The 144179-nt window shown below is 41.7% G+C and overlaps 6 protein-coding genes across 6 annotated transcripts in view; 5 read left to right on the forward strand and 1 right to left on the reverse strand.

The window, feature by feature from the left end:
- Positions 1–1668: 1668 nt before the first annotated feature.
- On the forward strand, positions 1669–8662 carry LOC115354394 (phospholipase A and acyltransferase 4-like). The gene is made up of 4 exons (XM_030044777.1): positions 1669–1683; positions 2989–3097; positions 6203–6471; positions 8477–8662. The coding sequence occupies exons 1-4, from the start codon at positions 1669–1671 to the stop codon at positions 8588–8590; spliced, it is 507 nt and encodes a 168-aa protein (XP_029900637.1). The 3' UTR covers positions 8591–8662.
- A 20856-nt stretch (positions 8663–29518) lies between these two features.
- Positions 29519–32970, forward strand: foxi2 (forkhead box I2). The gene is made up of 2 exons (XM_030044550.1): positions 29519–30134; positions 31211–32970. The coding sequence occupies exons 1-2, from the start codon at positions 29519–29521 to the stop codon at positions 31798–31800; spliced, it is 1206 nt and encodes a 401-aa protein (XP_029900410.1). The 3' UTR covers positions 31801–32970.
- Positions 32971–73993: 41023 nt separating this feature from the next.
- cfd (complement factor D (adipsin)) lies at positions 73994–76941 on the forward strand. Its single transcript, XM_030081723.1, has 5 exons — positions 73994–74088; positions 74565–74724; positions 75121–75262; positions 75462–75752; positions 76499–76941. Exons 1-5 carry the CDS (start codon positions 74016–74018, stop codon positions 76646–76648), a joined length of 816 nt encoding a protein of 271 aa, XP_029937583.1. The 5' UTR covers positions 73994–74015; the 3' UTR covers positions 76649–76941.
- A 661-nt stretch (positions 76942–77602) lies between these two features.
- Positions 77603–80918, reverse strand: LOC115380610 (GTPase IMAP family member 7-like). Its single transcript, XM_030081722.1, has 3 exons — positions 80866–80918; positions 79800–80623; positions 77603–79059 (listed from the first exon to the last, which is right to left on the reverse strand). Exons 2-3 carry the CDS (start codon positions 80299–80301, stop codon positions 78386–78388), a joined length of 1176 nt encoding a protein of 391 aa, XP_029937582.1. The 5' UTR covers positions 80302–80623; positions 80866–80918; the 3' UTR covers positions 77603–78385.
- A 1969-nt stretch (positions 80919–82887) lies between these two features.
- Positions 82888–114071, forward strand: dnaaf9 (dynein axonemal assembly factor 9). Its single transcript, XM_030044170.1, has 37 exons — positions 82888–83030; positions 84428–84507; positions 85441–85566; positions 85678–85802; positions 86017–86113; positions 86305–86411; positions 86639–86716; positions 87971–88072; positions 88458–88513; positions 88629–88764; positions 89285–89366; positions 89720–89756; positions 90345–90429; positions 90532–90608; positions 91911–91955; positions 92648–92693; positions 92814–92925; positions 93190–93260; positions 93675–93722; positions 93824–93914; positions 94100–94203; positions 94553–94696; positions 95160–95245; positions 95654–95755; positions 96336–96453; positions 96649–96737; positions 97014–97148; positions 97914–98039; positions 101165–101202; positions 102385–102520; positions 102964–103050; positions 103845–103951; positions 105137–105211; positions 106039–106226; positions 107638–107703; positions 107929–108022; positions 108423–114071. Exons 1-37 carry the CDS (start codon positions 82975–82977, stop codon positions 108527–108529), a joined length of 3459 nt encoding a protein of 1152 aa, XP_029900030.1. The 5' UTR covers positions 82888–82974; the 3' UTR covers positions 108530–114071.
- Positions 114072–127458: 13387 nt separating this feature from the next.
- slc4a11 (solute carrier family 4 member 11) overlaps positions 127459–144179 on the forward strand; it is a 107099-nt gene continuing 90378 nt past the window's right edge. Inside the window, exon 1 of the mRNA XM_030044553.1 lies at positions 127459–127658. Coding sequence (XP_029900413.1) covers positions 127592–127658 — 67 coding nt within the window. The 5' untranslated portion in view covers positions 127459–127591. The remainder of the gene's footprint in view (positions 127659–144179) is intronic.

Raw genomic sequence — 144179 nt, forward strand, 5'->3', positions numbered from 1 at the left:
GCAGAGGCACTTTGGGCATCCTGGCGGCTCCGTGGTCCTGAACCAAATTTAAAGGCTAAAATGCCCAAAATGGAAAAAAAACGTTAGGTTGAATCAGCTTTCGAACATTCAGAGTAATATATTTAATGCCGTTTGGTGCACAGCTAATGCAGGGCGGACACCAGTCTTGGCCGTTGCACTGGCCTCCAGTACGGGGCTCCTCTGGTGTTAAAACACACCTCATGGATCAGCTGCTTACCTCCAGTCTCTAAGTAAGACGCTGCAGACGTGGAGTTTATTGACCTTGAGCGTTTCACTGTCAGCCGTCTCATTGACAAACTAATTTACTGCAGGAGGAAGCTTCATTAACCAGCCGTCCATCTTTGACGCTCTCTATCAGCTCGGCTCGGTGAAAAGGCAATTCAGCGACGGCTCATGAGATTTAACCAAAAAAAAAAAAAAAAAAAAAAATACACCTCTGTAATCAGCTTGCTGAGTGTATGTTTGTAAAGGATGTGTGTGTATGGGCTAACTGTCCATCTTGCACTGCATGTAAATGATCCTGTCGGGTTTTTTTTTACCGTGTGTTACCATGGACACCAAGAGGAAAATCATGTGGAAGTGAAGGACAGGCTGCAGGGACGTTTCTCTGTGCGGTCCTGGAAAAATTTAGGTTTATTTTGTGTCAAATAAATGTGACCTTACGCACTTTGGACAACGCTTTTGCCGAAAATGAGGGCAGAAGTGTTTGGTTAGAGATTCAGTTTGATTCACAATTAAATGTAAGAATGCCTTTTATTTTTTGTTGTTTGTTTGTTTGTTTTGCAGCGATTCAGTTTAATTTGACTTTGTAAAACACATCTATGATTTAATTCAACTTTTTTATATGCTCATAAGATAAACACTTCCAACAAGACTGTCTTTTCTCTTGTGTGAAAAACTAGGCTAGCGCTGTTAGTCCGACAATGTTTAGTTGTCACCACTAGGGGGCGCCTACGGTGGCCCTGAGAGCCAATACACTGCAGCTTAAGAAAACACACGAAAAATAGACAAAATGCAAGCCAACTGAGAAAACATGTTCATCAATTTTACCACACATGCTCAGTTTTCAAAAAACACGCCGCAATAACACCAAACGGCAGCGGACGTTCTCGAAAAAAGTCGGAAAGTCGTTCAAGTTTTCAAGTTTGACGTTTGACGCAGGCGTTCGGCACAAATCACACAAAAAATTCACTTAAACATTTTGTACTTTAAAGAAAAATCTTGACAAAAAAAGCTCCAATTCTGAGTTTTCTGTTAGATCACCACAATGTGAACGATTCAGTTTAAAGACTGAATCGCATTTGCAATCAATGTTTTGATGCAATTAATTAATCATTACACCTAAAATATGACTGACTCCAGCAAGAAATAAAACCTAATCCTTCCCTGGCAGCTCCTGAAGTGAACGCCCTGCAGCCAAATTTAAAGAACAAACTTCTAGTCAATGATTTTCTAATGGGTCCAAATGAGGCCGAGCGTTGAGTAACACGACCTTTATCTAATCTTTGTGTATCCGCAGCTCCGTTTATTGACCATGTGAACAGCTCTTCCTCTGAAACACAAGCTGAAACACAGTTAGGTTTCTCTTTCAGCGGCTATAAATCAGCCGTTTACTCGCTCTGCCCTCAGACGGCGAGAAGCGCAGCCATGGCCCCAGTCCTGGTGAGTGTGATGCTGCTGCACGCTGCCTTGTTATATTATCATTATTATTATTATTATTATTATTATTTCATTAGAATCGGCGCTGTGTTTTCTCTTCCGCTCGTAAAAGCTTCTTGGACTGTCTCGCAAACGTGTAAAGCTCTCGTGGCTCAGCACCAAGAATAAGCCGCGGCTGTCATGTCACCGAGCCTCTGCGGTGCAGCGTGGCATCATGTTGGAGTAACACTGGGAAAATCAGACAAAAACATGACTTCACACCTAAAACTTTAAAAGGGAAAAGTCAGCTGTTCTGTCTTCCAGTGTCAATGTGGAAGCTTACAAACTAGAATAACAAAAAAAAAAAAAAAAAAAACATCTCATACAAAAACCATGACCATTCTTTGCTTTTCTCAGTAAAATCTTTCAGCATAGACAAGTTAGATTTCCCTATGTTTAGATTAAAGTGGGAATTACTTAAATATTCTTTGTGGGAAGTTGCAGCAGCACGGTGCATGATATAGACGAGAACCAGAGCAAATAAAAGGCAGTGAAGATAATACAAGCTATAAAACATATGAAGGAGTTGGGCCACAAAGCTCTGCTGGTTTGAAAAAAAAAAAAAAATAGAAATAAAAATAAAAAAAATCTCCCAAATGCTGAGTATTTTGGATGGAACCGGTGGATGAAACTCTCCCCGCTCCCCCCTGTGAGTTTCATTTCCCAGTAAACTGTGCACGCTGCTGTTGCCCTTATTGTTTTATGATTCATGCCCTGAACACATTGCATCACTTTTTTTATGGCTGTAACATAATATCACGAGGGGAGAAGGAAAGTCTTGTGGGTCGTTACACAACTCCGGCAATATTTTTCAAGTAAAATTTATAGCTAATGGTGTATATGTGAAGTGAGAGGTGGAAACTGAAGGCCGGTAAAGAACCATGAACAGAAGTGGCAGCCTGTCGGTTCTTCAGCACCTGTTTCAGTCCATTTTCTCCTGCAGATAATGCAACAATAAGTTCAGCTCAACATATTTCTCTGCACGTTAAAAATCTTCGCACCTGCTCCTGGACTCTCCCGCGTCAAATGTTTTTGCAGATCGGCAACATGGGACTGACGAAATAAGCCTGAAGCCCTTTTTTCGACCGTGCAACGCTTTCATCATCGCCGCATTATTAATAATTCCTGCCCTAATTCTGTGCACGGTGCATGCCATGTACAGCCTTGAGTTAAAAAGGCAGCTTCACTTCACTGTCCATTTATTTTTACACTGACTGCGTGTCTTGGTCATGTTTATTATTCATATGTTTTTCTTTTTAATATTTTCAGTTTGAGAAGGAGCCGAAGCCCGGGGACCTGATAGAGATTTTCCGGGGGCCGTATGAGCACTGGGCTGTCTACATCGGAGGAAATGAAGTTGTTCACATGATACCACCTAGTGAGTGAATTTACTGTCATATATGCAAGGGCTGAGGTAATATATCCGGATTTGATACTATCACGATACTTGGGCGCCGATTTGGTGTGTATTGCGATTGTACAAGTATTGCGATTTTTGTTTTTTGAATTATCCTCCATTCTGGAAATTGCTTAGAAATTCCCCCTTATTGTCAGTCTACCTGGAGAACCAGACGTCCTCTGAACGGCCTCGCTCTCTAGTTTGTGGCTGTAAAGTTTCATGAGGCTGTGATTTTCCCAGAGGTCACTATAGGTCATAGTCTCAGCTTTCCAGTCAAAGCCAACTGATGCAGCTCCAAGACTGTTTAGGCCCCAGTCTGCACAAACACACCATTTTACAACAGGCCACAAGAACACATGTGGACTGCAGGGTTTGTGGCCCGAACTGCATGGGATTAGCAGAAGGTGGGCATTTTCATTCAGAGATCTGGAGGTCAGAGGTCAAGGGATCCCATTGGAAATGGCCAATAGCCAAACTTTGCAGCCGTCTCCTACTGACAACCAGGCATGACAACTGACAGTTTCATATGATACCAGCATCTTTACTCTAAATTGATTCAGGAAAACCAAAAACATTTAAAAAAAAAAAAAAAAAAAAAAAAAAATCTTGCATGGCACTTTAGTGAATCAGTTTTTTCCCCACCCCCTAATATATACAGTACATATATTTAGTGTATCTACTCTACAAGACTGCCTTTGAACCTGCTGTACGTTTGGTGAATGAGAGGAATTTTGAACAGCAGCAACTCCCCACTCCCCTGTGCAAGCCCCTAGCACCCACATGCACACACATGCACACTCATGCACGTACATGCACTCTGCCAAAATACAGGGAACTGCAATGGAGATGCATACAGGATGACCCATGTTCTGAAATGCACAGACCCCTAAAATATAACAAAAACAGCAGAAACTCTTCTAGTTCTAGTTTCCGGAGGTGTTTTTTCAGCACTGAAGCACAAATCCAAGGTTTATTTGAGCTTTAGATCACTTGATCTCATTCAAGTTTTTGTTCTTCTTTGGGTTTCCATCATTGTGGCATTGTAAGATTTTTTTTTTTTACTGACTGATGTCCTTTTTTCTGTCATAATGTTGTCGGCGACTTTGCTCCAGACTGCAGATGTTAGCTGCTCTGCACACCCGCCTGCATATGATGTGATCATGTTTGGAATTGTGTGAATCTGAATACGGCCAAGGATTAGGCAGAGAAACCATATTTTATTCCCCCATTACCTTTAGTTTTCGTATATCTGTTGGTGGGCTAAATACTGGTAATTTCACTATCTATGATAAAATGGTTGGAAAGAAACTTGCCTCCATGGATGCTGGGAGAAACAGTGAAAAAAATAAAAAAAATATATAATTATATTGTCCTCCTGTGCCCCTATAAAATGCCAACATCGTTCTCAACAATGCAGGCCTAGCTATTGATTTCATGCTCAGCTCTCGCTCAGCAGCTAATGTTAAAATGCCTGTAAACAAAGCACTTAACCTCCAAAGGCTGCAGTGAAGAGCGCCAAGCAGAAACCAAGGTTGCGATACGCAGCTCCAGTGTGTGTGTGTTTGTCTGTGTGTGCACGTGTGTGTGTGTGTGTGCATATGGAACCCTTCCAAACTCTCCAAACAAGAATTTTAGTCAACTTGTAAAATGTGCAAGAGTCACGGTCAGTGTCGCTGCGGTTTCAATTCATTTATTTCTAAATGCGTCTGGACAATTCAGCTCATTTGCCAGTGATGCACAGCGTTCAGTCTCAATTATTTCCTAATACACTTGAGGAAAGCACCTTCTCAAAAGGCGTCTGCTGCTCAGCATCGGACCACATTCCACCGTGCAAGTGAACAATTTCTGCTTTGACTGGACTGGAAATTAACCCTATAAAGCCGCACGTGTCATATTTAAGACATGATTGTTTTCAGCCTTGTACATCAACTGTACAGCATTTGTACAGCAAATTTTTACTGAAACATCGATAGGAAAAATTACTGAGTTGATGCAATATGAAATTACTGAACATTTTTGTTTGTAAATCCGTGTTGAAAATGGCTGTCTTAAATTTAACACAGCAGGTATATTGAGGTCATTTTCACCAAATTGGTCAAAATAATAAAAAGATAATACTAAATAATAGAAAAAGTGTTATTTTCTGTGTTTGGAAGGAAAAGTGTTCTTTTATATGTTTGGAATTACCAATGTGTTAAAGAATTTTTGTGTTTTATGATGTTTTTGTTTGTTTAAAATAATAATAATAATAAAAAAATTCAAGCACAATTGCCTGATGTGCCAAATATGATACAAATTGAAACACATAGTTGGGAATTTATTTATTTATTTATTTTTTGGCTGTTTAGTTGGACCAATAATGGCTCCAGTTTCAAAGAACTGGAATTTTCAGTCAATTATTTGATGGTTCAGGCTTTACAGGGTTAAATGACACCAAACCAAATTTGGATTATGGTGCACATCTATTTAAGATGCACTGCAGTGCTAATTCGATCAAGACTAAGTTTGGATTATTTGTTGAAATACACGGAATTGGATGTAAAAACACAATAAGGAAACACATTTTTTATTGTGAAATTTGGACATGACAAAAAAAAAAAGTAGATCCAGCAGGTTCCTCTTTTTGTCTTTGCTGACTAAGCTTTTATTGTGAAAGGTGACACAATCTGTCACTGATCATTTGTTTCTCTGTAATGGATCTGATTTAAAATGTGGTACAAGGAGAAAAAAAAAACTCAAGCAAAAATGTACATGATTAAAAGTAAAATTACTGACTTCAAAAAAATAATCCAAAAAGTACAAGTACATAAAAAGCTACTCAGTTACATAAATATGAGTAAATGTAATTAGTTACTTCCACCTCTGCTGATGTACAATGTTATGCCTATGCCCTTGATTTAAAAAAAAAAAAAAAATTCCTTTGACATTGAGTCAACATCTGCAAAGGTGACTGATGACTTTTTCTTTCTCTTTCTCTGTCCTGTTCTCTTTATATTTTTCTTTTCTTCTTTTCTGTCTTTCGCTCATTCCCTCCATCTCTGTCTCCCTCCCTCTGCTTCTGTATTTTGTTCCACACTCTGCCAGGCGAGGACTCGGGGTTCCTCAGCAGCCTGGTGTCGGTGTTGGAGAGCGACATGGCGGAGGTGAAGCGGGAGAAGGTCTGGGACGTGGTCGGCCCCCACAGTTTCCGTGTCAACAACCTGCTGGATGACGAGTGCCACCCCCGGCAGCCCGGCGTGATCGTGCGGGACGCCTGCAGGACGGTGGGCCAGGTCCTCCCGTACAACGTCGCCACACACAACTGCGAGCACTTTGTGACGGAGCTGCGATACGGCAAGCCGGAGTCTCGCCAGGTGGGTGACCTCCAGCCACTGATGACCGCTGCATAAATTAAAAAGGCCTGACAGTGCACCTGCACGGACTCAAACACCTGTGATGACTTTTTAGATGTATCACCGAGGCAAAACAGCTGAGAGGCTTCATGTCAAAATTTGTGCACGCAGAAGATACTCAAACATCTGTGTGCTGCATCTGAATTCACAAAACAAAGTGAATGTGTGCAAGTCAATATTCAAATGAATGGAGTAGAAGCTGCAAACTTGTAATATTTGTTCATATTTTTGTTTTTCCTCAATATATTATGAGCACATGTCAGTGATTACTTTGCCAGTCTGCCATCATAACACCTCAGATGCAGTATTACGTGTTATAAATGTGGTATCTGCATGTGTAACGCTGTTGTTTCCTCTTTATAATTACCACCAATGTATGTTTTATCATCTATAATAGGGTGCCATAAAATATTCAGTTTGGATTTGGTTAGTTAAAAGTTGGCAAGTTCCTGGAGGGATATGAGAGAACGACTCACCAGACCCCTTCTTAATGTCTGAAAATTCACTGTTGACTCCACTTATCAGCAAACAAGACAAAGAACATTGAGGCCTTTTACAAATCGCTGGTAGCCACCAGAAAACTGCATGCAGTTGTTCAAGTTTCAATAGTTTCAATAACATCTGAACATTTGTAGTTGGTTCAGTCAGTCTTCTTCTATTTGTCCTTGTTCCTTTATTTTATTTTATTTTATTTTATTTTTTGGATTTTATTATTTTATTTTATTTTATTTTATTTTTTGGATTTCAATATTTTATTTCATTGTTTTATTTCATTTTATTTTATTTGTTGGATTTCATTACTTTATTTCATTGTATTATTTTATTTTATTTTATTTTCCTTTTTGGATTTCATTATTTTATTTTATTTTATTCTATTTTTTGTTTCATTATTTTATTTTGTTTTATTTTATGTACTAGCAGGTGGCCAGCACTCCTAACCAAACTCAGGTCTCGTGCCAGCAAGGTGACCTGCCGTTTGGCCATGGTTTTACAGACAGTGTGCCACATTTATTGCACCTTTTCTGCAACATGTCTTTGACAACTGTCTAACCAAACAGAGGCAGAAACAAAAGCACACTTCACAGCTCATGGCATAAAGGTTAATAGAACATAATAATAGTAGTTGAGGTGTTTTTTTTTTCATCTGTGTCTCAGTGGGAAATCTTTTTATCAATCAAAGTGATGTGCAGACTGGAGAGAGTCTGCACCTGGAGGCTGGATCAATTTAGCAAATACACATCTCATTCATTTTAACAATACATAGATCCAATACAATTTGCTGCGGCTGATAAGAAGCAGATGTGGCGTTGAATAAATTGTGATTACCAGTATTTCAAAGAGCAGGAGATGATTGCCGAGCTGATTTGCTATTTTCATGCGAGATTGTTTAACCAAGCCACTCAACACATCTGTCACCTTCGCCATATTGTCGCTATACAAAATTAACCATAATCCAGGAGAAGCCGTTTTATAGAAAATGGGAAAACAAATGGCACTAAATTGGAGGATACAGCTCAAATTTGGGAGGAATTATAACAAAATGAGCTTGTTCTTTTGTTTCGCTGCGGTAAAGCTGATAAAATGTATTAGATTGATGTTAATGTTGCTGCTACGTAGCCTATATTTTTTTTTCAGTATGTGATTGCAAGATGGCGCCCCCTGTTGAATCACTGTCACCCCACAACAAGCTCTGAAATTCATTATTTGAGGTTTGGACACAATGCAACTAGTAGCTGGCAATCAAACATAACTTTTACATGCATGAAGCTGAAAAAGGCCTTCATTCACATGTGCACGAACTGTTCATTTGAGTTTTACTGGGCTGCAGAGCTTTGAAAAGGCTCATTTTTCACCAACAAGTGAAACTCTCCCAGAAATAGTGTGGGTCTAATCAAAATGTGCATGGTCGAATATTTTCAGGAGTGCACCTTTAACCCTCCGCCTGTCACTCGCTTGTCTCCTGCAGGTGCGTTCGGCGGCGGAGGCGGTGCTGGTGGGGACGGCAGCTGCAGCGGCTCTGGGCGTTCTGGTCGCCACCTTGTTCAGAGACAACAGCAGAAGAAGAAGATACGACGAGTGACGGCGACGAGACGAGACGGGAGGGAAAAGGCTTCGCTTGCACACGCCATCTTGTCTGAGTCAGCTCACATCACCCGGGCGGGGGCCTGACGCTGATCTTTGCACTGTTTGATTTTTTGCACAACGCGTGACTAAATTACGGCTCGTGTAGCGATTACAGTGAGAGCTGTAAACAAACAAACAAACAAACAAGCACGGCTTTGAATAAGGTGAGGCGCGTCGTAATTTCTCGTGGCTGCTATAAAGACAAACACCCGAAAACAAAACACAAACGCTGCTGCTCTGCATGCTCCAGGGAGGATACAAGCCACAGCAGGCAGCATTAATATTCACGCTTTACTGAATGCATTTCATGTCATCACTTTAAATCCATTACAATGAGGCTTTTTTTTTTTCATTTATCCTGCATGTGTTCATGAAATCGTTATTCTCAATACTTAAGAGAATAAATGAAGATGCTGTTACCTTTGTCCTGACATACAATCTGTAATAAAAACAATGATATGTAGGTTTGTTTGTTTGTATGTTTGTTTTTTTAATCTATAATCAATAGTGCCATTTCTTTTCTTTCTGGTTTGAGCCACACCAGCATCCGGATTAAACCACATCCATTCCAAGACAGTGCACATACACATACAGATAATTTAGTTTTTTGACCAGATAATTGTTATTGCACTGACAAGTGAGAGATTTTCAGTGGTAGTGATTTTTGCAAAACTCATTTGTTTATTTTCCTTATCATACTCTTAATTTCTGGTGCTGATTGTCCAAGTGTAATCTCTAAATCCCAAACATTTTCATTTCCAAGTAGCACCACAGTATCACAGTAGAGCTGAAGAACTGCATTTCAACAGTATTACGGTGTTTGCTTTACATTCATTTAGCTGCGGTGCTCCTTTTCAATTGGATTATACCTCCACAGCTAAAGAGGGGAAAAAAAGGAAATACAATGTTTTATAAATTCATCACCGGGCCTTATTGCCTTGAAAATGGGAATTAGAATTGCATCTAGAGCACTATTCTCCATTTATCATAATATAAATATCCTAATAACAGTCGTTCTTGAGCAGCAACACACAGTGAATGGATCCCAAAAAAGCCCAGAAGCAAATCTGGGTGTTGCAGCTAAAAAAATTTTCCCTCCACACCTACAAAAAAAAAGAAGAAAAAGAAAAGGGAACACTAAACGCTCTACATCTCTTTGGCAGCAGAAGTAAAGCGCAATATCGACCCTGCAGCTGCAGATTAGTGTCCTTGTGTTGATAATTTTCAGCATTAAGATGAAAAGTACAATAATGAGGAACGCTGCGTGCATAGTAAGGAGCGCCGGGGTCAAAGTCGCAGTGCAGACATACATGCAAACTAGTCCTGTTTTCCCTGGCAGGATCGTGTGTGACGGACAGACACCGGGGGCGAGAGCGAGAGCCGAGGACAAAACGGTGAAAAGGCTGCACACACACACACACACACACACACACACACACACAGTGACGCTAACCCCCAGCCAGCACGGTGGAACAGGAGAACACACACTCACTGATGTTTCTCTTACAGCCTAGTTATGGGCTTAAAGGGTGTTTATCCCCCGTCGCCTGTGTGCCAGCATTGTGCTGCATCACAATCTACCACTGTTCACATGTGGAGCAGCATTACAGCCAAGGCAGGTGGGGCGGACTCACACAAGGCCATGTGATCTGCCATGTGTGTGTGCGTGTGTGTGTGTATGTGTGTGTGTTGACAGCTGATTGAACTGTGGCCACTATGTGTACGCATGTGCTTGCATGTGTGTGTGTGTGTGTGTGTGTGTGTGTGTGTGTGCATGTGTCTGCATGTGTGTGGACCGACAGCTGAGTGAAGAAGCACTATAACATGCCCCCTCTCTTTGCACACATACACACACACTCTCTTACACACACATATGAACACACACAGGGGCTCTTCCTGTCCCAGCTGGATCCCCATAGAGGATAAGGCAGGCTTACACTGCAAAAAAAGTCTAATTTCAGCCTTAAATCCGTAAAAGGACAGAGGCTGTATCACCTGTTAATTAAAGAATGTCCAAGCCTTTTATTAATTAAGTGATAAGTGGAATAATATTCACCATTTAAAGACATTATTCCTGTTTTATAAAAGGTTTAGCATGAGATCAACTGCACAGGAATGAAGGGAAAGGAATTCACCCCTGCAGAAATTTTATTTTTGCTTTTAAAATTTGGATGTGTCTTTTTTTTTTTTTTGCAGTGTAGGAGCAGGACTCGGGGCCCAGGGCCAGGCCAGTAAAGCTGCTGGCAGGTGGGGGCAGCTGGGCTCGCCCGGTCCCCAGAATCAGCACAGCACCCCACATTGTTCCCGAGGTCACTGCTGGAGAGCCCCATGAAATCCAGGGTGGGCTGCTGAGGCTCGGGCCGTGGGACCGGCTCCAGAAATAATAAAACCACATACTCTTAAAGATTTGGGAGCCGAAGAGGAGGAGGCTTATCGTGGCTGATCATTAGGCTCAGAGTCAGAATCGTTTTAATCGGCGTTTATCAGAAACCAGAGGTGTGGACTCGAGTCACATGACTTGGACTCGAGTCAGACTCGAGTCATAAATTTGATGACTTTAGACTCGACTTGACAAAATGTAAAGAGACTTGCAACTCGACTTGGACTTTAACATCAAGGACTCGTGACTTCACTTGGACTTCAGCCTTTTGACTTGGAAAGACTCCCTACTTTCCCCAAAACACAAAGATTAAAAAGTATGTTATTAAGGAACGCTCTATCTCCCTCTGTGTATATGTGTGCGTCTGTGTGTTTGTGTTCGTGTGTGCTGTCGGCACAACATCCAATCAAATTAGTTCCACGTTGTTTGATCCGACAGTATCCATCCAATCAAATTGCAGGACAACCAATGAAGAAGAAGTGTCAAACTTGCCGTTACTTACTACTAGACCCCTCCATCCATAAATTTTGAATAATATAGTAATATTCAATGAAAGTGCAATGCAAGCGGTGCTAATTATAAATGTAAAATAGTGGGTTTTTAAGTGTTTAAAAGTTATGACCCCCCCATGCCTCAAAGTGGTTTGGTCCGCATCCTGCTCCCGGCAGAGCGGCAGCTCGGTAACTTTCAGTCAGTCCGTCAGCCTGAGAGGCAGCAGCCTGATGAGAACTAGCAAGAAAACCTCCTCAAGTGAAAGCCAGTGAGTCATTTATCACACCACTTGTTCACCAAGCACAAGGTTGTAATATGAAAAGCGATATTTTCCCCTGCTTGGTCCAAAACCTGCCTCTTTCAGCTCTCTGTTTAAGCTAATAGCTAATGATTGTTTACAGGCTGAAGCGAGTGCAGGACAGTGAGGGAGAGAGAGGACAGACCACAGGAGGAGCAAATACTGAGCTTTTTAATCTTTCAAAAAGTCTGTCAGGATATTAATGTAAGAAATATTTCAGATTTTACTGATATTTTGAGTTTGTCTCTAGATATATATCTATTTTTTGCATTTTAAACTGCATTATTTTGTGGCATAGTTTCATTTCATTTTCTTATTTGATCTATACAGGACTGTGTACAGCTCAAACATATACTGTATGTCACTATTTGATGCCATATCTTGCTTTGTTTTTTGTTGACACTACAATAAATTTTTTCGAAGAATAGTTTGATGTAGTTGGATTATTCAAGGTATTTCCTGTAGTTTTAGAGCTTATTTTGAGTTTCTAGTTCTTGTAAAGCTACTTTGATGGACTGTAGTGGAAATAGAACAGTGAGTAAAGAAATTAGGATTGTTGTTTTTAATAGCATTATTTAAAACCTATGAACATGCTGAGGGCTCAGCATGAGCGCAGTAATCAAAATTACTTTTTTACAGAAGTAATTAGTAATTGTAACTTATTAGTTTTGTGAGTAATTGGTCCCAACACTGATAGCAACTGCACCGGCACCGCACGAGCTAAAAGGCAAAGAAACTTTCCAGGCTACAGCAGCGCACTGACATAGATTGTGAAACAAAGCAAAGAGGTGCCACTTCGCTCTATTTTCGCTGGCTAAAAGCAGCACACTGGCTTAGCTTGTCTATTCAGAGAAGAGGTATCACTTTGGCTTATTTTTCAATCTATGTCAGGGGTGTCAAACTCGTGCCATGGAGGGCCAAGAGGCTGCAGGTTTTCATTCCAACCAACAACTCCACCAGGTGATTTCACTGATCACCCTACCTCGAAACAGAGAGGCGGGACTAATCAGTGAAATCACCTGAGGCCTGTACCATAAAGCTGGATTAACATAGTCGGGCTTTCTCTTACTTATCTGGCTTCACTTAACGAGACATCAGCACTCAGGATTTTCGGTACCATAAAGCCGGCTATCAACTCACTAATTCAACCCAGGCTTTCCAATCTAGATCTGTGCGCGCTCACATAAAAAGGGCGGAGTTTGCTGCATGCGACCAATCGCAGACATGGAAAAATCTACCCGAGCTGCACACGTCACAACCGAGGAGTAGACAATAATCTGAAATAAATACGAGGAATATAAATCAATAATCCAGGCAAAAAGCAACACAGTTGCAGCTGCCAAAAGCCGCAAGGAATGCTGGCAAAAAATCGCCCTCTGTGTCAATGCGTAAATTAGTGGGATTATAATCTGACTTCCACACCATGACGGCACGAGTAGAACTGACTACAGTAACGTGCGTGTTCAATAAATGAATGTGTCTCCTACTCAGCCATACACTCCCGCAGAGGAACTGGCCCTCTCTAACAGTGAGGGGCGACCCTCGCTGGACCGCTGCCTTCAGTTTGAGTTTCGTCAGAATCGTCACTTTGATTCAACTGGTTTTGATATTTCATTTTATAAAGCATCTAACGCCTCGTGATTATTCTGCTGGTTAAAATATTATTTCACTGTCACTTAAAGACAGTAAAACATTTAGCATCAACTCTCATGTGGACTTCTCAGGGCAGACTCCCTAAATACTAAATATGAGCAAACTAATGGAAACCTAAAGGAGCCCAGAGGCTGGCGTGTATTTTATCAAACTTTTATTTAACCCTCTGAATTAAATTCCCCTAATTTATTTTCATAAACATTAAAAAAAAAAAAAAAAAAAAAAAAAAAACATTAGGCTACATCAGTCTACAAGATCAATTTTTGGTTGGACAGTGCAGTCATGAGAAACAAAAAAAACAAACAAACAAACAAACAAAAAAAATACAAGAAGAATTGTAAAATGTATTAATTTTAATTTTATAAAAGAAGAAGAAAGGGAAAATGGGCAGGCCATTTTCCCAGAGAGCTGATTGGTCAGTAGGTGGGGCTTTTCTACCTGCTGAGCTCTTATCCTCAACTTAACCTGCTCCGGAGCAGGTTAGGTGTTCAGCATACGTTACCACGGCAACGCAGCCCGATAAAAAGTAAGCCACCTTTATGGTACAGAAAAGCCAGGGTTAAGCCTGAAGTTAGCTCGCTAAGCTGAAATCCAGCTTTATGGTACAGGCCTCTGGTGGAGTTGTTGGTTGGAATGAAAACCTGCAGCCCCTTGGCCCTCCATGGCACGAGTTTGACACCCCTGATCTATGTTATCAAATGCATACTACTGCTGATTCATTGGTAGCTGAATTGTTAGGTCTGTTTGATAAGTAATTTACATTACTTACATTGCTTAATTTACATTACTTACATTACATTACCAGACGGTGATTCTGCTTTACAATTTGATTTTATGACTGCAGGATCAAAAAGGTTTTCCCAGGTAGTGTGTTTTGTTAAATTAGAAGACAGTAACAAAATAAGAATGGAGCAAAAAAAACAAAAAAAACAACACATTTTTATAAATAAATACAGATTTTAAAAGCATACATGATATGTTTATTACTCTGTTGTTAAAAGGACTCGAAAGGACTTGAAACTCAAACTGTAGGACTTGGGACTTGACTTGAGACTTGTCAGTCTTGACTTGGGACTTGACTCGGGACTTGCCTGTCTTGACTTGGGACTTGACTTGGGACTTGAGGGCAAAGACTTGAGACTTACTTGTGACTTGCAAAACAATGACTTGGTCCCACCTCTGTCAGAAACACACAGGAATTTGTCCTGGTGGCACGGGGGCAGAGACATTACAGTCCATACTGACACTCATGTATAAAAGACAACTGGATCTCAAATTCAATTTTACACAATATATACAGGCACATTCACTTTTGTCATCAACTTCTTAAACAAAAGGATTTCATGGGGTGTCTATGTCTTCCCTATCTGAGTCCCATCTAATTCAAAATCTAAATTAGGGTAAAGGTTAAGATCAGGCGTAGTAAGAAGCGCTAATGAGATCTTAAGTTGCTATAACTACTTACTAACTTGTATAAACAAGTTAAATTTAAATGTTTTTTCATTTTTCAAAAAACATTTTAATTTTAATTTTTGGTCATTAATTTAGTAATTTAGACCATTTACAATGATCTGACCGCAGGTGTGCTGCTGTGTTCGGCTTCGCTTTGTGACCAGTTAGGATTCGCCGAGATGAATATTTCCTCTTGTTTACTTTGATTTACTTTAAGTTCAAGTTCATTTAGAGCCTCTAGTATCTCTGTTCACGGTCTCAAAGGGCTTTACATGCCCACAAGTTTACAACAAAAAACAGGACGACAGCCCCGACTTAATCCTCAAAAAACCCCAATATCAACGTGAAGCTGGGTTCATTTGAAAACATGTTGTTGTTTTTTTTCTCCATTTTCTGTCATATTCAACCACTGGAAACTGATATTTTCAAATACACCCTCCAATGCTGAAATTGGGAAATAGGATTGTCATGCGATCGTGTAGCTTGAGCCTCCTCAGTTTCTTCTAAAAGCCGTTCAGTGCAGAGAGGTGTTTCTTGCTTTTGTCCGTTTTGTTTCTTGATTTTGATCTTTTGCTCATGCATTCAGCTAAATTACAGCCAGTACAGCACATTTTTGTCATTTTTTTGTGCCTTCTTCTAATCATTGTGGACAAGAAGCTCTTCTAGTGTGACACCAATACGCGCATTTCCAATTCACCTGGCTTAGCGTGGACATGGCCTTAATTAATTCCACAGGCAAACGTGAGAAATAGACCGAGCTTCTGTTTCAGTTCTCTTCCTGCCACGTCGGCGGCATTTCGGCGGCGTGAGTCAGGAGCCTGGCGTCGGCTTCGCCCAAACAGAAGTGGTGTCTTGACATGGGAGTCGATCCTGGCTCGGCTGGCTCAGTCCAACATGGCAGCGTGACAGTGAGTGATGGGCTGCTGCCTGATTTCTGAATCATTAAAGTATTAAGACAATGAAATATAAAGCCCCTAAATCGCATCCAGTTCCTGTGGCCAAATTGTGAAAAATGACTGCCGAGGTAATGACCTGGGTAATTTACTTAATTTAATTAGTGTTTGTTGGGTTTGCTTCCACGAAATCTGGCTTCAAAGGCACACGCCTCTCCTTTTTTATTTACTTGAAATTATAATCCGTAACATTTCTAAAATGCCCTGAATTTTTCCAGAGATCGCCTGTCTTTCACTTTGGATTTTCTGCTGATTGAGCTCGAGCTTCTATAGGTGGCGCTACTGTGCCTACTGTTCTTTTTATGTTTAATCCAAAAAATGATTTTGGAATATAAAACGCACCACTTCCTGTGCAGCCGTGGATGGAAAAAGCTACCACACTCACTGTGAACCAAAATAAAAGCTTGCATGCCTGTGGTTTAATCACGACTGTTTTACATCAGCGTGTGACTGAAAATAGATATTTATCTGCATGAAACTGTTACATTATTACAACTTGAGACAGCTGCAAGGTTAAGATATTGTTTGCTGTATAGGATATGATAAAGTATGATACAATACAAGTGGAAATTCGTCTTAGACACAGTGCGTTTGTGCAAAGGAAAAGACATGAGGTTAAAAATAAAAGGCCTGGACGGATCAGAAACACGAAATAAAACAATAAATAAAACATATGGGTCAGCTTGTAGAAGAGCACCCAAACACTGGTATTGCTCATATTTAACAATCAGTCAGTTGCACATACCCAGACTATTGCAGACTGTTTCCTTCTTCTGTGATTAACAACATGACAAATGATCTCAGAGATGCTTTTATTCCAAACCGGCTCCCGTCGCTGCCAAGAGGAGTACAGAACGGATGATGGATTTTGCAGTCGGGTCAGAGTTACTCTACTGGACCTGCTATTGTGTTCGTCTATTGTGAGCTGCCTTTGATGCACAGCCGGGCCAAAGTGAATTACAACAGCCCGTGAAAGAGCGGAGCAGACTGTGATAAAAGCAAAGTGAAAGGCGGCCGTGAAAGCTGGAAAACCAACTACCTTTGGTGTCTGTGTCACTCCAGGATATATATGGCTTCCCTGTCACCGCTAACCTCGCACATTCAAGTGCCCCCCCCAAAAAAAAGGGGAGACAGAAGGGGGGCGGGTAGAGGGAGGGAGGTGCCAGGCCGGGACAGGGGTGCTGTGAAACCCCCCAAAATTTCTCCCGTCGGGTACAAAGATGTCATTGAGCCTTGTCTCTGCACCTGCTCGGGCCGTGGAGGAGATGGCAGAGGCTCTTCCTGTGTGTGTCGGGGGGTGGGGGGGGGGGGACAACAGTCCAAAACCGGCCCGAGAAGTAATAAAGGCGCAAACGGCTGCCACGCTGGTCCAGATAAGTCAACAAATGAGAGCCAGTGAAACTTTGTTCGTCCTGTGTGGGGCTTTTTGTGAAAGGTTGTGTAGGGAAAAAAAAGAGAGAGAGTGAGAGAGAGAGGGGTGAAGGAGGGGGGGTTTGAGGAGGACCACATAAAGAGGAGAGCCAGGAGGACGCGGTTTTGGAGATGGGAGGCGGGTTGGACCACCCTAAATGTAAGGGTTTCTCGGCTCCGATGCCCGTTCAGGTGGCGGCGGGTGAACCAGCAACCACCACCACCGCCGCCGCCGCCGCCTACCCCTCCGCCCCGTCCCGACCCTCATCCCTCCGTCCGCTCACAATGGGGAAACTGTTTGGTCGGGACAAGGGGTCTGCCTCCAAGGCCGCTGACAGAGACGGATTAGAATAACAATGGCCCCGTGTTAATGATGTTTGTGCCGTTAAAGACACAAAGTCGTTACTAAAAAAGCCATTAGACCTTGAAGTCACAGAGGAAGAAAAGGGGTTTTGTGGACGCCGATTACTCGCAGGGAATTCTAAACGCAACAATGATCCGCAAACACACACACACACACACACACACACACACACACACACACACAGACACCAGCAGCGGCTCAATGTCCCGTTTGTGTCCGGCTCTCGTTGGTTTTTAACGCCTTTTATAACCCGTGTTTTCATTTTAGTGTTACGAGATAGAGGCTTGTTTTCGTGAATTAGTTGCAGTTCCTCATCTTCACTCGGCTCATCATCCGGGTTGGAGCTGGCAGAAGCAGGGGACACAGCTCAGGGAGGAGAAAAAAAAAAAAAAAAAAAAAAAAAAAAAAAAGCACGCTTTGAAGACGACTGAGCTCGCAAGGCTCGGCGCAAAAGTGTTTTAAAGTTGGATGGCACATCAGAGACGAGCAGCTACAGCTTCTGCCTCTTGAAGGGATGCGCGCTCGGCACCCGGGCGACCAGAAACAGCATTCTCTTTTAACCCGACCAGAGTGAGACCAAAACCTTCACCGAGACGCTCTGAGGCCTAATTATCCTCTGGATCAGAAACAGAGGAGCCGGTTCGGAGCAGCAGAGGCGAGTCGGGATGCCTCCATGTGAAAATGATGGAATGTGACATGTCTGCAGCCATTACATTTACATTTAAATTATAGGCTTATGCTGTCATTTAGGGCAAATTACAGACAACAGGAGAATAAGTTTCAGGTCCTTCACTTCCTGTGACCTTGGAGTTTATGTGTGTGGCAGAAAACTGCGAGGAAAATCAATTTCGGTGGGAAAAGCACTCAAAGAAAATGATCATGTTTATATCGCTGGTTTCACACAAATATCCAATAGTGTGCACAGTATTGTAGGAATGTGTGCAATAATAGAATTAGGTTGTTTTCCTTACATGCAGCTGAAAGTTGCTGTAGGGGAACGAGGATCAAAGCCACAGATGCAACAAATAATCCTGTTTCGCTCAAGTATTCATTTAAAATAGACAGAAGCTGGTCGAAAAGTAAAAGTATGTCCAACACCGAGTCACACAGTGTTGTTAGCATCAGGATGATAATCAGAGGGCGAGTTCAAGGAGTAAATAAAATTGAAGAGTTCATTTGCAAAAACAGATATCTCCATTTGAATTTATTAAATCTTTTCAAACTTTTTTGAATTTTATTACAATTTACTTCATATTTATTTCTATTTTTTATATGTTTATTTAGCCTGGCATAATGTTTATTATCCTAAATCATGCTTTGTTTGTGTGTGTGTATATATGTGTGTGTGTACTCCAAGCAGTATCAGTGAAAAAGGTGTATTGATTTTAAGGATGGCTTTTATCTGTTTTTGCAAATGAACTCTTCAATTATCTATTTCTATAGAAAAAGGTATAATGTTGAAACTTCAGTCTTCACGTTCATGTTTTAGGTATTTGGCTCAAACTGAGATTAAATTACAAGCAGCACGAGCAAAACAAACAGGAAGAAGAAGTGGAAACCAGACAACAGATGCAATAAATGCTCACCAAAATAAATTTTTGCTGTTAATTAGCTTTCTGAAAACCAACAAATACGTGAAATGTCAGTGTTTTTGTACCAAAAATACGTTGCAAGCTAGCTAATGTAAGCTTGTTTGCTACTTTAGTCACGTTTGTTGGCTTTGTGAAGCTTCGTTGGCCACCATAACGACCTGGTTAAGATTAGGAAAAGGTCACGGTTAATGTTATGAAACGTTAGCAAACATACCCTGCTAACACCTAGATAACGTTAGCTTTGTAGCCACTTTAGCCACTTGTTTTCTTCAGATAGATAGATAGATACTTTATTCATCCCGCAGGAAATTCGCAGTTTTTCAGCAGTATCCACAGATTACAGATTAAATAAAAAAAAAAAGATTTAAAAAAAAAAAAAATAAAGAATAAGATCTGAGTACAACAGAATAAGATCTAAGTACAACCCAGTGTGCAAAAAGCAATGTGCAACAAAAAAAAAAACAGAAAAAAACCGTGTGCATGGGTGTATAAAATGTGCATAGAGGTAGGTCAATGTGCAAATTTAGAAGAAATATACAGTATACACATGATAAATAGCAGAAGCAATATAAACACTATAAACAAGGATTATAAAAAAAAATAGAGATATGAACAATTTAAACAGAAGTATTAACAATTTAAACAGCAGTGGAAAATAACCTAACCATTCATTAGCTTTGTTAGACACTGAAACTACCTGGTTAAATGTAGAAAAGTCTGGTTAATGTTGCAAAACGTTTGTTAACATTCACTAATAATAGCTAGTTAATTTTAGCTTGTTAGTTACTTTAGCCACTTTCAATTGCTTTGTTAGCTTCTTTAGCCAACAAAATTGGTTAACGTTTGAAAAAAGTCAACTTTAACGTTACGAAACATCAGCTAACATTCGCTGATAATAGCTGGCTAACCTTATCTTTGTAGCTACTTTGGCCACTTTCCCTTCCTTCATTAGGTTTGTTAGCCACTAAAACTAACTGATCAAATTTAGAAAAGGGTCATGCTTAATGTTACAAAATGTTTGTTAATATTCACTAATGATAGCTGCCTAATTTTAGGTAGTTAGCTACATTGGCCACTTTTGTTTGCTTTGTTAGTCAACAAAACAACTTGATTTAGTTTAGAAAAAAAGTCATGGCTAATGTAAGAGTTAATCTTGACAAGGAAATTAATATATATATTCAAGCTGACAAAGTGTTTAAGTTTTGTTTACTATTGCCACATTTAAATTACTAATTTGATGGTATGGCCTAATTAATTCAGTATCACTCATTGTGAGTATATTTAATTTTGTTGTATGTTCAGTTATACCAGTTTTATTGCTAAATGTTGTCCAGAGTAGTTACAACTTCCGGGGGAAGAGGTAGACAGGTAGAGAGAAGGCGAGAGGGAGGAGAGCAGGAGAGACTGTACCGTACTGCCGCCTGTTGCTTCATGTTGCTCACTAAAGTTATGAGAAGAGCTCAAGTGTTTGCTTGTTCATTCACACTCAACTTTCCATACACGACGCTTACACTAACATGAACATTCACTAATAATAGCTAGCTAATGTTATCTTGTCAGCTACTTCAGCCACTTTCATTTGCTTTGTAAAGCTACATTAGCTACTGTAACTACTTGATTTAGGTTAGGAAAAGGTTGTGGTTAATGTGACGAAACGTTAGCTCACATCTGCTTGTAATAGCTATCCAACAGTAACTTAAAACAAACACTGTTGTTGCTCGACACGTGACTGAAACCAGTTGACATTTTTGCAGAAATGTTAAGATGCCAACATTTTTTTTTTTTTTTTTTTTTTTTTTTTTGCTGGCGAGCAGGCTGGTATGCTTCAAATATTTATGTCCACATTCCAGGATCTCCAGTGTTACGCCAAACCAACATGTCAGGCAAATAATAATAGCAATAATGAGGAGCTGCAGCATCCGTCCAGGCGATGCATGGAGCAAAAACTGTGCAGTTCAAAAGGCTGGGGAGAGAAATAAGAGACAGGGAGCGGGGATAGGGTAGGGTAGGGTAGGGTAAGGGGGGTTTGTTACAGAATATATACAGAGAGAGAAAAAATGAGGATGCATACTTCTGAAAATGATGAAGTGTGACATGCGCTCAGCCCTCATCTAAATGCACATGCAGTCTCCCTCCCACGCGGGTTTGGAGAGGTGACCGGGGATAGAGGAACTGAGGAAATGCCTGTGGCCGAGCCTCTTATTTTTCCATGGCAGCGTTATAAACATATAGAGCAATAACATCTCCTGTACCCTCTCTGCCCACAGAGCTGCGGCCGGCCTCTCAAAAGCAGCACTATGTTATTACCGACTCACTAGTGCCTGCTATGAATGCTTTTCTGTGTGTGTGTGTGTGTGTGTGTATGTGCTGGTGTGCAGAAATGTGTGTGTGTGCGCGTGTGTGCTTATCTGTGGACGGTGCATCTGTGTGTGTGCATGCATGTGTGCGTTCGCTCTGAAGCACACGCGAGCCGGCGACATATAATGTGCGCAAATGTTTATTTCCAAAGGCTTCCTGTGTAAATTATCCAGGTTAGCCAAACACAGGTAAATTCACTGCGCCTGATGCGTGGGTGTAAATATGTCACAGAAATAGACCGGAGGTAAATGGCGCAGATTGTGTGCCTGCTGAATCGGCCCGACTGTCTGTCCAAACGAGAATAAATAGGGCTTTGCGTCCACGGGTTTTGCGGCGCGGCCTCCGCCTAGCCGATGCTGTTCATGCACTTGAGATGGGACAAGCGTATATGTGTGTGTATAGGAGCTTACTGTCCTGTGGAGAAAAAAAAAATCTCCATGCTCATCATTTAATATTTGCACAATATAGTGGATGTAGATTGGTGTTTTTTGTCCTATAAAGCCCTTAAGTTATCTGCTATCATTTCTCTAAACTTTGAATTATCAATCATATTGTATCAGTGGCTGTATTTACACTCACTGGCCACTTTATTAGGTCCACCTGCATCATCTAATCCAATGCAATCCAGATGTTATGACCTAAAGTTTCATTTTCTGATGCCTATAATGCTCAGGTTTTCTTTTTAATAGAGGTATTAATTCAATTCTGAGCTCATAGTTAGTGCTGCTGTTGTACTGGACTGCATTTTATTGAGAGGTGTTTCCAATATTCTGCCCCGCTTATTGTATATGAATGGGGAGGACAAAAAATTAGAAACACCCCTCAATATAATGTAGTACCTCTGCAAACTACAACCTCAATAATAAACATACAATTAAATTTACACATTGTACTTTCTCACTGGCTGCAAATTTATTGATTTATGCAGTCTGAATACATCCAGGTCCTATATGTTCCCAGGCCCTGTGACCCCTCAGTGTGAGTTTTTTCATGAATCTTTTTTATGCACCATTTCAGATATACTGAATAATGTGCTGTCAGATGATGCATTCTGCTAATACAACTGAGGTGTTGAAAAGTGGTCTTTTTATGCTGAGGGAACGCGGGGCTGGTTTCATTGAGTGAATATTTAGGAGCTGGGAACGTTCACGAGGGCCTTGGCATTAAAGGCTAGAGCCTCTCACTTGGAACTTAACTCCTCATGATGGAAAGGAAGAGATTTTCCATCTAACACACACTGAGCAGAAATCCCTTTCCTCCTGCCTTAATCTGGAAATGATTCTCCCTACCAGTCCCTTATTATGAAAGCTGGCGTCACAAAAAGTTACTTAGCGTCCCGTTTTATATTGTGTTGACAGCACAAACAGCCAAATACATGACAACCATCGTGTCAGGCCGGCAGAAATATCTAAAATGATGTTGTTTTGGTGAGATCTATGGGCCTGGGACAAAAAAACAACCTCTTTTAGTCTGTGTGTGCAGTCATATTCAGTCACTTTATGTCCCAACCATGTCAATGTGCCATTCCTCGGCTGTTTATTACGTGGTTTTGTCCTTTTTGTTGTTCATTTTTTACAAGGTTTAGCACCAAAGGAGGCGTTTAGGTAACACGCTCACTCACTGCCAGTTTTTCCTCATGAAAACTGGTATTACAAAGTCACTTATCATAGTATTTCATGTTGTGCTGACAGCAGAAACAGACAAATATATGGCTAACATCTTGAAATGTTAAATACACAACAAAGGAATCCAAAATAAGTCTGAGTTTTGAGCTGCAGACACAATGCAACATGTTACTTCCTGTTTTGGCCGGTGTGTGTAATCACATGCTGCCACTTTATACCCAAACAATGTCAGAATTACGTCCCTCAGCTGTTTATTATGTGTTTTTGTCTTCGTTGTGTGTTTGTAAAGGTTTAGTGCTGTCATATTTTGCACAGTTAGACACGACAAGCTTTAAATTGCGCTCTGTCAGGAAATGGTCACTACAGGTAACTTCTCTCACCATTTGGCACGCTGGCGCTGACAGCACCAAAAAAGAAAAGAAAAGAAAAGGAAAAAAAATGACATGGCTAACATCTTGTCAAAAATACACACACAAAAAAAAATGCCAGCTAAAATTGGGTGAATGTTTCAGTCGGGAGCCTGGATTTCCTGTTTTTGGGCCTCTCGGTGTGTGTAATCATATGCTGTCACTTCATGCCCGAGCAACGTCAACATGCCATCCTTTAACTATTTATTATGTGTCCCTGTCCCTGTTGTGCATTTTTTTTAAAGGTTTTAGCGCTGAAATATTTTGAGCAGTCGCTAAATCCTCCTGCTTCCGTGCGGAAATGCGAATTACGAAGTCACTTATCTGGCTGTTTTTCATGTCGCGTTGACAGGACAGAACAGCCAAAATGCACGGCCAACATCTCGACAGGCCGACAAAAATACATAATAAAGTAATCCAAAATTAGCGACGTGAGCTGGGGACAGTGTGCACCGTGCTGGCATGTTGCTTCCTGTGTTTTGGCCCCTGTGTGTGTAATCATCCCTCACTTTACATCCAAATAATGTCAAAATACCGTCCCTCAACCATTAATCATGTGTCCTCCTTGTGCACTGGTTTTACAAAGTATCCTGCAATTTTCGTTTGTTGTTGAACACCACACTGCAGTGCATGGTTATTGTCTCATCAGGCTAAAAAACAATGTAAAAAATAATGTTGGGGTGGGATCTTAATGTGTTAAGGAGTAAGCCTGTGCCCTTATTCCCTGCCCTGACTTCTCTGTGCACGATCATGCGCTCTTAATTGATATCCACACACTGCCAATCCCACTCTCCTGCTCTTTGCATGTATTTCTTTGAAGGTTTTGGTGCTGAGGTGCTTTGAACGAGCCTGCTTTTGTCTGCGTGTTGTTGAAGAAGCGTCGGCGCAGGCAGAGCAGAGGCTGTGTGTGAAGCTGCAGCCGAGCTCCCCATCGCATCCCACCTCCCGCTAGGCGCTCATAAATACTCCCAAGGCAACGTCCCATTAAGGTTTTAAGGCATGCTTGAGCTCTCTTTTCTTCCGACGTCATGTCACACACACACACACACACACACACACACACACACACACACACACACACACACACACACACACACACACACACAAACAAGCATTGAATTGAGAGGCCTGGATGTCTGTGTCAAGGTAATGAAGAGCAATATCTGACAGCCAGGTGAGGCGGGCTGACAGGATGTGAGTCATGCTGGGCACAGGCGAAGCCATCTAATGATTCGCCTGGTGTTGTTGGGCGCTAAATAATTTATGCCTTTATTCTTCATTTCCTTTGTATTTTCCTGCTAGAAAAGGAGCCGAAAATGAACTCGAATATGACAAAGAAAATTGCCATCAAATGACAACCGTGCACCCCGCCCAGGGCACTTACAGCTCTGACTCTGATCCTTTGTGTTTTATCGCTGATTAACTCCAACAACAAAGGCACACCCACAAAAAAATTAAAAAAAAATCTGAATTTATAATCTCAATCTCCCAAAAAAAAAAAGAAAGGGTTCTCTTTAAAAGTGGTTTGCTGATACGGGCTTCAAAGTGAGAGGGCAGTTCCCCTGCTTTCCCGCAGATCTCAGATTCACATACATACATTTGAGTTTGTGAAGCAGCTCTGGCGACGCGCGATGAGCCCGAGGATTATTGTCATAGCCAACCCCGATATTATAGAATTACAGTCAGACAGAGCGACTCCTGGGGCTGCGCGGACAATTACTCTGCGGCCTGGATCTCAGTGGAAAAGCTGCATTAGAGAAAACCTCAGTCTATCGGATCCTGAAAAAAAAAAGGAGGGGGAAGTGTTGGCAGATAATGTGTCAATACCAACCAAAATAATCACAGCGGCTCTCAGAGGGGGTCTGACTCTTGACTTATTAGAAAGTTCCTCTCCAAGAAGAAATGTTATACCGAGGGGGCTCTCGCAAGAAGCAGACAGGCCTCGGTCAAAGCCAAAGCAAGAGCGGTGGTCTGGGAGATTTGTGTTAACTCGTATTCTTTGTTTTACAGCCTCTATAAGGCAGCTTATATTGACTATTACTGCACGTACTGCAGGGGTTTTCACGCCGGAGTGAGCCTGGCTGTTATTAGAAAGCAATCCTCACCATATTTGACATCACAGAGTTTTACAAACACCTTCAATCTGCAGCCGTTTCCTTCATAAATAAACCACCGACGCATGCTTTTCTAATTAGATTTCTGCTGATGGACTAAACATCTACGAGGTTTGGTGATGGCTCCTGGGTTGGACTTTGTGTGTCCATGGTTTGGCTCTATTCTGTTGCCGTTTCCCACACTGCAGCGTCAGGAGGGAGAGCTGCGCTGAGCGGTGAGCTGCCTCCATCTGGTGGTGAAGATTAAATCCTACATGGTCGTCTCAAAAGGCTGCGGGAGCTTGCACACTGAGATACGTCAGCTCACACAGACGGCAGGGCAGCTCTGGGTGGCAGTGTGGCTCTACAAATGACGTTTGCATGAAACATCTGACCTGAGGACACACAGGAGGCATCTGCTGTACTCTGCAGAGCAAAGCAATGTGAGGAAACACACCTTTTACTTCACATTTTAGTTCTCAAGAACGCACTTATTGTAGCTGAAGGTGAAATTTTATACATTATTTGACTCAAAATGTGGCCATCATGATCATTTTCTTACAAAATCTCTATCATAGCAAGTTATTTAGTCTCATATTCAATCTTGTTTTTCTTCAAACAAGGTAAAAAAAAAAAAAAAAATCTGCAAATGGAAGTTTCCAATGTAGTTTCACTTGTTTCAGGAATTTTTCTGCGAGCAAGTATAAATATGGCTGTACAAACAAGGCAGAATAACACAGATGAGCCCACTTGGATCAAGAAAAGGACACTTGATTCAAGAAAATTCTGGAAATATGTTGATTAGCAGAGGAGACAAGTGGGGTTATCTCATCTCACTGTCAGATTTTTTCCACTTCTTTGAAGATAACCAAAATTTCAAGAGAGATTTCACGAGAGATATGAGACACAAACTACTTTTAAAGAGAATCCTTTTTTGGAGATAGTCTGAGTTTATAAATTCAGATTTTTCTTTTTTTTTTTTCTTTCTTCATTTTTTGTAGTGTAAATATACAGTCCTGATTTTTTTATCCTGCAAAGTTTGATATTTTGATGAAAAACCTCCTTTTGGGAACTTTCTTAACCAATTTTCCTCCAATGAAGGAAGATTACACACCTCACAGCTTTACAATACAACATTTATGTTTATTTGTCATGTCATATTTCATCTTTCACAGAGGAAAAAAATCATCTCGGCCCGATGAATCCTGTATCATGTCCACAAATCCAGAGGAGGGGTGACGGCGTGACACCGGGGCGCCACGGTGCATGACACACCTGAGCCTGACGGGCTGCGTTTACATGCACCAGCTAATTATTAGATGATGCACCAGACCAGCAGGTAACACTTTGCTCTAATTTACCTTTTATCAAACTACATCCGCTATAGGGTTGAAGCTGCTTTGCCACCTCTCCATTATCTTTGTTTTGATGTGGAGCCAGATGAGCAGCGGCACTTCTCATGGTGATTTGATGACTGTGTTGTTACTGAGGCGGTGATTCATACTGGGATTTACTGTATGCATGAAAATGGCCTGAAGAAAACACACTGACGGGGTGAAAAATCCATTCTGAGAGTGGAAAAGATCAGAGGAGACCGTTCATGTATACACTCACGCGTTGAATGACTGAGAACGTATAGTTTGTCATTAAAACATGAACTTTAAATATGGAATTAAGCCCCAGGCCTGGACACAATACAACACACATGAAGGAAAGGGCTTAAAGATTGCAGTAACAGTCGGCCAATGAGTGTCCATGTGGAGGAGAATAAAAGGGAAAACAAAGCAGTTTCATGCTGTTTTCATGTGAAATCCTGTAATAATGTAGACTTTGAATGTGCAGCCTTATTATTTATACATTTGTCAAATACATAATTCAAGTTCCTGTTTTATTCATTAAATTCTATACAAAGAAATGGGTGAAAATTTTGCAAAGCCAAAACTGAAGTTACAACAAAAAGTGGTTTAGTGCAAAATGAAAAGCCACTGTGCCACATTTTATATTTGCAATTTATATTTGCACCCGACATTAATATAAGTTACATCATTTGATATGAATTACAATGGTGTGTGCTATAATTGCTCGACTGGTGAAGATTCATATCAGCCTCAAAAGTCTGTTGTATGCATAAAAAGGTGGTGAACGTGTGTTTAATATGAATAAAGTTTTGTTTATACAAGTAAATTCACAGTCGGGGGAGGGGAAGGCGTTTGACCGCTTTGCAAACAGCACATACAAACAGACACACAAGAAAACAAAATTATCAAAAGCCACAACAAATCAGATTCTGGTTGTTCCCGAGCGCCGGCGAGAGACGAGGGTTCAGGTGTTTACTCCTGTCAACAGACGTCATATGACTAATCCTCCATAACACCCAAAACAAGACGCTGATGTAAATTATGATCCACTGAAAGGCTAGATTGATTTATTGAGCTTTTCAAAAGAGCTTTGCCCACACTTGGTGCCCAGATAGGCTGCAAGACACACAGATTTTTCCCCCCAGGCTTCATAAAAAAAAAAAAAAAAAAAGTGTTTCAGCCACACCGATTGTAATGGCCGACTTTAATTCCCTGGCCTTCGTGTGACTCGTGTTGTTTTTATTCTTTTTTTAATTGTACCTGGTCGTTTTTTGGACTGTTCAGATTGTTTACTGTTATGTTGTCTTTGTGTTTTGTGTTTAAGATTCTATAGAAATAAAAATGACTCGACTTAAATTTAAATTAAATTTCACTTTCTTCACCGTCACTTAACAAATCATATCTAATAATATCATCACTGGATAATAGAGATATAGACAGATATATTGACAACACATAGGGCCCCTGAAGTGTCCGGATTAAAATGCCTTTTGTGGTCCTCAATTTTATATTCATAATTACTTTTTACTTTTCTTTCACACTGTTCTGGTTTTTGAAACAGGGTGTAGCTGCAAGTCAAAATGTGATCCAGCTGCTTTTATCTGTGAGGAAAAAAAGGAAGAAAGAAACAAGTAAGAATAAATTGTGGAATAGTTTTTTTTTCCTGCGCATACTGAAACAAAACTGTTCTCCCGAGACAGATTTTGAAAGCTGGTTAAAGTGTCCTTAACGTCGTAATTAATTAGAAAACAGTTGTGAGAAGGTGAGTTTGATTTGTGGCCTGACAGAAACAGATTTTTGTCATATAGCTGGAATAATGGCAGTGTGTGTGTGTGTGGATGGGAGGAAAGTGGAGAGACGGGGGGCCCCAGAGTCCAATCCTGTGCACGGCACCCATATTTCTTAGCTGCATCCCTGGGCCAAAGAGCCAGAGGCAAGAAATGTCTTTCTCCCTGAAGTTTCAGGACTCAAAGAAAAGAATAATAAATATTAAAGTCGAGTAAAGTATAACAAAGTAAAATAAGAATATTTTACAAGTTATTATTGCTGCTTTTTGATGCTACTGTCACATCTGAGAGAGTATAATTTGCTGACTAAGGATAAGTGATGAGGCTCCTAGTCCCTCAGACAAAATCCTACCAAAATAAAGGTCCTTGGGCTAATGCGTGCCACTTTAGGAGACTTTGACAGCAAAACACTTGGGAGGCACCGGCCTGCCAAAAACTCCTCTGCTGAATGAGGTATAACATGACCACACCCCCTGTTACTCAGTGTGTGTCTATTGGCTGTTGCAAATTATCTGGCGTCTGGATGTGGCTGCTGTCAAGGGTTTATATTATTAAAACTCCTCCATCCTCCCTGACACTTGTTGCTGCTGCCTGTGTCCCACCAGGAGAGGCCAACTGAACCGCTCACAGCCTTTTTCCTTTGGGATTTCCCGCGGGGAGTGATGAACTCCATCGATCCTCAGTCCCACCACCACCACCATCACCACCACCACCACACCTCCCCTACCGTCGGCTCTCTCCCTCCCAAAGGCGCCCAGGAGGCCCCGGACATGGCCGCCGTGTACTGCGACAACCTGAGCAGCATGTACCACCAGCAGAGCCTGCAGGGCGCACAGAGACCCGCCGGCTACGGCCTCGGGGATTACGCATCGTCTCCAAACCCGTACCTGTGGCTCAACGGGCCGGGCGTCAACTCCTCCACATCCTACCTGCACGGTAACAACCCGGCGTCGTTCATCCCGCCCTCCTACGGCTCCCAGCGGCAGTTCATAACGAACTCACCTGGGTTCGGCGGGCCGGACCTGGGCTGGCTGTCCATCGCCAGCCAGGAGGAGCTGCTGAAGCTGGTCCGCCCGCCCTACTCCTACTCCGCGCTCATAGCCATGGCCATCCAGAATGCCCATGAGAAGAAGCTGACTCTGAGCCAGATCTACCAGTATGTGGCCGACAACTTCCCGTTTTATAAGAAGAGCAAGGCCGGCTGGCAGAACTCGATCCGGCACAACCTGTCGCTGAACGACTGCTTCAAGAAAGTGCCGAGGGACGAGGACGATCCAGGTAACGTGAACGCACCGGAAGAGAGATTTTTTTTATTCCAGTCACCATAAAGGGCATTTAGTCAAAGTTTACTCACTAAACTACATGACGCATTAATCAGTTATAATTAGATTTTCTTCGGCGCGACCTGAACTTTGTGGTGCGTAAAAATGAAAAATGAACATGGTGTCGGTGTTGGTGTTAGTCCTCAGAGTAAAACACCTCTCCATAGTTTTGAACAGCTGCTCCAGAGCCACATCAGCTGTGTTAGTGGACAAATAACTCTCCAGTCAAAGCTCACGGCTAAAGGATTGTCACTGGAAAAAAACAACATCTGGTAGTTGTTTAGTAATCCTATAATATATCCTGTTATAATATCAGAACATCCTGCTTCAGAGGGATCAAGAAATTAAGGAAAGTTCTCATAGCAATACATAGAAATTCCTACAGTGATATCAAATGAAATGGTTAAAATTCCATAAAGCTAGTACTAATCCATGTTACTAGAATATAATTACAATAGTATGGTGGAGGTTGTTAGGTAATGTGGAAAAGTAATGAAGAAAACAGTATATTATACTCAGAGCATGATGAGAATGTTTTTTTTTTTTTTACTCCAAACATGTAGTTAAGTCAAAAATAAAACACCTGTGAACTCAGAGAAGATGTTTCTTATTAGGCAAAAATCAGAAAAACTGCAGTAATCCAGTTGTAAGGGGGTATTTGATCAAAATTGGCTTTCAGGAAACAGAGAAAATGTTGGATGACTGGAACTTTGCTCATGTAGATAATGTAAGTAAAAGTTTGCTATGGCAGATGGCGGAAATTGTCTTCCTAACACTTTGTTTTGTGCATATTTTGGCCAAAAAAAAAAAAAAAAAGTTACTAAATGGGTTAAATTACATCAAACACTGAAGTTTTACTTGGAGGAATTAATCCAGTTAAAAATAGTTTGGACTGTTGCAGGCTAATATGTTTGGCTTGATGCCTTTAAACAGTTGATGGTATATTTAAGCAAATAAGTAGATTGTGAATAAATGTGAAATAAGCAGATTGCAGTACATTTCCGGTGATGTGCATCTCATTTCCAATCACAGGGAAGGGAAACTACTGGACGCTGGACCCCAACTGCGAGAAGATGTTTGACAACGGAAATTTCCGCAGGAAAAGGAAACGGAGGTCAGACCCGAGCAGCGGAGGACCGGCAGCAGCAGGAGCAGGGGCCACAAAGGTCGAGGATGGCAGACCGGCGATGGCGGCCCCCCTCAAGTCCTCAGACAGCCCGCAGCTGCTGGGGCCGTCGTCCCCGGAGATGGAGGCCATGAGCGAGAGCCACAAGAGCTCGTCGTCGTCGTCGCCGCCGGCCGGCCTGGCCTCGGCGGCGCCCTGTTTCAATAACTTTTACAGCAGCATGTCGACGCTGAGCTCGGGCCCCCCCGGCAGGCAGGGGTCCCTGGGACTGGTGAACGAGCTGTCGAACAGGAACATTACGGCCCTGAGCCCGTACCACGCCAACCACGGCGGGCAGGACACGGGGCCGTCAGAGCACGGCGACGGCCTGCATTTCAACCGTGGAGTGTACTACAACACGTTTGGCAGCGGACAGAGCGGACAGCTGAACAGCCACTTCTATAACAGTTTCAGTGTCAACAGTTTGATATACCCCAGGGAAGGGTCCGACCTATAGGGACTCAGTCCAGAGCACAAACACAGCAAGCGGGGATTTGTTTCCATGCAAATTCCTCCCAAACACACGCACATGTTTGCATTTCAGCAGCGGGGTCAGAGTGCAGGCCTCTGCGTCACAAACACATCACGCCCGTCACTGACCTCCGTAATCAGATCTGCAGCCTCACCGGGGCCAAACACTCACACGCTGTTTGAGGTGCGCTTGATTTAACTTGACAGACACGCTGACGGTCTCAATAGCGGAAATGACACATGCAAAATCAAACATATTGATCACTACATGTTTTTTTTGTGTTGATTTCAAAAGGTCAATGGTAAAAACTACACTTGCAAAGTAAAACAAGCATTGAACACTTCTGCCTCTTTTATATATATTCAAGCATCTTTTTTTTTTTTTTTTTTTTTTTTTGTCAGTTTCAGCATATTTGGAGCCCAAAACAACACTACCATATATTTGTTTTTGTTTTTTTGTTTTTTTCCAATTTGAGAAAATCTAGCCCAAATACATATTTCTATTTCAATGGCCAATTTTTTTTGTTTGTTTGTTTTTGTTGTTGATTACATTTTAACCTTGTTGAAACTGGTAATCATTCATTATCATCACTAAACCGCCAAAGTTGCCTTTGTAAGACCGCCATTACCTCAAAGAACAATCACAAGTTGAAAGTGCCCTGTTATCGAGGGCGCGTATCCAAACAGTCTCCAAATGCAGTAAATATTTACAGTTTATAAAATATAAATATGATACCTGACGGGGCTTGCCTTGTTTTTGTATTCTCTATTGGAACATGTTGACTGAAACCACAGCACTGAGGCTTGTGCATGTAAATACATTTGGACAGTCTAAATGTGTATTTTTGTAAATTATAAAGATAGTTTGTAACTATTTATGCTATTTATGCTAATAGGCATTTTTGTTTTTTGTTTTTTTTTTACTACTGGTGTCTGAACATAGTTTGATTAAAGCGGAAGTGAATGATATTAGATCACAAAATGCGCCGGAAACAGTATCACTGAAAAAAACAGATAAATATAAATATGTATCTGAAAATATACTATATCATGGATTCTCTCAGGATTCAATGTGACAATCATTGAATGGCTTTTTGTATCTATTATTGTCTTTTTTTTTTTTTTTTTATTCTTTATACATACAGCATACAGCCAGTTTCAACTGTGATTTATTAATAAACATCATGTGGTCTCTATTGTATTGTGATGCCTCATTTTCAGACACAGCAGGGCTTTGATTTGATTGCATGGACATAAATGTACTTTAATCTCATGTTTGGGTACAATTTATCTGTTGCATATATTCCAAATCTCTTGCCAATTTGCTGTAAAAAAAAAAAAAAAAAAAATACTGGAGAAAATGCCAACGTTCATATTAAGACATTATCCAAATGGAAAAATCTCATTTTATTTCTGCAAAAGACCAAAGACGCAGCAGCGATTTCACAGCTGTTCCACACAACCTTTCATTTAAGAGATTTTTGCATAATTTTTTTGCACTCAGAAATACAGCAGATTGTTAGTGTTTTCAGCTGTTACACACATTTTCACTCACAAGGTTAATTTTGTTGACACAGATTTCCGTCTCTGTCAGTTTTCATCAGCTCTCTAATTGCTCTATGGTTTGGCCACAGTTCGGCGCAGCTGCAGAGCTTGGCCGTGTCTTCTGACTCGCACGGTATCGATGGTATAGATAATTCTTCAATTTGTGTTTTGTGTTTTCACCTCGGCCTCTAGTCTCACGCTGCTTCTCTTGAAGTTCACATCTAAAACTGCGTGAGTCACCCCGTCCTGTCCTCTATCCTGTTAAATCAGCTGTTGTTGTGGTCACGATTGGTGTTCAACAAGTTGCCTTGATATTGTGCCCGGAAGAGCTTTTTTTTTTTTTTTTTGCTGAACAGTTTTTATTTTAAACACAATGGCTCATTTTGTTTTCTATTTCTGGGAACATTGCCCGTCTGTGTTGCCCGACCCCAAAAATAGCATCTTACTTTCCTAATCAGAGAAGAAAATAGAAAAAGCTGAGAAATCACAACAATAAGCAGAAGGAATGTTGGCTGTAACTTATTTTAAAGTGATTTCTATATTTTCAGATGTATTTTTTTTACCTAGAATATGCATATTATCACGATATTGATAAGGATGTTTTGTGCAACACTGGAAAGATTTATAATTTGATTTTTAAAAGTTTCTAATTTGTAAAAGAAACGTGTCCCCTGACTTCCAAACACAAATGATCACATCCTCAAAAAATAATAATAAAAAAAAAAAGATTATTTTGTAAGAGAAGAATGAAATTAAATCATATTCAGTGCTAATTTTACATGAGCAGTTTTATTCCAAACTGAATCCGCCGGTGCGTATCTGAGTTTGGATTAAAGCGGCGTTCGCTTGTGTCACACGTGACGTTCTCCGACGTTCTCCGACGTTTCCTCCACGGCCAGGGGACACGCTTTCGAAGGCATTTTGGTAAAAATCAGAGGAGAGAGGGAGAGTTCAAGTTTGGAGGAGAGCCAAGTTCCCTGCAAAGACACCGCAGATGATAGACATCTTGATTCAGAAAACAGAGAAACAATAGCGCCATTGTGCTCAGTCCTTCAAGCCAATCCCCATGTATCAATTAGGGACTATCTGCAGAGAGGTGAAGATATCCCCCCTAGACTGACGGGCTTTAAACATTTCTTTTGTCTCCATTCTTCAGCAGTGTTTGCCCCAAATCGAGAAGAGGCCACACTGCATTGTTCCCGGTAGGCAACAACGCGTCGAGAAATTTCCTTGGCAAATATTTACCACCCATGGCGCGGATTAAGGACGGCAATTTGAGAATTTATTTATTTTTTCATTGTTTATAATTCACACCATTCATGTGTTGGAGGCACTTAGCTTTATACCATGAAATTGATCTCATAGTACGTTCCCATCATCACGGATAATGCGGATAAATCATGTCTTTCTGCCGTCGTGATCCTGTGAATCAAAAAAAAAGTATAATTATGGCAATTATCGGACTGTGATTGGAAAAATGTGCTACCTTTATAAAGTACCAATGAGTTTTAGGACTTGTAGCACTTTAATGCAATAAAAGATATTTATTTAATAAGTGAGGAGACGCAGGATCTTATTTTTAAACAGGCATAAGGATGATATGATCAATCGCTGAATCCCGCCTCAGTGTCTCTTCACCTCATATGGCCTTTAGTTAATTAAGTATACATTGACCTACTAATTAAGGCCGATGAAGTTTGCTGTTCATAAACTCACACCGGCTGCAAACCTGAGCCATTTAACGCTCTGTTGCTCTGAAATGTGTGGCGCCTCAGCTGTCTGGTCCCCAGGCTGATCTTTGCTATATTGCTTTTTAATCTTACGACCGCAAAACTCACACACAACCGAATGACTCGATTGTGGCCGTGGATGTCAGAATAGGTTGGACGTGTTTTGTGGGCACCGTCCGTGGTTACAAAACTTTTCCACTCTGGCAGACTGCACCAGTGTGTCCGTTTCATGCACTGTCCGGTGAATAAGGACCCCCGCTTGCCAAGTGTGAACTTCTCAATTAGGAGGCTGACCCAGGCTCTGTTGGATCACCTTCGTTTTTGCCTGGAACATTGGCCGCTCCGGTCTAATTTGGCACCCACATGGCTTTATGGGATGACATTTGAAAAGCACCATTGTTGGTCCGGCTGGGAAGCAGGTTGAACACGGGACCGTGGGTGCTATTTAGACGGGTGCATGTATAGGTTTGTGTCCTCAAAGGACCCCACCAGACCCCGGACCCAAATTGTTCCTCTGATACAGAAAGCAACTGTTCGGTCTTCTCAGCACATCTCACGTGAAGGGCTGGGCATCAGCTTCATCCAGGAGCTCTGCCGGAGCCGTCTCCCGTGTTAAATGAGGACAGCTGAGTGATGTTTTGTCAGGCTGTCCAGCTCATTTGAGGACATGGGCTTCAGCTTTAGGGTCAAGTCAGGAGATGGTTTTCCGCAGCATTTCAAGATTTCCTAACGTCTGATTTGTTTTAGTTTTTTGCTTTTTCAGTTTAAAGACCTACAGCCACTTTACAAAGAACCAACTGAACAAATGCTCAATAGTTCATATGCAAACAGCAACACCACATTTAACCCTAACCCTAACCCCGAAGTACCTGACAGATGTTGTGAAGCAAAATGTGAGGAAAAGTCAGACATTGGTTGCCTTAAATGGCAGCTGGAGGTGACTGTAAGAAACCCAATGAACCTAAATGCATAGAAATCAATTAACAATGAACATGGCGTCAGGAAACTGCACATACACTCGTGCTTACCAGCTGGGCCGCTCTGTAACGTTTTATATCACAGGAAACTAAATGGACCGAGCGCTCCCTCGTTACGGTTTAGGAGGCGGTTTGGATTTTGCTCTGAATATTAATCCAGCCGCTCCACCCCAAGTTTGCATTATCGGCTGATAAAATGAATGCATTTTTTTAATTTGCTTTGTGCCACTTTAAATCAATCTGACTGCAGCTCTTTAACTGAGAGATAAACTGAAAAAGGTAATGCCATATATTCTCGCCATGCAAATCTTTGCAATATGTTAAAGAAGAGGCTGATTTGGTTTGATCAGAGGGAAAGTCGAATCAGAGGAACAACGATTTGTCAGAGAGGAGGGAGCAAAACTTCAGTAATAACTGCAATAAGATGCTGAGAAGTTTATTCTCCACCCAAACAAGCTTCATTATTTTAGTTTTTGCAGATCCTACGTCACGCAGAAGGTGTGAAACGCAGTTCCTCTGGATAGGAGCATCAACTAAATGCCGTCAATGTAAAATGTAAACGTAAGAAGCGCCCCCAAAAGAGTGTTTTTAAGCTCCAGTTACTGGTCACATCCGGCCTCCGCCTTCCTGTCAGGGCAGGGGATTGAACCAGCGACCTCTCAGCTACGAGCAGGCCTGCAGAAGCCCAAGGCCGAGCTGTCACCCCCCGCGCAGAGTAATCCAGACTAATCCAAAGGTTTCATTGTGCGAGGGGAAATCCAGAAGGCGGTTTGGACTGTGCAGGATGTGCTGGGCTGGGTGTTTCATTCATTCTCCGGTCCTCCGACTTTAATTCTGCCACCAGACAAGACCTCACTTGCTTCGGAAACGGGATTTCACAGCACACACACTCTCATGAAAAACCCCAGAGAAACTAAGATGCAAATCAGAGTCAAACATCTTTCTTTCATCAGGTATACTCTGCATAACTTACATTTCAGGTTAACTTACTGTATTTCCCCTGAATTAGCTTGTCATCTTTGATTTTTTTTTTTTTTTTTTTTTTTTGTGGTGTTTGTTTTGAGGTAGGATTTATGGGACCCTTGCATGTTCTCTCCTCCTCATCTTTCTATGTGTTTTTTTTTATCACCGATAATTTTTTTGTCTAGCACTGTGTGAACAAACTCAATCCCAAAATTAACCAGTAAAAAATGAAAAAAAAAAAAAGCTCCGTTCAGGCTCATAATAACACAAGAAAAATATATTGAGGTGGCATGGGGTGGAAAATGTTTATATATTGATCTGTTAAATCAAACCACGATATTTGAGTTACAGTGTTTTGTGAACAGGTCATGTGTCTGTCACCTTCAGTTTACCCAGTAATGGTTTTGCCTGCATGCCACTGTGACATGTTCTCTTCAAATGGTTTGAAACAAAAGAAGAAAGTGGAAGACGTGTCAGAATAGGACGGGGGTTTAGTGATGGGATGGGGCAGGGGGTTGGAGGTGTGTAGGAAAACATCTTGATGGGTTGGGTTGGGTCCGGGAAGGAGGCTGGGGGTTGTGGTGGTGGTGGTGGTCGGGGGGGGGGGGGGGGGGGGGGGGTTCGGGGGGTCCAGAGTATGATTTGATCCTGGAAGGCTCAATTAAGTGGTTCGTTTACTCCTCGTGTGGAGCCGGTGAATTGGAGCCAGGTCAGCTCCGGGTTGAGGTGTTGTTCATTATTTTTCCGCCTGTCGGATCCCATGAGCGGGCGCTGCAGACGGTGGCTGCTCGGCGGCCGAGGAGCAAAGGGCCTGCCGGTGGGGTACGTCAAACACACTCAAAGCCTCTCCCCTTGCCTGGGGGATTATGATCAACAAAGCATGTCCCACACCTGCACCGGCCAGCACAATGGAAACTCCGCGGGCCAATGGAGACACAGGGAGAGACCAGTTATTAAAGGCCCCCACCAATGAAATGGATTACATTAACCCCTTCTGTTGTCCTTCCTACCGGAGCATAAACACTGAACTGACAGACTGCACTTCCCATTGAGAAAAAACGTTCGTTTTGCAATGGCATCCCAGGAGATTCACCGATGGGAACGTGTCAGAACGGTCTGACTTCAGTTGTTGTAAAGTTTTCTGCAACCGGTATTACTTACGGTGCAAAAATACTCAACCAGCAATATGCACGTCGATGCAGCTGATACAGTTTATGCCGACGTTTTGGCATTAACCGGGCTCGGTGTTGATGCCAAGGCTGAGGCGGGGCACTGCACTGAGAATTTCACTTAATGTAACCAAAGTAATTAAGATAATCCCTAAAATAAACTTCCTTAGAAAAGCATCGAGACTGCACCTCCTGAATGTCAGAGTCAGGCTGAGTCATCGTGACTGCTCATGTGGAATATGAATCATATCCCAAACTACGTGATTTAATTAACTATGTCATTTCTTACTTCACTGTTTGCGAGGCCAACTACTGTGGTAGCCATGGAGCGAGTGAGCAATGTTTACTGTTTTCTTCCTGTTTTTAGCCCAAAGGCCAAGCAGGCGGCTGTTTTCTTTATCTGTCTTTCTTTCTTTCAACTGTCACAAAAAAGACGCCGAAACGCTAAATATTTTAAGGTCCATCAACTGTAAAACAAATCAAGCTATTTTTACTCAAAATGACACCCAACCAGTGTCCAAATAATCCGTAGACTCTCAATATATGTGCAATCACTATGAAAATAAATGATGAAAACTGGATCACCACACCGAATTTTACCTGCAGAACTAAAATTACGGCAAAATCTCAAGCTTTTAAAAAATGTTAGACGAGTACGGCATGATTGTGCATGACTGAGTTACTTCCTAGCTGTCCTTACAAATTGGTGTCCTTTGTTTTAGGGGGTGAAATCCATAATGTGACAATAATACAGCTGTGTATGCTGGCAGGCCTACCTAAAGGACAGTTTAAAGGCATTATTTAGACCCAACACATTTCAGTTTATCCATGCATTTATTTTTTCCTCATTCCTTTTTTGCTCCTCTCCCTTGTGTTACCTGGAATATTGGCGATTTAGTTATTTAATCTTACTCCGCTGCATAAAAGCATCAATTCAACTTATTCTGCGGTGAGCCACACAGCTGTAGGCCCGATGATGAAAAGGGCATTATCCTGTGATATTTTTCCCAGTCCTGATGCTCAAGAAGGATCAACAAGTAAGTCGCATTGTTTACCCATAACTAGTCATTGGTAATGTAGCCTATGAGTGTGTTTGGGGTTTGTTTTGGACGAGCTTTGCAACAACAGAGCGGGAGGACGCTCGAATATTTTCACAGAGGGAGGGTGTCAGTCCCCAGGGAACCCGTCATGGGCGAATTAGACCGAAGCTCTGTGGAATGCACATCGCTGCCCTCGTCTTCACCCTCCCCAATACTCCCACCACCACCTCACACCACAGACCCAACCCCCCACACACCCACCCCCACCTCCCTCCTCCTCCTCCTCCTCTCTTTTTGTGCTTTAATTGGGCCCGCTCTCCTGGCACTCCTCCAGATCACACTGTCACTTTATACTGCGTAATAAGCTATTAGCCCCGGCCGGAGCGGGGTCCGCTGTCGCCCCGCGCTAATCGACATGGACGTGGTCATTGTGTGGGACTGGGACTCAGGAAAGCACAGTCCGGCTATTGTTATTGCCCGGACCTCGGACCCCTGGACCCCCACGTACCAGCTGGAGAAGAGGGAGGGGGGGGGGCAGCGGTGGCGGTGGCGGTGGATGCGGGTTCAGGGTCAGGGTGGGCAGTCGGATGGAGAGATCAAGGAGAGGTGAACTCGCTCTCACCGCCCCCCTAGGAAACAACAAAACAAACTGTAACACCTTTGGTTCGGCCATCTTGCTTTGCCAAAAATATGACTTTCTGCCTCCGACCAAAACAATAGAGCACCTGTTAGGAAATCGTCCCTTCTGCTGCAACCAGTAATGATAAAATCAATGATTCTACATACCTCACCATTGTAACTGGGTGCGTTTCCCACACTGCATGATCTTGAAAGCTTCGTGGCTGTTTGAAACATTTTTAAAGTTGCAATAGGTAAAATGTGCACGTAAAAATCAGCCTAATTCATCATGAGGGGAGCACGCCGATGCCATGAGGACGTCAGCAGATTTCTGGATTCTGAAATTCAACAAGTATAACCTTCATACCACGGCCACTGTGAGGATGTGGGTCTGTGTGGCTGGTGGCTGTTAAAACCATCAGGACACCTCACATGGACGAAAGCAAGAAGACTAAAAAAAAACACACTGACCTGTCCAGTGACAGCAAATGACTCACTAACGAGACTCTATGCCATCATAAAATAAAAACTAAGGAGAATGCTAGATAGGAATTGCCAGAGTTTTCCTATTTTAGTTGTGTTGTCCCTTACCAAAAAGGAGTATACTCAAGTATACTTATAAGTATACTGTTTATGAACTAAGTATACTTTCTGTGAACTAATACTTAGGTAAGTATACTTTTCAGATAACTCTCCACTGAGCTATTTGACTCAAGTAAGGCTATGTCAACTCAGTGGCCAAGTGGTAGAGTGTCCGCCCTGTGACTGGGAGGTTGGGGGTTCAATCCCCAGCTGGGTCATACCAAAGACTCTAAAAATGCTGCCCGTTACCTCCCTGCTTGGCACTCGGTATTTGGGGTTGGATTTGGCGGGTTAGATTACAAAATAATTCCCGAGCATGACACCGCTGCTGCCCACGACTCCCTCAGGGGATGGGTCAAACGCGGAGAACAAATCTTGCATCCTTATGCAATATGAAAACAGTTTAATTCAAGTATAAGTAAAGTATATTTCAAGTACATTGAGTATACGAATGGTTTACTTTAAGTAAAAGAGTAGTACAACTCAAGTACAGGAAATAGTATAATTTAAGTATACTTATATATAAGTAAAGTAACCTTGAAGTTTACTCGAGTATACTCAAAAATGGGCCAAATCAGGGTACTTTTAGTATAAGTATACTTTGTAAGTATACTAACTAGTACATATGTAAGTACACTACTAGTACATAAATACAAGTATACTTGGTAAGGAAAGTATACTTGATAAAGTATACTCAAACTCCACTTAAGTATACTTGGAAAGGTAAACTAGAAGTTTACTTCTTTTTGGTAAGGGGTCCTTTTTTTTGTGACAACACATGCGGGTATTTAGGCAAACTTAATTAACTTAATAATAATAAACTTAATTCTGACTTGGACTTCCAACCTAGCTCGCATTCCTTTGCACTTTTCCATGTGGGAAGTCGGATTTATCCCAGGTCTGAGTCAAGTGGAAAGCTCCATTAGTTGGGACCATGCAAAAAAAAAAAAAAATGTTGGCAGAAAATTGCAATTTTAAAAGCAAATGCAAATTGGCGATGGTGTACGCACTATAATGGATGACAAGGTGTCTCAGTGGGGGAAATTAGTAGACTTAACACCAAGTCTGTTAAAGTGACTCAGATTCTTACCTATATAGTGGTATTTAATGCTCCATAATACATAAACGTCTGGTCCATTAACTCCTTCCCTGTCGTAAGAACGAGAACTTCATCGGGAGTGTGCTGCTCCAAAATGAATGAAGTAGATACAGACCGGAAAAAAAAATACACTTTTAAGAGGCAATACAAAGCTGAGGAATTGTTTTGAAGGATGCACGACAACTCATTCCTGCAAAAGGGGAAGGAGTTAATGGACCAGACCTGTATCACACTCGCATGGAGGAGCAAATAGCTTCCCACTAAACAGGGTTAGAGCGCAATCAGGACACCTCATCGTGCCTTAGCACTCACATCACACCCATAAAAAAACACATGTAATACGCATTTGATTGTCACATCCTTTGAATCAAATAGATTTCACAAAAAAAAAAGTCTGAATTAAGTAAAAGCCCAAACCACCATTAAGCCACAGGCGTGAACGACAGCATTTCAGCATAAGGCACCACGCTGTAATCACATATTGGCACCTTCGTACGGCAGGCGGTGATTATTTCTGCTGCAGATCTTTTGACTGAGGCTTATTGGGTGAGATCTCGCACAGCCCCGTGCTGCGTGATGGGACTGAGGAGGGAACCGTCCTAAAACCACCGCACCGTCTCCCTGAGCAAGTCCCGACACCTCCGGGCTCTAAATCACGGGGTTAGGTGAGGCCTCGCCGCTGCAGTCTGTCTGAGGCAGGGAGGAACACAGCGCCATATTTCATGTTGGGGATGTACAGACTTCACGCCCATCGCTGCATGTCAATCTCCCAGCAGCCCCCGAAAGGCGTTTCTGTACTTGTATTGCTTCGGGATTGATATACAGACGTAGTAAATTGTCTATAAGGACGTCACTGTTGATAGCCACGGCGCTTAATTACCTTTCTGGAAACCCAAATACTGGAGTTCTTTCCATGGTTTTGTCTTTCGGGATATCAAAGGGTTGTTTTTTTTTTTTTGTCCTGATGTAGGGCCCATGCGTCAAAGTGTGTGTGTGTGTGAGTTAGTGTGTGCAAATGCGTGTGTGTTTGCGTGTGAGTTTTCCTTGCAGCTTCTCTGTGACAGGAATGCTAGAGGGGAGCTGGAGGGCAGGCTGGGACAGAGCCGGTGAACAGGTGCATGGAGGGGGTTGGTGTGGGGTGGGGGTGGAGGGGTGGGGTGGGGGGTTACCGGGGAGGAGTCACTGTGGTTCAGGATGAGAGATTTGGGTGGGTGGAGGGGGGGTGGAGAGGGGGTTACCTCCTCGAGTCCTGTTTGAAATAGCACTTACTCTCTTGAAGTCATCTTGAGGGCCGCGCAAGATGAAAAACTGTCATGCAAATCGACACTTTTCTATTTCTGTACTTTCGCTTCATCTCATAAAAGCAGAAGAGTCTGTTTCTGTCCATCTGTCAGGCACATTTTATGCAAACTTGAAAAAAAAGTCACAGACGCTAAAATGTGAGCACGTTTTCCGTGGCCGGGCTGGAGCTGGAGAGGATAAATTGGCTTCCTGTACATCAGAGACGACAGAGAGAAGCAGACAGAGTTATTGGATATTAATTAGCAGTTGTCAGTGAACGTTGGCCAAGATTCAAACGTTCATCCAAAGACAAAAATGAAGAAATGCCCTCGGTCAGAACATTATTTAAAGTGTTGTGCAATGGAACTGAACTGCTGATCGTGCAAAAACTGCAGTATCATTCATTCAACACATGCGCTTCCATCACTATTTATCTCATAATTTCTTTATTGCAAAAAAAAAAAAATTTAAAAAAAAAATACAGATGCTAAATGGAAAATTATTATCAGTTTGAATTAAAGCAGACTGGATTTATATTGAATGGAATGCAGCCCCAGTTGGAGCAGATGGCATGATGTGCACATGATGATCTATCTATCTATCTATCTATCTATCTATCATCTCTTGTCCTGCACCCACTCTGCCTGTAATCCTGCCCCCTGTGAGCTCAGGGTCCCGGGCTCAAGTTCATCCAGAGGGCGGAATCAGCCTCCATGGCAAAGTGAGGGGGTGGGTGGGGTGTGTGTGTGTGTGTGTGTGTGTGTGTGTGTGTGTGTGTGTGTGTGTGCTCTGGGGCAGTGGGGGTTTGGGAAGGGGCTGTGAGAGTGGGAGTGCGCATCATTACTGACAGCTCTACTCTCACTGTGTGTGTGTGTGTGTGTGTGTGTGTGTGTGTGTGCTGGTTGGGGGCTGAGGTTCCTCCTCATTGGTCCTGAGGTTCCTCTCAGGGTTCACTGCCCTGGACTGGTCAAACTGGTGGTCAAGTCCTGGTTATGATGGCTGAAGAAGAAGAAGAAGAAGAAGAAGAAGAAGAAGAAGAAAAAGGGAAGAGAGTCATTGAAATCAAATGAGTGTTGAATGAAATAAATCAGCATGTGGGTGGGCTTGTTGTAAGAAAAGACCAACAGGCCATTAACTGAAATGGGTAAAATTTATAAATTATAACTACGATCTCTGTTCATGAAGTTTAAAAGCTCATCAGGCTGTGGTGTGTGCAGAAAGTGGGTCAAGGGAAAAGTCATTTACAAATGCAAAAACTTAACGGGGCAAGGCTATTTCACAACTGAATTGTTTTCCTTTAGCTACGTCACGGTTCCAGATAAAGTTCCCAGAACCCAACAGCAGCCCAGCTCAGGAGCTGACGCTGAAGCCGGGTTTTAGCAGGGTAAAAATGTAGTTCGCTGTCATTGTTACATACATGAGCGGACTAATCTGCCTAATCTTCGCAGGTCTTTAGACGGCAGTGGAAACGCAGACAACAACGGGCTGAAGGGACCTTTTCTAGATCCGTGAAAAGTAGTTCCTGAGACCCGTGTACCCGGGTGATCTGAGCGGAAAACAGCCTGAAAACCCGAGGCCCTGAAGCCTTTAGGAGTGGGTAGCAGTGCCGTCAGTCTTGACTGGTCAAGCATTGACTTCTGTAAATATGAGCTGTCGTTAATAAAAAAAGGGCTGCAGCACGAAGCAGCCAGAGCCAAACAACTGACTGCAAAAAAAACAAATGACAAAACAGTGACAAACCAAGAGGTGCATGCTCTTATCAGTGTTTTTGGAGAAGAAAGTGTTCAGCTGGAGCTCGACTCGGCTGTTAGAAGTGAGAGAGTGTGTTTTAAAAAATTGACAGGGTGTGGGAGAGGTCTTTTTATGATGCACTTCACACCTTTCACAGTGGGCTCTCCGTCCAGTGGAAACAGAAAGGAAAGGCAGGCCCAGAACTCCACGGGTCCTGGGAAGATTACAGAAAGCTCTACTTTAAAACTGAGATTAATTGTATTTTGCTCACATCTCTCAGATCACAAAATAAAATATAATATATAAACATATGAATAATATAAATATATAAACGAAACAGCTGAAGAGGTTTTGCAGCCTGTCATTTTGAGATTTCACGCCGTCAGTGGAGGTGAATTCCCCCCCTGAGGGTCTTTTTCAGTAAAGGTCACTGAGGTCAGTGACAAAGCTGTGATGCTGATAGTGTGTCTGTGTATCTCAATACGTCTCATTTACATGTTGCCTGTAATTAAATCAGCTCATACTGACACTGCAGAGTAGAATAAGTGAGACACAACGATCTGGGTTTAAACTTCAATCCAAAATCTGCTCAGAGATGGTCGGACAAAGCCAGAGAATCTCAAGCATCTCCAGCGCTTTTCTCCCCCTCTCTCTCTCTCTGAGACTGTATATCGTCCAGGTTTTCATTGAGCTGTGGGAGCAGGCTCAGATTTTTGCTCGTGGGCACCTCGGCAGAGACGAACACAAAAATCTAAAACTGTTGCAGAGATAAAATGTGTGACCCTCAGATTATCTAAGCACCGAGGCACTTTGCTGCAGAATGAGGGAGCGACTGAGACAGAGAAAATGAATGTGTGTGTGTGTGTGTGTGTGTGTATGTGAAAGCTATGAGAACGAGAGAGGACTACCAAAAGAGACAAAGACAGAGAGAGAGAGAGAGAGAGAGTTACAGCAAAAGAGTAAAGAGAGAGCAGGAGCAGGAAGGGGAGTGGCTGCTGCAGCAAGTGTGTGTGTGTGTGTGTGTGTGTGTGTTGTTTACAGTTTACACAGCAGCACACTGGCAGAGCATCAAAACCATGTTACTTTGTGTTGTTAGGTAAACACAACCCCCAACCCCGACAGGGCCAGAACAAACAGTAAAGCCCCAGGAGTCGCCCATCATCCATGATACCCCGATGCTCCCGACCTGCAGAGGGAGAGATTTACTCTGAAAATGAACCGTTGCGATGAAAAAAAAAAAAAAAAAAAACGACACCAATATGAAAATGTGGCCGTTTTGAAAGCATCGTAAATAACCTACAGATAATGAATGATCCTGCTAAAGTGGATATTCAGGTCTTTGTAAATGAACGCCTCAGTCATTGCTTGCAGCCTGCAGTTCAACTGCTTCCCTTTTACAGACATTTAATCTCATCTGGGATGGATCAAGGTAAGTGCAGCAAGAGAATAAACTGCAGTTCATGGAGGAAGCATCCATCAGTTAGTGGGATTTGCACAGGTTTTTCTTACCTGGGCCTACCTGATAAAAAAAAAAAAAAAATTGGGTGACACCTTTTAGATTAGCAGAGGTCCCAGATAGTACGATCCCAGACTGAAATGTGCTTTTTCTGATGGTCCACCTCATATTATGTAGATTATACATATATATTATATAGATTGAAGTTGTATCATTGCATTTTACCCAAATTAGCAGGTGAGCTCTAATTACTTGGGACTTTTGCAGGGTCCAGAGCTCTGGTGGTCTGCTTTGCATTTCTGAGCCTATTTTGTTGTTTGATTGTGTGTTTTTTTTTTTATTATTATTATTCCTGTGGCTTAACTGGGCAAACATGCAGCACCTACAGCAGCTATATTGGCATTTGACAGCAGAAAAGCTTTCATGAATTTAAAGCATCAGTGGAAAAATGTCAGGTTTTAGTGTCACCTCCAACGTGGCTGGCTTGCTGGTTGTATTTATACGCCTGCACGCCCACCTTTGATTGACGGCAGCAACAGCCACCTTCCTCTGGGTGGTTGTTGCAAGGCGTCCTGGGAAACATAGCAAATCGCTGACTTGAAGCAGCAGCGGTAGGTGAGGCAGACCGAGGGAAACCGAGTACACCGAACACCGAAAAAGTAACTTCAGCTCCTGGGGATTTTTCCTCTAAACTGGCAGCCTTTCAAGCAGCCGTCTCTCTGAACGGTTACACCCGGCTACAACGCATTTAGGAGTCTGCGATCCCTGCTCAGTTTGTAGGCCACTCGGTAGGAAACCGCAGAGGGGGGTATAGTCGGGGGGTTGTGTGTGATCCAAGGGGGAAGCAGTGGAAAGCCCCCCCACCCACCACCCAGCCCAGGTGCAATCCAGGGCCATCCGCGACGCTCCGTCAGCTCCGAGCCGGGGCAGTGAGGGGTGCAGGGGGAGGAGGTGGGGATGGGGATGGGGGGGGGGGGGGGGGGGGGGGGGGGGGGGGGGGGGGGGGGGGCGGCTGGAGGGTGAGATCCTCTCACCCCGCTGGCCTCGCTCTGCGAAGCGGAGCTGGTAATTTGGACAGAAAACTGGATTTGTGCCCAGCGGCCCAGCAGAGCCCGGGCAGCGAGGCAGTGAAGCAGCCCGTGGTCGGGGCTCACAGCGGGGTGGAGGGGCTGAACTCAGGATGACCAATATGTTTTCATTCATTCATTCACTCTCACTTCCCTCACTTTCCCTCCCGTGCCCTCCTCCTCCTCCTCCTCCTCCTCCTCCTCCTTCTCCTCCTCCCGTCTCGCTGTCTCACTGTACTGATCCGCTTCTCTGTGATCGGCTAGTCCGCCTCGCGAGGCCGCTTCACCGATTCCATTGTCAAACCTGCATTCCAGCAGAAATACAATATATCTTTGAACTTATTAAGCAAGATTTTCACTGTCCCATATAGTACAGAGACCATAATGTTTCTGCAGGGGGTTCATAAGGCTACGGAGACTTGATGGCCCATACTTTTGTTTTAGCACGATCCCTTTAACCTTTACTTTTACCCAGCCGCCCCAACACTTGTATTTGCAACTGTACAACAATAGAGCACCAAAGTGATCCACTGGGCTACAAAATTACTGCTTCAAACTGGGTCTGCTTTGCATAATATGCTCAGATGACTTGTTTGTTTGTGGATCGAGTCTTAATATGCAAAGAAAAACAATTCAAAAATCACTAGCATCGGTTAGATCATCATTACAGAAGCTGATACACACCTCAGACGTCATGTCATCATATCTCTCTGATTTATGAAGTCTGCTGAGCTTTACATCATATTTGAGAGCAAATATTTATTTCAAAATAGATCAAGTCGATAACGCATGTAACTGATCCAACCTGTAGTCTTTCCCATGCCATGGTGTAATATATTTAAAGGCGAATGTGATCCAGAGACCCTATTTTGCTTCGTAGACAGAAAGTAAAAGAACTGGATGTGCCCTGGAAGCCCGACCACCTCGGTGGTCTATGAAGGACAGCGCTGCAGGCGGGCGGCTGGTGTCTCAACGTTTCCGCTGTGAACGCTAAAAAGTCTCGTTCTCAAGCCAAAAAGGCAAATGACAAAGCAGTATTATTATCACAGCATTTATCATGGTAATATATCACAACTTTACTAGACATCTCTGTTGGATCTGTGCTCTAATCAGCTGGCTTACTCCTCTCTATTGTGAAAATAGGAATTTATTATTTATGTCAATTACAGGCCAGTGTGAGCTGTGCCAGAGGCCTGTCAGTGTTGTTGCAATCAACAACAGCCATAGATTACTTAATGCCCTTGAAAACATCACACTTTTTTTTTGGCTCTTTTTCTGCCTTCAGACAGAAAAGCTGGCTTGTGCATTCACCTGCCAAGCTTTGTTAGTCAGTGTGAGGTCTACATCTGCCAAGGCAGGTAGAGCAAAGTAATAGAAGGTAATAAAGTACCCCGTAATAGAGCATCGCAGAGGAGGTAATTACAGTGAGGGGTGCCTTTTAAAGGGTTGTTTGTAATGATTCATGGTTGCACAAATGCAATTTTCCTGTCACTCCCCTCTCATCACTCACTGCTGCTAGCCTGGATCTGCAAGCAGCCTCCTTCTCACCCCTCTGTGGAGCGTTTCTGCTGTGCAGAGCAGACACATGAAACATCTGAAACACAAAAAACTCTCCATTACGGCAGCCGGTGTTATGCCTGCTCATCCTAATTGATTCACTACGCAATTTCAGGTAGCCCCGTTGCTCCGAGCGCAAACCGTTTCTTTCATCCCCACACCAAAACAGCTCCTTTCATGAATATTATCATTTGCTGTCGACAAACAATGACAACCCAGCAGGATGATTCAAACGATCTGACCCATTTACTTCTAATCAGCATGCGTGTATGAGCACGCAGACGGGAATAAGACACAATACAGACACATCTAACGCACTGACAGCCCAAAGACAGAGGTGATAACAGCCACGGATTAGCAGACTGTAGCTGCTGCTGGATGGAAAAAGTCACAGCTCCCATTTTAATGATTTTAACCTTTATTTTCCCACAGGAGCTGAAAGTTTTTATATGATCCTTAATGGGATATTTTTAGATATATACAGCCTGTGAAAAGTCTCATACTGCTACTACTACTACTACAACTAATAATAATCATTATTATTATTAGTATTATTAAAATGAAGAGCAATAATAACAAGAGTTCACAAAGTCATTTACAGGAATGTAAACTAGCATCAACATGTAGTCAAATATATGAGGACATACATAAACAAATACATAAATGCAGGTGCCATAATAAAATAAGAGATTCAGTCAATAGGAAACAGGTTGGGAGAAAAAAAAAAAAAAATTAATACAAAATGAAACAATGACAAAATATCCAAACAATACAAGTTGGAAAAAAAAATAAATAAATAAAAAAGATAAAGATAAAATAAGAAGGATATTTAAGAGAAAAAAATCTAATGAATATTTCAAAAGCACAAAAAAATTACATAAATGTAAGTCTGTTAAAATTTGTTTTGAGAGGTGATTTACTTTTTTTCCCCTTTAATTTCAGTGGTGTTAAACAGGGAACACCAGGCAATTTTTCCCCCCACCTTCAATTTCAGAAAAGTTCATCTTTGTTTTTTTGCAGTTGTGTGGTTTTCATCTGATGCCCTGGAATGGAAGAGGTCACCGTCTCTGCCCTTGATTCATCATCTCTGATCATTCTGTCTCATATTCAGTCTTGACAACTATATGGGCCTATTTTTCACCACAAGAAAAGCTTTTCAACGTCCTGGCGTGGAACCCCCCCCTTCTTTAATAACCTGGGTTGCATGAGACGTCATTCATGTTGAGAAAAGGCCCAGGCGGGCTGGAAGAGACTCGCGGCAGAGCATGCAACGGCCCAGCACCGCTCTTCCCTCCGCATCCCAGCCCCAATGAAGTCCCAGACATCAAAGGCAGGTGGAGTGAAACCATGAAATTACAGGTAAGGTGTCAATTACCCTTTGAAACCAAGCACTCTCCAAATCCAGGCAAGACCCAGCCGGTCCCTGGAATTAGAACAAATAAAGAGGAACTGAGGGGAGAATGGCAGAGGGGGGAAAGAGGAGTGGAGGAGGAGGTTTTACAGGCCGTGTTGACAATATGGCATCAGTATAAAAGGTCCTAATGCAGCTTTAAATTACCCCCCTGCACTCCTCTGCTCACACACACACACACACACATAGACACGTTACATACTGTCCAACCACCGCCTGTTTGGGTGTGTGAGAGTTTGTTGTCTGAGAAAAAGGAGGCGAAAGGACGGGGTTGGATGACTTTTGCATGTCGAGCTGCGGTAAAAATCTGCATCTGCACGTTATTTTTACTCACGTTGACTTTCTCCCCCAGAGATTGCACAAAAGCAATATTTTGTGCGACATAATTATACACCCCAGTCTTACTCACCTGCCCTTACTGTAACATCCACGGCAGATTTCCACATGTAATGGAGGGTTAATACGTCTAAACACCTTTTTTATTTGCAGGAAAAGAGTTTAACTGCATTTTCATTGCTGCTATAAAATCTTTATGGGTATATTCATAGAAGTACTGTAGCATCAAATTGATGCTAGCTATTCAAGGAGGATCTTTTAATGGGTTAAAGCATAAATTAATGTGTATGCCAATAAAAAAAAATATATAATTTTTTTTCTAAAAGTGTTTGTAATTCTTTTTAATCACTGTCATCATTTTTACCCAGCTGTTCATTCACCACAAAATCACTGAGCACATTTATTCCTAATACTTCCTTTGTGAGAAAAGTCTATGTATTTATGTTGTTAACTAATGAAACTAGAGAAGAAGCTTTACAAATCAGCGCTTACAATATGAGCACATATGAGCTCATATTTCTCCCTCTGATTCCTGTTTACCGCCATACTTAATTTATTGTTATTTTCTAATAAAGCACTGTCATTGCAGGGATTAATTGAAAGAAAATTATTGTTCTCTCTTGTTCTCCCTCTGCGGCGCTGTGTGTGCCGTGAAGCCAGTTGACAGTTCATGTGGGAAAAGAATCCAACCACAGCTTTGGGTTACACAACACAGCCGCCCGCTGAGCCACAGACAGAGCTCGCCTGGTCCAGCCCAGACGCTGGAGAACACCCACAACGCTTCCCCGCCCCTACCCTGCCTTCCCCTGCCAGGTGGCCTGCTACACGCCTGGCTGTGAGCTCGCTGCAGCAGGCTGACGATGACCTGGGAAGAGGGGTAACACGTTTCAGGGCTAATTCTACACACGGTTGTTGAAAGGAAACTGATTTCATACGGCAGTGAATTGGACAGGATGTACCACTTGGTTTGCACTTTGATCCAGAGCACCTCACAGTACTCTGAGTGCATATTAACATAATGAATATGTTTTGTAAGTGTGTTTCAGTTCATGAATGCATTTTATTTAAAGCAATTTATAAAGTGGAAAAGTTCTGTTTACCTGTGGAGTGAAGTGCAGGAAAGCATGCACATCCAAAAATAAGGTCCAAAACTAGACTGTGCCTTTAACAAAGCTAAAGTAAAGCGCCCTCATATGTTGTTGGTAAGCATTTACCACAAACTGAGCTGGATCTATGTGTGTATATATATATATATATGTTTTATAAATAATCTGGAAATTAAATCTGGAATATGAATTTAATATCAGCTGTTGGTGCAGACTTGTTTTCAGCATTCAGAGGCAACCTCAATTTAACAAGAGGATCAACTGTCATTTTGGCTTAATCTAGGAGTATTTCACAAAAAAATATCAGTGACATCAATCCTCTCCGTCAACCAGAGCAAACAAGATTTTCTTTGTAGAGAGTTAGAGTGGAATCAGCTCAGATCCGATGCTGCGTACCCACTGTAACATGATGAATTTGTGTTGCAGACACTACCTCACAGTACTTATCTGATGCATTATGTTTATATGCGCCTTCAAATCCCAATCATGACTATCCCTGTATACTTGAATAAACAGAATATACAGAATATCGCCATGGAAAGAGAGTTTACACCAACTGCAAAACCTCCCGCAGGTACATGGAAACAATTCCTCAGCTTTGAATCCATACTTGAGGAGTGTTTATGTTTAGTCTACTGTCATGCCGTACATCTTGTCTGCACTATATGTGAGGTCCCGTTACCGTATGTTTTGTGCCTGCGCCTATTGTGTCAGTGTTATGTATTGTGCAACTGTCTTGTAATGTGTCAGCGCCAATTAATGAAGTCAAATTCCTTGTGCACCAGCTGTACTTGGCACGTAAAAGTGATTGTGAAAAGTAATAGTAAACAGGTTGAGGTGTACTTCAGTATAATTTGTTAATACTGTATGTGTCTTTGTATCCCAATCATAGTTATTCCTGTATTCGTAAATAAACATTGTGTTACTAGGAGAATCGCAGACCAAAAAAACAAATTGGGAGCATTGCTGACATGCCTCAGTATTTTTAGGTACATTATTTGAGCAGAATCACTTTGTTTTTCCCCCCTCCGTGTGAAGTTGAAAGTGATGCATCAGAACAGCCGCCATGGCACAAGTTGGGGTGCAGCGTGTTGGTAAAGGCACTGCAGACGTTTGCAAAAAGAGGGGCTTCAGGGTCCAAGTTCGTCCAGGAAAGGAGCGCAGGCCTAAAGTATGGAAATGATGCATGACACCACAAACCCTACACCCTGCAGGAAGGCAATAATAATCACAATCAGCTTATCGCAGTTATTATAAACAGATAAGGTGTTTACATGGATCAACTGAGTACTTATATATCTTAATGAATTAAAATATGCATGTAAACACATTTAAAGAGAGGGCCCCTGATTAGCAGAGCCAGACAGAGCACATCTGTCAACAGCCTGATGCCAGCGATAACTTATCTACCTTTGCAGGTCCATAAACAACTTCCCATTATTAATGACTACTGTGATTCATTGTGGGCTGCGGTCTGAGGCTTATGACAGCCAAGTGTTTTACGCATGAGTTGTGCTGATGAGTTAGTGTGTGGCATAGTTTCCAACAATACTTGGGCCAAGTTTTTTTTTTTTTTTTTTTGGTGAACATTTTACTAATGTTAAGAATAAAGCGTAGTGACAATCAGTATAACATGAATATCAGACAAGGGCATCACATCGATATAATGGATTACATGAATAATACAGGAAGAAATGAAAATACCAGGTCAGATATCCATCAAAAGGAAACTGAAGAGAGAGAGGGAAAAAAACAGGAGATATGGAAAATAAATACCAGTAGGACAGGTCTGACTAATTTTAATCACACCCTTAGAAAAACCCAGAGCAGCAAACAGTAAAAAACAAGTCATGGCCACCATTAGAAAAATAAAACTTGTATCAACCATTGGGCTATAGGGGAAAAAAAATACAACAGGCTATTCTACCAAATCACAAACAAAGATGTCTGTGGTGATTCTGTAAGGAAAAGAGTGAAGAGAGACCAAAGATCGATTGTTAATATGTCCCAAAGTTCTAAAAAACAACTTGGGAGAATCTGTGACGTGACATGAAAAGTAGTATATCGTCTGCATATAATGAAATATAATTCGCTGTACTTTTCACATGAGTTTTTCTTGCGCCTCACAAAGAATCTTTATGCTCAGTATCAGGCATCTGTAGGTTAGCATGTGTTGATGTGGACAGCACTGATTTGTTACCCATTTGATTACATTCAGGTCACAATTTAAAGGAAAATTCCACTATTTATAAGGTTTTTAAAAATCTCAAGTGGTACTGAGATGCATGATCTTTTTAAGCAACAGCAGGCATCATGCTTACTCTGTTACACATTAATTCCTGCTGAGGTTATCTAGTCCTTTTCAAATAAAATCCAAAAAGGGGGGGGGGGGGTCAAAATATAAATTAACTGGATTACTAAAGAAACTTAAGAGTGGTAAGAGTGCTATGATTGCTCATAATGTTCATAGGGCTGCTACCTCCCCTCTTAGTGTTGTATTTTTCTCTGGTCTTCAGTCTGAAGTTATTTTTGCCAGACAATACTGTGTTTTTTTGGCTCCACCTATTGAGGTTTAACTCGGCCAAAGAGGTTATTTCAGCCTTCAGAGCAGCTCCGTCTCAGAAAAATGTTTGTATACCGAAAACTCCACTAAGACGTTGCTGCTCCAATTTCAATATCTCCTCTACATCCAAATGTCGCAGTCATATTCTGTCACATATCCTCTTTTTTTGGCATGTGGATAACATTTCAAAAAGAGTTAGCTCAACATTTTTTTTAAGGAGAAGTCATGTTAGGTAACCCCTCAGGTAGCTGCTAGGGGCATTAAAGCTTTCAAACAATGTGTGAATTTGCCTTTGTCAGAGCTGCACAGATAACGACAAGTGAGTGACACTTTTTGTCTGGTGTCTGTCTCAGGGGGGAAGTGATGCAACGTCGAGCCAAGAGATTCAAAAACAACACGCAGCTGAAATCAAAGAGCCCAGGCATTTGCTCAAACAAGCTGTCCTGCCTCGCTGACAGACGAGGTACTTCAGTGGAAGGGCTTTGCTCTTTAAGTCTCCCACTTTTCTGTCACTTCTCTGCCGCCTTTGGTGTCACTCACTCACACAGTCACATAAAATGTAAATTATTGATATCTAAATGTACAAAAATCTTTTAAGTACATGAGAGTGAGTCCTTGCTCTTGGCTCCTCGGCCAAGTAAGTTAGGTAAGTGTGCGTGTGTGTGTGTGTGTGTGTGTGTGTGTGTGTGGTGGATTTCCATTTCATGACTCAAACATGAGTAAAAACAGAGAGATTACTAAAAGAACAGATCACGCAGGGTTTGTTGAGTACAACCCTCGCTCCAAACACATGTACCCACAAGCATGACACAGATAAATCCAGCGCTAGAACAAAACTATATGAATATTTTTGTTCTCCGGTGCTCTGCTGTTGCGCGGCTGGGACAAGACAGCTGGGCCTCGCGCTATGCCATTACATTGGATCCCTTTATTACAGAATCCCAGCAGTAATGGAAATAACCTGTCGTTCTGGGCCAGGTAGCTCGACAGTCCCATAAATCAAACCTGTGTTTGGGAAGGCAAAGGCTGGGGGGGCATGTGGAGAGTGGGTAGAGGAGAAAAAGGGAGGGTAAGGGAGGCGGAGAGGAGGAGGAGGAGGGAGGAAAGGAGGTTCCTGTGCTTGTTGACAGGCTCAAACGAAGCTTGAGCAAACAGGCTCTTCAGGTGTGAGAGCTTTCTGAATGCACAGTGAGACAGGCAGGCAGGAAGGTGGGACGGCAGGTAAGGATATAGACAGGCAGGTGGACAGACAGACACACACACTGAACCCGGAGCTCGGTAAACACCCCAAAAATATCACATTCTGTCACCTGTTTGTCCATGAAACTCAAAGAAATGGCAATGCTAATAAAAATGTGCCTTTCTCAGGTTACCATAATAGTGACAGGGGCGCTTGTTTCTTGTTTCTGATGTGTGAAATGGGTGGCGTTTACCTCATCGGGATGATTCAAATAGTGGGATGGGTGGGGCTTTTCACAGACAGCACACACCTTTGCAGGAAAGCATGTGAAAGTTTAGCATATTCACTCAGCCCATCTATTACACCAAGTATATTAAAAAGAAATAACTAACAATTATTTGCAAATAAAATTTTATCAGATTTGGATAGTTACAGTCTGTGCAACTGTGCAAATTTAATAAGACACAAGATTCATTTCTGTAATCCCCAATTTGGGTGATCACAGGAATCAGAAATAGAGCTGCCAAAACAAAGAGTACAATGTGTACTAGATAATATAAATAAAAAATGAAATAAAATTGAAAATGTTGCCTCCCTGCAATGCTAATAAAAAAAGAGGAGCGTTCCTCCACCACAGTTTCCAGGTAGTGATTCCAGTCAAATTTGTAGTACATCATATCATATCAGCCCGACTGGCTAACCTCAAAGCGCCCTGTTTTCCGTTGCTAACGCACACGGGATGGTTGTTTATAATTAGCATATACACATGTACTTCTCGGTGGTTTGCTTTGAAATAATTTGTCAGAGAGAGTCTGCGGCATTACAATAATCAAAAGCCGTTCCCGGATTTGTTTTACTTGGTTGGGATTTTGGTGATTTGTGTCTGTGATGGGATGAAATTCCTTGTGGTGTTGTTGCTGAACAACTCTGCCTCTGTTTCCCTTCCTGAGTTATGGCTGATTGGGTGTCTAATTATGATCTTGCAGTATAAAGGTGGAGGGGGGGGGGGGGGGGCATCCCTGTGATCTCTATGGTTTATGTTGATTTGCTGTTATGATGCGTGATTGCAAGGTAATGGAAGGAAATTGTTTTGCAGAGAAAAAGAACAACATTGCTCTTTATAGGTGTTATACGCCCTGAACATTTTTTTGTAATGAGGAAACCTTTGAGGTCACTTTGGCCAAGATCCATCATCGTGCCAAAGTTTACACCCAACACTCTCAGAATAAAGGATGCAACATTGTACCATCTATAAAAAAACAGGCCTACAGAAGAACAAAAACTAATGCACTCTCTGAGAGGAAGTAAAAACATCATTTAAAAAAAATTGTATGCCAACAAAATAAAGGCTACTTGAGTATTTTACATTAGATAGTATTTTTTCTGCTCATTACATATATCTAAACCTAAAACCAGCAGCCTGAGAGGTATAATAGTTGTTAAAAAAAAGTTGTTAAAAAAATGCTTATGAAGATGTTGCCTTTGACCAACATCAAACCTTGCCTTACGCTAACAAATGTCAACGTTTTCTATTGGGATTGCTGACAGCCTGCGTCTTTGCACACAGTCATTAATGTGTTTCGTAAGTAATTCACGCACACATGACACTAATCCAACTGTGTGGGCGAGGGCTGTCTGGTTGAGGTGTTATCATTGAGAGAAATCAAGAGGGAGGCCACTTATAGAGCGGTATTTATCACTCCTATTAATAAAAACCACAGAGGAAAACACAGTCGGGTACTAGGCACAATGGCGCAATTGTTTTCCTGGGGCGGGAGAGGATAATATTAAGTGCTTTTAATATTCACATATATCTGTTACCAGTCTGGATTGCAAGCATCGCCTCCTTTCCAGGAGGGCTTATTTAGTGCAGAGCCCTGGGGGAAACAGGTGGATATTAGGTGCGTTCTCTCGCTGTGCCTGCACAAATCCACACTCAACAGGAGACAACATCTCAGAATGGATGGTATAGTTCAGATGTTTTTAATTAGCTAGTAATAGTGCCTTTGTGTCCCAGATCTGCGTCATTTGCATACTTCATGAGTCGGAAAAGGGCGATTATGTTCCATCATGCCACCCATAGCTGTTTTTCTTTGGGCACGCGATGCTATGTGTACTTGGCAGGGGTGCCAGCCTCCGCATTTCAACACAAAGCATTTTGTTTTAGCGCTAATTACACGGCAGGCAAAGGCAGATGGGCCCTGCTTCTTCCTCCCCTCTGTGGGTGACAGTTATTGACAATCGACCCTGTCTAGCCATAATACGCCAGAGGCAGAGGAATCAACCTCTTCCAACGTAAACACTGCGGGGAGAGGTGCATCAAATGGGGCGGCTTTTACCTTGACAACTGTAACTATGTTCAACAAATTAGTCCCAGAATCCCCAGGTGTTTACACTCCTTGAAATGAAAGAGATTGCCTTTCGCCTGACTGACAGTAGGGATCTCTGAGAATCAGCGTTTGTTTTCATTGCTGTGATTGTGAATGGGCACAACGGATGACACCCACTCCAAGATGCCATTTTGATTCTCCAGAACTGCAGGCTCAGGAGTCCCATTCACATGCATGTGCATGAACGTGTGTTATGTGTATGTGTGTGTGTGTATGATTGCCAGAGGGTCATATGGTACTTGCAAACAGTTCTTAGCATTTGTTTTAACCTGCATCACGTTCCAGATGTGTTTCCTGCAGAACAATTCAGAAATAGTGTAGGTTTAGCTGTCATTTACAGAAAATTACACAACACTGATTCCTCAAACTATTTTCCGGTGGAGGTCTTTATTTTCTGGCACTCATCCTGGCTTATGATTTGTGGGTATGTCAGTGTGTGTGTGTGTGTGTGAGTGTTCTTGAAGCCAGGATCAAAGATCAGCCACATAGCTCTATTTACACCAGCAGATTTCGTCTCCGGCACCGTGCCATCGTCCGCTGAGTGACTCAATCTTCTGTGAAAATGGTTTGAAGGGTCAGCGGCTGTGAGCGACCCTGAGCCGCTTCCTCGCCGCCCTGCCCGTCCCGAACCTGCATCCAACACTTAGTCACACCGGCATCAAAGGAGGGGGCCCGTCACACCCCGCACATCAAAGACAAACCATTACCGTCGAAGCCAGTCAAACCGCGCACACAAACAGAGGAACTGTGACGTCAAGTGGAATCTTAGATTTTACTTCTCTGTTTTTGTCATTCTGTGGAAATGCATTGTCATAAAACATAGAAGAAAAAAAAGTCACTGAGGATGTCACGTCATTAGCTCCCGTCCTGAATGGGCCAAATACGCCATCAGCGATGTCACATGAGCTTCGCATCAGAGAAGTTGCAGTGTCACGACGGGGCCTGGCAGCAAAGAGTTGACATTTAAAGGAGCTACATGCAGCATTTTTAAACACCGACGTGTCATTGTCAGATTAATTGTGATAACTAGGTATAATTATTGTAAACAAATGGCACCGTGGTGGAGACTGTGGTCGCTTCTGTTTCATGCCAGTGGTAATGTTTAGTGCTTAAGTTGCTCAAAATTATGACCACATCACCCATAAACCCTGTTGCTTTTGTTGCAAAGAGGATGTTGCTGCTTGTTCCCCTTCCCTGACGTCACTCCGGGAGCATGTGTTTTTGTTTTTGGTGTACTGAGGAGGATAAACATATTACGGAAAGTATTTTTCCAGATTATGAACCTTACAGTCCCAACGTTATTCGCCACTGTGGTAAACCCTGAACGTTTTAGATTCATTTTCACGGGAAGAAGAGCACCCTCTTCCCGTTTTGTGGCGTAAAGCAATCCAGCAGATTTACCTCCAAATCTAACTCCGGTGCAAGGGGGCGGAGCTACACTCTCAGCACGGAGGGGGCGGAGCTTTCTCTGGGGGCCCTTCTAATAAAAAAAAATATTTACAGCTGTAAAATTGCTGATCTATCTTATTCAATAAACAGCAACAGGCCAGGTGCACTGTCTCAGTAGTGTCTTCCTTACACGGGAAACATAGCAGAAACATAAAATAGACACAGCGCCATAAAATATGATACACTTTATCAGGTCCACCTGTACAGTCTGATGCAGCTCTGCCATAAATTCTACCTTTTAACAAAGTTTATAATGTTCAGTTTGTGTTCACATTGCGCAGAATTTGTAAATTTAATTCTGTGTTTATTATTGAGGCTGTAGTTTGCAGAGGTCTTGTGATGGACTACATTATATTGAGAAGTGTTTCTAATTTTTTGTCCTCCCTATTTATATACAACGAGGGGGACAGAATATTGGAAACAGCTCCCCATAAAATGCAGTCCAGTCCAACAGCAGCACTAACTATGAGCTCAATGCCAAACATAGAAGTGAATGAACACCTCTGTTACTGTGACAGAAAGAAAACCTGAGCATTACAGGCAGCAGGAAAGGAAACTTTATGGCACAACAGTTGGATTGGATTGGATTAGATTGTATTAATTAAGGAGCCACTGCGTGTAAAAGGTCTATTCAAATACAAAGACAGTCTATAACAGGCAGTGACGCAGACATCGTCCACATTGTTGGCAGTGACAAATCAATGCTAGCCTCGTTTTTAGCCACTTTCAAGGCTTTGTCGGGTGAGCAGCAACGTTAACGTGATTTTCCGTTCCATCATCATTGTAGTTGTGTTGATGTAAGCGCAGCTCAGGATGCAGTTAAACTTTTCTCACTCTCTCGCTCATTGTGTTTTAGTACACTAAATTTTTACTTTCTCTCCATTTTACCTTCTAGCTAGATTTAAAAAAAAAAAAAAAAAGAATCATCTTGACTGTTAACTTGACAGGGTGCGACAACATGGCGCATTCGCAGACACATGTAAATTACGCCCTCCAGGTGACAGACACAGCCGTGCAAACTGTAGCTGCTGGATAAAAAGAAGTGAAAACAGCCCAGATCCATTCTGAGATATCATGAAATCAAACTATAGGGGAGAGTGGGGTAATTTTTGCCAAGGGGCAAGTAGTGCCACCCCTGTTATCTAGAAAACCATAGAAGAAGTTGGTCCTGCAAAGAAGGGAGACACATGGCTTGAGAGGTAAGCACATTTCAGCTCAAAAAACATTTTTTTGCCCTCCAAAGTAAAATTTCTATGATCAAGATTTTTTGATTGCTGTGTTTGAACAATTATAGAAAACTTTGAAAACAGTTCACACAGGTTTTAGTACTTTAGTAAGTTACACCATGAGTCTATACAGTTAGCATGATGTTAGCTCAAAACAGCTGGGGGATGCATTTTTTTCAAAATGGTGGGCTTGGGGTAATTTGTGCCAAAGGGCCTGGGGTAAATTGTGCCAGTGGCACAATTTGTGATCATATTCTATATATTACTTTATTGTATTTTATTGTTATTGTACATTGTCTTCTTACCTTTGATCACTAAAACTATTCAGATTCAGATGAAGATGATTTGCAGGTGCTCATTTTGGACTTTTTATTTTGTTCTGGGTATGTGTTCATGTGGCGCTAGGCCTCGTTATAGAAAAGTGGCCTGTGATCTTGTTAAAATAATAAATAAATGTTGAATAAATAATTTTGTATTGAATTTGCTTTACTTTTATATAGCATTATCATTTGTGAGATTAAAATGATCTGTTTTACTTCAATTATCAATGGCACATTTTACCCCAGTGTATTCTCTCTAATGGCACAATTTACCCCGCACCGGGGGCAAGTTGTGCCACAAAACCACTTTTTTTTCGAAAGCTATATTTCTCAAACAGTTTATATAAGATCCAAAGTGATTGTTCCCACGGATGCACAACATCCTAAACTATATGTGCATATTTTAGTTGGAGGCATTACTGTAATCCCCTCACTTTAAAGGCACTTTAAGTAAAAATTGGCACTACTTACCCACTCTTCCCTACATCTGTTTGCCATGTTTAATAGTGTTAAAGATAATTTTTTTTATCTTCATCGCTGAAAAAAAATGTCTGTAATGTTCAGTTCCCTGATGATCGTGGGCCCTGGAGCAGTGACCCCCTCTGCCCCTGTGGTCGCCCCTCTAATGCAACATAAAATGCCGCAAAGAGGCCTATAAAGACAGAAGCTGCTCATCTATGTGTCTCCAATCATCTCATTTGTTTGCAGGAACTATACAACAAAGAAACACACTAAAGCATAAAGGAATCAGCAAAAACATATATCAGTGTATTTTAAATGTAAAAAAATAAAGATCTCCTGTAATGCATCAGCTCAAACTAAGAAAAGTGTAAAAGCAAAATAAAGGATGGGAGTCATGTCTAACAATGTTCAAGGTCCTGAGAGTGGACAGGTCTCTCAGCTGTGTCTAGGCCTTCATCGCTATTTTACTGGCCAATGAAACATATTCCAATAAAAAAATATATATATATATATCTAAAAAATAAAATGCTAAAATAAAACATGCCACACAAATGTACAGGATGTTGCCCTTGCTTATCTTCGGAAGTGCACAGGAAGGGTTTGTCTTTTTACTTCTTTGTCAGATTAGCGATCAGATTAGCAATCACATTTCAATCCGGCTGACTGGAGATGCATCTGGCAATGACGTTTAAAAGCAATGCGGTTACACCTTTATCTGGATATAATCCAGATCCAAGTTGCATGAAAAGACCAGGTGCAGGTGCGATTTCTTTTTTTTTCTTCTTCTTCTTCTTCTTCTTGTTGCAAAATGTTTAGAAGCGAGACGAGGCCAAGACAGCGGCGGCGGCGGCACATTCACATACAGACACAGAGACGAGATTTAATTCGGCGTATGCCATATATCAAGAAATAATTCTGACAGAAAGTCGGAGGGAGAGATTGTGAGAGAGAGAGAGAGAGACAGACAGCAGGGAGACAGAGAGAAAGTCGGGAACAGTGGCACAATCCAAAAACAGCTCAATTAAGGCATTGACAGTTTTCAATAGACCCGTCCTCCCCAGCCCTGACATCTGCTTCAAACTGAGTGAATACCTCGAGGCTAGCGCACCGCCCCGAAGACGTGCGTGTACACCCAAACACTCTGGAGATGTCAGCCTGTCAGAAGTGCGTCGCAGCCGTAGTTATTGGCTGCAAATCTCACGCTACGTAAAAGAAAAAAAAAAATACAGGTTCTTCTGTCTCGGCTTCCCAGGACTTTTGGAAGTGGCTCACATGGGCTGAAGCGCAGGTGGTCCAATATTCTGCCAAAGATGATCTGAATCTGAATCTGAGTAAATTACAGCGTCTGAAAACGTGACTTTCACCAACATGTTCAGACGAGGCTTGGAGCACCACGTCTCTCTCTCTCTCTCTCTCTCTCTCTCTTTCTCTACATGTCTCTCTATTTGTCTCACTCTCATCTGTCTCTCTTCGTCTCTGTCTTTTCCATTTCCATCCTCTCAATCTGTCATTCTTTTCCCGTCTTTGTCTTTCTCACCCTGTCTTTTTTGTTTTGTTTTGTTTTGTTTTGTTTTTTGTGTCTCGGTATGTTCTCTGTAGCTGTTTCCAAAAGAGCGGTTGTGCTTTTGAAATATTGCAAAACATGAAAATGTGATCAGCTCGGTTCAGGTGAATAAGCAACAGATAATAATTAAACCCGAAATGCACAGGAGAAAAATAAACGAGTTTTCCGAGAGTTGATCGGCGCTGGTCAAGCTGTCGTTCCTCTTTAGTATCGGCTGATGTTGTCAATATTAAAGTGCACACAAGGAAAAGCGAAGTTATGTTATAAGTGCATACAGCAGTCACATATATACTTTAAAATAATCACAAAAATACTGAGACAAAACCTTTCAGATTGAGGGACACAAACTGTGACATAAATTTACAACAATATCATTTGTATTGCTCTCCTTCAGCCAGTGCAATTTTCTTTCTTTTTTTTCATCTCTTACGGCTTGTAAACCTTTGATTTTTTGGAATAAATGAGCAAATAATATTAATAAAGAGGGAAATATAAATCTCTGAGAGGAAGTGTAGAGGATCTTATGACCTTTACTCTCTCATAATTCACAAGTTGTGGCCTCCAATTTGCCATTTTTTGTTGGACTGTTTCTATTTTCTTCCTGTTCATATCATTTCTTTTGTTGTTCAAGACGATAGCAAATATATCTCTCGGTTTCCTTTTTGATTTGGGTTGCATGCATCTTTCCTTTTTCTGTGTTTCTTTATCTTCTCATTTGTGCCTCCTCCCCTCTGCGTCTGGGAATCTGAGCCGGCAGCGTTCGGGGTTTGTGGGACTGTCACACATTTCTCACCCCGCGCTCGCGATGTGCAAACAAACAGAGCGGTGTGCAGCGACGGGGACAAAAGGGAAAGGCTTATGGGCGAGGCGAGGAGGAGTCAGGTGGATCAAGGAGCGATGTGGGAAAGGTGGAATCTCCCGCTGATCCTCCTGGGACCACCACCAGGAGGAGAAAACGTCAGATTTACAGGATTCACCGTTCTCCTGGGAAAAGTGGCCGGGGTTTACGCACACAGATGCAGAGATTCACACATTTTCCTGGGAAAAATGGAAAAGCCGAGTCCAGCCCAGGCGCAAAAAATGCACAGCAAACACGAGAATCTGCAGGCAACGTGCAGACATACCTGAGAAAACACGTTAGCATAATGGACGTGAAGGTGCACACACACTCACACACACACACACACGCACACACACACACAGGCCTATTCAAACCTGCAGTCACTCATATTTCCTCGAAAAACGGGCTGTTATTGTTGGCATGCCGCACACACACCACTATGCAAATGCACTGCCACACACTCACACACACACACACACACACACATATACACACACACACAAAGTCACACAAGTGTTGTAAGATTTACAGGCTTCATCTTCCCCTGGGAGAGATGGAATTACTCCAAATACACACACACACACACACACACACACACACACACACACACACACACACACACACAGACGCACGCACACATGCACACATTTACATTTATTTGCACACACACTTCTGCATGCTTTAGTTAAGGGCATCTGCTAAATACATATATCAGATTATATATATCAGATCATCTGTAAAAGCACCATTATTTTTCAACAAAGGACGGGTTAAAAACTTAATCTAGTTTTGGCTATTTTCATTTTTAAATGTAAATTGAAGGATTTGTTGTGGGTTAAGAAAGATCTTGAAATTATGAATCACTTACAAAAGGATGAGCTGAAAATTAAAATTTACATTTAATTGCTGAAAAGCTCACATTTTTAAGATTGAAAGCTTGCAATAGCGACACGTAACCAGCTTTCATGTGGTTTCATAAGGTACTGCATTATATTCAACTTTAAAAACTATTATTATTATTTTGTTTTTATTGTTTGTGCTGCCCTGTGTGTCAGATGGTGGGATGCTCAGTTCTGGAGGCAGGTACCGATGTGAGGTGGTGAGACAGGGGGCGGCAGGCCTGTGGGACCCTGGCTGCAGCGCTGATGGAGATTAGAGAGATTAGCGCTAAAGAGCATCTCCTCCTATGGAGCCCCCTCTAAACGCCGGCTCCCATCAGATGGGTTTGGACAGAGCGAGGAAACTGCAGAGATTATACCTGTTTAACAGTAAATCCCAATTTTCTTCTCCTCACCTCGCTCCCTGGAGAAACAGAGAGGCAGATAAGGGGACACGGTTAGACAGTAGTGCTAATCCTAAATCCAAATCCTAAACCTCAACACAAGATTCACACTTTCCAATTTAAAAAAAAAAGTCAGTGAGGACTTATTCCTCTTTCAGAACTCATTTTGCACCATTTTACAACTCTGCATGTTGTCAGTAAAGCAGATTTAGGGCCGTTTTAACCAAATATCCCAGTTCAGTGCATCAAATGTAACAAGGAATAACTAAATTGTGTCATTGTTTGAGGGAATGTCCTGTTGGGAATTTTTGGAGTAAAGCAAAAGAATAGGAAAAAGAAATAAGAGTAAACTTAAAAGAAAAACTCATAGGTGCTGTAAAGGGACGTATGAGGCTCATAGCAGCGGTGGAAGTGGGTGATGAAGCGTCTGCATGCAGGAATCGCTCCCAGGCCTCAGAGTTTGGGAAAATGGCCACTGTCAGGCTGCAGAAAACATTAACCTGACTCTCTCCGCTCACCTGGTGGGGCTTCAGCCGAGCCCTGAACTCAGGACATGATCGGTGCTTGATGTGCAACTTTTGGAAAAAAATAACATTAACAGAGTGACGGAGGCTGGGTGCTGCAGTCGAGGGACCGCTGGCTGCTGATTGTCAGGGGTGATGAAGAACTGTGAGAGTGAATTTTCATGTTCCACCAGATGTTCACGTCCTTTTTCTAGTTCCTTCATTATTGTTATTATATTATATTCTCGCTTTAATTATATTATAAGCCTCACTAGAGCCCTCTGAAACCCAGGGAGCCAGTGGATGGGCTTTTATTTTCAGAGGATTTATTTCATTTATTTCATTGACTTTATTTTTATTCAAATTTTTGGGGGGTGGTTATAATAATTTGTGTAAATTTTACCATAATTTCCTTATAATCTGATTTTAAATATACACTTATAATTATTAGAAATTATTTATATTTATAATTATTTATTTATTTATTTACTTTTTGTGCTTATTTTTCAGTAATTTTTTATTAATTTGCTGGTAGTTTTTTTTTTATTTTAATTTATTTTTTATTTACTAATTTTTGGGTCGTTTTCTGGTCATTTTTGTTGTCACCATTTACTAACCTCTTGTAAATATTAGTGTCATTTCTCGCTATTTTTTTTTTTCATCACCTTTTTTTCCTAGGTGATCTCCCTCAGTCAAGTGAATTTGCTCAGGTTTCAAAGGGCTGGCTAAGGTTTTACTTCATCAGCCTGCTGTAAATAACATTATCGGGCTGCATTAGAGAAGACAATCCCATTCTCAGTAACTGTGACTGCACAGATTTGGCCTTTCTGCTGAAATGAAGTTCTGGTGTCAGCTGAACATTTCTCACTGGTATTTGGAGCCACCGATCCACAAAGTTGCTCAGTGCAGTTTTAACTTTTTTAAATTAATGTATGTATATTCATTTAGTGCTCTTTTTATATTTTTATTGATATTCTACTGTATGTTCATGTGTACAGTCTGTTGTGTTGGTTAACATAGGGCACTAAATACACTGGTGCAAAAAAAAAAAAAAATAGCAGTGAAGACCAATTAAGAAGCAAGAGAGAGACAGGCAGAGAGACAGATGGACAGATGGACTGAATGGGGACGCAGACAGACACACAGACAGGCAGACAGATAGACAGCCTGCCCAGACAGACAAACTGACTGATTGATGAAGCGATGGATAGATAGCCTGCCAGACAGACTGACAGGCTTGCTGACTCAGTGTCTGAGAATGAGAGGCAGAGATCGGAATGAGCGAGCGAGGGAGGGACAGAGAGAGAGAGAGAGAGAGAGAGAGAGAGAGAGAGAGAGAGAGAACTGAAACATTTAGCAAACAGAAAATGGAAAATGACTCTGTTAAGATCACCTATGATAACTGGTTCAGTGCCAGACCACACACATGGATGAGCAGATATGGATGTCTGCACATTTACATACACACACACACACACACACACACACACACACACAGACACAAGTGTACACATGTGTGCCTGAACACACGTATACATGCACACCGGTACGTTTACCTGGGTGGGCTGTTTGCTTGAGGGTGCAGGTGCAGTTGGACACCCACGGCTCGTCACCGTGGCAACAAGAAAAATGCTCAGGTGACAATCAAAGGTGCGGCACCTTATAATAGAGCATTCATTTATGCTTAAGAGTTTTCCTGCGCACCCTTAATGATCAGCACTGCAGCACTTCTTCACAGTGAGTTTTCCATATGAACAGTCTGAGAAAAATCTTTTACCTTCTTTTAATTTTGTTTAGTTAATCACTTTAAATGCAGAAGTTTACATTTAATTCAAAAGTTGGAAGTTGGATATTATTCAGGAACAATGCTGGTTCATGAAGTAAGTAGTAAATAAGCATTTATTGTTAAATGCCTTCCTAAACATAAGATGCTTGTACGTCAATAAAATGCACAGAGAAAAACAGAAGATCTACAAATAGCTGAATTATATGACATGACAGAAAGAGTGATTTACTAAAATACTTGGAATTTAAAAAACAAACAAATAAACAAACAAACAAAAACACTACAGTTCAGTGATGAAATGAACCAGAAAAGAAACAATACTACATGTTGAAATACCTGCTAAAGAGGGTTTTTTTTATATAAGTTAAGAGCAACTCATCACAATGGACATGCAAGAAATTATATCAGAGGATAAAATCAAGCAGAGAGAAAATCTTTTTTTTTTTTTTTTTGATTAAGCTTATTGCCTTAAGCTCATTTTCTGCTTTAATATGTCTAATCACCTTTAACCCAAACTGATCAGCACAAGATCAGAGAAGGAAGATTTATGTTTCATAAGCTGACATGGGACTTTTTTTTTTTTTTTCACAGTTTTCCTATGTACTGCAGTTCACTGGCGGTTGGTACCTGCAGAGGGCAGTGCAGGTCAAGAAGCAACACCGCAACAGCCGAGGAAAACCTCAGATTTCTGCCCCCACCTCAGGGGGAAAAACCAAACCAGGCTCCATGTTGTAAGCAGGCAAACGTCCAGACAGCATACTGTAAGATAAACTACAAACAAGCAAACAAAACAAACAAACAAACAGATAATTTACATAGTACCATAGCATATACTGATGGCTGTGCTTCAAATATTATAATTATGTGATAAAAGCAGTTTAATTAAAGCCGAAACTAGCAATGGTGCATGTTAATACAGGATATGAAGTTCTGTTTATGTACTTTTGACATGAACAGAATAACAACATGATCTTTTTTGGCCGGTGTAATCCCAACTTGGAAGTGAAAGAGAGCAATTCATCCACTATTTATGACGCTCCGCCATCTGTGTGTGGAGACGGGCAGAAACCTCCACATTAATGTGACATTAAACTTTGAGGCGTTTGGGTGACGCTCTTATCTGAAACGCCTCCTGCGGCGAGGAGGAAGGTGTTCCGGGACACTTTGACAGGGCACGCCGGCTGCTGCGGGGATTGAACCTGCGCCCTCTCGGTGACTGGACGGCCTGCGATGCCAGCAGTCCCCCTCTGCTGACTATTTACTGAAGCAGCGCCGACACATGAACCGAGAGCCGGCAGCATGTAGAGGAAAGGTTACCGAGAGTCACAATTGGCACAGAGGCTCAATTAGAGTCTCAATGCAGACGAGGGATTAGGGGCCTCATCTTTATACCGGGGTGTCTCGCACGGGGCCCTTGGGGTTGTCAAGAGGTGCTGGAGGTCAGCGTGTTCACAATGGCCGTAAACAAAGCCGTCAATTTGGCTGATTTGTGCAACGAGGCCTCTTATGGAGAAATATACAGACGATCGGGGCTCATTCAAAACATGAGTAGTTTCCTGGGGCGTTGCATCACTGAATTCTTGGGAGTTTGTGTCAAAGCAGAGAAAAGACATGCTGGAACATCTTCGCAACGGCTTGAAACCGCAGAAATGATCTTTTTAATAACCATACCATCTCTTACTTCTTTACTATTGATTTTCAATTTCATTGTATGTACACAATGACAATAAAGGCTTCTATTCTATTCTTTTCTATATGACTGTACAGATTTTTAATACAAACCAGATGACAAACTGTATTATGCCAGCTCTAAAGTCTTTTTGGGATTTCCTTCTTTTATCTTTAAATGCCCTCATGGCCGCTCCTGCTCTCACTCTCAAATGTAAATATGCTCCTAATGTGTCACTCATGTCATCCAACAGAAACATGTTGCTTATTGTTATTAAAGAGTGTTTTCTGTCACTCACTCCGACCCCAAACTGTGAAAATCCCTCCCAACTAATCTGAGATCTGCTGACTGACTGTTTTTTTTTTTTTTTTTTGTTCTGTAGACTTTAAACTCAACCTATTTGACACGTTTTTGTTTCATTGTTTTCTTTTCTTTGATTCTGTTTTCACCCTTTTTACTTTATTCTAACACTGTGAACACTTCATGAACTGTGGCTTTGGAAAGTGCAATACTACTACTGCTACTACTACCACATAGAATACTACTACTACTACTACTAATAATAATAATAATAATGATAATAATGTCTAGAAAGCTCTCAGTAAAGCACATATGTCCTCCAATGAATTTGAATGAATGAATGATTTTTATTTATTTATTTTTAGTGATAATGAAGGAAAAAGTTTTTATGGCTTGGGCAAAGTGCACATTTCCCTTCACTGACACCATTTTATGAAAGCCTTGCAACTTCTGTACATCATGTGTGTAATATTTTTCCATTTCTGCTCATTTTTGTGACATCCCATTAAAATCCATGGCCCACCCCACATGGGATTACAAGACAGATAATTAGGAGTTTAGGAGTTTAGGAGTATATTAGGATCCCCATTAGTCTTCACCAAGGTGTAGACTATTTTTCCTGGGGTCCAAATTAAAATGAAACATTTAACTTTACATAAATACAACAAGTAAACAAATTAACAGTAACAGTAATTAACAGTAACACATGTTAAATAACACTTCCGCTATTCAGCCGTGGAATTGCAACATAAAACCAGTTCCACAAGTTGCATATTCACCAAACATTAATCCTTCCCACGCCATGCCCACACCCCTGTGGCCAGTCGCTGTTGAAAGTAAACCAGTTCTTCTTTGCAACATGACCAGGCTTTCCGTACAATTCCATAGAAATGCATTCATAATTTTACAGGCTGTATGTGGTGGTTTGGCATCACCTGCACAAACTAAATCAGACAGAACATCCACAATACAGTTATAACAGAGGTAATTCATCATGGACGATTTCCTCTTCCTCACTTCACTGCCTGGAGGGACGTCACAGTACAGCAGACCTGTTTTGAACCCACATCACCTGCAACAAAATACCACAGGTATTTTTTTTTTTTTTTCCCCTCATGGTTATATCTGCCTAACGAGGTCTCGAGCAGAGCCTCATCCTCATGTGACTTCGCTTCAAATGAATTCAGCCACAGAGACACTCTCCCAGACCGAGGAAGATTTATTAACACGCTGTGAGCAGGACTGTCGTGTCAAAACACAGGCAGACTGCAGGGTTTAGTTTAGTCAGAGATGCTGTGGAGGCAGAAGGAACCTCATTGGCTGAGTTAAACCAAAATGGGCGGAGCCAAAGAACCACAGCCTTTAATAAATGTTTAGATCTCTAATAACAACTTTCTGGGCAGTCGTTTCTGTTATTGATGAATATTACAAAAACATTTCGTCTGTTTCGGTGATGCACATTACCTCCGATAAGTTTTTCATTCCAGTTCAATTAAGGATGTGTACAATATATGACAGATTATTTTGGGGTGCTCGTATTACACCACAAACAGCAGTAAGCAGCTGCGTTCTTTGTACAGTATGTGAGGTCCTGTCATCTTTGAATCATTTATCAGTATCATCTGTGCTTTTGGAAACCGTTACAATCATATATCTGTGCACCAGTATCTGCACCGAACTCAAATGCCAAATAAAATGATTCTGACTCCGCGTGCTCCTCGGTGGCCTCAGACGGGACGATGACGCTCACTTCCTGTTCCTGTGTCCCAGCACAGCGTGTTATCAATCTTTTGTCACCTCCCTAATGAAGTCTGGAGGGGGAGATGTCTGCCGTCTGGGTCTGTTCATGTCTGGGCTTTCTTCTCTTTTGTCAGAAGGTGTTGAGGGAGGCGAGGAATTCCCTCACATCACCTGTCTCTGCTCAGGTGCAGCTGGCACTGAACTGGGTTAATATATTCATAAATAATGGATGGCTGCTTATGAATAGGGACAGGAGCCAACAGCAATATTTCATTTTTGAGATTTAGGGTGAATTTATGGGTTCTCCGTCAGCAGTGATGGAATGCTCTTGTCTTGTATGGACCCACTTTGTGATTCAGGCTAGTGGAGCAAATGTATTTTTACAGTCAGATGTTGCTTAGTGCAGCAAATACATTCACACTGCAGATCACTGGACTTTCACCATGTTATATACTAGGTAAGCCATAAGTAAATAATAAGAAGAGCTGCTTGTACTCACAAAACTGAGACACTCTAACCTTGGCTTCCCTCATCAACACAGATGTACATCAGCAATCTGACTTGGGACGGCTCAGAGATCAGATAAGGAAGCGAAGGCATTGCCTGCTTAAAAATCAGCGTTTCCAGAGTGACAAGCCATCATCAAATGCAATCAAAAGTTACGAAACAACTTTTCTACAGAATTGCTCAGCGACCTCAAGCACTTTAAGAACTCTACAGGCTGTGGGAAAAAGACATTTAGGCTGTCATAAAGTATGACTGGGCTGTGTTTTGCTCAGTTTTAATGTAGGAACTACACACAAAAAAAGAAAAAAAAATGCTGGTCAAGTGTCAGAAAGAGAAATATCAAAGACTGTGACCAACATATTCACACGACTGATCGGGGTTTGTGTGTGTGTGTGTGTGTGTGTGTGTGTGTGTGTGTGTGTGTGTGTTTTCCACAAGTTACCTTCATTTATTCATTCATTCATTCGTTCATTTATTTTCTTGTTACATATTCAGATTGTATATATGCAGTTAATACCAAAACAAATGTATCCATGTGTTAAAACTCATTTCAGCATAATATTCTCATTTTTGCAACTTCATTTCAAAGACATGTTGAGTATTCTAGACTGATTCGAGAAATTAAATCCAGGAGGAGTGCTTTTTTCAGTATTGGGTTTATGTGTGTGTGTGTGTGTGTGTGTGTGTGTGTGTGTGTGTGTGTGTGTGTGTGTGTGTGTGCACATGCACTACAACATGCACTAGTCAAGCTTATCATCTGATGATATTTTATGACCAAACAGCAAATAAATATTGAACATTCTGGGTGGTTTATTTAAAGCAAGGGCAATCATTTTTAAAAATGGCACACGGTGTATTCGTTTTGAGTGGAGGTCTTACAAGTGTGTGTGTGTGTGTGTGTGTGTGTGTGTGTGTGTTTTGTGCACGTGATTTCTTTGCCCTAGATTGGCTGTGTTTCATGTTTTTCCCGCTGCATTTACGGGCAGAAGAGAAGAAGAGAACGTCCTTTTTCCTGTGAGTGCCGTGTTGTGGTGCACAAGGTCAAGCGTTGTTCCAGAGCTCGGCGTTATGCAACGTCAGGCGGCTTCACCGGGAACAATTGTCAAGGAACCAACATTTCCTAAAGTGTCATCAGTGCATTCATACACCTTGGAAGCCAGCAAATGTATATATATATATGAGGTAGAGAACCAGTTCTGGCCCGGGAGGCACCTCATATTTCTTCCTTTATATTTTGGATTGTGTCCAGAACACGCTGTTGAGGATTGGGATGTGTGTGTTCTTGCTCTCCTCTGATCCAAACTTCACCCGCAGACGAGGATGTAACATAAAAATGCCTCGAGGATGAGACATTTAGTTACTATCTGCCTGCTGACAGTGCCTTTAGGGAATTTCTATCACATTAATACAAGCAGGGTTAGTAGTTTGCCTCCCTGGGGAACATACTGTACTATAAATTGATATTATACATATATATACATATATATTCTTAAAAAAGTGCACTCCTTGTAGGTGCTTTAAATTAAAGTGTCCACCAGTTGGCATGTGTCAATGTCAAAAAAAATAAAGAAATTACAAATTAAAATGTGGGAAATGACCTATAAACAGTGATGGGAAGAATATTACAAACTGCTACTCAAGTAGAAGTACTGTTCCTCTGCTGGTATTTGACTGGAGTAGAAGTAGAAGTACTGTTCCTCTGCTGGTATGTGACTGCAGTAGAAGTAGAAGTACTGTTCCTCTGCTGGTATGTGACTGCAGTAGAAGTAGAAGTACTGTCACTCTGCTGGTATTTGACTGCAGTAGAAGTAGAAGTACTGTTCCTCTGCTGGTATGTGACTGCAGTAGAAGTAGAAGTACTGTCACTCTGCTGGTATTTGACTGCAGTAGAAGTAGAAGTAACTGTTCCTCTGCTGGTATCTGACTGCAGTAGAAGTAGAAGTAGTGCAGTAAAAATCTACTACAGTAAAAGTAAAAAGCATCTCATTTCAAATGTCCTGGCCTTTTTCCAAACAGTAACTGTGTTAGCTGGGATCTTTTCTATGCAGTTAGAAAAGAAGGGGAGAGAACACGCTGCACACTACACGCTTTTAAAGGGACATTACGCTCAACTGAGGTGAGGACCCTGTTGACTCAGCTAACACATGGAATAAGCTGGGGACTCATCGTCAGGCCAACTCGTTGATATTTTCCCCTTTTTTCCACACTTATTCCACATTTTTCACCAGTTGAGTCTAAATGGTCCTCGCTGCAGTTGTTCATGGTGCAGCTTTTATTGTGAAATCTGGAAATGACAGAAAGCAGAATCAGCAAAGCAGAAGCAGGTTCCCCCTCTCATCTTTGCTGACTGAGCTTTTATTGTGAAAGGCTCCACAATCTGTCACTGATCATTTGCTCTGTGTAATGGATTTGATTTAAAACGGACAAAACTAAATCAAAAATGTACTGAGGTGAAAGTAAAAGTGACTCAAAAACTCCACAAAAAAAGCTTCTCAGTTACAGCAACATGAGTAAACATAATTAGCTGCTTCCACCTCTTCCTCTGCCTATAAAAGTAAAGTAGGTCTTCAGGACAGGCCTGCAGTAAATGTTTTCTTTCCTGTTTTTCTTCACAGGAAACAGGGAACAAGAGGATTGTCTGCCTCCCACTAATGCCTGGCACTACATCATCTTGATTTATCCTTCCTCCCTTTCGAGTGGAAGCCTTTAAAACACCCGTGCTGCTGCTTTCGGTCAAGTCAGACCGACACCATGGCCTCAGAGAACCGGCTGCTCGTGGCTGTTGCTGCTGCTGCTGTCGTGCTTTTTGCTCTCATTTCACCGAGTGAGTTTGCTCTGCCAGCGTTTCTCGTTTACTGACTTTCTGATTTGTATTTTACTAATGACCTCACTGCAATTCTTATGCATTTATGGCATGTAGTGCTATTTTGTTTTGCATTTACTGAGGTGCAACATGTTTACTTGTACTTTCAGCTGATTGTACCTGCTGTATATTTTGTGATTATCCAATATGCAATGTTAAAACGCGTCATTATTCTGAAACTATTCTCCCTGTGTTGCCAGTCCTCTAAATGCCCTCGTGATTATGACTTTGTACTTTTTGGCATGTAATACTTTCTCTCACCTGATTTGACTTATCAAAACAGAAATGCTAAAACACTAGCACCTAGTTTGACAATAGTTTTGTTCCTTTTGACATAGGAAATCTGTCATTTTACTTGTGCAGATGGTTGCCACAGCTTCCTAAATTAAATGATAATGCTCAGGTTTTTGTGTTTGTGTGTGATTTGATCATTTCAGGTGAGGGTATAATGGGGGGCAGAGAGGCAGCGCCACACTCGCGCCCCTACATGGCTTCCATCCAGGTCGCGGAGGGAGAAAACATGAAACACGAATGCGGAGGGTTTCTGGTGGCAGATCAGTGGGTGATGACCGCAGCGCACTGTCTGCCGTCTGGCGAGTGAGTAGGCCGTGTTTTCAGCAGGATGACTTGATCAGAGAAATGGAAAAATATATGAAAATGTCATGTGTGTGACGCCAGAGGACAGCCCAAGAAAATATTGGGCTGTCCTCTTAACAACTTCACACACACACACACACACACACACAAAACTCAATAAAACACAAACAAAAAACACAAATGAAACGGTTTTATCTCGCCAACAATGTTATTAGATTTTTGTTAATCTCATTTTCAAACAAAATTTCCAGATGCATCGCAATTTTTGAGTATATGACAAAATTTTGAGGGGGGGTCTTAATGTTCACTTGGTAATATAAGGGATGCATGTTCACTATACAAGACTAAATGTTGAAAATATCTTTGTAGTACTGCATCACTGTGCTGTTTTCACAGGCCCAATGGAAGGACGGTGGTCTTGGGTGCCCATTCCCTGACGGCCGCCGAGGAGACAAAACAAAACTTTGACATTTTGAACGTTTACAATCACCCAAGTTTCAGCATGACAAATTATGATAACGACATTGCACTGATTAAGGTAATTTTGCAACTCATTTTGCAATGCAGAGCACGCTTTTTTCATGTTCTTTTCTGCAACATCACTGTGATATTTTGGTGGATGATGGTTTTATTGTTTAGTAAGAGGCTAAAGGAAGCTTTTGAGTTTGGTAGAAAAAAAGAACAATAGAAAAGGGGGTACTTGTTAATGTCTGTCCTCTGTCCTCTGTTATCTCCAGTTGGATCGTCCCACTGTGGCCACCGAAGCCGTGAAAACAGTCGAATACCTGCGAGAAGGCGGCACAAACCCTGACACAGACGCAGAGGTGGACTCAGCCGGCTGGGGGTCCACCAACAACCTGGACGGCAGAACGGACAGGCTCAAAGAGGTGTTCATCCAGGTGTTCAACCGGGTTCGGTGCGCACGCAGCGACTACTACGGCAGGAAGCTGACCGGCAACATGATGTGTGCATACAAAGTGTGTGCAGACCCGTGTCCTCACCCATATAAGACAGAAGACACTTGTGATGTAAGGTTTTTTTTTAACCTCTCCTCTCTTGAATCATGTGTGTTGATCATACGTGATGATTCAAGGACTTCATTCTCCTGAAATTAACCTGTAGTATGTCAACTCAAAGCTAAAAACCATATGTATAAATTGACATCAAAAATACTTTAGTGTCATTCCCTTTGGCATGTTTGTGGCAAAACCAATCGAAGTTGCTCTCAGGAAAGCTGGCACAAGCCCATAAAATTAAAAAAAATGACATCAAAATGCCCTTGAACATGCACACTCTTTATTTTTAGTCTTCTGCGTTGTCAGTTTAATTGTAGAGACTCACTTCAGTAGCCTTGGTCGAGTGTGATGTTTTTTGCCCTCTATTTCTAGGCAGGTACAAACCACAGAAATTCATGTAAAACATAACCAGCACATAGGAATAATATTTTTAAAGGTATTCTAGGTTAGATTTTAATTTACGAGGAAGTGTACAGTTGCATGGCCACTTCTTCAACCACAGGAAGTGACAAATCAAAACTTAAGAGCAAAACACAAACCTATATTTGGATTTTTCATCTCCTATTCCTTTGGTATCTTCTAAAGTTATAGGCTGTGTGCCCTTTTTAATAAACTCACAGCTACCTCCTGCTCCCATCTGGAGCTGTCAGCACGCATTGTCTGGTGCAGCTTTGAACACTAAAATTGAGTGTGTGTGTGTGTGTGTGTGTGTGTGTGTGTGTGTGTGTGTGTGTGTGTGTGTGTTTGATGTCTTTCAGGGTGACTCGGGAGGTCCTCTGCTTTACAACGGGGTGGTTGTGGGCATCACTTCGAATGGAGGGAAGAAGTGCGGCAAAGTCAAAAAGCCTGGAATATACACCATCATCTCCCACTACACCGAGTGGATTAACAGCACTATGACCCTGTAATCCAGATTACCAGATCATAAACAAGCTCAGGCATTACTATGTTGTTGTTTTTGTTTCCACTACAATCCTGCAAAGTCACTCATCACTCAAATGTTGGGTATCTCAACACAGCAACGTTATGAAAGAAACTATTGCATATTTGCAAGCAGTACTAGAGAAGGTGCAGCAAATGGCCTCCACACAAGCTATGAATAGATTAAGCATGATAATATTATATTTCTCAACCTATTATCAATGCATCTTATCAAGAAATCATTAAAACTGTTTATTACACCGACATGTCTCGTCTCTCTTGATTTATCTGGTGTCTCTCAACCCTCCAGCACAACATTTTTCACACGCAGCATGAAAAGGAGAAGATAAAACGACATTAAAGGCCTTTAATAGTATAAAGATGAAGTTAAATGTAACTTTAAGAAAAAAAAATGTAATGATTACAGAGATGAACAGTGATACAGCACATTACCTGGAAATAATGTGGATGATGATTTTCATGTGCGTCAGTTAAGTCACAGGACAGTTAATTACTGTATAAATGAAATATTAAAATACACTAACTCATTAACAACCACAACGAAATCTTAACATCATTAATCACACTCTGTTTTATGGAACTGCATCGTTCTTTCGCGGCAGTTTTTTGGCAAGTGAGTGCTTTTGAAGAATGGTGTTTCAAGCTGTAACAATTGAGCAATCACACTGAATCTCATAAACATGTCAGACCGGTGCGCTCGTACCAAATGGGAAAGTTCCAAAATAAATGAAAATCTGCAGCTGTACTTTCTCTCCCTCCCACTTTTCTCTGCGCTGATCAAAAAAATGAGTTATACCTCCTCCGTTGTTCCGCTTCATGAGTCGATGCATGTTTAAGAAAGTCCCCACAACGCCATAAAATCAACCACATCATTATTTCATTGAGTAGAATCAAATAAAAAGAATTGTCTCTCCCTTGTGTTTTTTTTTTTTTTTTTTTTTTTTTTCCCATTGGTCTGTCTCAATAGTCTGAGTGTCAGCATCCTTGTGTGGGGCTCTCAGCTAAACCCTTTGGCAGCCATACTGGAGGTCATCAGCACTTGGGGAGCAACAGCTGTAAACATCTGATTGTCTTTGTAAATATAAGACATAGCTGTGTCAAAAGAATTCAGTGAATGTTTTGTTTATTAGCAGTAATTATCAGTGTATTGTTAACATGTCTGAATTGTACACTGGCCAATGTATGTAGTAAAGGCAACTGTTGAGAGTAGCTATTAGTCATTGATTTTCCATGAAAACACACTTGGTTTTGTTTACATAAAAAAAAAAAAATCTCATCAAAACACGCTGTATTCTTGAGGCCTAATAAACATACTGAGAACGTTTTCTGCCTCAAAAGACATTTGTAAAGCCTTACTTTGGAATATTTTGGGGGTCTGGTTTTCCTAAGTGTGCACTAGGTCACAAACTACACTGGGTAACTTTACCATCAGTTGCGTGGCCAAAAAAATGCTTGCTTGCATGTGAAAAGAATCAAATCTTCTGAAGACACAACTTTGGAGTAGAGATCAGGGCTAAAGACAAGATAGTTCACTGTATCACAGTAAGATTTTGTGGATTATTTTAAGATTATTTGAGCACAGCCAGCTCTCCAGAACATGTTAGCACCTGCTATGGCTTGAGATTTCTGACACAAGATGCAAAGCTTTTACGCCAGCATAGAAATCAAGAATATCACAATAAGCAATTTGCATCTGACACCACCTAGTTTCTTTCCTCCATCACTTTCTTCCTCTCCTTCAGCTCTTCCACAGAAAATCTCTTAGTGGAGTAGCAGTGTCCGCCGTGTGAAGCCACCAGCTTGTTGACGCCTGCGAGCAGGTCCTTCACCTGTGGGTAGCTCAGAGCGCTCTGGGACTTGGTGACGTTCAGCACATAATAACGGCTCCCGCACTTCCGGACCAGATCCTGTAGGCTCACATGGGCGTTGGCCACGTAGTCGTTGATTCTCTGAGCCCTGTGCTGGCTGCTGTCACAGCGCGTGAACAGGATGATTGTGTGCTCTGCAAACTCTTTTCCAAAGATCTTCTGCAGGTGCCCCAGCATCTCGCTCTCCCCCTGGGTGAAGCGCCCCACCTGGAGCACCAGCAGGAAGACGTGGGGTCCTGGGAGGGCCAGAGCCAGGCAGTCCTTGACCAACTCCAGGTTCTCCGTCCCATCCTCGTCCCACAGCTCAGGGGTGTCCACCAGCGTGAGCCGCCCCCCCTCTGCCAACACCTCCTTTCTCTCACAAGCCAAGGTTGGCTGTGGGGCACTGCGGCAAGGCTCATTAATTGAGTATTGATTACCTGCCCTCTCCAGAATGAGATTTCCAGCTGAGGATTTCCCACTGCCAGAGAGGCCCAGCAGGATGACTGAAGTTCTCCTCACATCATCAGCTTGTGTCCAAAAAGAAAAAGAAAATGGCTCTTAGTACACATTTTCAAAAAGAAGAGAGAATGAAATAGTTTAAAGGAAGGTGGAAAATCTATCCACTATCTTGTAAACACCAGAACTTTAAAACTGCTTTAAACTTTAACTCATCATGGGAAATGTTTGATGAAATGCAAACTATTTTTTCAGCAATGTCATACTTCACATTCAGTCAGTTCTACATATTCACATGCAGGCTGATTTATAAATTAGATGTGTAAATTAGACTACCAGTGATGGTCGGCGATATGACTATAACTGTATCGCCCCCTAGTGGGCCTCATCATTATGTCCTCCATATTAGAGGGCATTTCCATGTTCATTACCTGTCCTGTTCTTAGACATTTTCTGAAAGCAGACAGTTTCCTAAGAATTTTTTGAGATCTTTTGATTCCCCATAGCTGTTTTAAGTTTTAATAACTCTCAAAACAGGTGAAAAAGCAAACTGGGCCACATGATATGGTTGAGAATAGTTTGCACAGAAATGTTCTTGTAACTAAATTCAGCATCTAGTATATTCTTTTGTATGAATCTAGGTGTTTGGGGTTTGGGAAAGTGATGTTATAAGTTTGAATTTTCCTTTATCCTGAAAGCTAATGGCTTGTGATATGGCTAAAAAAAAAAAAAAAAAAAAAAAAAGGATCTTGGGAAAATGACTGCTTATGCAGAAAAACAGTTTGGTTGGACACACTTTTTTAAATCTTACCATTAGTGTTCGTCTGCAGCTGTAACATGGCTAAATGACTTCTCACTGCCTCTTCAAGGCTCTCTCTCTTTGTATCATGTTGCCTTTTCTCAGCCGCCTCCTTCCTCCTCTCCTCAGCGTGCTTAGCCTTCAGTTCCTCCACCTCGGTTGCTCTTTTTTTCTCTCGTTCTTCCATCAGTTGGTTGAAGGCCTGCTCCTTCCCCTCAGCCTCCTGGACCTTCTGTTTCAACATCTTCAAGGCTGTATCCTCTGTGCTCCTCCTCTTAGCTTCGCTGAGCATGTTCTCAGTGTAACCACACGCACCACTTTCAGCCAGCATGTAGTCGACCATCTCAAGCAGTGTACCGAGCTCGTCTGCTGTTGCCGGTGAGCCAGAGATGCGGCAGTACCTTCCGTCACACACATTTATCAGTTCCAGGAGGGCATCATCTAACACATCAACAACCTTTCCTTCTTCCAAAGAGATAACTATGAGATATTGTAAAGCCTCCATCCCAAACATCCCTGCAGCATCTCCATTATTCGTCTCTCTGTCTTTGTATAATGTCCACCTTGGATCAGCAGCAAAAATGAACTGATTCCATGGGTGGAAGTCTTAATGCAGCTCTCTATCGCCCGGCAGAAGTCCTCCTCTGTCATGTCTTGCTTTAAAACAGGATAGATCAAGCTCATCTCTCTGCCATCCAGTGTCACACCACAGACTTGATTTGGTCCCAGTGAACTAGAACACTCCAGCTGACCTTTCTGGAGTAAAGATTTCAGAGAGGACCATTCCTCCTCCATGGACATGACCACCAGCATCTGCCTCATGTCAGTTGTGCCGTCTGCAAGCAACGAACAGAGACATACTCTTTCAAAATGTATCCTATTACAAATTGCTCATCACCTGTTTCATTGTCTGAATTATTTACTGCAATCCCATTACATGCAAGCTGTTGCTTCCCAGCTCTTCCAGTGACTAACAGAGAAAGTCACCCTTGCATTACAGTTCATAATATACATCACATTAATAAATACATACAAATACGAATCAAAGATTTTGTGTATATACTAAAGAATTACTCACTGTGGGACATGTCTTTTCCTTTTTGGCTCAAAATAGAATGTGAAACTGGACTCTCTGGCTTGAAACGAGTAGTATGAGGGTATAAAGAGAGATGCTTCCTGCTCACAGCATTTAACATGTGACACACAGTTTTGTTGTAGTCAAGGAACTGCATTCCACAATGCAACCTGGAGTCACAACTGCAGGTCATCCATGACTGCAGGTTACTGCTTCTTCCTCATGCCTGAGATCATGCATGTGTGCTGGAAACTATTTGACATTTCATTCTGTCCGGTAGGTTTTGTTGGATTTCAGTACAGTGAGTTTGCAAGCATTGTTTTGGTCACAAGACAATATGTGTGTGTGTGTGTTTCTGTGTATGTGAGGGGGTTCATGTTGGCCTAAATTCTATAGTAGGTGTCCACACACACACACACACACACACACACACACACACACACACACACACATACACACAGAGAAATAGAACACAAAGAGTGAAGGTTCGACAATCCAAATCTAAGTAATCATATCTGAGGCAATCAAAGCCAGTGCACAAGAATTACCAAAGCCCACATCAACTTGCTCAGTTTCCTTTTCCTTTCCTAAATCCATTAAGTACAGCTTTCTCCACAGTGGAGCCAGAATACATCCTGTGATTGTTTCTGCTTTATTTATTGCTGAACCTGCCATGTTGTTCATACACAGGCTACAAACCACATAGATAGATAAGTTGTTATCTTAGGGGCATGACATGCAATTTGAAATTCGGCTGGGCCCGAATCAGTGTGGAAATACATATTCACAATGAGAACATGCAACAGTTTTAAACAAAATTGGCTATTATTTCACAAAAAACCTTAAATCGCCCATTGGCATGGAATCAGCAAGATCTGATCAAAATGTGACAGGCTGCTGTCACTGTCCTGCTCCACCGACAGACTGAGGAAATCATTCCTCCCCCACGCCATGCGGCTTTTTAACTCCACCCGGAGGAAATAACTCATTATACACATACTGCAATACTGGTAGATAACACATAAAGACTGGAGGGGAAGGGGTGATTCCATAAGGCTGGATCAAGTCTGACAGTTCCTGAATTCCCAGTACCGGGCGTCAGGTTCTGTCGACGGTCTTGGTCTCATGGTTTCACACTAACTCTGAACCTCGGTCGGAGCGTGTGTTCTTCAGGTTAGGTTATTTTCCACTGCTGCTTAACTGTTATTACTTCTGTTTAACTGTTAATACTTCTGTTGAAATTGTTCATATTCCTATCTTTTTATAATCCTTGTTTATAGTGTTTATATTGCTTACTGCTATTTATCATGTGTATACTGTACATTTCTTCTTTCTTCGAAATTTGCACATTGACCTACCTCTATGCACATTTTATACACCCATGCACACGGTTTTTTCTGTTTTGTTTTGTTTTTGTTGCACATTGCTTTTTGCACACTGGGTTGTACTTAGGTTATTCTGTTGTACTCAGATCTTATTCTGTTGTACTTAGATCTTATTCTTTTTTTCTGTTTTTTTATTTTACTTAATCTGTAATCTGTGGATACTGCTGAAAAAAAAATGTGAATTTCCTGCGGGATGAATAAAGTATCTATCTATCTATCTATCTATCATTTAAAAAAAAAAAAAAAAGAGGAGGGTGGAATTAGGTTTTTATGTTGAGGCCTGCGCTGTAAAATGGACATGCACTGAGACCCTGCACAGGCACTGACTGAGATTACTGACGGATTGCACCATCGCCCCGGCTGTGCTGCTGCGCGCTGTCAAAACGCCTCAAAACAAGACGGTACCACCGCGCGAAAAGGGGTGGTGCGACAGTGCGGTTTAATTAAATTTCCTATTATGAACCTTGAATGGTCCTATATGATATACATCGCTATATTAATAAGTTTAAAAACGAAATTATAATCATATATGGTGGATGTAGTCAAGGTTCCCTCGACAAATAATAATAACACGGATTCCTCACACCCCTAAATGTGGAATGGTTCCGTCGGTTGCTACGCTATCTTGTGTAGACATTCTCCAGGGTGATGGAGAAGATGCATTCGGCCTGAAAATACCGTCGTGTCATTTTAAACGTTTATTCCGTCCAGCGTAGCAGTAATTACAATGGCGAATATGCGGAGAGTTAACGGGAAGTACCCGGGAATGAACCCGGCTGTCAGGTAACGTTAATGTCGATTTATGTTTACGGAAAACGACGCTCAAATGATGCTTGCGAGCTAGCATGGCTAACGTTAGCGCCAACAGCTGTCCGTTATTACTTGACGGCTCCAACGGCAGTTACGAATAGCTAGTTAGCTAATTTTTTAATGTTAACAAGCTGTTTAAAAGACTAACGTTATTTAGCTAAGATACATTTTTCTTTCCTTTCATCGTGCCCAGAGAGCCAATCCTTCAAATAACAATGGCAGTTACAGTTTTTTTCAATCGCTTTACCTCCTTTGTCAACTCAGAAATGCTGGTATCAAAACAGTGAATCCATAGGCCTAATGAGAGGCGCACTTCCCAAAATAACACATTTTGTTTGCTAAAGGCTCTTACCATGACAAAACATTTCAGACATGCAGCAAAAGCACATTTTGTCACTGCCCAATACAACTAATCCACTCACTCACTTCATACTCAACACCAAAATGCAACACACCCTTTTCAGACTGAGCAGGTTCAACCTTACTTTTCTCCTGTGTGTATTGCAGTCATATTTTTGACAATTTACATAGTTACATATTGTAAAGCAAGTAGCAAAATCCAATATTTCCCTCAAACAACTCAACTTCTGCCCAAATGAGTAGATTTCTTCTATCAGCTTTACTATACTGTAACACAGCTGACAGCAGAATACAAAATACAGCTATCAGTTTGAACCAGGTTCTCCTGTGAGCTACACATTCAAATGTGAACTTACAGTAAAGAATTGCATCCAAACTCAGAAAGACTTTGAAGTGAAATTATACTGTATTGATGGGAAAAACTGAAATACGGTAAGTCACATACAGTATTACACAGAAAAACTCAAAGGAGTTGGAAAAAAAAATACAGAATACAATTTATAGGCCCCTTTTTTGTAGGTGCATACTGATTGATTGGTGAATGGTGATTGGTGGAAAGGGTAGTGGTGCAGGTGCACTAGTGATTTCATAGTGATGCAGGTCATTTCTATCAGCTGTGAGCAGATGTTTTGCTTTTGACTACCACAGTGAAGTCAATGGAGTCAGGGCCATGTAAATGACACATGTGAGAAGTGTTGTGCAAAAGAGCCTGAAAAATGTGTGAATCCAATGAAAAGGTATGAACACATTTGCAAAAGAAAACTTCTGCTGTGGTTTGGAGGTGAAGATGATGACAAAGTGGATCCCAGTTTCATTATACTGGAAAAAGCGAATGGAAAAAAACTGTAACAGCTACTGATGATGCCCAGTGCTAATTAAATATGTATTGCAAACACCGCCAACGTGAATGCATAAGCTATCTTAGACCGTTTTCTTTTATCTAATTAACGATCCATCTTATTGATAAGTTATCGATAAAAATCTGTCATGTCTGTCGTTAACTTTCTCAGCTGTTGCCGTCTGCGTCATGTCCAGTCCCTGCTCTGTGGAGGCGACTCTGCCACTCCTGATGGCATCCTGTGCTCTCTTGGTAAGTTTCAATTTTAAAATCAAATCCTCCTTATCTTCAGATTTTCTAATTGTTTTTCCATCAGTTGGGGTCAATTTGGCCCCAGCAGTTTAAACGTCCAGAAAGTGATTATAATAAAAATTGCTACTCAGGTTTATGTGCCATATACTTTAAGTTTCTTGCTGACTATCTAAATGGCAGGGCTGCATGATCTGGGCAAAATTTCATACCTCGATATTCATGCCAAATATTTTGGTAGTGATGCGATATGACTATGGGTTCACACTTATTTGAAACTTAAAGTGTAGAGCAGAGAGTATTGGGATGTACATATAAAATGCAGGTGAAACAAAAAGGTTGAAAAACTGTGTTCGATCAAGTTCATCCCCTCTTTAAAGAATTCATGAAAATGCCATTGGGAAGACGCTATAGAAGCGCTGCAGCAATCAAGAACATTTACAAAAAGTTTTTCAGACCATATGCAATAGCTCTGCTAAACTCGTAAACACTACTATGGAACTGTGACCATTATTGTTGTTTGCACTCTGCATGTTGTGTGTTTTTATTTTTCATATTTTTTTGTGATTTGCTGTGATGTGTTTTTAACCAACTTGTGAAGCCGAAGGGAAATTTCCACGTGTTGACAATAAAGATTATCTTATCTTATCAACAGTGAAAACTAAGCACTCTTCTAAAAACAGCATAACAGTACCAAATGGACGTAGAGAATGCAGTTACTTCACAAAGTATTTTATTGATCAGAACACACCGATCAGTGTCTAGGGCGGCATTAAAATAAATAAAAAATCTTAAACGATATTTTAAATGTAACAACAGTGAAAATTGAGCATTCTTACTCTGCTCCCACGCCCAATAATCAGCCCATGTCAGTTAAGAGAATACAGATCTTGCCTTAACAGAAGATGCATATTAATGTGTTGTGATCCATTTCAGGAGTTGACAGCAGGTACAATGTAGGCTGCACTGAGCTGGCCAACTATCTTTTCTCTGGATTGTATGGGAGGGCCCAGCAGAATCTGGAGCACCTTCTGGAGGAGTTCCCTGAAGAGGTGTTGGATGGTGAGTACTGCACTGACACTGATGCACTCTGATTAATCTAATTCGTTTTTTTCTTTAGTTTCCATCTATTTTGATTGACTGTTAGGCATATTACCTGTCTCTACTCATCAGATGTGATCCTGCTGATCAAGGCAGAGTGTGTCCACCTGTATTGCAACCCAGTGAACTACAGATACCTGCTGCCTTATGTTTCCCACTGGAGGAACCTGCATCTCTACTGCATGACCGAAACAGAGGTTTGAAAGCCTTCTATCTCCATAGACTTCACATCTTGGATTGCTATGAAGCTGATGCTATGCTTATGGCCGACTGTTGTTGTATGCATAAGCTCATAAACAGAAAATACGATTACTTCTTTCATATTCTCTATGTTCTCTGGAAATTGTATGCACTGTAAAAAAATAGTTTCCTTGTTTTTGACCCATAAATCTTATCTTTCATTCTACACAGTATGAAGATGAGGAGGCTGCAGAGGAGTTCAAAATCTCAAGTTTTGTCACAATGGTGCAGGACTGCCATCGCATTGGAGTACCCTACAGCTCACAGGGTACAGGATTGTATATTTTAACCACCAAATACATTCACCAACCTTGAAAAGAATACATATTCATTAACTTTATGAATTGCAGTGCATTGTGCCATTTGGTAAAAAAAAATGCAATGTCATTTCACTATGTCTGTGTACCACTTAATATCAAGGCAGCAGTTTTAATTATATTTGATCCACTACTATTTCAGGACACATGCAGAAGTTTGACATTTTCATGGTGGAAAAGTGGCCTCTGATACAGGCATTTGCTCTGGAGGGAATTGGTGGTGGAAGCTACTTTACCATGAAATACAAGGTACCCTCACACTTTAATGAAAAAGGCAATGCTGTAGTGAAACTGGACTAAATAAGTGCAGACTAATTGTTCTCATGAAAAACTACGTTCTGTCATTTCTGTATTGTCAAATGATTGTAATATTGTAATGAATGAAGCACCGCAGTGGGGAGAGACAGGCACTGTGTATTCAGCCTCCTGTGCTGTTCATGTCAGTTTGCTTTATCTATGTATCTTTGGTCTTCCAGCTAATGGACATCAGTGAGAGGCTTTGGCAGATCTACACCAGACTAGACCCAGTGTCTCTTGATAGTCTCCTCACTGAGGTAACCCTAAACTTCTTTATTTATCACTTTCATATGATTCCTGTGATGTGTGTTAGTTGTGATGTTCAAACCTTTGACATCTCGGTTATAATGTGGTTTCTTTAACCACATGCCTACTAAGAAACTTTGTACCTCCATAGACGTTTTCAAACTTGCATTCTTTAGCCATGGGCTAACTAAACCTACAACACACATACTTATTAGCCCGAGTCCTACAGTTATCCCTGGATTAAGGATTCACACTTGAAAATCTAAGCCCAGGATTAGTTTCTTCAGAACACTTGTATCCAGGGTCCAAAATTAATTTTTCGGCTCATCTGCCAATGGCAGGTAAACTAAGAAAATTTACCAGCCAATAATATTTGTTACCAGCCATGAAACTGCATGTATTATTTACATACTACACTTTTGAGCTTCATTTTTAGCCAGGATCTTGGGGCTCCTGTGTTGTTCAGACGAAACCTCTTGCAAGAAGGCCAACCTCTGTGTCTTTTCTCTGTGTTCAGGTTTTCTTTTTGGTGGCTTAATACTAGAAACTGCGTTCTGCAGTGTGTAACGCAGATGCTTCATATGGCAGACATAAAGTAGATTTAGTAGTTGTAGTTTTGATTGACAACAAACATTGTATTGCTTTTCAAAAGTATTCCTCTGAAAAGCTGTACTTTTGCTCTAACCTTGATTCGCACTACAGACCTTAACCCTGACTTTCTGGGGATATCCCCAGAAAATCAGGTAGGTAGCCAGGGCCAGGCGTAAGTGTAGTGTAACAAGTGTACTAATTCATACATGAGCAAAACTCCATTGTACATGTATAACTTGACTAGGTGATTGTATCACCTAGTCCTAAAACAGATCTGATCTGTATAACTTGACTGAATTAATTTGATATATTAAAATACAGTATACCAACAAACATACAACATTATATCATAGAGTAGGACATAAACATCCCCCACCAGCCAAATGCCCATAAACCTTGGCTCTGGCTGGTAACTCTGTGGTGGTGGCTCTGCTGCCACTTTGGCAAGTTGCCAGTCATCACTGGAAGGTCCCTTTCTATTCACAATTCAGATTAAACTGGTAAAATTGGGTTGTTTATTTTGGCATGTTGCAGCCTCTGTGGCCAGTGGGCATAAAACTCTGTGTTCTTTTCTGAGTTCAACAGATAGATAGATAGATAGATAGATATAACTATGACAGAAGATAACTGTCTTACAGTACCCTGTAAGAGATCATGGATATTGTTTATTTTAGGACTTGGTGATCTTTGAGAAGCAGTGGACTAGCTTTTACTCCAGCATGGACCTGGAAAGTCATCTGTCCATCTTGGAGCTGTCTGAAGCTCAAGCAGGAGAGGTAAGCATATATCCACATATTCCTCTCAACTCAGAACTCTCATTCTGTTACATTTTGCCTAATGTCAGCTGTCATGTTTTCATGATGACTTTAATGCTAGAAGCTTTAGAGATCAGTAGTTTCAATAAGATGCCACTGAAATAACAAATGCAAATGTGAATGTTGGATAGAGACAGTTAAGGACTTATTTAGGAGTATACTAAATTGACTTCAGTTAATTGTCTCAACTTTATAGTACTCATTTTCCATGTGGCATTCCCATGTACCTATTTTGTCCTTCAGGCAGGTTGACACAAATGTAAGTACTTGCAAATGGTAGTGACCTAGGTCTGGTCTCTTACCTCTGCACAGTGTATGCATAAAATGAATTCTTGTAAATCCACAGGCATTTCGTATTTATTACTCCCATGGCCTGATATCAAGGAACATCACAGACCAAAGGTATTTTTTATGTTCAAGAATGTTAATAACCAAAAATGGAGTTTGTTTGTTGAATGAAAATGGTCCTATATTTACAAAAAAAAAAAAAAAATCTCATGCCTTCCTTTGTTTTTAGTAAAAGTCGACAGCCCTTTTTGTTGTTTGGAAGCCATTCTTCCATGGAGAATCTGGAGAATTACTCCTTCAACTTCCCTTCTGAGAGTCACCAGATCCGCAGCACAGGGCCTCAAGGTTCTACAGCCAGGCACATGGTAAGACAGGAAAATCAGTGAATTACTGACAAAACGTGCAAGCCTCTGCTTTCTTCAGGAATGTTGCAAACAAGCCACCAGCTACAAATGTGATGCACCAGTATTACATTTCCTTAGCCAGTTACATTTTAAAAATAGAGTAGGACTTCTGTTAATGCTAAAGTTGATGTTAGACAAAATGACTTCCAACTATGAAAATTTCCCAGCAGTTGATTGATGGCTCGTCATTTTTAGTCATGTTTGACCTACTGCATCAAGATAAATGGAAAACTGGCCTGCAGTACCATCTGGTGAAGAAGTCAGGAACAACAAGCAGTCACCATTTAAGCTTTTTAAGGCCATGAAATGCAGGCCAGTGTATTAGGCATCTCTTATGGGAAGCAGTGCAAAAGTAGTTACCTCAGGATGGCTCATATCTTACTGAATCACGTTACCAGGAAGCATTTGAAATTTGTGAAGTGGGATTTACTTATTGTAATTGTGTCTGGTTCTACAGCCGCTAACTGTTTGTCTCCTCTAGATTCTGCAGTGTGTGGCTCCCAAGGGACCTCTAGCCTGTTCTCGAACCTATTTCTTTGGGACCACCCACACCCCCTACCTGGGTCAGTTTTTACTATATGACTTTTATTAGTGGGCAAGCTGGCAGCTTGTTTGACTTTGATTTTGCAATGGAGCTATTGATCATATGCATGTATACAAATCAGTAGGGTATAATTCTCTTGTTATTACTATCAGCAAAACTGATGACAAGCACAGCATATGCACAGTGTAAAAGCTGACATTGTTAACATTATGACAGGCTAACAAAATAAGAATTTAAGAGAAAGAGTGTACCTCATTGTAATGTGCTTTTCTGACTTTGTTCTTGGTTCATTTGATTTGACCCTCAGTCTCAACTCTTTATGTCTTCTCTATAATGCAGTTTGTTCATACAATTTATGTGTTTCACTCACAGGAAACCAAAATGTTCAGGAAAAGAAAACAGAGCTCCTGTAAGTAATTAATCTCATATATCTTTAATAGCTCAACAAATGATATATTCCCCACTATAGTGTTAAAGGCAGAGTGAGTAGGATTTGTTGGTTGCTGTTTATAAACACAACATTCAAAGTTGGCTCTTCCTCCCTCGCTAAGCTAACTGCTGGCAGCGAGTTTTCGTTTCCCAGGATGGCTATTGAACAAACTCCATTGCCGTCATAGAAAAAAAAAATGGTCCTGCCACCACCTACCTATTCAACAGAAAACAGGCCAACACCGCATTGCTCTACTTCCTCATCCTCTCCTTCAATGAAAGCCAACCCCAGATTCACTGTCCTATTGGATGCTGTGTTGTCGATCTGGCACTGCACCCTGTTATTAGCTGGGAGCTACACAGCCACTAGCCAAAGGCCGACGCTGAGGAAAGTCCTGAACACAGAAAAACAAGAAAATACAGGCATAGGGCAGGGTCTCTGTAGGTACACCCAACGTCACACACCAGTGGGTCATAAGTGATGACTGAGAGTTGATGCATTGTTTTTTAGGAAAATCCTATTCTGCTGTTTAATGCTTGAGTATAAGAGTGCCTTTTTTTGTTTCAGGCTTTTGTCAGAGATTTATTCGGCTGCTGTCGAAGCAGTCCTTTCAGGAATCAAATGCTACTCCCGTACCTCCAGTGCTACCAAGGTAAAAACAAACAAACAAACAAACAAGAAAACAAAGACTCAGTAGCACTGTTTATCATTTACCTTGCACATTTTGCCAATTTTGAAATTATTGTTTTTTTAGGCCAAGGACGTGGCAGAGCATACCTTTCTAGTGACTTTGGACTCTATGAATTTAAGTCAGTACCGCAGTTCTCTCAGGTAATGACTGAGTGATTTTGTTTTTTTTTTATCGTCATACACTGTATGTGCCCAGAGGCCTGTACCATAAAGCTGGATTTCGGCTTAGCGAGGTAACTTCAGGGTTAACCCTGGGTTTTCTGTACCACGAAGATGGTTTACTTTTTATCGGGGTATGTTGCCGTGGTAACATACGCTGAACACCTAACCTGCTCCGGAGCAGGTTAAGTTCAGGAGAAGAGCTCAGCAGGTATAAAAGCCCCACCTAGTGACCAGTCAATTCTCTTGGAAAATGGCCTGCCCATTTGATGAGACAGTGTGAAGAAGTAAGGCTATATAGCCTACAACATGTACATATACATATGCTACATGGATAAGATATAGTAAGCGTACTGACCACTTTGAAATATGTTTTTATACTTATTTTTTATTTGCTCCCACGTTCTTTTTGCTCCACTGGGGTTGCATCTGAAGTAATAACTACAAATTTCATAAACACATAAATTTATGGAACACGCAAATGTTACTATAGTCAGATCTACTCGTGCCGTCATGGTGGGGAAGTAATATTATAATCCCACTAATTTACGCATTGACACAGTCGGCTATTTTTTGCCAGAATTCCTTGCGGCTCTTGGCAGCTGCAACTGTGTTGCTTTTTGCCTGGATGATGGATTTATGTTCCTTGTATTTGTTTCAGATTATTGTCTGCTCTTCCGTCGTAAAGTATGCGGCTCGGTTGGATTTTTCCATGTCTGCAATTGGTCGTATACAGCAAACACCGCCCTTTTTATGTGAGCGCGCACAGATCTAGATTGGAAAACACTGGGTTCAGTTAGTGAGTTAATAACCGGCTTTGTGGTACCGAAAATCAGGATTTCGGATGTCTGGTTAAGTGAAGCCAGATAACTAAGAGAAACCCCGGGTATGTTAATCCAGTTTTATGGTACAGGCCTCTGGTCACCCATGTGTGCAGTCACAGTGAAATTTGTGTATAACATACATGCTTCCATATTTGGATGTCATGCATCCATCCATGTAGAACCCACGTTTCTGACGCAAACTATAACCTAAATCTTTCATATTCTTCTACAAATTACACTTTTTACATGCCCAGGAGATTATGTCATTTATCAGCTGGTAGTTTTTTTTTTGTTTATTTGTGTTTTTGTGTGTGAATGTCAACTTGTTAGTTTTGGTTGCCTTTGTGTAATCGAATCACTTGACATCAGAGTGGTATGTCTATTCATAGATTAAATCCATTGAGTTTAGGCCATGCTAAATCTCTTGTTTGATTCTTTGTTTCATTCTTTCCCTCCTCAGGTCCAAAATTAAATTCTGCATTCAAGCAGTGAATAAGGAGGGAAGGTGGGTCACTTGTCCTTATATTTATTTTTATCCTGGTACCAGGGCTCATTGTTATGTTTTTTATGCCTCCGTGCTGGCAACAGCCATGGCCAGAGACATTTTGTTTTTGGGATGACAGTCCGTGTCTCTGTCCCATTCTTGTGAATGTGATATCTCAGGAATGCCTTGAGGCAATTTCTTGACGGAGAGCTAGTCCTTCCTTTAGGGAAGGAATACTCTTGCAGGTTGAAGTCTAACAATTATTGATGGCTGTGGCCAGTTGCACTGATGAACTGTATAAAGTTGTTTATTGTGTTGTGGAGCAGAGTCATTGAGGATCTGGGTGGTCTGTACATGTGATGAAGTTATTGGTCCTCTGTACTCCTTTATGAAAATAGTCTGAGGACAGCATGTTTCTCTAATTACTCACTGGAATCTTACATGTCAGTAAGATGATAACTTCTATTTCACCAAAAATACATGTAATACCTTTTTATTAAATGAAATAAATAAATACATTTTATTAAATCACTACTACTCCTACTTCATTACTACTCTTACAAGTCTGGACAGACATGGATGTAAACTGCAACTTGACTGGTTGGAAGACGCATACAACCACAAGACAGTATTGATAATATTAAATCTGTGGACATTTATTACCTGATCCTCAGGCCCTTGAAACAACAACAACATTTTGTGTTTTTATTCAGGATCATACCACTTACTGATGAAGACAGCCGTTATGTAGTGAAAACTGTAAGTGACAAGACTTACATTACTTTGTCACTCATTTAAGAGAGATGTTGACTGCTTGTTGTTATTCCTTGGAAAAGTGCTTGTTAGCATTTTGAGTTGTTTTTCTTTTGTCTTGCCCAGGCGTCCATGACTGTTTATGACATTCCAGACCTGCAGTGGGGCACGGGGAATCTGGGCTCTGTGGTTTTCTCTGAATCCTTTTTGGAGTCCAGCATCAACATGCAACAGAAAGGTAAGTTGTAGATTAGATTAAATTGAATTAAAATAGATTGTTCATTGATCCCAGAAAAGAAACTTGATTTACATAAGCAGGACAAAGCCACAGGTCACTGTTAACACAAATAAACAAAAGTTATTTTGAAGCAATGGAGGAGCAGTCTAAAAATATCCTATTTCCTGTCCCCAGCATCACATTTCTGATTTGCTTAGCATAATTGTCATTCTTTGGCTTTGTTGTTTAACCTACATGCCAGACATGTCTGTTTTTCTCCTGTAGATGGCAGTGTGTGGTCAGACAGCTGCTACACCATCCTGACCACGACTGTGCCTCGCTATGCCTGCTGGCTGGTACGTATGGGGCTGAAAATGGAAGACAGTCACACATTCTTATATTGCCACATGTTTATCAGATAAGAAAAAGAACCAGTGTTTGGACAGAAAAGACTTTTGCAGACCATGAATGCTCAGCAATGACCTAGTTCAAATTCAAGTAATTTCACACCTTCACACTTTCCCATCACAACAACAGGCTTTCACTCTGGGCTGCCAAGCAGCTTGAGGGCACCTTGGCTGTAGTTGGGGTCCTAAAAGTTGTGTTTATATTTGTACTGTTTAGGGGACATCAGCATTTTACTTGTTTTTAAATGTATTTATTATTTATTATTATTTATTTATTATTTATTTATTTATATTTTTATTTGTCAATTGTATACATCAATTTCATTTATTTGCTTGCAATTCTCACAATCACATTCTCTTTAGATGGAGTCTGATGTTAAGCAGTCTGAACAAGCACAGCTCCTTATGAAGGTAAGTTAAATAGTACAAAATATTCATTGCACTGTAGGTAGGTATGTTTGTATACATATGAAGTGCATGATGTGCCTTTATGATCTGTTTGTCTTGAGCAGAAAGAAGAAGCCACTTGTTTGGGGGCTGCTCTGACTGCAGCAGATGCTGCATATGTGTTCTCCAACAGCCAGCTCTCCACACCTGAAGAGGGTAATGCTCTTCATTTACATTCTCTTTGGAAGCATTCATATATGAAGCATTAGCTGAGCAATTTACAGAACAATTTATAATGTGTGAAACAGTAAGATAGATGGTAGCAAGATGATGTCAAGTGCTAATATTCTATGTAAAAAATATTCTCTATAATTTTGTTACTTTTCAAATGTTAATTGCAGGGAAAATCAGCTTCTTCTCTGAGGGACTCCTTTTTATCCATCCTCAATATGGAAGCATCACCCTGTCCAAGAATCACATCAGCGCTATCAAGTTTTATGATGCAGTAAGCATGCTTAACATATGACTAGGAGAAATATAATTTTTAGTTTAATATTTACAGTAATGCCTTCTAACATAATTCAATAGTCAGATTTGTTTGCTGTATGCTAGCATACTGTTACTGTCTAAAGTATGAGATTTCTACTTGTCACATGATAAACAGTCACAAGGTTTATGGGCAAAATTCTTACTTATGTCATGCTTTTTAGATTCCACTGTACATTACTGATGTAAATAGTTGTGAATTTTTGCTAAGGGATCTTTGCTGGCATCCTTATTAAACTGCTCTAAAGCCTGTTTTCTCCTAATATGTATGCTGCTGTGTATACCTTCTTGTGTCCTCTTAATACCAGGACTCCAGTGCTTTGGCTTCTCTGTTTGTGGAGTATGAGAGCAATCTGCTCTCCCACCTGCCTTTCCCTCTCCACAGCTCTGATCGCTGTCTGGTCTTTGCTCTTCAGCCCAAGTCCAAGAGCCACAAGGCCTTTTACTCAAAGGTAAGGGCTCTAGCCAGCAAATGACCTTTTCTGTCAAAGGTCAGTGTGGAGACAAATATGGGCCATCTGAGTACAGCTAACTAGTCAAACTATCAGTCTCTTTTGTCTCTTACTTGTTATCATCACACAGTTACTAATCTTATAATTTTGTAGTATGATTAGGGCAGAAATGGATAATAATTGAAAAAAAAAAAAAACGTTGACCAGACTAACTTGTGATGGTCTAACAAAAACATAAAACATAGATGTTTGATTATTCACTGAAGGTCTGAAAATAGGACAGATGAGTTACAGAATATGATTTGTCTCTGTGTTGCTTCCAGAGGATCAAAAGTATATGTTTTAATTTGGTCTTTGTTTCTGAAAAATACTGTTTTCCAATGTAGTTTTGACATGGATTTTCTGCTCCATTACTTAGTATTTACAGCTCAATTTGTATGACCCTTCTCAATATGCGTTGCAGGTTTTATCAGTGTGGCGAAGCTCTGATTCTGGACTCACCATACAACTGGTGGACCAAGATCATCTGACCTGGGCCCAGACAAATATGTAAGGAAACTGTGCCACCTTCATGACTACATGTAAATGATCTGTGTCCTAGATTTCATTGTCCATTTCAAAGAATATAAAAATAGAGATCTCAGTTTTTTATTTTTATATGTCACAGACATGATTTATGTGTAAGAAACCTTAACAAATGGAGCCTCAGTGCTTTTTTGAAACTGCATGTTAATCCTGCCCAGACATACTATGTGACAAGATTTCGGGATATTCCTATAATCTGGAACTGGAACTGGAACTCAGGCTCAGGATCACTTCATTCAGACTGACATTTTGACAACACTGAGCATTAATTTATTGTGTGAATCAAGTTTGTTATATGAGGGAGGTGACTATTGTTGTCCATGTAATGTAATAAGAAAAAAATTCAAAAAATCAATGATTCTGTTTATCCAGGCACACCAGACTGCAGAAACTGCACGACAGTCAAGAGCCACCGGTGGCCAAACGTAGAGGCTGCCTGAAGACTTCATATTCCCAGCTGCCAGAGCAGGACATGTTAGTACAGTGCTCACAGTACAGTCTGATCTCAATAGTGTTCAAAATTGTCTTAAACCAGTAATAAAACCCGATGCCGAGTATTGTTGATGCTAAATAGCTTTTCATGTCAAAAAAACTCTGTGACCAGTTTTTCTTTTACTATCATTCAACTGTTTCTAACTGTGAGGGGAAAAAAAGAAAGACCATGTACAGGAGTAACAGAACTTTTTGGCTGCTTCTTAGACTTGCTCAGTACAGTTGTGATGCACTGTAATTACGCAACCAACTCTAAGAATTTATATCCAAAACAAATGAAGATCAGGTAATTGCACTACCATTCCACATATTATTATGTTAGTATCAGAGAAGGACCAATTTTTAAACCACAGCAGATAGTGGAACAGATAAAAGTATTAAAACAAATCTTCATGATGAAAGAAATTTTTAAACTTTGATCTTAGTATTGAGGTTGTAGATCTCATTTTTGCTAGTGCCTTGAAGCAGCATGAAGATGTTTTTTGAAACAGTTATTTGTTAGTTAGCTGTTTCATGGTGATGATTGTCTGTTTTCTGAGGTGTATATTCTTTCCTTGACCAGGTTCCTTCAGCACTTCGCCCTGAGCAGTGTGAGTCAGGAGCCCATTCTGAATGACCACCTGGAGGCGCTCTTCTCTTCTGCAGAGCTGAGGAACCCCATTGCTAGCCAGGGAGACAAGGTGAGCACAGTGCCTAAAGTGAAACTGCAGGTATCTGAAAGAATACAAAAGATGAATAACTATTTTTTCTGGTTCCCTCAATAATCTCAGAAGCACCTCTGTGTTAACACGTTATCATGTTAACTTTTACTAGGGCTGTGCTGATGGAATGTTTTTTTTTTTTTTTTTTTTTCTCCATTTAAAATCTCTGGTCAGGTTGTCATTACCATCATCACTGGACTACCAGGAAGCCATAAGAACAGACTCTGCAACTTCCTGGTCCAGTTAAACAAAGAAGGTGTAAGGTAAGAGAGATTTCAGCCATCAAAGTTCCTTATGTTTTCTTAATAGTGATTTAGACTTTTGTTGTCTTGGCCCTTGGGCTCCAGAACACAGTGTTTTTAGGAGTTACTGCTTTTGAAAAATCTGTATCTTCTTTTAAATCACTTCTTGAAAGACATTCTTATTGGCAGTTTTTATACAGTTTGTGTTGTTTCTCTAATGTTCTGCTTTTTAGTGATGTCATAGTACACTGATAATCATAATAATGAACATTTTATTTCATTGCAACTGTACTGTAGGTGGGTTGTTTATCAGCCTTGTCCTGACAGCTGTGACAGCTTCTCAGCCTCTCACCTCCAGCAATACCTGTCCAACTTCCTTGAGATCCAGAGAGGCCCGGGTGGCAAACCTCGCCTTCTGGTGCTCTCTCCCGGGTAAGAAAGAACAGAGCAGCTTGATATAGAAAGCAAGAAAGAAATCAGGTAGTAATCTGGTAGAGGAGGGCTGGATTGAATTTAAGTGTTGAACTGATTGTTGCCTCAGCTCTGTGTGAAAGCATTCCTAAGATGGCAGTGTATGCCTGGGCCCTTTATTGTTATGTCTAGATTTCAGAGTGACCAGAAGGCCATGGCACAAGAATGCTTAGGTTGCACTGAAGTTCGTCATTGGGTCAAAGGTCAGAGTCATATCTGGGGCCAGACCATTCTTAAAACATGATGAGCATAATCAATCCTGGTGGTCATTTCTGAGACTAACACAGTAAATGAAGTGATACCAGAATGGGTGTAATGTAATTTCTTTTGTTAGCACCAATTAAAATCCTAGCTCCTGCATTGTGTTCTGGCTGGAGGTGTGACTTTTGATTTAGGTGGAAATAAAGACAGCTGCGTGGGTCTAGACATGAGGAAATATAAGTGTGAATGGCTTTCTTCAAGGACTATTTACCATGGTTTTGATTACTTCTGAGACTGATTGATTTTGCTCGGCAATATGAGTAGGGCTCTCCAGCTAAATGTTTTTGGAGGCATATGTGCCCCTGAATTGAAAAAATTTAATATGGTGGATATTGCCTGCATCTTACTTGTAATTATGAAGCTGGGTAAATAAAAGGTGAATAAAAATTTGAACAATAGAAGTAATCGCATTTTGTTGTGCCAATTTTGATATTTGTTCATGTTGATTTCCTTCTCCCCATACAGATACACAGATGTTCTGGATGTGGTCCAGGCAGTGCTGTTCCACCCTGACCCAGTTGTCCAGGCTTGTTTCACTATTGGAGCTGTGACTGCATGTGTGGATCCTCTCACCTCCTGTATGGAACACAGGTAATAGTCAGCAGTAGAATCACATATAAATAATGTAAGATAAACTAAACCTTAGACTCAGAAAAAATCAAAACAGACTTTAATAGACATAGAAAAAATTATAATCAGCATCAGATAGTGTCAGGTAAGTGTCAATTATTGGAAGTATATTACATTAATGTTTCAATACTTGTGACATTTTGTGATGTCATTTGTCTGTTCTATGTGGCATACCTCACCCATTTGGTTCCCAAATAAGCAAAAACAAACAGAAAAAGCACTTGCATACAATATGAGGATTTCCCCCTGCTCTGTTTTGCAAGACCAGGCAATGAGACAGACAGGGATAGATGATGGTAAATTGTTGAAGTGCTGGAGGTTTCCACACCAAGGTTATATGACACTTTCAGCTGTTAAAACTCAAGGCCGCTTCCTTTTACAGAGAGGATCAGTCCTACATTTAATTTCACTCTCCTTTTGTTACAAGCTTTGAGTGAAGCTCACAGAGCCTCTCACTGTCGTACACTGACTGAGCTGCTTCACACAATATGACATACCACTCTGGTTAATAGCCTGATTTCCACTGCACAGCCAAACAGAGCTAGACAATGCTAGTTATATACAGATGTAAATACTGTAGAAGACCTCATGCTGCTGCCCTCATACTTGTATCCCACAAGAAAAATGATGGAAAATCGAGTTTTGTTCTCTTTTCAGCCAGCAGTTAGAGAAAATGGTCGGGTAACTAGTGGGTTATGAGACAGAAGTTTTGCGTTAGAATATAGTAATTTGATTCTGAAATTCAAAAAGAATTCTCTGCAATACTAACACAACATGCATGCAAGACATATGCTTGAGGGGAGACTTCTACAGTAACTACTACAACATACCATACTAATGTGTGATAAATGCATGATGCACAATCTGTCCCTTCATTTTCCTGCGTGTCAAAATTTCTGATTCTGTTTGCATCTTGGTGACCAGATGGATGATTGGGTATTGCACTAAGCTTTGAATATAAATCTAAAGCGTGTTTTTGATCTTCTACTACAAACATTTTTTCATGACCCTCCAGCTCAACTCTGACAAGCCTTGCTTGGCCCAGCTGTGGAAAAGTGTGCAACCAGAGCCTTAGTTAGCAATGTGGTTAGCACTGACTTTTCCATTTCAGGCAACTTTGACAAGCCTTCTGTCACTGCCTGTTGCCATTGATTGTCTAGAGGTCCATAGACCCCCACTGTGGCGCTAATTGGGTGTGTTTAGCCCAGCTCAGAGCTGACCTGCCTGTCACCCCCCTCAGCATAGCCCTTTAATCCCCCAGATCCACATGAGAGACCAGCACACCCTCCTCAGTGGAGCTCATCAGTCAGTCATGATCCATTCTTTGTGATGGATGTAGACAGTTCATTACATCAGGACAGGAAAGATGAATGCCTCTCAAAGAGCTGATCCCCCGGCTTGCAGGCTTCCCAAAATCAGCAGGGCAGGGTCTGTGGTGGAGGGGGCTTCGATGTTGTGAAACTTGGCTCAGAAGAGAGAGGAATAACACTGATCGATTAGAAAACTCAGGATAAATTATGTTAAGATTAAATAAAATTACAGAAAGCTTTTACATTGGTCAGTGACCAGTCACAGTCACAATGTCATCCTGTGAGTTATGCTGCCACACGATGGATAATCAGATTGTTTGCCAAGAACCATAACATGGAATTAGCCTGTTTATCTCTGCACAACTTTGGCAAGCAGTGTTGAGTCATAAACAGAGTTATTGTTAGTGTAGATATTATGAAGCACAAGATAAAATGAAGAGGGCTCTGAAACTAAATTAATTGAAAGAAAGACACTTAGATACTGTACATAACATGAGGCTTATTTTCAGGATGAGTTTTGACAAGTATTATTATTAACAGTAATGATAAATTGACAAAACTGTTGTTAAATCAAACAAACAAACAAACCAGTCCAGTAAAACTTATGGTGTGACAGTAACCCTGTTTCAGCCATTTCATTATAAGGAGTTAAACTAAAGTAAGACAATATTAAATAGCAAGTGAGGCTGATCTACTTTTTGTTTTTTATCCCAGAAAGAGGAAAATATTGCCTAAAATATTTCTAGTTCAGCATGATATAATGCCCGATATTACTGTCTTCTACTGCAGACAGCACAGTTAACATTTCAGAAATATGCTTTAGTGTGTCTGGTCCCCAGCATTTGAGTCCTGGTTGGTGGTAATTCCTCACCCTCCTAAGTTATATGCCCCTTTGCTGAGCCAAGAAAAGGACCTCCTGGAGAGCTTAATGAGCTTCTGATAGCATTTTACCATCTTCAAGTCTTGCTACATGGGCTCAAGTTAGTTCTTAAAATTAAGAAAACCAAATTCATTACTTTGTATAGGGCTTGTTCCCAGTCCCCAGGGAACACAAATCTTTACACTCTCAGTGAGGACTCAACTGAAGTCATCATACTCTATTTAGATATTTGGGTGGAAGACAAGCTTTCTTTTAAAGCAGGAAATATTATAACACTGTGAAACAAGGATTGTTTAACATGTTAGCCAGAGAAAAACTCTTGCAGGCTACCTTTTTAAGAGTTTTGGACAATGGTGCTGTTGTCTCCATGCATGCTGCCTTTTCTACACTCCACCTTTTAGATTCTGTGTAATGGTGCTCTTCAAACTCCTGTACTAATCCATGTATGCTTTATGATTTGGTAGACTGGCCATCACTAAATCTTAGTAGACAACCTCATTTGTATATTTTTGTGTAAACAGCCATGCCAGGTAAACTCCCCTCATATACACATGTAATCACCTGAAGCAGATTTCTAGCAGTTGTCAGCTTCGTTCCACCAGGCGGCCTACTTACCAGGTTCCAATAGGTTGCACTGAGATGGGGAAAAAAGCCTTCTTCTACTTTCCCCCCTGGATCTGGAATAATCAGCAGAGCATAATACATCTTAATAATCTAGTCCCCTTAGAAAATTTTAAAGACACATTGAAAGTCCATAGAATTGAATAATGCAACTGCCTCATTTGAGCTGGATTTAGTCTCGCAGAAATGATATTTCAATCTCAAGGAACTTCCTGGTGAAATAAAGGTTAAAATAGAATAAATGATACATGTCCTTTCCTTCTCTTTTACTGTAGGTTTACTTTTCCCAAGCTGGTGGAGCAGTGCAGCCAAGGTAACTCTGATCCTGTTGCACTACCATCCCTACAGTGCAATGTTCAGGCAGTTGTACATGTTGATCATGCGTTTGGTCGTATGTGTGTGTGTGCGTGCGTGCGTGCGTGCGTGCGTGCGTGCGTGAGTGTCTGTCTGTCCACATCTAAACTTGGAAACAACTGGGTCTATTAGCCTAAAAAAAAATTTGTGCACAGGTATGACGGTATGATGAAGAACCTCTTGTGGTGATTCAAAACCTTTGAAAAATCATTTGTTGTCACTACTTCCGTTCCCTCTTTTCATTCACTGTCTAGCCCCCACAACCACAGCTGCTCTCTCCCTTTCTCTCTCTTTGGATGTTGCTGGGCCTATCAGGCTTTTTTTTTTTATCCTGTTGTGGCCGGCCTGTTGTGGAACCTTTTAGTTCCTTGAAAAGTAGTTCCTGGGAGTAAAAGTAATGGGTGATTTGGATGGAAAAAGGCCTATAGGCACAGAGACAGAGAGAGGTGTGTGCAGTGGCAGGTCACCAATGCTGCATAAATACAGTGGAGGCACTGTACTGACAGTCATTGATACTGATGTTTTTGCAAGTGTTATGCACTCTAAGAAGCCGTTCAGCATTGCTATTCTACAAATCCATACATCACACTGCTAGGTTTTGTAGCATCAACATAATCAGTAAGGAGTGGTCAGGCAGTCCTTATTGACTTCAGTCAGCTACTAAGGAACTGCAGTAACATTGACCGGTCTCAGAAAACAGAAAAAATACTTAATACACTATTAAGTGTCACAAAAGTGTACAAAGTAAATATTCTCTTAAGTAATATAGGTTAAGTTTGCCACATAGGACTGTGTACAGTGGTAGTGTTAAAAGCAACCCATCTGTCCTGCAGTTGTCCTCCTTGTACTGCAGCAGCACCACAGCCTACTATTTCTTAGAGGGTTGGTGATAGAGCTGAATAGGCTTGTTCTAATACAAGACCTTAATCATTTGAATTACTGCATAATAGACCTTTTTTCCTCTCTCTGGTGTCTGAAAAGGGAGCAAAATTCCCCCAAAATTCATCTTGCAGTGCAGCAGTGATGCCAGTCAAATGTGGGATGTGGCAGTGGCTACACTGGGGTGTTTTTGTATTCTCTTGAAAGTGAGAACATTTTTTCTAGAATTCATATTCTCCTTCTGTGCTCTATTGTATGTCAGGTATTGTGAGTACAGTGGTGTTCACCAGGCTGACAGCAGAGCAGAAGCACCCTCTCATGCAGCATGTTCAGCAGCTGGTACGCTCTGCCAACCCCACTGCAGCCTTCATACTGGCAGAGAGAGGAGCTGTCACCAGGTAGCCGCGTACAGAATCATGATCAATGCCCCAAACAATCATTTAACAGCTTTTATCGTATCTGCCTAAAATATTCACCCCAGCCAACATTTTATTCTCTTGTCTGAGGCTATATCAGAATCTGTTGGGTAAAACTTGAGTATGAAGCGGTGTATTAACCTATGGGAAAGGGCTGTACTGGAAGTACACTGTAATATGTCATCAAAATCTTCCTGATGCATTCTATACAGTGTTTACAATGATGTAACAACAAGATATAAATACAATGTGTATCGAAAATATAATTGGAAGTACTTTAATACCAGGGTGGGGAGATTTTAAGTAAGTGCTTGCACAGTATTTTCATTGCCAGTGTTTCCATATCAATTTATACAGTGGGTTAAAGTCATTGATAAGTGTTAATCATCTATTCTCTATTTTTCATTGATCCATCCTTTTGTTAGGACTGAAGATGTGAAGCTGATATTGTCTGATAGCAGTTTCAATGAGCCGCAGATGCTGAGAGCACGCTACCTCCTGTACCCCGGCTGGTAAGACCCCCATTCCACTGTTCATTCTGTTGGTTATGACCCCCACGTTTCTTCATGTCCACATACCTCCTCCCCCTTAGAGTTGACATTCAACCTTTTGGCCACTAAACAGCAGATTGTGTTGATTCCTGGCTCAGCGTACATCAGTCCTGCCTCAACTCCCGCCCTGCGGTTTAATTGCTGCGGGGCTGCAGTGGTGGGGGTATCGGCTGCTGATTGCTGTAAAGCCCCACAGGGCATCTTGCGTTCTATCACCAGCTGCCTCCTAGCAGCCGAGTAACAAGCTGTTGGCGGTGCGGTTGCCATGTACACAGAGGGAGTCTCCTTCCCTCTGGACCCAGTCCATTCAGGCACCATGCCTCAGTGGTCAGCCTAATATGAACCCCTACTAAATCCTTGACTCAGATCATGTACACTGGATATCTGCCTGGGGCCCATTCTTTTGATTTACTAGTTTTTTAGCTTTATTGTGTGTGGCTGTGTGTGCGCATGTGCATGTATGTGTGAGTGTGTACGTGAGGACAAGATGCTTTTAAAATATAAATGTCTAGCTCAGTAACCTCTGTAACCTCTAGTTTATTTTATTATTATTATTATTTATTTTTTTTTTTTTTAGCCAAAATGAATATATGCATTGCATAGAACCCTCAAACGCTGGTTAGCTGTTTGATAATGCAGTTGTACAAATAAACAAACTTTCTGGCTAAAGACAAATCGTTGCACCACCAGCATTTGGATAGTTCTGGTGTTAATTTCTCACCATGTGTGTAATGTGCATGTGTGTTGTGTTTCAGGTGTAAGGGGCGCTTCTTCTCTGGCTCCGGGTCGCTTGTCCTCACTCAGCAGTGTGTGGTGTTCAACCGGCCCCTAGAGAGGCCTCTGTTTGTCACCCGCTGTAAAGGTGAGATGGAAAGAAAGCCCCCCTCTCCACCTCCCCCAACACGTGACATAAGCTTCAGATATGAGCTGGCAGGGTGTGACAGTGATTACATAAGCTGCCTTTCCCTCCAAATATGGAGAGGATTGTGGTCTCAAAGTAATTGTCAGCAGTTGCTGTGAAATGATCTGTATCCCCAAAGGATGCATCAAACTACTACAGTTTGCTTCTATGGTAGTAACTCTGCTAAAAAAAAAAATTTAAAAAAAAACTGTGTTTTTTCCTTGTAAACTAATGTATCAGGGTTCCTACACTGTCTGGAAAAATGTGGACATTTTTTTTTATTATTTCTCAGGTCTGGAAATGTATGGAAAAAGAAGAGAGAGTATGGAGAAATATTTGCATTTCCAGACTGTCCTGGATTCACAATTTTCTAAAAAGCAGTTTTCAGAAAAGCATAATTCAGAGATTGCAGTAATAAGTGAATCACAAATGCAATGTATTTTGATTTTGTTCACATTTGGACCAACCAGCTGAATATGCTCTCCATTGAGTGTGCTGGGCAGAGTGATTCAAATAACTGTCCATATTACGGTGCACAAATTGACAGTGGTACTTGCCACTCCATCCCATCCAAGGCCTGAGAAATGGCTTACCCATCCAAAATATAAACAAGTTCAAATTCTCAGTTGATGCAACCATGCCAAATTTCAGCCTTCTGGGGTGAAAAGTGTGGCCGCCAAAGGGTGGGGAAATTTTTATGGACTGGCTGACTGACCAACATTAAGCTACAGAGCAGCTGGTTGCAGCTAAAATGGTTGGCAAAGGACACTAAAACAGGGAGAAAAGAGAATGGTGCAAACTGTGTGAAATCATTCTATGACATTTCTATGAGCAAGTCAGCATTCTGTGGCTGATCATCTTTTGCTCAATCCACCCAACCCTCACCCAATGTGAAGTCAATAAGTTATGAAGGCACCAGCACATGTAAGTTAGAGTATTTACATGCAGGATAATCTTGGGTCTATCAGCAGTCTGAGATGTTAAACATAGTCTGAAAAAAATCCACAAAAATGTCTTGAAATGTAGGTCTGGAAAAATCTGGAATTTTAAAAAATAAAATGCATAGGAACCCTGCAGTATTGTACAGCTTTATACATCTCACAATTCTATGTACTTAATGTTATGACTTTTTATTGTCTACCACAGCATTCAAGTCATCACTGAGGCTGAACCCTTTTCAAGGGAACGTGTACAATGTTTGGGGAAAAGTCCAGTTTTCTGGTAGGAATGAAATTTTTTCCATTTTGTTTTGCTTGTATAAAATACTGTATTGGTTTTGCTAATATTTTCCCATATTTAAAGTTCAGATTTAGAATTAAGAGAGAGTTTGTCTGTTGTTAAGCAATACGAAATGAATTTGATGTCTTTCCTTGGTAAATATTTGACCTGCATTTGCATTTCCCAGTTTTGGGAATTATTAGAGAAAAGGTTTCCCTCAAGGCAGGCAGGAACCAGCTGACGGTAGGAATATTGCTCGAGTGTTGCTCTGGTGTTGTGTCAAGAATATAGCTCATAGTTCACCGATTTGGTTTGCTCCACATAGTTTTCTCACTCTGTCTTCATTTGAGACTCTTTTGTAGAGTTGTTGCATGAGGAGAGAGTGCAGATGCCTGTGAAGAGATGTGCAGAGAGTGTGCAGATATTTGTGGAGAGTTGAGAGGATACAGTAGTATGGAGTGAGTGTGGAGGCTGTATGTTTCTGAAACTAGTGTCTATTGTCTATCTCAGTCACTGTGTTTAGGGTAGTATATCATTTACATCACCTTCTGTTTAGTTGTTTTAATTCTCTTATTTAGCTATTGTACATTGAGTACATCTCTTAAATTGAGTTGGGACACATTTGACATGTCTTATATTGTTTTGTACTACACACGTGAGTTCTGTGAGCCATTTTGGGAGCAGAGGGATTGTTTGGATGTTAAGACATTAACACCCCACCTACAGCATGCTGTTTTCCATATGAGGCTGCCACAGCAAGCATTGCACTAGGTAGGAGTTATATGTGAGACATGGTTGTGGTTGTGATCCTCCATCTCTGGACCCTCCAGACTCAGATAAAATGATGGAGGTGAGCTACAACACACTGAGTGGGACCCTGAGCATCATCCCAGACCAGGGCACCAACTTCCAAGTCCCAGGCCTCCAGGAGCCCAACACTTCCTGCTTCTTGGTCTTTGATGGTGTGGAACTCACTCAGGAGGGACTGAAAGACTGGCTCAGACTCTGTGTCAAGCAGGTATTTAGCCAATCTTGGTGTTTCCTCCGAATCCATTCAACAGTGATGCATGTTATGTTAGAATCATTCTGGTTACTTTCCTACTGTTTTTTTCTGTTATGCTGATTGATTGAATTCTGAATTTTATCACTTACGTCACTGTAGAGCTTGTTGTAGCTGTCCAGTACACAATCATCAGGCAAAACACACTCTCCAACAGTGGACCCGCATGCTTTTTCTATGCAACAACACTTTTACTACCATGGGACCTACCTAAATTTATTTTGCTACCTTAAATTTTTTGAAACCTGTTTTATATTTTAGTATTTGATATGCTGTTTTAACTGGCATGTGTTAGACTGTTGAAACACTCTACTACATTTAGTGCATATCAGATGATCTGTAAATATGACTGCCAACTGGGAAAAAAATATCATTTCAAGTTCCTGATGATAATCACTAGTAGAGCATTTATGAATTTTTTCCAATTTTTTCGGAAGTGTGTCAGCGCTTGTTGGCAGGCCATATGTTTAATATCAGAATAGAATATCAGGCATAGTTACACTAAAATAATCAACTGTAACAAAGAAAAATTAGAAATATCTTGTGTACTTCATTTATGGCTGATTTAAGTTACATAAATCCAGTTCTTTTTGGATATGAGCATTCTTAAAAGTAAAACAACAAAAGAGTGTTGTACTGTTGATGTGAACACAGCCAGTGCAGTAAGGAAATGTGTGGGCAATGCTAAAAAAGTATCAAATGGACAATTACAGCTGAAATGTTGTGATAATTGTTCAGTCGCAGTTATTTAAAGATGTGTAACTGCAGAGTGAGTGTTGTGCTGAAAGGGTGTGTTTTAAGTGCTTTTTGGGTTCAGCTGTCGGAGTGTGTTTGCCCTGTGGGTGTGCGTTAGACAGCAGCTCTCTCAGCGAAGTGAAGGTAAGTCAAGCTCTACAGTGAAGTAAATGATGACATTTTGAACACAATCAATCATCATAATGGCAAAAACTGGGAAAATAAGGCCCAAGTTGAAAATAACAAAATTATCCTTTAAGAATGCTGCCGTCAGTACTAAAAAACAAGGTGACATTCGACAAAACAATGCAGTTCACGTCAGTTTTCCTTAAAAAGGAGAAACAGGTATATTACCTGTGTTTAGAAAGCGCACCTCATACACTATAAAGCTCCTTCATAAAAGAAATGCTTTAGTGCTGCGCCCTATACAACAACTAAAAGTGATATCTCAAAGTAGAATTGAATATATAATATGAAACCATATCAAAAATTATACCCAACCACCACTGCTACAAAGCAGTTATGAAGGAAACGCTGACCTAGCCAGCTCATAATGGGCCAATGAGTCAGCCAGGTGCATGTTGTTAGACTGTACTGCAACTGTAAGACTGTGTCTCTGTTCTGGTGTTCACAGAAGGAGACAAAGAAGGCTAAGAAGACTAAAAATACACTCTCACCACAGGAAATCCAGAGCATACATGTGAGTGTTTCTGTTTAACTGTAGTTTGTGTTATTTTGGTCTTTAGGTGGATCTAGTATTCTTCTACAAAGGCCACAGTACGTACATTGTCAATAAATGCTATAGCAAGAGTGCCAAAAGTATGACACTCCCTTTTCAGTGTGTACATCAGGCCTGGGCATTTTATCATCTTCACTTGTTTGACTGATGTTTACAGCTGGTTAACTCTATTGTGTCTTTGTTTAGGTGACCAGGCACATGGACCCACTTCCACCAAACTACTTTTACAATGGTACTCTGTATGTTGATATCTTTGGAGAAAAAAGGATCTTCCATCCCAGTATCCTTTTCTTGATACATGTAGTCTAAATAATAACCTGGTTTTAAGCTTTATCTATCATTTAGACCTGGAAAAAGTTATGAATAATGCATACACAAAAGGTTTTGTGTAGAATATTGTTTTTATGTTCAAATATTTCAAACTTTACTTCCAGGCAAACGTGACATTTGGTTGATCTGATTAATTTTTTACAGAATAACAGCTCAAGTATTACTTATATAATACTAATAATAAGTAATAATAATAATAATAAAAAAATATAATACTTATTTTATAACCAAAAACCACACCAGGTACTGTACTTTGAAAGCCGTTATTAAGAATGAATCATGATGCTGGTCTCTCTACTATAGTGTGTGTTGACTGTGTTGTTGCTTACCTTACATAACCATCACTGTAGAAATGGATGAGTTTATTCAGGAGTACATTGCTGAGGCCAACAAAGAGATTGAGCTGTTCAACCACCAGTTGGATCTGCAGGAACAGCCTGACCTGTTTGATCCATAGTCTCTGTCTGTATGTCCTGTCCATCACTCTGTCTGTCTTAACTCTAAGGGAACCACTGTGGGAGGGACGCGGGTTGGGCGGTACTCTGCACTCCACTAGAACGGTTAATGTGTACTCACATCGCTGGCGCCTCCAGTTGCTGGCAGTCCATGCATTCTCTTTTTACAGAGTAACCTTGTTTTCTCGTTAAGCAGTAAGGAAAACTTGAGGGCAAATGAACTTTTGAATAATGACATCACTTATCAAAAGCCCGTAATGCAAAAGCATAGCTGTATGTTTGTCTACCACAGATGTGACACTTAGCAATCTAGTGAGCTAGCTATCAAATCTATCAGTCTAAAGCAGCAAGGCAACATGTTTGCTAGTGGTACTGTAAGCCTTTGAAGGAAAGTAGGTAACATGTTTTTCAAGAGATGAGGGTTCCTCACCTGACTACTGCTGCACCCAAACCAGAGCATGTTGTTGCAACACAATATTGTCTTTATACCAAAATCATGCAGCCACCAAGCCCGCTAGCTGTAAGACTTGCATGCTTGAGGGGCATTTCCTGCCCCACACTCCTACAGCTTGTGTGTTTCTGTTTATCACAGTTGGCCAATTAATGCCTCTATTTCTGGACAGGCGTGGAGAGCCGTGTGATTCTGGTGGGCTCCCTGGTGGGGTTTCTCAAGAATCGCTCCTGCTCTGTTGTCACCCAATCCATGGCCCACCTGTTAGCTTGTCGGCGTGCCACGCTGCAGCACAGCAAACGCTTGGCCATAGAGCTGTAAACATTGGACAGCCAGTTGGCTGACGCTAACTGATGAATGATGCCATCAATCACATAGCTATACACCATCCCAGTGCTTTATTTTAAGACTCCTAAAGTGAATCTAATGACAGCGCAATAAAGCAGACTTTGCTCCCCACAGGAGAGCACTCGTTGTAAAGCAGTCTCCACAGAATCACTAAGGCTGCATGTCCGCCAGGAAACTTTCTTTACAGCACTGGGTTTTGTTTGCTTCTTTCTGCAGAAACACTGTGCTGTTGTGTGCTCCCTACAGCACAGAGAGCTCAGTATGCCCTAGAGCTTGGTGCACAGAAGGTGAAGCTGAAAATATTAAAAATTAAAAATTTCCAACTTTTAGCAAAAGATTGCCTCACTTCAAGTGGGGTTTTAGTAGTCTCATAGCAATAGCAGGAGCCACCAGCAGCCTTTCCCACAAACATTTGTTTACTGCAGCTAACCAAAAATGAGGTACCAGAGAGAGAAGCTAAGATCCCTCATCAGCCTCTGTGCAGTCAGGTGTGGATCACTCATTTCACCATTTCTGTCAGCACTATGTGAGGTTTAATGCATTGCTCTGTTTAAATGAAAACATTCCCATGCACTTCAACCATTTTGTGGTCCACAGGTTTTGGGTAGGATTTGGAAAATGACAGGGGAAGCCTAAATGCGATTTACTATAGGCCCTTTCTGGGTACTTTTGACTTGTGTGTCACTTGGGTCCAGGCCTTTAGAGAATAGGGCAAGGTAAGGCTTTGTATTAGTGTTGTGATGTTGCAGAGTCACACTTGTAATAGAGTAGAATCGCTGCTATGTGCACTGTGTTCCTCTGCAACAGTAGTGCGGCAAACAGTAAACTGGGGTCTGGGGTTCTGTATGTATCTTACCTTCTGTATTCCTTCACAGGTCTAGAAATTCTTGAAATTAATAGAGTATTAATTTGACAACTTCTAGGCTGTGAATAATCTGCAAATTACATAAAGAGTGGGAAAAGCGTGGAGAAATTGTGTTGTTGTTAAGCCGTGTTACCTGCGACGACACATTTTATGTAGTTGTGGACCCACTGTAATTTTATGAGTTGTGATATCTGTTGGTGTAAGGAATACTCTTCATCTCCAGATTGATATGGCCTAGTTCGTTGGCCTAGAAAGTCATATTGATCAGCTATTATTAGCGTACACTGTAAAGCAGCCAAATATTGCAGAGTAAAAAGCATGGAAAAATTATGGTATCCTGAAATGGGAAATGTGTAGGAACCCTGCTGCTATCTGTGTGTCTTGATGGCTTTCATTCAACATGGGGTCAGCAGTGTAACAAATAAACACAAATGAGGAATTACTGGGGTGTATAGTTCTACAATAGTACTATATTGTACTATACTAGTACTATACTATAATATATTGACATTTTTGAATAATGTACCAAAAAGGTGCCCATACTGAGCTATGAGCTATATGAGGATTATATTGCCAAGAGAAGGAGGTTGTTTGTTTGACTGAAGAGAACTCCATAATTCCTCAGAGCTTATAAATACTTTTGATATATTCAAAGCAGAAATTGCATTGTATTTACCCCACCATTCTTCACATATTTGTCTATCAAGGCTTGCTGCAAGTGTGCAAAATGAGAATCAAAATTTCATGAATAACAGGCATAAAAGGAACTATAGCACTGCAGGTGAGCTGCATCACAATTAATGAGACAGGCAGAAAGCTATCGTTCCTAACAATCCCAAAATTTTCCTAAACTCCCACACTGACACTGCTGGCCCCATCCGTCCTCTCAGTAGAGCCTACATTGATCTGACCAAGCCATACCCCTCTGATAAATGTGCCACTGTCTTTTAAAATAATAACATGATGTATAGAAAAAGAACTAACATCACAATGAAGTATTTCTCTAACACGTTTTACACTGGCATGTTCCAGATACCCAGCAAAAGAGGGGTTTACTTGGAGAGGAGGAGCTTCTCACAACCCTCCAGATCCAAGTTGCTCATTAACCCCTCTCACACAATCCTCCTTAACTCTATAAAAGAAGTGCAATTGTACCTTGTGTTTTTTCATATGTTGCTCTTACAGTACCCTCAGATGACTCTTTAAGGACAATGCTGAGGAAACAAATGAGCTGCTAAATTCTTTGTCTCTCACAGCTTGTGTGCTGCGGTCTGATGGACTCTCCCTTTGAGTGCCTGTCGCTCTCATAAAATGATGAAGAGTCTCGGTTATAGTTAAGGGTTTATTCCAAAATGAGATGCCACTTGAAAAAAAAGTGATACCTGCACTTACAAAATGACCAACGGCATAAAATGCAAACAGATTATGGAGCTTTTTGGTGAAGTAGGATAAAATGCAACTTAAATCCTTTGTTGACAAAATGATTACTCTTGTACAGGCTGGATCCACTGTTTAGCATTTCAAAGATGAACTCTTGAAGCCTTCTGTTTTGAGCAACAGTTGCTGTCATTTTGTAGTTATGTAATACCACAGAGACTTATCTTGACTGACAGTGAAATAGTTGTGAGGCTGATGTATACGAGACTGAAAGTGCCGTCTATGGGACCTGTTACGCATGTCAAACAGCATTGGAACTGATCCACTAATTGGTCTAGAGATCAAGATGAAGCTGTCCTTAAATAGTCAAGAGGGTTATGTAAGATGTTTATGATATTCAGATCCAATTACCATTAACATTAGTTGCACATATACACTACTACTATTACTACTACAAGTACGTCTACACTATTTTGCATGTGTAAAGATGTCATGTGAATATGATAGCGTATATATTCTGAAAAAATTGCCTTTCACCAAACTGGTACAATAAAGAGAAAAGAATCACATTTATTTTACATATCTGGTAAGAATTTGAATTACCTCGATACGACGCATAGTATTTTTGTAAGACTGTGAATTGAACCTAATACATGCAAACTAGTAACATGTTTCTTCTCGCACAAGCTACAAAAAGCAAAAGCAGATGCAGTTAAGAAAAAAAAAAAAAAACTCAGAGAGAATCTGATCAGTTGGGAGACGTCAGGTTCTCAGATCCAGTAGTGCCTTGGCTGTGGCTAAGAAAAGCAGAGATTAAAGCTGCGCTCAGAGCCCCATCCCTCTCCCTGCCAGGGGGGGAGGGTGGGTTGTCAGGCAAGGATCCGTCCTTAAACAGTGTTGGTGAAAGGAATCCATGGAATCGTTATTTAAAGCAATGTGTTTTACGAAACCAGAGGGCGAAGTAGGCTAAGGTCATACAGGGGAGGCCATTGGAGGGCTCAGGACGATTCAGGTGTTCAAACAAACTAACCAAAAATCGGTAGGGTGTTACGGCTGGGTGGCGATGGAGATTGTTCCAATAAGCATACCAGTTGGATTCTTAATATTTGATACTGATTCTGCAGCATTACATCTCTCGCTCACCCTTTGCTAAATACAAGCTCTTTTCATGACGTAATAGAGCAAATGATTTTATATGTAACAGGCCAGAGTCAGCTGCTTTCTTCAATACAAATGCCCATGTAGTAGAGGAGAGGTTGAACCACACATCAACTGAAAAACATTTTGAAGCCTTTCAGAGCACTTAGTTTTTGATCCCTTAAAGTCAGTATCAATATTAAAAATCAGTATGGTATTAATAGGACAAATTATTGATACCCAGCCCAGAGTGGGACAAGAAACTGTTTATCAGTGGAGTTTGGAGACTGATGTGAAATGATTATGTTTGTGGCTAAAGTTGGGTGACCCTTACTTATTGCACATTGGGGGCCCAAGGAGCCCTCCATAAATCTCTTACTGTAACTCCTATTTAGCTCTCTGGCAATGCAGACTAAGCACCCTGTTGTCTTCATCCTGTATGTGGATGCTAGCAGTTTTGTAGCTGAAGTTATAGGACAAAAACAAAGTTTGGTGTTTATTGATTTTTATATGGGAGAAAATGTGATGTTCCTGTACTGCAATGTGATAATGCAGTGAGTATTTTTTTTGTCTTTTGTTCTTTCCAGTTTTGAAAATTGGCTCCACAATTCAAAAGGGCCAAAAAGTTGGAATGTATGCACTTTTTGATGAAATGGATATTTTTCATGGTATTTTTATGCTGTAATGAAGAAGGGCGCCTTGGAAATGGATTTTTAAACGACCAAATATTTCTCAGGCCTCAGGGGGCTGTTGATACTAATTGTTTTGGCTATTCTGTCCTTTAGAGTTTAAAAGGGAATCACAGGATCCTCCGCCCCGACAGTCCTCACAGAAAGTGCGAGGTATTTGCTCAGGTATACTGATTTCCATGCCTGAGATCGCAGATTCGCCCTATCAAACTAAACCACTGTAACAGAAGATGGGGGTGAAATTGTGGTTAATATTTTCTGTCCATGCCCACATACAAGTTGGACACAGCCTAGTATAAAAAAGGATGTTGTCAAGGAACAGTAACGATTTAAGTCGGGAGGTGTTTCATGTGACGATGGTACGATTAGATTTGGGAAAAAGCAAAGGGCTAATTTCTTCTCCCCTGTCTGCAAGACGTCTAAATTGACATGAAAAAATAACTTCATTTGGTCTCTCTTTTGAAAAGCATTAAGAAAAAATGCTCAGCTTCAAAAGTGCCAAACCAACATCCATATTTTGTTTTTGAGGTTGATGTTCAGAGAAAGTGAGTGAAATTGAATTGCGTTTGCACAAAACTACTGTAACTTTTGTTTTTTCCTGTGACTGATGCTTTTATAATCTAACTGTTGTATTTATTGCACCACGTAATCCATTAAATATTTATATGGTTAATCAATGCTTGTTCATTTCTCAATCATTTTAAGCTACTCAGCCCTTAATGAAATCAGTCAAACCTGATTTAAATTGAAGTTAAAGGCAGTACATTTTGATTATGTAATAACTCAGTTGCTTCCATGTCAGCAGCCACACATCCAGCCAATTCAGATTGTGTGCTCAGCATAGTAGTGGATTTGTCACTTGGTGAGACGACATGAATTCGCTCAGCACATCCAAACCCCGTATCAGCACCAAGTGAGGTGGAGAGCTCTCTGTTATGGGGATTGGAAGAGATAGACTAAACATGAAATGTCTGTGGGTGTGGGCGAATGTTTGTGAGAATGTGCCTGCGTGCATGTGTGTTTGTGTATTTTGTGTCTCTTTGAGCTGTTGTGCAATTACCAACACACCTTGGTAAAGAGAACAGGCAGCTGACATAAAGCCGAGAGAATGTGTGCTACAGGCATTCCTTTCTTCATGCTGTGTATGTGTGTTTGTGTGTGTGTTTTTTTTTTTTTTTTTTTAAGAAAGTAGGAGAGGCTGTGTGTGTCCTTGTATTGTTGCCAGGCAGATACAATCCTCTACATGGCTAACGTCTGACATCAGCGCTTCCTGGCCTCTCTTGCGCCACCACCGTGCCGCCAGCTTCTCCCCAGCGACTCAAGGCAAGCCCCCCCCACACCCAACACCACCCTCTTCAACACACTCAACGCACTTCAAACACACTCATACAGTATCGCTTTGACCATTACCCACCCTCCCTCCTCCCCACCCCTCTATTGTTGTATTTTTACTGAGGCAGTGAGCCGAGGCTATTTGTGGGCTATTATGACAGCCACATGTAAACACTCATCACTCTCACTGGCGTCTGCCAAAGCCGAGCGGAGTGGGCCCAGGTCACTTAAACAATGGTGCACTGTGAGCACTGCTGGATTTGTTCAGTTTTAACAAGTGGCGCTGTGGGGGAGTTCTCCGTCACCTTTTCCTTAAAACATGCAGCTGAAAAGGGGATATCTTGCCTGTTTTGGAGGGGTGGACGTGGGGAGTGTCATCAGCTTTCACCTCGGATTAAATCGTCCCCCCCTGGACGTGAGTGCCTCCAGCTGCTTGGGGCTGCTGGCTTGAATTCCCATTGTTCTCTATGACCTGCAGTCCTGTAGGCTTTGAAACATATTCAGCACTAGAACTCAAGTTTAACAGGTTTTATAGATATATGTTTGGTGGACCCAGTTATTTTGCTGGATATTTTGACCCACTCCAACTTTGGCATCCTTAACTACAACGGACACTTTAAATGTCTCAGTATCCCCGCTAAGTTCTGTTAATATTACCTGTGGAGACTGAAGTTCTTTTATTTTACAGCCTTATTTTACACCCTTTATCATGCTGCCTTACCTTTACTGTTAAAAGAGTCACCCAGATTTAGATGAGTTTTTCACAGTATGTTTTTTATTGCACTCTTTTGTTAAACAATCCTCGCATAATGCAGCCTTAGCTCTTCATAACATCAAATGATTATTCACAAATCCATAGGAAAAATCTCTAGGAGCATTACAAGACGGCTGAGCACCATTGTCTTACCTGAAAAGTGTTATTTTTTTTCTTTTTCATCTTTTTTTTTAAGCAAAAAAGAAACCCTCTATATTGAACATCTTACCTGCATGCTACCTGGATCAAACAGTAGCTGTAAATAATCCTAAGAGCTTTTCTGGTCATGCTTGGAGTGCCACATAGTCGGGGTTTGCTACATACATCGCTACATCTAGCACTGCGAGTGCTAGAAAGTTTTGGCAGTCGCAGGAAAGTATCTCAGAATCATTTGGCTTTTTCATCACACTCCCTGAAGACAGTCCAGCTTTTGGCTTCGTAGTTTATACCACCTGCATTGTTTTGGTTATGATGGTTAAAGCTCACACTAGGGGTTACCTGTAAATATCTTTCAACCCCAGTCTGATTTGCAATAGCCCATATCAAAAGCTCTGTAGACTCACTTATCCATCTATCTTCCATCTGGTTCTTAGCCAACCATCTGATTTCACACTTCTTTCTCCAACTGCTTGACATCAAAGGTCATCATAACAGCCATGTCGCTGGATTCCCCCGAGGCAGCAGCCAGTTTCAGTTGTTGGAGGCTGCTCCCAGTGAACACGTCCCCCTCCCACACTCTACTCTTATTCAGCTTCAGGTCGGTCCGTGTTTCCCCCACCACGCTCACCTTCTGGACTCCAGGGACCCTCACCCTGAAGCGCACCCAGGATAGGGGCTCCAGCAAGCCCACACGGGGCTCAAAGAGCACGCAGCCTTTCCTCCAGGCTGAGTAGGCACAGGGGAACGGCGGCCCTGGCTGATCACAGCTGTTCCTCAAAATGAAGTCACACATGGGGTTGAAATCTCCACCCGGGGTTGTCCTGGCATACAGGCCTAGCCGATACACGCCGGCATCAGGCAGGCTGATGCTCACTGTCACCTTGCTGTCGGTGTACGTGCAGAACAGATGACGTGCAAGAGGGTGAGATGCCGTTTTGTTCTCTTCCCTGCTGAGCACAGTGTGAAGCTCCAGGTCTCGCTGGTTGTGGAAGGTAATATTACACTTGCCTTGCTGCGTGCTCACCAGCGCCGTCGTATGGCTGAATTTGGACAGCCCCGCCTCCGATGTGCGGATCCCCGGGCCACACGCCGAGCTCAGGTTGGGTGGAAACAGCTCATTTAGACCAACAACCTTCCCTTTGCAGTGCAACAGGAAGTTGGCAACATTCTGAAACTTGACGTCCGGCTTGTCGTAGTCCCGTACAAACACTGACAGGCGGTAGAAGCCGCGCAAGGGGCAGAGCACGTGGCAGGTCAGGAGGTCCGGTTGCATCTGAGTGACGACGCAGCGCTTGGCTACAGCTGCGTCTAACCCCGGGTGGGCCAGCTCACACAGCACCATCAGAGGCCTGGATGTCTTCAAGCCCAGCTCAAAGGCACCTGCCTCCAGCTTGGCCACCTCGCTGCCCTGGCTGCTTCCCGCCACCCCTAAGGAAGCCGCGATAGGTTGCAGCCCCCAAGACAGGAAGGGGTTCTCAGGGATCTCCTCTGTGGCCCTGGGCGTTGGACATTCGACTGTGAAGGAACACACCCAGCTCAGAGGTGTGGTGGCCATTTCAGGTCTGGCAAACACCTTGACGTCATAAGTGCCGCTTGCAGGGGGCAGGAGCTGCAGCTTCATGCTTCGGTGTGAGACTGTTAGCAGGCCGGAGGAGGAGTTACTCGTCTCTTTTTGCTCTGAAGCTCCAGAGTGGAGGAGATCCTGATGCTGGGTGATCTCATAGGCAAAAGTGACAGGCCTGGAGAAGCCGATAGACACATTGGCCTCTCCATCATCTGAGGAAGAAATCATTCAGTGAAACCATTTCTCCTCCATTTGAAAGGGAGTGAAAAGAGAGTGAGCATAGACTGCAGGGAATGATACAGGAAAGACTGATTGATGCACAAAGACATCAATCTGAATATAAGGCTGTTATATTTAACTTAAAAAATGTATTTATTTGAAGATCAGAGGTATTGAAGTGACCATAGCAGTGATGAGACGTCACACACTATGAATTACCGAAGGGCAGTGGCACTGCTTAGTTATCACAGGTTAGATGCCCAGCAGGCCCAAATGTGTTAACCTCTACTCAGGTGTCCTTGTGCAATACCTTCTTGCATGTGAGACTTACATGCATGTGTGAGAACTTGAAAATGTCATACTTGTACTTTCATATGATGAGGGAAGTCATATGGACACCTGAAAGAAATTTAAAAAACAAAACAAAACAAAAAAAAACAACAGAATTGAGTGTCATACCTGTGACCATGTAATAGTGATGAGGCTGAATAAGTTTGAGCCCCATGGTGTGGAAGGCTGATGTCTTGAAGACCATCCTCTCAAACTCTTCTAAGGGGATGGGGGTGTCCAGGAGCTGCCATTTCTCCTCATCAGGGAAGTGTGTGTTGATGAAGTCCTCCGGGTCCGTTAGGAAATAGAAATCATCGAACCTTGTCGGAAATAGATGGAGACACCAGTGTGGTTTGAGACTCAACTCGCTGCTTGTTTCTGTTGTATTAAAGCACATGAGCAAATTGGAAACATGCCGGTTTTGTCAAACTTTTTTCAGGATATGCCAAAGTGCTTTCATGGAATGACTTAGTTAATAATTTAGGTACTATGTGCATTTTTTCACTTGGATATGATTGACATGAATAAAGAAGATTCAGGAGGTAACACAATGATTTCCTGTTTTTTCCACAAGTTGTGGGATGATTTAATAATAATGTTTGTCCTTTAGAGTCAAAGATGACCATGACTTCATGACATCACACACTGAGAACCTGCATTGCTTTACACAGATATATAGTTGGCCAAGGGGGGATCCCACTTCATCATTTTAGTAAAGTGACACCTACTTACACAAGACTTGAGGGACTGCAGAATCACTCCCAAGAACCTCTAAAACACAGATCTCTCAGGAGGGATTCTCCAGTCCCTCATCATTTTTCGTACCTTTTAACAAAACTTTTATGATCCATGTCCACTCGGCCGGCTCCCCAACAAGCGTCCATCAGGAACCACTGTCCTCCCAGCAGCACGGCGTTCCACATGTGGTCAGACCTGACGTTCTGGAGGCTCTGGCCTTGGCGGTGGCCGATGCCTTTACTGTGGCCTGGAACTTCCTGGCACTCGATGCCCACCTCTCTGTAGGAACAGCCCAAACAGAGCACATTCACCGCCTTTTGTTTGGCCTCCAGTATCCTTAATCTCAAGTTTGAGTTTGCCTTTTTGTAAGCCTCGAGCTCATTTGATTCAGTGACTGCATTTATAATACAAATGTCCAACTTGACCTTGAGATCAAGGTTACAGGATGCAGAGTAAAAGCGATGAATGCGAACGTAACGGGCCTAAGTACATGAATAGAGCAATATCCTGCTCTGTTTTCTGAGTGTACACTGAAGCCAAGAATAAGATTAGCCTTTGAGTTCAATAATTTAATCATGAGCATAGTTCAAAAAAAAAAAAAAAAAAAAAATGTTTTGTGCTGTTTGTCCTTGAGATATGTGTGACTAATGTGTTTGGCGTGATCAACTCTAAAGATGCAGATCTCAATGATATATCTCTGTAAAAGAATTATGTTTCAGTAAGACACTATTTACTTGACATTGCAAGTGCAAATACAGATGTTTGGACTATATTTACCAAATTACCACAAGTTCCGGTGAAAAATGCATCTTGTGAAGTGTTGTAAATATTGTCACTTAAATAGGTTACTCAGCTTTCACATGTTTTTCATTTTATTGTTTTAACTGATGTTTTATTGTGTTATTGATGATTTTATTGTTGATCTTTTGCTGTTTAAGTATGATGTTATTTGCTGCTGTTGTTACTAATATGTTTTATTGCTTTGGTACATTTTTGTTGCATTTTATTGTTTTTATATATAGTTTTGTATTATGTCTTGCTTTGTGTAATCAGGGCTTCCTTGAAAAAGAGAGCCTGCTCTCAAGGGCCACCACTGATTAAATAAAGGTTTGATGATGATGATGAAGGCTTAGACTCTAAGGAAGAAGCAGGCGTTGTGTGCGCTTCCAGCCCATAAAAGACGGGGCAAGGGTCAGTTTATTTGGTTTTCTGAATTCAGAATTGTAATTCACAGCAACAGAGCTTCATTCTCAGCCGTTTTCCATAAGCTGTTTATGATCTTCGTTTTGGGGCTGGGGATATCAAGATGTTTGAGCTGGGGAAAATAAAACACCTGAATGAACAGTTGTGTTTACCTGCACATTTCCAGGCAGAGGCTGGAGTAGCCACAGCAAACCCCCCGGCCGGCTGCTATCACCTCCTCCGGGGAGCAGAGCTTCTGTGACTGGCCCAGGTACCCGCTCACATCGTACTCTGCATGGAAACACCGCCGGTTTCAATCCAGAAAATTCAAATGAAGGCACATTTGGATCCAAAATGTACATCTCAAACCCTGAACTGTCATATTATCATAAAAATTATTATTCAAAGTATTAGGATTAATATATATGAAAGTAACGAACTGACAAATTAGCTGATAGGTGATTAAGAAAAGAATAAGAGAAGAAATTATCAAATTTTTATTAAATACTAAAGATTAAGTTTGGATTTTTGATGGCCGTGTTGTGCGTTGGTTGGTCTGTCTGTCCGTCCTGTACGCCAGGGGAACATATATTGAGGATGTTGGGTGAAATCTGATGAGAACATTGATGCTCCTTAGAGAATGAACCCTGTTATTTTGGATTGATCTCATTTCATTTCCTCTAGCACCACCCTCAGACCAGAATGTTAAACTTGTTTTCTCAGAACCTCTTGGGCGAACTGTCATGAAATTGAATGAGCACATTCATGCTCTCCAGAGGATCGACCCTTTCCGTTTTGGTGGCATGGTGACCTTTCCTGTAGCGCCACCATCAGCCCAAAATGTAAAATTGTCTCTGTAAGTTTCATTCCTCCGACATGCAACAAGCCAGTACCAGTGGTAGAGGACCGGCACTTGTTTTTTTTTTTTTTTTTTTTAAATGACATTTTCATTTATTATACACTTGTTTCAGGGTGTTTGGTACATTATTATATTTCCTTAACTACAGTTCAGTAAAACACCAACCGATGTTATGGCACAGCCAGACCCAAATGGCACGAAGTCTCTCCAGTTCATTTCTGGCACCCTGTGTGATGCTCTGCGCTATCGTCTTCACGGCAAACACGCGCTTTTCCCTCAGCTGCAACACACACACACACACACATACAGAGCATACTGTGAGATTAAAAAATGGATGCATATAAAAAAACTTACTTTGATGTGAGAATCAATCATCCTCTGGGCCATGTTTTCCACTGCCTACTACAGATAGCACTGCAAAAATAAGTTCTAGCACATCACACGAGATCAGCTGAAAACCTGCTTTAGCTTGTTCATTAAACCAGCATCATGTACACTGCAAATGCGTTTTGAGTTTGGGATTTTTAGGTTACATCTGTGGATCAACTCTGATATGCTTCATTAAAGTTTTCAGACAGGAAAATCCGTTACTTCCTATGTGATTAGTATTTTTAGCCTGTCTTTACACCTTCACCTGAATGTAACTTGAGCTTTTATAGCTGTGTTTGCAGAATTACATTATATAAGTCGCTCATTTTTCATCAAATCATCTGATACAGCTTCAGAATTTTAAAAATCCCAATGTCATTCTGCAAACTTTTGCCTCGGTTTTTAAGTAAACATATTTTTTTTCCCCCCGTGATCTTACAGTGGCATCCTGTTCGCCGGCATCTTTCAGTATCATCCTGTCAACTGAACAAATCCGGTGACACTCCGTGTTCAAGGTCGTGAGTGCTGCCTCGCTGCTCCTTGTTATGGTTTCAGTGCAGTAGATGAGTAGATGTTATCATCGCTCACTGTTTTGCCTGCAGGGCTCAGGAACACTCAGACCCTCCTCTGTTGTGACTGTGCCTCTGTTGCCACAAATGCTCTTATTTGGCTTTGGCTCCGTTTTAACCCGATGCAGTGTCCTCTTACTTTGGCAACCCCCCCCCTCCAACTCCTACTGGCAAACACCCCCTAAGAATAGGCCTGTGCAGCTCGCTGGAATTGAAAACTTTGTTCTAGATCATATGCACGTGTTTGCATGTGTTACAAGGGAGTAACTCAAATGTGCAAATTGGTGTTTGTGTGTATCTCTACAAATGGCACTAACACTGTGAAGGTCGAGGCTTTCATTCCCTGCATATGTATCAATGCATAGAGGATGGCACAAAATGCCAGCACTAGGAGTTAAATTACTACTGGAAATTTGTGTTTGCCCAGTCATCTTATACAATATGTTATGTTATGTTATGTTATGCAATGTGTGAATGTCCTTCACCTCTGCCCCTGTCCTGATGGTGTGTGTGTCCACCCTGTGGAAAACCTCAGAGCTGGAGAACAGGTCCTTTTGACGCTTCCTCTTCCCCGCTGCAGCACACAGTCCTGCCCTCTGCCCCGGTTGTGGTTTAGGTTTTAGGTGCCTCTCCTCCTCCGTCTCCTTCCTCACTGTGCTCTTCTTCACCACGGCGATGGTTCTGGCCGCGCTCTCACAGGAGAGCTGCCTCTTGGCTGCAGGACGCTGGTCCTCAGTCTCAGCCGTCAGCTTGTCAAACACGCCCCGCCTGGAGAGCACAGCGCTCTGGGTGGCCTCAGCGGAGACGAGCTTGGCCTGGACCAGGGGAGCAGCTATGTCTCCCCCAAGAGGAGGCTTTGGATTATCCTGGGCCTGGGTCTCATTCTGGACCAGAGCTCCTATAACTGTAACAGGATCCTGCTCGCTTAAGATGGGGTTCTCCTGAAGGGCCTGAAGCTCCAGCGCCTTCACCTGTACGCATCCCTTCTGGGTCAGCTCATCTTGCTGGGTACGGCGTGCAGAGCAGGAGAAGGGGAAGGAGAACTTCTGAATTGCAACCTCAGCTGACATTATGCTGGAAGCATGGCGTCCTAGATGAGAGATGGGGGATGTTATTCAGATGGTATTTTCCTTTAGTCACTATTAGCTGATTCTCTTATCCTGAGCAGCCTGGACTGTGTGAGTAGGTAGGGCAGCTGTATCTTGCTCAGTGCTTTTACATAGGATACAAAATATTGTGGGGATCAAATTTCCCACAACTTTTCAGTTGTGGGACAGTGTCACTAAATATTAGGCCGTCCTCCTCCTCTACATAAGAGTCTGTAGTATCACAGAGCCATTGCACATGCTATATGGAGTGAAGCAGAATGCAGAATATTCTATACAGCACATCCTGTGCAAGACAGTGATGAATTGGCAATTATATCATTTCTATCTATTCATGAACATAAATGAACACTAAGGGTGGAATCATTAGTTACTGTCACAGCTAGCCGCCCAAAGAAAGTCAGAGCTCTCCCCAAATTAGTATGGCCATATAACTTTTGACAATTGTACGATGAATCGCTGGAACCCAGCTTATATTGGACCTCCTCTACACATCTATTTTACACACTCCTTATTTTTAGCAGTGCAGTTTAGGTTTTTATGTTTTCAACATCATCTATAAAAAACATGATAAGCAGCTGTTACATTTAATGTGTTTTGGTGAAATGCAACATGAGGTCTGTTTCTATTGGATGGTAACATGGTAATAGCGACACCATCACTATTTACTATTAATGGGCTGCGCTGAAAAGTAAGCCAAGGTGTTCGCTGTCCTCAGCTAAACTTACAAATGTGTTGAAATTGACATGTTCCTTTGAAGGGGCAGCAGTGTGACGTAGTGGTTTCGAGACACGACCACACAATCCAGGCTTAAGCCTCTTGTTGGCAAGTGTCCGCCCTGCTGAAGTGTCCTTGAGCAAGTCACTGAACCCCTGCCAGCTCTACACACACCACTCTATGGACGACCCTGACCTCTGACCACCCTGAAGACGGGCCAACAGTGAAAATCTCTACGAGGATCAATTAAGTATCACATTATTTCAAGTCCGTCTTGGAAAGTCATCAGTAGTTTTGAGGTGAATAAACAACCGAGGAAACTATTAAGTCCAGTTAGTAAACACTCTTCAATATGACATCATCAACAACATCAAACCGCTGGTAAAGAGAACCAAACTTTACCTAACAGTATCCGTCCTCTTACTGCAGTACACATGATAATGTTGCATTTTTAAAATCAGCTTCAACTTTACCTCACAAATGAAAAGGTGGGCAAACTGTGTTTACCCTTCACTGCATTCCTAAATAACGGCAAAGCTTTTACTCACCCTGTGAGGATTTTAAATGGCTGTTGGGTGTTTGCAAGAGTGCTCAGCAGAGATGTTTCCACTGTGAGTTCTCAGTGGTCCCCAGTTGCAGGGGGAGGCTTTTATACTCTCCCAGTGGCTTGCCAGGACAGGCCCCAGAATAACAGGCCTAAAAATACTACAAAGCAGTTAAGACCAGCCAATAGAGTAAGCCCCAACTGAAGAGTGTGACGTACGCCTCCGCGTCTTTGTGTGTGTGTGTGTGTGTGTGTGTGTGTGTGTGTGTGTGTGTGCATGCTTACAGATCTATGCGAGGGTGCACGTCTGTGTGTGCATTCATGAAAACGAATCATTGCATATGCTACAGTGTCTCAGGGTGCATGAGCGTGTGAATTTGTGAATGAATTTGTGTGTGTGTGTGTGAATGTGTGCAGTTATTTATGTATGGCTATGTGCATATGCTGTATGTATTGTCAGTGTCTGTATACTGTATTGTTATGGGGGGGGGGCAGCTGGGTGTGTTGGCATGTGTTTTCTGTGGCGAAGGGGTCACGGTTCAACAAAGAGTCGGCCACTCACAGAAAGGCACAAGAGGTTTATGGAGGGCACGGCTTACGATAACGCCCACTTCAACATCAAACACACACTCACGCACAGCCCCCTCTCAAACGCTCAAGCACACACAAACACACAATTCTCTCCCATCGCTGTTGTGTTTTCAAAGAGACTTGCCTGAATGATAGCCGTGGATGGTGTTAGTTTGTGAACGTTATTTATAGATTGCTCGCTGTTGTTTATGATTATTTCATGTTGAGATCACAGGTATCCCATACAAGGCAGATTAGGCCAAGGCAGCGGCAACACACTGAGTCATAAAAAGGAAGAAAAAAAAAATCATAATAAGTTACAGATCACATCAGAAAATTTAAGGGGAGGAGAGAAACAACAGGGAGCGGAGACTGAAATCCTCCCGCAGTCCTTAAGCTAAATCAAATTTAGTCAAAGCATCATCCAGTCCTAACGACGGCTTTGAGCTCTTTTTAAACTGAACCAGTCGTGTGGCTTTCAAATCTCTCTGCTGGCTCTTTCAGGCATAGGGAGCCAAGAGGATGACGGTATAATACAAAGGACTCCACCACTTCCCTTTGCATTTCTAGATTAAACTGTAGACAACACATCAATGGAAAGGAAACCACACCTTGAACACAATGTGTAATGAATTTAAATAAGACTTCAGATATTATCGAATGATTTTTACGGCACACTAAATGCTACCCAGTTGTGCCATGTGGAAACAACACAAAGACAGAACTTGTTGGGTGATCACTGCTCACTCTCGCCCTGTAACACGTTGCGTGTTTTTGCAGGTACCTACCACAGCATTACATAACATCACCATATGTTTGTGTTGATGTGCATGGGTGGGCGCAGGGTGGGACAGCCACCTCTGCCGGTGGTGGATCCTCAGCTGGCTGACTGTGAAACCGCAGTGTAATAATGCCATCTGGAGCAGATGTCTGCCAAGGAATCTCTCTCTAGCTTATTAGGGAGAGCAAAGGAGCAGGGGGGATTCTCTCTAACTCAAAGAGAGGTGAAACACCTGGAGAGGAGTTGTGAAATATCAAATATGGCAGAGCAATAAAGACAGAGTTAAAAAGAAAATCACGGGAGGATGAGGAAAAAAGACATGTTTGTGAACTTGTGGTTGCTATTGTGTTTCTTACAATGTTGAGCCTTTATGGTTCATGTTTCTTTCATCTCTGACACTATGCAAAGTAGTCTCCTTCAACCAGCAGGGCAAAATGTAAACTTGGGTAATTCATGCCAAAATTCACCAGCGTCACTCTTTCACCATCAACTTGTAGTTTTGGAAATGGGTGGTTACCAAAATTTGGCCCAGGGATTCTGTAGGTGTCCTTTAACGCATTCAGTGTCCCCCTCAAAATGAGGATTGCATCAGTTTCAACTGTTACTTCACTGATCAAAGTGGGCAAGAACTGATATGATCTGAGGTTTCATGCTCTCCACCTGCAGTACCTCGACAGCCGAGAAGCTTCTCAGATAGAGCCTGTGGTTCTCAGCTTTCACCATCGAGAGCTGTGTGTGGTATAGAGCTTCCCCTCTCAACGTGAAACCCTCTGGGAACCCCCCGTGGCAGAGGATGCAAACGTACGGCATCAGCCACAGACGAAAATTCCCAGCACTTAGCTCATAGCAGTTCTTCTGACCGCCAACAGCTGGTGAACGCGGCTTAAAAAAATGGCATAATCTGGACAGCTGGGCTCTGGAGATACAATTCAATAATGGAAGGGTTATGTATTGTGATGTTCAATGTTTAAAAAAAAAAAAAAGTTACAACAACATAATCCAGTGGTAAAGCACCACATGTTCCTATAGTAGTCCTACTAATACCGGATAAGCTGTGACATTCATGCGTTATGCTATAGTCATGATGCGGTGTTATGAATTTTGTTGGTGTTTGGAGATTGTTCAGTCTAAGATCTGCAGATGTGCTGCTGAAAGGTGACTGCTGGCCTAATCTAACAAATTTACCAGCCAGGCTGTTATCTGAAAAGTCAGCATACACTTCCAGCAATTTGGACATTTTAATCATGACACTCTACAGTCAGCATACCCTTAATAAAACATTCTCTAAGTATAGGCCCTGCATATATATGTATGGCTGCATGGATATAGACAGGAGCGCCATATATGGGGGAAAAGTTAGGACAATTCGAAGGGCCCTTGCCTGACAGGGGCCCCAAAAAATAGGTAAACACTAATATAAAATTATGAAATCATCATTGAGTAAATATATATATATATATATATATATATATATATATATATTTTTTTTTTTTTTTTTTTTTTTTTTTTTCCCCCATGGAGCCCAAAATTCCTGGTGGTGCCCCTGGATATAGATATAGATATATACACATGCACACATTAGAAGTTAAAGAGGAATTTAAAAAAAAAAAAAAAAAAGCAATTCAGCTGAAGGCGTTAATGCAGCAAATGGTCTCAGTGTAGAACAAAAAAAATGTCACTTGGAAGTTAAAAAAATAATTATTGGCATGTTTCATTTTGCAATACAATGGTAAAAAGCACAGGCACTATATGTATAGGTCTCTTAGCCTACTTTTTTAGTCACTGATGGAAATTTATGTGCATAATGTTGTGGAGACCGAAATAAACTGAACTCGACTTGAAAAGTTCACATCATGTTCGTGCAGGAGGTCATGGATCTGCACCAGTATCCCCGTGTGAGCCTCCTGGGATCGGCTGAGCTGTTCACAGAGAGCCGGTGGGTGACGGCTGCTCACCTGCAGAGGGTGACGGCTGCTTAAAACACACTCACCTGTTACAAGCAGGTGAATGCAGCGCACGGGCTCCTCTCTGAATATCAAATCAATCATCAATAATAACACGCACACTGTGATGTGATGTGATGTGATGTGATGTGATGTTGGGACGCTGGAGGCTCAAACAGCCGCTCAAGGCGAAGGACGCCACCAGGCACGTGAGGAGGCAGGGATGTCTCGCGCCTGTGGAGGTGGGCGGGGCCGCCGCTGCAGGCACTCGGCGGGCGCGTGCTGTCAGCAACACCTGGTGATGAGAGCGAGCTGCCAGAGCGTCCGTAACATAGCAACGTTACTTTAGTTCATTCAGTTACAGTAGCAAACAACAAAGTTCAGAGGTTACTGTGTGTTTTTTCCTCAATAGAAAAAAAGAAGAAAACGCCTTCAGTGGAGTTTATTCGACTAGAAACAGGATGAAAACGGTAAAGGACGATGGGGACATGACGGGGATAATAGTAAATCGATTTGCCGGAGGTAACGGTAAGCGATGCATTTTTAACCTATACTAGTTACATATCACTTTTTCCGGTTTGGTGTAACAGACTAAAACTTAGCGCACGTCTGTTTTTCGCTCTTTCTTAACTTCGTCTCAAACATAGAGCCGCTTGCTGGGTCCTTTTTCAGCGTCCACAACTTGGTAACTTAAAGTTCATTGTCTTAAGTCATAAGGAATGATAGTTTAAGTGCAGTTGTGTGTGTGTGTGTGTGTGTGTGTGTGTGTGTGTGTGTGTGTGTGTGTGTGTGTGTGTGTGTGTGTGTGTGTGTGTTGTAGAGACAGAAAGCCAGGGAGAGAGTCTTTAATCAATTTAGGTACACAAGCCTCACCAGAGGAGGGCCAATTTACTAAAGAGGAAAATGAGGTGGTGCAGCCAGACTTCATCCTTGAGAAGCAGTCTCTGCAGAGCTTTCACAGCCGCCCCCCCACCGTGCAGTGTGACTTTAGCACTGAGCCAAGCAAAATTCTTCCTTAATACTTAATATTCCACCTCATTATTTTTGGGTGCATCTGTCTTAAGTCCCATAATTGTAGTAATGTAGTGCTTACTTACTGAGAGTGCTGTGGGAAGTCTGCACACTCTAAAAAATGAGAACGAGGGGTGCCATCGCCTGGCATCCTAAATATGAGGCTCTCATTTTATTCCAGAGCTGGGAAAAGTGCAAGATGCTCTGCAGGTCAGTTCAAGTGGACAATTCCCGGTGCACGTGGATTAGCCCATGTCTTAAAACACAGTGTTGAAAAAGCTTGACTTACATGCTGTCATGTGTCATGAGGCGTGCAAAGAATAAGAGAGAATTCATCGCCACGGATGGAGAAATGTTGAACACACAAGCCGGGTAAACAGTGTCTTGGGCCAAACAAATGCGCCGTAAGCAAGCAGCTTTAAATCCAGCAAACAGTGGAGTGTGGTTACTTGAAAACGTCATGCTTTCTAATATCATCCCGTAGGCTGTCAGCCAGTCTTTTGCCTTATCTTTGAACAGGGAGGGAGTCTAAACATTATTGTCTTCGAGCCTTAAATTTACATTTTAGTCATTTAGCTGACGCTCTTATCTATGACAGCTTATAGTGTGTTAAACCCCGGAGTAAGTTTCAGTTCCTAGATCAGCATTATGAGTAAGTGCAATGGTTAGAGGTGCAGAATATTCCTGCAACCAGTGAATAATCATGTAAGAGAGGTCTACTTTGAGAAAACATAAGAAAACTAAAAACTGAAGTGAGGGGAATGGCTTTTCTGCAGTAGACTAGTATGCAGTATTTTTTTTTGTCATATTTCACTATGCAGTTCCTACATCATATAATGAAATCAAGGTGCTTGTAATGGGAATAGTTCATAGTCAGACACACAATTAGCCCTCTGAACCCTCTTTTGCCTTATCTTGTAACATTAATTGGCCTTGGTTGAAGGGAGACTAAGCTTTATTGTCCTGAATCCTTGCAATGTTCACTGCCTTGTTAAAATTTCCTTATTCCCGTGACCTTGAATTTCCACAAACATGCACTTTTTGGAGGATTTTTTTTTTTTTTTTTTTTTTTTTACATCATTCAGTGTGCATTGTGTAACCATCTGCCTTAACAAGGATTAGCTCTTTTTTATGTGGCATTTGGCTTACTCTTTTATCCTGAGTGAGCATACATGTTAAGTATAGGTTGGGATCCAAGCTCCTAATTCTGATAACTGTACATGTTGAGCTACGCAGGGAAACGCCCCTCCAACCGTGGCCGTGTTAGCACCATGCTCTGCGCAGGTGCTTCCCCAACCGGTCAGTAAGCACCTCCTGCATGCGTGCACGTTTTTGCTCCAGCTTTATTCTCACGGTAGAAAGCACATCTACCTGAACCGGGCCTGCATGAAAATGTGCAACCTGTCATCGGGCCATATATGCAACAGTAAAGGTGGAACAAAAATTTGCAGGGCAGGAGGTCCTGGGACTGTGGTGGGAAACTACACAGCAGGATTTGAACTGTAAACACTTTTGATGCCAATACCAATATTTTGGACTGAGGCTGATGATAGATGATATTTGGTCATTTCCATACTGTGTTTAAAACCTCCAAAATATATAAATATTTAGTGTTTCTCCCAAAATTATCACCTTGGCAGGCTGAAAAAGACCCCAAAACAGCTTTTAGACTGTGGGAAATTAAAACTATCCAGAGTGGTTGTAGTAATGGTAATTATAGATACCCATTTTTCATGTGTATGTGTGGAATCCTGCCAAATTGTCACAGTAGTCCACTTGTAGTGCGCATACCACGTTTCATAAAGAAAAAAGTCTTTGTCTCAGAGTCACTCGGCTTCATTTTGAGCCCTGGGCCTTTTGCTGCATGTCACCCCCTGTCTCTCTGCGACCTGACTTACCTGTCTCTCTCCACCGCACCTGTCCTATAAAGCAGAAACACCCCAAAATTAGGTCGATTAAAGAAAGGTCACAATCAAATCAAGTTCAGAGTTCCTAAAAAAAACTGTTTAGTTCTGATCAACTATCATATCCAAAATTCTCGAGGTGGACCACACTGACTATAAACAATATCTTTTTAAGCATCATCTCATTTAAATTATTTAGTAACAGACCTATGTTGGCCCATTTTACCACTCTAACCCTGCTGCATAGGGAGTTGAACCTCTAAACCTGACCGTGTTAATGCCATGGTAAACAAAATTCCTTAAATTAGCCACCCCAGTCCCTTACAAAAAATAGTAATTTAAAGATCTAATTTTTTTTTTCAATGTGTATACTGAGCAGCAATCATTAGGTAACAGTTTTCACAATAGATACACAGTGTTGTGTTGTAGTTTAGTGTGTATTGGTTCTTCTAACCTGATGCGGGGGGGCTCGCCCTCGTTGCCCTCTCAGCCTCTCTTCAGCAGTGGTGTTAGTGGTGTGTTTATGGCCATGTGGGACTTAGGTTCACGGTGGTAATTGTCTGTTAAGTGTCATTCATTAACCGCTGTGTTGTGGGACTGCAGCGGCATCAAGTAGCTACTGGTGAAGCCATTAATCAATCAGCCCAGACACACGGCTGCTGTGGAAGCCCGGGCTCATTCAGACGCACTAAGAAGCACTTCATTTGCCAAGGCCGGTACGTATGGCAGGAGTTTGCATCGGTGAGGCCGGCGCAGATGGAATAAAAACTTTGAATTTACATGTAGAGTGATGCACCCGGCACAAGGACTACAAGATCTCATGTAAAATGCAAAGAAAAGCGAGTCTGTGCATCCCACGCTGCATCGTTTGCAGTTTTAAATGGGAGGCCGCCCCACCTTGTTGTGATGCAAACAATCATGAATGCCGCTCATTTCTCAAAAGAATGTAACTCTGAAGTGCCTCGGGGGTTCAGGGCACCTCTTTAACCCGCCACAACCCAAAATATATAGAGCATTCTGTTCCATTTGCTTATGTTTTTCTGTACGTTTGCCGTCAAACGATTAGATTTAAGACAGGCGTTTAAAAGTGCTGCATTAATTCTGTGGGTTATTAGCCTTGGCATGAACCCGAGAGGTTTATCCTTCCTCAGCCTCAACATTAGTAAACAAAGTGGTGTGCCCTTCCGTTCGAAACTGCATCGTCTGCCTTTAAGTGACTGACTCAATGAGTTATTCTTTCATTCGTTTTCCAAAACCAGAAAAAACAATTTGGCGGCGGAAAGGCACAGCAATTCTTCTCGGTGGCACTGAGACTTACTGCATAACACGCAAAGTGCATAACGATATGCACGATATTTTACCCACGATAACGATGGAATCACAATTCTGCAATATGCGATATATTTCAAGATATTCAGCCGTAATCTGTAACTGAACAGGAAAGAAAAATACACTGGAAAAGGCAAAATAATCTTCCTTTAAGCAGGAATCAGTCGTGTTTTTCATTTTTTTAATCTTGCCATCTGTGCAAAAGAAAAAAGCTCAAATATCGATACTTGGCACAAGTGTATCGATAATGTATTACATGAGAGTATTATGATATATTGAGTTATCAATGTATTATCCTACCTCTACTGTACAGGACAGCAGGACGCAGGGAAAACCATCAGGGGTGGGGAAAAAATTGATACAGCATGGTATTGCAGTATTTTTTGTGGCAATATTGTATCGATACACAGACGCTAAGTATCGATATTGTATCGCCAAGAATCGATGCAACATTTATGACGGGTTTTTACGACAGAGTTGGTCAGTCTGCCCCGTTTTGCTGCAGTAAAAATGACTGAAGTGAGATGAACAGAATGGAAACTTTATCTTATTGGATGAAACAGATGTTTTCCCTTGGGGACATAATTTGCTGTTGAAAAAAAGGTAATAAATCTCAATATATTGCACTACAAAGTATATTGCAAATTGTTTAAAATTGCAGTACTATCATTTCGTGATAACATCGTATTGTGAGGCCTCTGGTGATTCCCACCTGTAAAACACCTGCATCTGACAGGAGACTTTTGAATGAATTCCACATTCAGAGCAAAACACACAGGAGTAACTTTTGACTCTGGTCATCTTGGTCTTCAATAGGAGTGGCACCTATTATTAAAAAAAAAAAAAAGGATTTGGAAACAATTTTGTGGACTTGGAAGATGTTTCTTAGAGTACATTTACCGAGGCGAGGCTTAAATTCTGCTTTCTGCGCCGAAGTCACTGCGCCGTTCATTGTTTATTATGGATCAGCGTCAGATGTTACAACCCAGTGCCGTCACTCTCATTTTCCAGCTTTATAAAAGAACGATGCAAGTTCACAAACACTGAATTTAATGTCCTGGGACACGGAAAAAAAATGTGTCAGCGTGGGGCGTTCCCCTGCAAGCATATACCTTCTTAGATTAATCAATGTGTTATGTTTGTGAGGAAAATCACAGATATGGCATGTATCAGTGATATTGTTGTTACTCAGTGTAACTAAATACAAATGTATGCATCAGATTCTAAAAATGGTTTTATTAAAAGCTTGTGTACAATTAAAAATCTATTTTTTGTGCTTATCAACAAAGACGTGTACCGGTATATTTATGAAATAACAGCATTGGCCCATAATAACTGGTGCGCCGATTCATTTGGACTTGTGTGTGTCGCCGTGCATGTAGGCATATGTGTGTCTGCGTGTGCTGTGATTTTCTGTGTATGTGTGTGAGTGTGTGTGTATGTGTGTGTGTTTTTTTCATGACAGCCACATTTTGTTATTCTCCCCTGGCTAGCCGTTACTTGGCCAGCATCTAAAAACAGACAATGCAAGGCAGGAGCCAGGCAAGACGAGAGGAAATCCCACCCTCTGTTTGTCCACGAACTGTGTCTGCTGTTTTCCTGCTCAGAGCACAACACAACAAGGTGCCCTGCTGTTTATTGCACCGCTTAATGTGTTCTGCGGCTGCACAGAATTTTAAAGCATGTGGCACAGTGACATGTTTGTTAAGCGTTTTTCTGTAAAAGGGGAAGGGCTTTTTTTTTTTCCTTCTCTAAAATGAAGTATTCCCTCTTACAGGCAAAAAAAAAAAAAAAAAATCACACCCACTCTTGCAAAACTACTGTTAACATAAAGTTGGCAGCTTTAGGCCTTGGCTGACAAAATGAAACGTGCACGTATTAAATCCTCTATATTTTAGGGATAGTGGATTTCTCCAAAGAGATGCAGTGTGTTTTGTGAAATTAACCCCTTGGCTATACATCAGATTAAGTTTTTTTTCCCCCTACATGCAATATTGTTGTAATTACTGAACCATGATTATAAAAATTTAAGAGTCTTAGTGAAATGCAGCACTTGTTGATGTGACTGGCGTTCATTGTGGAAGGGTTGATTTGCTGGAGAGCTCATGCAAAAAGACCTTGCAAATCTTTCTCATTTTTAATTTTTATTTAGTTATTTTCAACTTAGCTGTAATACCAGAAAGTCGTGCTTTCCGTTTTTTTGTAGTATTGTGTGACAACTTACCTGACTTAGCCTTCCAGTTTTACCTGATGCATTAAAGCCCAGCCTTCTGGCTCTGCAGGCGGATTAAAACAAACATGATAATTGTTTTGCAGTATTGTTTTAGCGAACTCGCTTCGGAGGAAAGAGTGATTCACAGTGACAGCAGGGAGGAGCCGCGGTGATTCATGCTGCTGATTTGACATTTCACTTGAAACTTGAAAGTGTGTGTGCCAGCACTGGTTCCCCATAACGGCACGCGGAAATGTAAAGACAACAAACATTTCCTGTGGAGTGTGTGTGTGTGTGTGTGTGTGTGTATGTGTGTGTGAGACGAGTGTGCTGGTCTGAGTTGGGAAACATACAGGGGAAACTGGGAGTCAGAGTGCATGGCCACCGGCTTCACAGTGATGTAACTCGGCCGCCTCTGTAACTCACCGATCAAAGATCAGACGAACCTCAATGAGTTTATGAGTCTACTTTTTCTTTTTTTGTGTGTTTTTTTAAGCTGTAGGGTCTGCAGAGGTTTGCTTTTGACATTCAACATCATATAAATTAAACTAAATCCTCCTGTTGATCTCACTTTTTTGCTGAGTAAGTGATGACACTCTAAAAAGTGCCATGGAGGAGATGCAGTCTGATTTCCACAGCATACCTGTTTGAGCTCATGTTGTTTTCCAGCAGAGGGCAGTGTGTGTGTGTGTGTGTCTGTGTGTGTGTGTGTATGCATGCGTGTGTGTGTGTCTGGAGCACACAGTTTGTCTTGTTGAATGTGCTTGTGATGCTAACCAAGATCCCTCACACAGAAATCATTAGTCACTGGGCTGTTTTTTTTTTTGTTTTTTTGTGCTGAGTTCTGTTATCGGCTCCCTGTGAGCCAGCAGCCGCCTGTTGATGTGAATCTCCAGCAGCACACATCACGCACTGATCTCCCCTCGCACTGGTCACATCTACAAACCTGTCACAGGCTGCAGATATTTGTAAATCAGCTGGCACAGGGCTTGAAAAGGAGTGGAAAAATTATGTGAAATTTCTGGGCGCCCCGGTGGCTCATCGGTTAGGAGCGCGTACCGTGTGCCAGGGCTCAGTCCTGATCGCAGTGACCGGGGGTTCGAATCCGACCTCAGGTCCTTTACTGCATGTCATCCCCTCTCACTCCCCTGCCTTTCCTGTCTCTCCACTGTGATTGTCAAAATAAATCAGAAATGCTGAAAAAATAATCTAAAATAAATTAAAAAAAAAAAAAAAAACTTTCCATGTAAATTTAAGATGGGGAAATATTCCAAGTTGGAAACGTTTCATGGGAATTAACTTGGAATTTTGGGATACTTTATGCAAACTGTATCATGTGCAAACATAAACTTTTAGTTTTCTCATAAGCAGACATGCGTGCAAACTAGTACAAATTTTAAAAAATGACATTTTGACTTTGATTATGAAAGCATTTCCTCTCAAGCCTCTCGGGCCTCTGGTTTCTGCATTTCTCTGTGCAGGTCTTGTGTGCAGGATTCTGGACATGATCTGTGCACGTGATGGAGGGACACACAGGGTCAAAATTCAGCTGAATTTGCATTAAATCCGGTTGTGTTAACCAATACTATGCCGCAAGATGTTTTTTTTGTTTTGTTTTTTAAACTACTTTTAAGTTCCCTGTTTTAGACTTATCTGCAGTTCAGCAAATTTTTACTTTATTCCCATTAATTCCCAGATAGTACTGTTAATTCCCAGGGTGACTTTGACAATTCCCAGGATTTTGCAACCCTACTTGGCACCCGTCTAAATGTGAATTATATATCTCTTCTTATTCTGGTCTACATATTAAATAGACCTTGTGAAGAAGGCTAAGGCATGAATCTCTTGTTGTCCACTCTCTGTTGTCAACATGCACACTGACGGTTCCCTAGGAGTTTGTCCATGACAGACAGTCAGACAGACAGTCAGACAGACAGACACGTGCACCGTGTTTGTTGAGGAGACATGACAAATTATCTTGCCTGAAACGGGCAAAGAGAGGGACACCTGTGCAAGTTAAATGGCAGTGTAAGTCCTCTAGTCAGAATGAATAATCATGTGGTGGTGGTGCAGCCCAATAGGAAGCAGGAAGTCGCTGCCTACAAGACGCTCACACGGGACAAAACCACCGGGGAAATGTCGGCTGTATTTAAGAAGAAACTGCATCCTAAATACAGCCTGAGCTTAATTTCTGCTCCATGTGTGCCGTCACATTTGACTGTCAGTGTTTCTCACAGAAAACGTGCATGCTGAGACGCTGACCAGCCAAAATACTACTCAATAATACCACAAACCTTTTTTTTTCCAGTGTGCCATCTCTGTTTAATATGCAAAGATAACTAAATTGCATTAAATTAATTTGCTGGAGTTTGAAAAATAGGATTCCTAATGCCTCATAAAGCAGGCTAATAAAGCATAGCAGCAGACTAACGTGCAAAAGATGTTTCAGAGATATGATGGAGTGACAGTAACGCGGCGTCGGTCTGGCCGGGCTAAACACACCGTGCACGTCGTGTTGACTGCGATTTGTTGCTGCTGTCAGGAATCGTGCGCGCACACGTTTTTAATCTGCCCAGCTGCCAAACTGCATGTAATCTTTAATTTACCTCGCCCGTCGTCCTCGTGAAGCAGTTGTCAGAATGTTTTTGATAATGTCGCATCTCTTCCAGTTTTCTTTGTGGATATCAGCGTCAGGTGGCAGCGTGCCCCTCTTTGGAAAATTTGTAGCAACATGTTATTTATCAACCCCGTGTGACAGCCGGTGCTCAAAACTAAGAAAACCACAGGATTGGTGCTAGAGGTGTGCAATTAACTTTTTAGCTCACATATCAAGGGCAGGTAAACTGTGAATAAATAAATAAATAAGCTGCTGAGAATTGTTTTTACTGACAGAAATAATTAACATATTGGGTATATTTCTCTTATGTCCATAGAAATATGTCATTTTGCCCATTTTTAATGTTATTTCATGTCTGGAATCAGATACTGTTTGGGGCGTAAGAGTTTGTAAATTTGTGCCTCGGTCACAGTGCCATCAGCGCTCCATATATTGCGGTGCAGAAACACCACATAGACCGATAAAAACACGGATCATCCTCTGAGAGAATATTTTCCAAGGTTTGTTTTCAAAGTCAAATATCCACGCTTTGAAAATATTACTCACTCGCACAAAATTACACAATTTAAAATGTTGGCAGTCACAGTGTTTTTAAAGATTTTAGCAAAGAACGCTGTGAAAAAAACTAAGGGTGAGTCATGATTTTCAGATATTGGAATAGTCACATAATTTTAAAAAAAAAATGGGAGTAGTTGCATAATTTAATTTTATAACATGAGCGCTTCTGTTCACGTGTGAGTTTGGTGTGTTCAGGTTCAAATATGCGCGGTCGTTTCGAAGGGAAGCGGCCACCTGAAGATCCACAGAGCGAGCTTGAGAAGGATTTCCAAGTCTCATAGCGTTTATTCAGCGTGAATCTGTCATAACAATAACCTCAACACTGGAGAAATTATATGATCATGATGTTACGGCACTGTATCGGTCACCTGCATTATTACATGCATAGATGAGGGGGAGAAAAAAAAAGCAATGCCAGAGCGACACACTGCTGAAAACGAATGTCCTTTCCACCACCACTGAGCGCCGGGGACTAAATAGAAAAATAACAGCATGCGTGCATGAGAACGCAGGCAATATGGTGTCGGCCACCAATGAGCGCCTTAAATTGGACTCATAGCCTGGTTGTGCACATTCACTCCGGCTCGCCATAAAATGATGGTTTCAGACTACAAAACATAAATCATGTGGTTGCATCTGCCAGTCGTCTGGTTTCTCATTTCCATCACAGTGTAACCGCGATTCAAGCCTTGAGACAGAAACAACAATTCAAAATGTAGACATGGCTAGAGGAGGAATAACAGACTAGGGGAGTTTTTTTTTTTTTTTTTTTTTTTCCCAGGGCCTGAACATTTGTGCACAGTAGCCTATTTGAAGGCAGGGGTGTTATTAAAATTCAGATTCATTTCAGCGTGACATTGCAGTCACTCAGGTATGTTCGGTTATACAATCTTTTTTTATGATAGCGTTAGGGCATCGTGGAGGTCAAGTGCACATTTTTTCCCCCCGTGGTGTATTCAGCTGTCACAAACAAACTGTCACAAGAGTCGCAAGGAGCACAAACCAGCAGTCTGAGGCGTATTAACACCTACTATTTATCTGGAAAAAAATATATATATATATCATGCATGGGCTCGCCGATACCATCATTTCCCTCCAGTTTTCAGTTGTGCTCTTGGCATTTGAAAAGGATTTCTTTAGGGTCACTGCAGTCGGCTATTTCTGTTATGCCTCCGACTTCAAGTTCATGCGGAGAAATATTGAGATGTAATAGGCAGAAATTCAAACAAACAAGGCAGAGTTGTGCAAAATGCGGCTGTCCTTGAAAAGTCAAATATCGATTTTTTTGCCTGACGTGCCTATCCCACAGCACTATGCGCGTTATCTTTTTATTTACGATATTGAATGATCAGCTGCAGTTAATGATATTTGCTCACACGGTTTTGGAAATGAACGTGAACCTTGTGACGATTAAACTCTGTTGAAGTCGGTACAGTTGCAGAACAGGTCCGGGGTTTCAGTTCGTATTAAAAATTATAAAATGCATGCACTCATGGCACTGTGAGGGTTTTGAAAAAATGGATCAGAGCGCTCGCTAAATGCTCACACAGCGCGTGTTAAATTGTATAAATCGCAACAAGCTCTGTCGCGATGTGTGTGTGTGTGTGTGTGTCTCACCTGCCTGATGCCGCAGAGATCCCCCGTCTGTCTTTGCCTAAGAGAACATAATCAAGTTGTTCTTCTGCAAATTAAATCTGCAGCCAGTTTGGGGACCTGAGATCTGCCCATTTCCCCTTGGCAATACTTAGTGCTCAGTGCTGAATACTACTGAGTGCTGGTTTGCACCACACACACACACACACACACACACACACACACACATAGAGAGAGACAGACAAGCTTGGCTTCTGAGAAATACCCACATGCATACTGTACATAGTCAATGGCAGACCTACATAGAAATATGCATGCACATCATATGCAGAAACACACACACACACACACATGGATACAAAAGGAATTGCGGGAGGCTATATTCTGATAGTTGTTGCAGTGATGTGTGCGGGCAGCAGAGTAACAAGAACCAGCTGCTCCCCTCGTCCTCCTCCTCCTCCTCTTTCTCCTCCATCTCTTCTCCCTCCTTTATTCCCGGGTGTTATTATGATTATCACTGCGCCTCCCTCTCTTCCTGTGCCAGAGCACGGCATAAACAACAACAACAAAGACAGCGCTGACAGAAAACGAAAAAGAGACAGACCTCCACCCCCCCCCCCCCCCCCCCCCCCCACCTCGCCCTCCCTCCTCCGTGCACACACACACACACCTGCACACACACACACACACACATACTGTAGACACTAAGGCTTACATGCACGTACTGTATGCACACATGCACGCAAACACAGATGCAAAGACAAAGACAGACACACACACAGACATGCACACACACACACACACACACACACACACACACACACACACACAGTGCTGCTAATGAAGGTTGTTCCCAGTAAAAATGAGGGAGCAGGATTCCCTCACTGATTGATGACTCACTGAGGCGGTAGCTGTCGGGGTTTGTGCATGATTACTTTCTAAGCTGTTGTCCCCCACCTGATGAAATCGCACAGGGAGGGGGGCGGAGGGAGGGGCGGGGGGGCGAGCTGCAAATCAGTGTGCATCCGTTCCACATGCAGCGCCGTAACGGATCCCTGGATTTTCACCAAATTTGGTAGGAAGGTTGGTCATGGGCCAGGGAAGAGGTGCTTAGATTTTCATAGCCCTTGCAGTGTTGTTTTTTCTGGATTTTTTTTTGTTTGTTTCTTTTTGAGACAAATGCTGGAGAAGAAAATGGGGGTGAAAAAAATCACAATTTGACAGATGAAGGTATCCAGTAGGATTTAAATTTGATTAAAATTGTTGTGGGAAATGATTGTGTTCATGTTGTTGGCCTCGGAGGACCTGCTTATCTCCCGATTCGATACCGCCACGTTATTTGGGTGCCGATTTGATTCATAATCGATTCTTGATTCAAAACGGATTCTCGGGGAAAACCGTCGGCACTGAATGGGCACGAGGTGAAACAGACAGAGAAACAGAGTTATTTCCTTCACCTCGGAGTCGGGTTAAGTTGTGCTGCGGGGTGTGTGTCGGTCAGCAGGGCTTGCTTGTTACTGCCAATCAATGCCTGTGTTTACTGGGTCTTTAGTATCCCGGTTCTGAGGCTTATCCCGGCTTTGAGCATATCCGGGATCTGATGTTTACATGGAACACAGAGAAACCCGGTTATTCATATCCCTGTATACATGATAAATGCCAGTAACCCGTTTTCTGATCACTGCATCCTCTCTGCGCAGGCTCGTGTTGCGTCTTTTACGTGGCAAGATATATTTATTATATTTAGAAGTAAGACAAACGTGAGACCTCTGTGGCTTCTAGCGGGCTTCTAGCGTGTTAGTAAATACTCAGTAGTGCTTCTTCAATATTTTACACCGCGACCTAACTTGTTCAACGTTGCGAGGTGGAAAACCAGCGTCACACAGGTCGGTGTTTCTGTGTCTTCTGCCATCTAAACACGTATGGCGCTTTTCCACGAGCACCTACTCAGCTCGACTCGGCTCGACTCTACTCAGTATGACCAAAACCAAGGCGAGCCGAGTCGAGTCTAGCCGAGTAGAGCCGAGTAGGTGCTAGTGGAAAAGCGCCAGTAGTTATGTTGAATTCGTTCATTATTTTCAGGCAAAATTCAGTCTCTTCTCTTCGTCGCTCCAAAAGTGGGAAGCTCTCGTTGCCGTCATGTTGCTTGTTTATCTGGTGCGTCACTCTGGCGCCTGTCACGTCAGAAGCCGGGATAAGGCGTATACATGCTCCAGTATCCCGGCTTCTATTGGAGTACTCCAGGTAGCAAAACCGGGTTTCTTGAAACCGGGATAAGGTCATAACCCGGTTTCTGAATTCGGGATATGGTGTTTACATGCACAAACACAAAAACGGGATACTTAAAAAACCCGATCAAAACCGGGATACTAAAGACCTTGTAAACACAGTCAACGCTTCACTCCGCTTTTAAGTCTCTTTAAGTCTCTGTGTGACAGCGTAGTTCACAATATAATTTACTTAACGATCATCTCAAAGTCTCGAAAATCTCGAAATTTATTTAGTCATTAAATCAAAACACACTTGCAACTGCTGCCTTTTACATTACAAGATAACTCTAGTTCGCATACCACAAAAGATCCCAATTGGTTAGCCTAACACTGCAAAGTTTTGACACAAAGATAGTCTTGGGCTAAGGAACAACATATTAATGTCTCACACTGACTGGGCCACACCCACTTCATGCCAGGCCACGCCCACCTCCTTTTTTTTGTGTGCAAATTCTGTAATTCTGCCGTGTGGGGTGTCCTCTGACTTTGCATGTTTCGCTGCTGTCAGGTCAGATGATGCACAGTGCTAACACTTCAAAGGGAGCGTTCCAACATAAAGTGACTGTAAAGGATAATATCAACAACAATATCTGTGATCTGTCCACAAAACTAGGAGAGTGCTCCGGGAACAGAAACAAGTATTCCATCAACAATCGGAGGGAGGATGCAGCATTGGCAGGGGACAAAATATTTACTTGTTTTACTCTTACCGCTGCACTATTGCAGACACGGCTGCCTCTGGAGCCTTGCGATGTCTGGAAGCAGGACAGCCTTTAATCACCCGGTGAAAATACAGTAATTTGTTTTAGTAACGCTGATGCAGATGCATCCTGACATCTTATTGAGTTGCCGTCCGATTGCAGCATCACATATGCTGCAATAGGGCAGCGCAGGACATATTGCACAACGGACAGTCGACTACACGTCTCACCGTGCACGATTTAATTGCATTCCACATTCTGTAACTGTGTGCATAGTAGAAGAGGTAGCTGACGTCAGTGTAGTACAGCATTGCACTCTTGATATTTTATTTATATCTGCGGAGGCGCCAGGTGCTCAAAAATGGCAACTTGTAGTAGAGACGCCGTTCAGTCCTCTCGGCCCTTCCCACTCTGCAGCCTCAGATCAAATGTTTCTATAGAGACGTGTTGACATACAGGTTTTGCTCCATGGGAACAAAACTGTGACCTCAAACCGGCAGCCTGCCAACGTTAAGCTCCGGCTCTCTTGTTTAGAAAAGGTGTCGACCACAGGTACTTCGGTCTCCACTCATCTTGCAACGTGTTTGCTGGTTGACCTCAGAGATTGTTGATGGCTGAGTTCGACTAACATTAGGGCTCACTGTGGCTTAAAATAACGTCTGCAATAATAATGTGAGACTTTATTGGCTCCCATGGGGACGCTCTCTTCAACTTCTCCTCTTCCCGTGCTGCCTCGGTACCCAACAAGATTTCTCACTAAGTTTGGAGATCTGGATAGCCAAATAAAGGTCCTGTGTAAAAAAAAAAAAAAAAAAAAAAAGGCTCACAGCATCTTCACCTTGTCATATGAATGTGCTATTTTTTATCCTGGGCTTTGTTTTGTTTGCAAACAGCATTGCATCATATTCTCGTGTGATTGACGGTTGATTAGACAGATCTAGGTAGGCTTGTTTTCAGTAAAGGCTTTTGACACGCTTTTGTGGTGACTGCTGTATAAATAAACTCAATGTCAAATTCAGCGTCCTGATTTCAAGTTGAACCTTCTTTCTTTCTTTCTTTTTTCTTATTGAAACAGTAGGGGGCTGACAGGGAGACACAGCAGAGAAGGATTCAATCCGTGGCCAGCAGGGGCTCACATGTGGTTCCAGAGGTGGGGGTCCTAACTACTAAACCCTCTCTCTGCACCTTATTGCCTTTTAGTGGTTAAGGCGGTGCACCAAGTGGTGATTCATCACTCACTATCACACGTGCTCGCATGCACACATAGCACACGCACAAGCGCGCTCACACACAAACACGCACCACGCTGTGAGCCCACACCTCTTGCCTCATAGCAGCAGCTGCTGACTTGCTGCAGGGTCATCCTGAGCGGTCGGCCAGCCGCCTCTGTGCACTCAGCATCATCCAGAATTGAAATTTACACACAGAGACACCCCACACCCCACCACCACCACCACCACCACCACCGCCATCAGGTATGTGGTGGAACTACGCTTTGATGCCAATTAGCTGGCGAGAGGGAGGAACCATTTTTACTAGATGTGTCGTTTCGAGCAGAAACAAGAAGCAGACCTGCCTTCCAGCTCTCAGCTGGAATTTAGGGCAAGATGGGGTTCACTCTGACAGGGGAGGGGGGGCTGAGAGCAGTGATGTGGGCTGTACCTCTGTCACGAGCGTGTGTGTGTGTGCGTGTGTGTGCGCTTTTGTCAGCTTTGTCTATGTCACATCACCACTGAACTTGTTAAAATATAGTGTGTTAAAATACAGTTTTTGCTCATTTCCCTCTGAGAACAAGCGATTTGATAAGTTGTTGAGTCGTGATCTCGCCTGAACGGTTCCCTCTGTGGTGTTTAGTGTTGACGCAGGAGGGTTTGCTGAGCATGTTGTAGGCTCTGTGTCAGTCACGCCCTGCTTTGCATTTATACGATCAGACACATGCACATCTGGGAGACGCTCAGCATAGCCACAACATTCTGCTTTTTTTTCCCCCCCATCACAGCAGTCGGGGGTTAAGTGCCTTGCTCAGGGGCATCACGACAAAACTAAGAGTGTTACTTCTTTTCTCACCCAGATTTTCCCCCGAGGGCCTGAGGGTTTTGTACTTTCGTGGCGTATCCCTGCTCTCCCCAATGATGTCAAAGTGTTTAGTCTGCTTCCTGTACTGTGTACTGTGTCTGCATTTTGTCAACATCTCCCTGCATCACTGCCGCAGAGACAAAGCCCCCGTACATTTACTGCATTTGGCTAATGAAGTGATACTGATGAGCTGTGCAGTTGCAAAGTTCCAGCTTGTTTACACTAAAGGTTGTCAGGGTCTAGTTTAAGCCTGAATGAATTGTTACTGTACCGCCGAGTTCATATGAGGGCTGTAGAGCAGATGCTTTGGGGAACCGAGATTAAAGCTTTGGCTTCATTAAAATGATCCATTTTTCTCATTAAACTAGGAAGACACAATGTGGCCATAATTCTGCCCGTGCTTAACAGTGAAAATCTTTCAGGCTTAATGCTCAGCTTGACAGAGCGTTTGGAAAAAAAAAAAAAAAAAAAAAAAAGACCTAAAGGACTTCAATAAAGGGCTCCACAATCAGTCATGTATATTCATGCATCCCCACAGAAATAATAATCATAGGACATTGGCATAGTGGTAATGATTGAAAGATTTAGTTTAATTTCATTCAGTGCAATAGTTTGTTCTATTTTATACAATGAGTTGTGTTGTAAAGGTGTTCAGCTCGATGGATAAAACACAGAAATGAAATGACCTGTTGTGTGCGTATGTGCCGGCTAAAAAAAAAAAGGTTATTCAGTGCCAGCCATGCAGTTCTGAGAGGTTTTAAGGGTCATGGAGTCGGTG

Source organism: Myripristis murdjan, chromosome 22, assembly GCF_902150065.1.
Source record: "Myripristis murdjan chromosome 22, fMyrMur1.1, whole genome shotgun sequence".
Taxonomy (NCBI): domain Eukaryota; kingdom Metazoa; phylum Chordata; class Actinopteri; order Holocentriformes; family Holocentridae; genus Myripristis; species Myripristis murdjan.

Excerpts from the sequence above, each read along its gene's own strand:
- LOC115354394 (XM_030044777.1), top strand. Across the intron at positions 3,098-6,202 it reads TGTTCACATGATACCACCTA|GCGAGGACTCGGGGTTCCTC; the intron begins GTGAGTGAATTT and ends ACACTCTGCCAG. Across the intron at positions 6,472-8,476 it reads GCAAGCCGGAGTCTCGCCAG|GTGCGTTCGGCGGCGGAGGC; the intron begins GTGGGTGACCTC and ends TGTCTCCTGCAG.
- foxi2 (XM_030044550.1), top strand. The coding sequence starts at position 29,519 with ATGAACTCCATCGATCCTCAGTCCCACCACCACCACCATCACCACCAC. Across the intron at positions 30,135-31,210 it reads GAGGGACGAGGACGATCCAG|GGAAGGGAAACTACTGGACG; the intron begins GTAACGTGAACG and ends TTCCAATCACAG.
- cfd (XM_030081723.1), top strand. The coding sequence starts at position 74,016 with ATGGCCTCAGAGAACCGGCTGCTCGTGGCTGTTGCTGCTGCTGCTGTC. Across the intron at positions 74,089-74,564 it reads TTTTGCTCTCATTTCACCGA|GTGAGGGTATAATGGGGGGC; the intron begins GTGAGTTTGCTC and ends TGATCATTTCAG. Across the intron at positions 75,753-76,498 it reads AGACAGAAGACACTTGTGAT|GGTGACTCGGGAGGTCCTCT; the intron begins GTAAGGTTTTTT and ends GATGTCTTTCAG.
- LOC115380610 (XM_030081722.1), bottom strand. The coding sequence starts at position 80,301 with ATGTTTGGGATGGAGGCTTTACAATATCTCATAGTTATCTCTTTGGAA. Across the intron at positions 79,060-79,799 it reads GCTGCAGACGAACACTAATG|CTGATGATGTGAGGAGAACT; the intron begins GTAAGATTTAAA and ends TTTGGACACAAG.
- dnaaf9 (XM_030044170.1), top strand. The coding sequence starts at position 82,975 with ATGGCGAATATGCGGAGAGTTAACGGGAAGTACCCGGGAATGAACCCG. Across the intron at positions 86,114-86,304 it reads AGTACCCTACAGCTCACAGG|GACACATGCAGAAGTTTGAC; the intron begins GTACAGGATTGT and ends CTACTATTTCAG. Across the intron at positions 95,756-96,335 it reads CAGCTGCCAGAGCAGGACAT|GTTCCTTCAGCACTTCGCCC; the intron begins GTTAGTACAGTG and ends TTCCTTGACCAG.